Source organism: Diadema setosum, chromosome 4 (assembly GCF_964275005.1).
Source record: "Diadema setosum chromosome 4, eeDiaSeto1, whole genome shotgun sequence".
In the NCBI taxonomy this organism is placed as follows: domain Eukaryota; kingdom Metazoa; phylum Echinodermata; class Echinoidea; order Diadematoida; family Diadematidae; genus Diadema; species Diadema setosum.
The window spans coordinates 9,946,476-10,090,654 of record NC_092688.1 but is presented as its reverse complement, the minus strand read 5'-3'; the positions used below and the strand labels follow the sequence as shown (position 1 = coordinate 10,090,654).

At 38.5% G+C, this 144,179-nt stretch overlaps 3 protein-coding genes across 3 annotated transcripts; 2 read left to right on the top strand and 1 right to left on the bottom strand.

Annotated features, from left to right (window-relative positions):
• Positions 1-55,105: 55,105 nt before the first annotated feature.
• On the bottom strand, positions 55,106-67,561 carry LOC140226856 (uncharacterized). Its single transcript, XM_072307286.1, has 6 exons — positions 67,465-67,561; positions 60,345-60,448; positions 59,623-59,742; positions 59,063-59,218; positions 57,661-57,732; positions 55,106-55,929 (listed from the first exon to the last, which is right to left on the bottom strand). The coding sequence occupies exons 2-6, from the start codon at positions 60,351-60,353 to the stop codon at positions 55,846-55,848; spliced, it is 441 nt and encodes a 146-aa protein (XP_072163387.1). The 5' UTR covers positions 60,354-60,448; positions 67,465-67,561; the 3' UTR covers positions 55,106-55,845.
• A 5,121-nt stretch (positions 67,562-72,682) lies between these two features.
• LOC140227595 (synergin gamma-like) lies at positions 72,683-94,462 on the top strand. The gene is made up of 17 exons (XM_072308012.1): positions 72,683-72,794; positions 74,749-74,965; positions 75,426-75,598; positions 76,176-76,417; positions 76,774-77,043; positions 77,561-77,809; positions 78,221-78,587; positions 78,998-79,220; positions 79,816-80,077; positions 82,074-82,208; positions 84,600-84,737; positions 89,511-91,073; positions 91,537-91,667; positions 92,117-92,267; positions 92,739-92,795; positions 93,410-93,501; positions 94,173-94,462. The coding sequence occupies exons 1-17, from the start codon at positions 72,784-72,786 to the stop codon at positions 94,410-94,412; spliced, it is 4,521 nt and encodes a 1,506-aa protein (XP_072164113.1). The 5' UTR covers positions 72,683-72,783; the 3' UTR covers positions 94,413-94,462.
• Positions 94,463-112,219: 17,757 nt separating this feature from the next.
• Positions 112,220-123,058, top strand: LOC140226855 (uncharacterized). Its single transcript, XM_072307285.1, has 3 exons — positions 112,220-112,614; positions 120,799-120,957; positions 122,416-123,058. The coding sequence occupies exons 1-3, from the start codon at positions 112,275-112,277 to the stop codon at positions 122,481-122,483; spliced, it is 567 nt and encodes a 188-aa protein (XP_072163386.1). The 5' UTR covers positions 112,220-112,274; the 3' UTR covers positions 122,484-123,058.
• Positions 123,059-144,179: the final 21,121 nt, after the last annotated feature.

The window sequence follows — 144,179 nt, the reverse complement described above, 5'->3', positions numbered from 1 at the left end:
CCAAAAAAAAAAAAAAAACCACATTAAGTCCTTAATCTTCTCCTTGACACATTCGTTTCCTATCAATAAGTATGTGCATGAAATTTGTGCATGATTATTTGACTCAATGGCAAAACAAGTTTAAATGTTGTCGTTTTTTTCTTTCAGGGTTGCAGACATTAAACGGTTGAATATATTAAATCACGAATTCTTTTATAAATGCTGATGAAGACCGAGACAAAACTTTTTTGTTTTTTATTTTTAGTTAGACTTGCTTTTGTTTCGACCCACAAAATGAATTTTTTTTTCTCATGAAATCTAAAATGTATTAAATGCTTTGTTGCCATGACAACCTATCCGAATCATGCAAATGGTACAGCGAAACAGACGTTCCATCCTGTCACTGCACTGTAAAAACATCGGTGTTAGATTTAACACCACGGGTGTTAAATCTAACACCGATCAAACTTCAATAAAGGAACACACCCACAGGTGTTAAAAATGCACTGTGATGGTGTTGAAAAGTGTTCACCTGACACTTCGTGGTGTTAATTTGACACTGTACCTGGGTTATTTTGACACTGTACTGGTGTTAATTCAAAAATGACACCACATGGTGTTGATTTGATATTTGTTGGTGTTAATATCAATGGTTTAACACCCGTCCAGCTTCAATAAGAGACCACACCAGCTGGTGTTACTTTGGTGTAATTTATTTTCACATTTTTTCAAAAATCTAGTATTTTAATGTAAAATTCTTGATCGTCTTGTTTAAATTAAAAATCAACAATAAGTGCAGTTACTAAGAAACTCTTCAAAAAACAGTTTAAGATTTGGAAATGACACCCGGAGGTGTTAACTTAACACCATAAATGAGCACGGAAAATTTAACACCAGCTCGGTGTTCACTATTTAACACCGCACTTTTTGCAGTGTGTCTGACAACGGTAATTGAAATCAGTTGTTGTTTTTTTTCAAAGGCCTACTTCTACTGTATGCTTGATGATGAAAAGCGCAATATTTCAATGTAGAGATCAGGAAGAACAAAATATAGGATCATACATAGTTCAGCATTATATCATAATAGAAACTTTTATGGATTTCTGTATCAATGTATACGTACATTACTCTGTCAAAGACTCAATTGTAAGTTGATAGCGTTAATTCCTATAACTTCAAGGTGAAGGGCGAAAAGAAGGAGATAAAAAGAATTGACCAATATATTCGTCTTGCTTGTGCGTTGGCATGTGTGTGTAAGAGTGCGTGTTTGTAATATACCGAAAGATATACGTTATTAGCTGTTTCTATGAGGCAATTGACCATGCTGCAGTTCATTATAGTTAAGAGCAAGGACACCAAAATAACAAACAGGTATGAACTGAAATCTATGACATTCTGCCACAGTGTTCATTAACATGAACACCACATTATCATAACAGCCAGTTTTGTGTATAGGTAGGCCTATACATAATGGCCTTTGTATCAGACGGTGTTGTGCTCAAAGACATTTTATTTTTGTGTGATTTGCTCATCTTAGGTCGCAGTATGAAACATTCATTTAGGCAAGACGGGAACGTCTCTGCTACCGGATAGCTCAAGGGGAAACAACGGCGACCGCAAACACACACACACACACACAGACAAATGGTGTCTACAAGACATTTCAAATATCCCTTTACTATTTTTTTTTTGTTGCGAACTCGATGCTAGTCGATCTTATTCCGTCCTGTAACCACGCACACACACACAGATAATTATGTATACATCTAGATATCAGTATGTAAATTTATATTTATGCAATATGTGTATATGCTCATGAAACAAGAGTGGAAACGTAATTCAAGGCTTGCTGAAATTCAAATAATTGTACAAAAATTATACAAGAAAATATAACACTTCGCTACTCTGTACATGCGTGATATCTGTCGTAGGAATGAACGCATAAAATCATGACGAGATAGGCCTGTATGGTCACAGACACACAAACACGCACAACCATATTAATATGGGCCCCTACATAAAATATGAACACACATGTAAAATTTATCCATACTGGCCTTTAGAACATTTCGACGCATGCCATTAACTTTATTCATAGTTTATCGGACTAGTGCCGTGTATAGATCTACATCAGAAGTGATGGAAATTCATTGGTAACCAATATTCCTAATTGCAATCGTGATAAAACCGACAGTAGATCTCGGTATTATCCTCGTTTAGTAGGGGTAGAGAAAAACAAGCCATTATCTGATCATCAGGTGATTTTTTTTAAATCTTTTTTTTTTTTGCGGTAATTTTCTCTAGTGGGCAGACAACGATTCAGTATCAATACTTTAATATACAAGCAACGACGAGAGAGAGAGTAGTGTTATCATAGAGCAAAACAGAACAAAATAGAAAAACATGGCCACCCATTGTTTGACATTGATGAAACACACATCTACACACTATGGAGATCGCAAGTGCAGATTTGAAGTCAAATGGTTGAAAGCTTAGGGAGTTAGCTCAATTCACAATATTTTGGCGCATTTTTTTAAATAAAAGAATTTCGTTACAATTGAAACGTATCGTTTGCTTTGACAAAAGAAAACCCTGTTTTTCATAAGCTTGCCAAAAGTGTAGCGTGTGCCGAATTTAAGTCAGTGCTCATAAATTAAAGGAGTTACTAGTACTTCAATTCACAATAAATGTATGCTTTTCATCAAATCGTGATCAAAATATTGAAATCATCTTTTTCTTCAGAAAAAAAAAAACACGAAGAGGACGTGAAACGTCGCTACTCCAAAATACAAGTAAGTCCAATTGACTAGATTTACTGAAACAGTTCATAATCTACTTTACCTGGATAACTTAGAACATTTACAGACGTAAGTAGTTTTTCTTATTCATTTTATTGAATTCCAAAGCCACAAAAAAGACCCGTCGAAAGATCTAATGCAGCTTATGGACATTATGGGCAACTATATAATTACGTCCAATAGCTCCTCCTTCCCATCACAAAAATATGAAATGACGTCTGGTTGCCTGGGCCCAATAAAGCTTCTTTTTTTTTGGTGGCCCAATAGGACAAGCAATGTTCAAAATGGATTGTTATTTTTTGCCGTTATTTCGGGCCACACTATACATAAATGTGGGCCATCGAGATTTCAGAATGAAAGGTGTATATATATATACATAAAGAGAGAGAGGGGGACCGAGAGAGAGGGATAGAGAGAGAGAAAATGGAAAAAGGAAAGCTCTCGTGCTCACACAGACTCGTAAACATTCAGACGAAGGAATTGCCCCCCCCCCCCAAAAAAAAAAAAAAACAAACAAACAAAAAACAAAAAAAAACATAAAAAAACACTTGTATTGGCCAATCAAATTCATGGAAAAAGGCATATACTATTTATAAAGTGTTTTTTTTTTTTATTTACAGTGTGATCTTTTTAATGGATTTTTCTATGGTGTGCATAGTAGATCATATTTCAAGGCTTCAAACACCACTGAGAATAAAATACAGAACAGCGATGAAAGATGAAAGGCGAATGGCACAAATTGATGATGGCAGCACTGAGTAAACACTCGTTGGGTTGGATCTAAAAACATCTTTGAACACATTGCACAACAGAACAAATTAGAGACAAAAACAAACAAAAATGAGTGCACTTAAACTTTGTGTGGTGATTATGTCTGCAGATATATCTTTGAATACGCAGATATTAAGACGGTTCATTGTCATTTCGCATACATGAGTAATTTAAGCGATTACATAGCTTTAAAATTTCATGGCATCAGACAGGAGAGAAGTGAAAAGTATAGAAAAAAGGTGGAAGCATGAATTATTATGAATCTGAAATTGCTATAACAGTGTAAGTTATCTATGCAGCTAAATAAATGGAATTCAGCCATACTATAGCTTTTAAATCATTTATTAATTTCATGAATAGATGAATCAATCTGGATTTATCTTGAACAGTTTATGTGTCGGTGTCTTTAACATACAATGAATTTTACATACAAATTTTCCTAATTAATTTTAGAGTGCAATTCGATTCTCAATTAAAAAACATACCAGAAAGTATAGTCTTATAAGATATCAAGCCATGCAAAAAATATAACGTGTTGTGTGCGTTTCCTTAAAAAATGCGAACTGAATGTGCTGCTGCAGAGGAATGTAAAGACTGAATGTTAACGTTACAAAGAATGGTAGCATTAACACAACCAGTTTTCGAATAACAATATGCAAGTAATACAATACTTGGTATTACTATATACGACGTTGACAGATGATTTAGACTGTCAGTCATGTGGAACTATTTCTTAAACACTGTTATCTAAAATATTGTGACATTGTATATCCTAATGATTGACTTAACCAACTTGCAACTTATAGGAGAAATTGCTTTGCAACAATATTGCGAGACAAAGGTAAGCATATAGTTCTATAGGCCTACTGTGGTAGTGATACTCATACAGGGCAAGTATCAGCACGTGAATAGTACTGGATTTTAAACTTTAACGTTCTACTTCCAATGATAACAGTTTCTCCAGCTACGTAAGATGTTCAGGAAGGCAGTTTGAGACGTGGTACATGACAGTTCAAATACATTTTGATTTCCATGCACAAAGCAATATCATTTACAACTCAAGACTATAATATGCTCTTTTATGTATCAACATTTTAAGTTTGAATAGCTAATTAGTTTTATCTACGTATTTGGACTGCAGGCTGCTTTTTTTTCTGAGGAAGTATTACATAGAATGTTAGAAGAACATCTGTATTACAAAGTTTGAACTTGATAAATGTGTCTTTTGTTCTGCAATCCGTATTTTTAAAGTTCATCAAATTAAAACATTATTAGGAGATATTACAATGGAGGTAACATCTGCGACCACATCTTGGGAATATGCTCGAAGTCGGAGCATATTATGATATTATTTCATATCCCCTTGAATACCTAAATTTGGTGTGAATAGGACATTATATCAAATAGGGATACATATCACAGGTTTGACATTGGCATTTACATCCTCAGATCTCCCTTTCATCACAGGCAGAATTACTCTAATGCTATTGCTTTAACAATGGATTGTGCTTCATGCTTCAACGGTCATGAGTAATGCTCCAAGCATGTGCACGGAGAGACAAACAAAAATGTTTTTGAGAGCACAAACTTTGCTATAATCCATAATCCTGTATACTACATTACCCACTTCTAGGTTCTTCTAGCTTAGGAAAAACAGAACAACACAGCCTTTTATTAAATGAAACGGTTTGTTTACATCCGTATACATAGCTAAGGAAATTAAATTAAATTAAAGTTATAAAATATTGGATATTTTTCTCCAGAATTTGGTGTGCAATTACAAAGAAGCCGTCGCCACACTTGTTGCCTCCGTTCCTGAAAAGGAATCATAATTATATCGTAATAATTTGCAGAGTAGGTATATATTCACTTGGGTAAGAACTAAATCCGCCTGCCACAAAACATGAATAATAAAAACAACAAAATAACAAATAGATGAGCAAATGATAGCCAACAGTATAAAATTTATATAATGCGTGATCGACACATCAGGTTGTAATACCTTTCAATAAGCATATAAATGTGTGTGTGAAAGACTAGTCAAACGACATAGATTATGATCAATTTTCATTCCTAATATACTGAAGAAAAACTGACTTGCTTAAAATAGAAAGAACAGGTTTTCTGTTAAAAATGACTTCGTTATTCTCTTTGAAACAACAACTACTACTATTTGTTTTATGACACAATCACAAAATGATTCCTAGGGTGACTTGCTGTCATTGGAACATATTGCAAATCATTAACACTTGACATAATAAATGGCAAAACCGATACAGAAGAATTTGAAATGGTGGGGATAAGGCAAACGCTAAATCAATAGTCATATCCCGAGCCACAAACACTGAAGCGACTTGAGAGCAATTTATCTTTTCCCTGCAACACAGGAAAATATGCGGTGCAATAAATTTGGTATAATCTGATCTCTCAAGACAGATTATAGGAACGGTCTTTTGAATGCTATTTGCTAGTACCAATCCATGCGAAAGCATTTTAGACCGGTTTGCTCATTATGGAGTTGGTTGGATTTTTTCTGACGTCTGTTCTTTGCATCATATTATTGAAGAACATAGCATGAATTACATCAGCAATCCTTTTTTTTTTTTAGCGCAGTTCTTTGAAGTAAAAATAAAGGACTCAGCCTAGTTCTCACCTGTGGAAGTAGTTGAATGAGTAGTGTCAAATCTCTTGTATGCCCGATCTTTCCCGCTCTTTTCCTGTCATGAAATATGGAGAATTTGTAGAATAACATAGGGTTCCACATTAACTCACTTCTAGAAAAACTGAAGTGAAATAAGTATAAGAAGATGCAACCATGCTGATGACTTGGGGGGGGGGGGGAATGGTTGTGATTCTGATGGTCGGCGAAGCTTTATTTCAAATTGGGGAGCGCTGGTATACAATGTCGTGGCTAGATAGGGGTTATACCACAGAAGATGAGGTTGTAATTTATTTCTTAAAACGGTAATTAAGTATGAACAGTAATGAACTGATTGGTTTATGAATAACAGAGCACTGAAGAGGCAAAGAGAATGATTACAACATGAAATGATGATATTATTCAGCATATTCAGTGTTTTTATTATCGAATTATTTGTAACGACATACTCGCATTATTATCAAGAGTGCTAAAAACTATCTGTACAATGCGTCATACATTCCCCACGTTCTGGAAAGAAATGAAAGCCGTTCTGTCAGTATTTCTTCCTATTCAATTCCATTTCACATGATACATCCACACTGATATAAAAACTACTCAAATTTCCACCACTGTTTACACAATCTTCAAGGGTTACCTCAGATGTTCCAGACTGCGGAGAGACAGCTCTCCTACGAGAACAGAACTTGATGTTTATCTAGAAACGGAAAAAATAAAGGCCGTATAAAGTTATTTTACCTCAACAATTTGTGAAACGGTATCACAATCATGGTGTTATCTGAATATACACGACTGAATCATCAATTTCTATGTTTGTGTGTTTCTGGTTTATAGTCTAAGTCGTTAAGCTTACAATACTACCCTTTGTTTGAGCTTAAGTTTGATATTAAGTCTTGTTCCTTCAAGCAATGTTTAGCCCGATGGGAACGTGAGTTCATTTCCCCTGAAACTATAAACAAAAGTCAAAACTTATACAAAGAAAAACCTTGATGATACGGAAATGTGTGGTTGGTGGGGGTGGGGTGTCCGATGACTGTCTTCAATGTGAAACGTGAAAATGGCGCCTATTTCACATAGGCCTCAGCTACTGAGTATAGCTATTGTTTTACCAAAACAAATCTTTTCCAGACTTATGTCTGTAGGGCCTACATTCCATGTCCTGCTGAAGATTGCAGTCTTTGCCTGTCACACACCGCTACTTACATTACATCACGTTAACACGTGTTCTCAAGGTTTGATTTGTTAACGTTGTGTGTATACATGTGTATTTTTGTGTTTTAAAAGATAGAAATACATGTGAATTCAAACGAAACGACATTTTAACAAAGAAGTAAGCGGATTACGTAATGGTTATCTGAAATTGAAAACAGGCTCGTTATTCCAATTTTTGTTTTCCAAAACGCAAAATTTCCGAAAACCTTGATGTTTAATAATATGAAAGTGAAAATGGGTTCGTCAATAGACCATTATGTGGTACTATTCCGAAGGCTCGTTATTTCGAAGGTTCGTTATTACGAAAAATAAAATAGGTATCGTTATACGAAGGTTTGTTCTCTTCCGAAAACAAAATAAGGTTCGTTAATCCCAAAATGAAAAGGAAGAGCGTACTATAACATATCTTCGGAACTACGAACCTTATTTCCTTTTCGGATTAGCGAACTTTCGGGATATCAAACCTCATGAAAGTTTTCGGATTAACGAACCTTTGGAATAACGAGCCTTTGAAATAGCGAACTGTTACCCTGAAAGTTACTGTCCTCAGGACTTACCTCATCATTCATAAGAATCTGAAAGACCAAGATGAAAACACCCTGAAATGACAATGAAACAAAAAAATCAAATAATGAATAATCTTCCTTTTTTCCTAATACTACATCGTTATGAGAGAAACAAAACTTGATCAAGAGTGAAATGTATTTGTGTATGAAACAATTCAGTTATTCATTCTGATATACCTTAAGTGACCATTTGTTTGTTGTGATGCTCCATGGAAACTCTTGCTGGCATATGGGAAAAAAAATTATACCAGGGAGGTGGAAGAGACTCTTCCACCTCCCTGATTATACTGCAGTTATCATACATATGGGGTTTGGCACTGTCTTTTTTTCTCTTGTGACCCGTTTGGACCACTAAAAAATTTTGATTTGAAATTTTGGTTATTCCAAAAAATAAAAATAAATAAAGGGAAACATGTCAATCAACTTTGAATCTTAGTTGCCCAATTGGGAAACCAAAAGATAAATTTGGTGGCCAGACATCAATATTTGGTGACCCCGGGCCACCGGATCGACCACCGCTAATGTCGAGCCCTACGGATAAAGAAGAATGAAAATATAAGCTATATCATACAAGAAATTCAATGATTATTGCCAGCAGGCAACGTATATAAATGTAACATGTGTTAATGAAATGAAGGGTCGTTTATATTCTGTCCATTCGAAATTGTAGAATCAAAAGTAAGAGTTCGAAATATAGGGAAGGGAGATTTTCATTTTCATTTAAAACAAAAGAAATAAAAGGAAAAATGGGGAGGGGCAGGTGCGCCCCCTTTGATTTTGTAAAGGCGTCTCCCCTTTACTGAATTCCTGGATCCACCCCTACCACTTATTCTGATTAATATAGTGAAGTTATTTTTGATTTATGTGTGAGGAGTCAGGAGTTACTGTGTCCCTATAGCCCTCTTACTCCTTGAGATCACTTTCATTATCTCTATCCTTCTATATCTCTTTCTCTCTTCTCTGTCTCCTTCTCCATGCTTGACGTCATACTGCAAATCAAGTCACGTGGTTTCTTACCTGCGTGGTGTTCACGATGACGAAAAGGTAAGAGAATACTACGTGAATACCGCCAAAAAATCCGAGAATCCACTGTATCCCCAAGATGGGAAGGAGTATCGCAACCGCCCGAGCCGATGAACTGAAATGTGAAAAAGTTTTGTGCTGTTGCTTTTGTCTTTGGGGTTGGCGAGGAGTATGAAATGCGTCTTGAGAGTACTAACACTAATTAACAGAGTACATATAAAGATTGATTGGCTTTCATTCGAAGTTCACGAATTATATCATCATTCATATAGCAATGTCGATTTTGTAGATACATGTACTATGTACGGTAATGTGATAACTTTACCAAAATTATTCTTGAGATGAAATACATGTACATGAAATTATGACACTCTTTTAAGATCTACATGTGTACATGACACCATGAAGATTGCTAAAGATATTGATTTAAGGATGCAGTGAATCGAATCAAGGGTTTAAAAATACTTACAAAAACTTTTCCTTCTCTGACTTGTCACGAAACGCTTTGACTGAGATAAAAGTCCATAAAGCGAATACGAGCACACAGGCATTACACTGGGGAGGAAATACGTATATGAGAACCTATAAATAATTGTTGAGCCACACCACTGATTGCTGAAAAAAAAAAAGCCATGCTGTTAGGAATAGTTTACTGCTTTTGCTCAGTCTGAGTTTAATTTCCTTATAGTCTAATGCAACATGTGAGGATCTTTGTACTTCGGAGGGTGCGCGCAAGATTGACAGAAATTTGTAATTTTCCCTATAATTCACAAACCTAAACAATCTTCATGGGCAAGTGAAATGACAATATACTTGCAAACATGATTGTATAAAATCGCTGGTAGCCTAAATTAATGCAAAGGAAAATGTTTCTTCTATTACATAATTTCATTCTAGGGTTGCGTTTCTGGGGATGCAATATTTCGGGAATGTTGAATGGGATACTTTTCTGCACGGCTACCTAGAAGACAATCATGCTATCGTGAACCAAGGAACAAAACGAGATGCATTCCTTAAACATGTTATACGATTGAGCTTACCGTAACAACGAAGAGAACTGGTCCAAGGAATGCCCATAATCCACCATTTGATGTCCTCAACCAGCACCTAAGGCAATTCAAATTGCAGGAATTCTTGCGATATTTTCTCAGGAAAGTGTTTCGTTACTATGTCTTGGTCTTTTTGGTCAGACATTTTCATCCACTTTGCAACTCACTTGAAGGCAAATTATGATGATTATCATTCAGACACTTTTTAAGCAGTGTTTTTGCAAAAGGAATAAGTTCATATACACACAAAACACACACACACACGCACACACAATAAAATATATATATATATATATATATATATATATATATACACATACATATACAGTACAGTGTGCATGATGATGAATGCACTATACTAGATTATAATTATGAACGACAAGTGCACAGTTAGCCCAAGTGCAGTATTATTGGTGAAATAGAATTGTACGAGGGCTAATTATGTTTTCAGGAGTGCACATTGACAGCAATAGCGTATGAAAGACCATCCACCAGTACATGTTTAGAAAATTAAAGTGTACATTACAACAGTGATGTGTCTAGGGTAGATATGGATACAATTCGGCTGAGCACAAATAGAAACACAACTCCTGTTAATTACACTGTTAACGAAGACGGTCCCCTGCATGTTCAATTTTTTTTTAACTTTGTTCGAAGTATTTCCTCCGCTATTCGTGCGCCTTCAAACTTACATCTTATCACGTCTTTACTTTTTTTACACTTTTTTCCTACGATGGTACTACACTTATTGTATATTGAGGTGATCCATATGATTACGCCGTCACTTTGTTATATCTTATCATACTGTGCTTGAGATTGGAATGCAGAAATAAAACTAAACCGATCTGAACTGAACAGACCTTTACAGTTTACAGACTCTTCATTCGATTAATGTAATGTAATTGCACAAAAAAAAAAAAAAAACAATTGTACACCGTAATTGCACAAAGAACCATTTTGTGATAATCTCACAGCTTGCCTGATAAAAATGTAAAGTAATGAATCAATTAGAAAACTGGCTACCTCGAGTGTCATGCAGTCTGAATCTTCCACCAACACTCTAGTTGTTGGTATTGTTCCAGGAAACGTTACCAATTTTTAGTATAGGGGCAAATGTTAACCTCAGCAATTATGCTGAAAAGTCTCTGATTTCCTAAAAGCTAGGCCTATATCTTGATGGATGGCTGATCTACGGGTCCTTTTTAAGAGTAAGGAAAAAGGACAACAACAACAAAACCAAAGATTGTATATGGGCTGCATGTATTGCCCAATGATCACATCACAGGCGTGTTCTTTTGACAAACTTCTCAAAATGTCAGAGACTAGTAAACTTTCAAAACTTGGAAAATTGACCACCCTGCCTGGGAAATATATAAATGTACTCACATATTGGTTGATTCACTGTCGTAGATGTTACGGTCCGCGGCTGCCGAGATACCAACAATGAGAAACGGCAAGCCTATCTTACGCGAAAACAGACAATTAAAAACATATGAACAAAAGAATACTGTATGCCAATAGAAGATATATGCGTGAATGTACAGGGTCAATTTGCAGATAAAAATCATACCGTTTCATTTCCCATTCATACACACATCTGTGTCACCCCCTCTACTACTTCGAATGCATCATGACTTGTACATATTGTAAGGCTCGTGGATAGTAGTACAAGGTACTGGTTAAAATGATAAAGGAGGTACATCATACATTGTATATTTTGACCTCAAAAGTGCAGCCTCTTCAGTTTGCATCAGATAAGAATTTTCTTGTAAAGTTATCCCTTGACAACAAAGATACATTTCCCAAAATGACTTCTTCACGATAATGTTTATAGGAGATGTCGTCAATTATAAGATACGAAGGTTTAGTTACCCCACGCAATGAGTGAATAGTAGAGGGGCAGAAAACGGTTAGTAGACACTCTGCGAAGTTTCAAAAGGAGGTTGACCCCCTGCATCAGCATCCATGTCATCACTGCCAGTAGCAGAAAGTGCATCAAGCCAGCCACCACCCTGCAGAGAATCTTGTCTCCAAAACATAAGTGCGATGAGGTTAATGCATAATAACAATTATCATTCTTTTCCGACAGCCCAGAAATCAATAGGATCTGACAACGTAGCTGGAGCAAAGGCACATCTCGAGAAACATCTCTTTCGCGAATGAAAAAAAAAGTGATGGCCATTTGGTTGGTTCATTATGAAGGCATCATAGATCTAAACCACCAGTAATTTCGAATTTCTGATGTTCCCTCTGTTTGTTGAGTTACTCTCTAAGAAAAAATCGAGTGAAAATATTCACTCTTAAAGGAGTGAATACAAAAAAAAAAGTGAATTTAGAGTGATCACTCCAAAATCTTCGAGTGATCCCTGAGGTCACTCCAAAATGAGTGAAAATGAAAATTTTCACTCAAAATTCACTCCAATTTTACTCTAAATTCACTCCTTTAAGAGTGAATATTTTCACTCGATTTTTTTGTTTAGAGAGTACGGCACAGAATTTTGGACTTTTATGACTGATTCAAAACTTACCATAGTCTTCGACAAGATCATAGAAATTGCCTTACAATAATTTTAGTTCATTTCCTCCGCCATTTGATTGTGCTGTCATTCAGATGCACTCTGTGCTCAGCTTTCTAAACAGTAAATAATACCAACAATTGTAGCAATACCTTAAGATCATTCTGGGTTAAGAAACAAAATCACACGCAGCTTTACCCATTTCAAAGATTGCAATATTCTGTGCACAACGCAAGACGAAAATCTTACTAAACAAATTGACCAAGAGAAAATGAAAGACCTCCGGTATTGGCAGAATTTGACAAACTCAGTTGCACACGGCTGCAATGTTATATTCTACGGTCTTGATAATGAAAGTGTTGTAGGATTGTGCATATAAACCTTAAAACTATATTCTATTTTTCACCATGACTAATCGAGTATTGTATAAGGTGCAAATAAAATTGTTTAAATGTGTTATACGTCATAAATACGTCATGTACGTCACCTAGAGAAGCCAGGTTGGTTGAACTCTGACCTCAAATGAATATCTTTCTCTCTCCTTCTGTTTAGGTTTTGTATCTTTTACATAGATTTCTATATTAAAGGGAAGATAAACCCCATGAACAATGTGGATTGAGTGAAAGCAGCAACATTAGTAGAACACATCAGTGAAAGTTTGAAGAAAATTGGACAATCGATGCAAAAGTTATGAATTTTTAAAGTTTTGGTGTTGGAACCGCTGGATGAGGAGACTACTAGAGGTTATGACGTGTGAGTGGACTACAATATCAAGAAAATATAAAGAAAATACTACAAAAATCCATTTTTCATGAAAATTACAAATTCCATCAACTTGATATTGACATATGTTAAGGGTAGCAATTATTCCCCCTGCTTTCTGAAAGCAGTTGGTCCACTGCTCTTTCATAATTCTAGAAAAGTGAATTTTTGTTGAATATCCTTTATATTTTCTTTGTATTGGTGTCCACTCATACGTCATATCCTCTAGTAGTCTCCTCATCCAGCGGTTCCAACACCAAAACTTTAAAAATTCATAACTTTTGCATCGATTGTCCGATTTTTCTCAAACTTTCACTGATGTGTTCTACTAATGTTGCTGCTTTCACTCAATCCACATTGCTCTTTGGGTTTACCTTCCCTTTAAAAGTCTTTTGCAGGTGTGATACGTACAGGATTCACCGATGCTCTTTCAACAGCCGCTATGAAGATGAGCTGAGCGAGGAACAATGTGATGCACTGGTTGTACAACAGAAACGTTCTGTGCGACCGGGACCTATTCAGCCGCAAGAAAAGAAGTGTGAGACCTATCATTAAAATAGATAAGTCGTAATGAGTTTGTGCAAGCAACTTTTACATGTGCGCTACCGAGCAAAAATAGCAATAAAAAACTAGAAATGTCGCTATGGCGACTGGATGCATGATTCTCCCAATAGGTCTATAGTACGTCCACATAATTGGCAAAATATCGAAATGTTTGTCACAAATGTGTTGAATGTTCACTTTCCTTGAATTATACTTAATTGGATGAATGGTTATTATAAGAGAGCATTTATTTGGGGATTTGAGGAATTTTACTTGACTTTTGACCCTTTTATAATTTCATGCGTAGATTAATTGCCATTGGAGAAAAAGTGTAATTAAATAGTAAACTGTTAGCATTTTACCCTGACCTTTGACACTTGACATTTGACCCTAAAATTCCCACAAGAGAATCACTGTTAGGCAGAACATGCGTAAATTTGTAGACTGTACTGTAATAAGTTTCATAACGATACCGTAGGCCACTTCCGAGATATGGAGTAGGAAGTGAAATTCAGCACTTTCACTTGATCTTTGACCTTTTGAAATTTGACCTTTTTGAAATTCCCTACATAGTCACTGCCAGTCATTATGCATATGTCATGATAATGCCTTTAACGACCCATTGTTGAATGCACATTTGTTGGTTTTGTTTTGTTATGGTTGGAAAGCAACCCTTACCACAACTGGAAAAAGAATTAATGAAATTAAAAAAAGAATCCGGAAGAAAATCCGGGTTTTGATAAAATGGTTAAAATAATGTCGGAATAAGAATTACTAATGACAGGATTCAGATCGTCAGGTGACAAAATTACAAAATCAGAGGCAAGGATGCTAAGCACTGTAAATGAAAAAAAAAAAACACTGTGAGAGTATTATAATATAATGATATATATTTTTTCAGGCGTTGCTGTACATTATTGAATCGCCTCGTACATTATCAAAGACTCTGCACTTACTTCGATTTGATGAGAAGTATCAGGGCTATAGCTAGCGCCACCAACGACAGGGCCGTGCCGATGATTGTCAGGATACTGAGGATTTCATCATCTGTTTTACTCACCTAAAATCATCCGCATTGGATGGAATCAGGGAATCAGACCAAACTTTGAATAAAGGGGAGTATTTACTCACAGGTTCATTTACATGCGCGCCCATTCTTCTTTACAGAAGATGATAATTTCACGCCAAACATTTTCGAACAACAATGATTTCGACAACATGTTATGTAATAATTGATAAGGGAGAATATTTCTCACGCCAATGTCACTTCAGGTTGTTATCAAAGGAATCATGTAATCAGTTCTTTGCAGATCACTTACAATGAAAGAGAAGCAAAACAGCCCACAGTCGACAAATCGACACACAACTGTCCCATGAGATACCGTTGCCTCACGTTATAGTTAGTGCAACCATGCACTGTCGCATGATATACCGGGGAGCAAAAATTAATTATGGAGCCTGAGTGAAACTCAAGATTTCAAGACTCGTATTGAAGGTATGATATGAACACTCAAAGCCTCCATATGGTTCGCAGTATCTCACTGATGTTCAGAAAATTCAAAAATGGGGAGGGTTTTCCATACCATTGAACCTGTGGCGGAAATTAATAAGCCATCTGCGTGTAGACGCAGTCGTATTTGATACATATTTCATTGCATTCTTACCGGTCAAAGGTATGAAGGCATGTGTTTCAGTAAGGTAAGGATTTTTGGAAGCCTGTTTCAACACGGACTCACCTCTGACCCTGCGGGTAGGACCAACAAGGCAAAATTGGTGAGATGACCACACTCACAGGTGCAAAGAAAATCTCTACAGGATGTGTAACAGCCTTCAGTTGACCATTCGTTATAGCTGTGGTTGAAAACAAAAATCAAGATCGCTATCTTTGTGAAGATCAAGCAGACAATAAATGTGTAGATATATATTACAAATATACAAAAATTCCCTTCATTCTGATACCTATTCATCAACCATTCTCTCTAACTATATCCGTAAAAGGTGAATGCTTACAACTATTTCTGGATTGATAAAATGACAAAGTTTTCAGTAAAAGTGAAAAATGTAAAAAATAATTTGTTCAATTGAAGAATGTATTGAGCTCGGGTTCCAGTATAGAATTTACAAAATGAATATGACTGAATATTGACAAAATATGAATATGATTTTTTTTTTTTTTTTGGGGGGGGGGGGTTCATGACGGTCATGCACCCAGTCTTCACTCCATAATTGAAGTAATCAAAGATATGTTCCTGCTATATAACCAAGATAATTGAAAAGGTTTTCTGAGGCATTTACAAATTACCGCTCAGCGCTGGTGTTCCAGAATGCACAGTAATTGTCGGACTCAATCTGAAGGGAAAAAGTGTCAGAGATGGAAGAGGAAACATTACATTTTCGTGACGAAACAGCATCTGCTTAAGACTGTAGACTAGGAGGGCCCTAAAGGTCTTATAATCTTTACAAAAGTTACCGTTTTGAGTCCATTTGAATCCATTCTATCATTCATTAACGATATCGCATATTTAACTATTCATAGCTCGACACTTTTAGTATACGACAATCAATTATTTCATGTATCTATTTTCAACTGTCTCATTCCAGCATAAGATGTTTTTTCATCTTGTCTTTGAAAAAATGCATGCGATCTTTTGAAAAATATCGACAATATTTATACAATTTGCAGCAATCTAATTCTTAGATTGACGGTCGATCGAATTAATACTTCAAAAGAAAACCACCCCCCCCCTCCAAAAAAAAAAGCTAACTAAGACAAGAAATTACGCAAGACAATCGTTCTTTGCCTTTTATTCTTAAACGAAATAAGTAGAATTGGTAAGTTTGCAGTGGAAATGTTTCGACAGATCCCAGGAACCATTTTAGGAGATATCAATGAGCCAATTAAAATTATCTCCACTCTTCCGTCAAGATTGAGATTTTAAACATTGCACTATAACTCTATGCTCTCCGATGCAGTGGTCAATTCCGAGAAGTTGAGAGCACTGTGGTATAGTACATGAGGGTCAGAGCATGCAGTCAGGAGAAATTGGGTTCGAATCCCGCCAGTATATTCACATCCTTTGACAAATCACTGTATCTGAAATGCACCATAATCTTTATCCAGATGCATTATGGGTAGGGCCTACCCTAAAAAGATCTGTGGCAATGATAATACTAGTAGTAGATGCCTTGAGAAAGCAGTGTCTGCACTGGAGAAAAAGTCCCAAGAAAGTTAGGTCGCATTTTACTTAGCGAAGCTGTAGAGGGAGACGCCGATGTCAAGACAGCGTTTGCGTCTACCGTTTTCCTGTCTCTCTGCGTTGTGTTACAAAGTAGCTTTACGTTAAATTCGCGAAGACGCAGTTTACACAACGCCAGCTAGCGCCCCCATATGTCTTTCGTTATCATGGCATCAAGTACTAGTAGCTCTCTGCGTCATGAAAATGAGCGGACGCCAAAATGGCCTGTCATATAGTGAAAGCTCTAGGACGCAATACTAGTATCAATTTTGGTAAGCGGTCTTGCGCATGCACAAAACATGGTGGTGTTCCCCCTCCCACCCCTGTTAACGTCTGCGTCTCAGATCTTACGCTCCCTTTAGTCTCCTGGTAGCACACACCTTGACTTCACATCATGCATGTCATTTCAAGTATATTGGTTTCTTAGTGTAGAAGGAGAGTGATCACTCACCTCGGGGGCGGGTATCACCATGGTAACGTTTTGCAGAAGATATGTTGCTGATGAACTCGTTTGTATGCTGATAATTGACGAGTTAATCGCAGTCGATTCCTCCCTAAATGAAAAAAAGATCATAATGGAAGTTAGAAACAAATTCAGTAATTGAAATCATGTCAGCACATTTTAATAATAAATAGTGTTGATGTTCATATTTAGGGTTATCTCAGCTTCTTCGGTGATGTATTTCTCCAATTTCCAAGATACGCAAGCCTCTGTATACCTATTGGAAAAAGGTTCACGGTGTCCAGGATTTTCAAACTTTAGCTCTTGCAAGAAAACGAAAATGTATAGAATACAAATGCAGTATAACATACACTTACGTGAACGCAGCCTCTTCACTGTTTAAAACCTGTTAGCAGAGTAATTAACGAACGTGTAGCTAATTTCCCTCAGGCTTTAACCTCAAATCTAATCGGTCAAGTAATAATAGCCCTTAGTATCTCGCAAAACGAGAGAAAAGAAAAGGAATGTACACTGTAAGGAATGGGTCGGTAAGCGTGTTCCTTGAATGAGCCTCAAAGGAAAAACCAATTTTTCAAGTGGGACAATGTTCTCGGCCGATCAACACCAGACCTAGCCAAAGTCAAAAGGCTAGTACCCCCATTCCACTGAGAATTTCTCTCATTGGTCAATCATCGGAAGCAAGGTGTATCGCTTCGGGCCACCAACCGAAGCGTATCGGATCGCACTACGGTGAATCCGACCTGTGTTTGTCGACTATTAGGTCAGTGTCAGACATGTCGGGCGATGATCCGATGAGGCAAGATCATCCGATGAGGATCAGGCGCGACATGTCTGACACTCACCTGATAGTCGACCAACCAAGTCGGATTCATTAAACTGCGATCCGATATGAATCGGTGGTTGGCCGGGACCAACTATAAAAACTTCCCTTCCGATGAGTGACCGATGGCAGAAAATCTCTGTGGAATGGGGGTATAACATCCATCTGATTGGCCTTACAGAACTCGTCTGAAAACAGCAACAGTATATAACTGAATTGTGGGCAAACTGGCGAACGTCATTGTCTTTAGTAAATTGAACAGGAGACAATGTACAGATTACGGAGAGGATGATGTCCACTTGCTGAGACAATCACGAGATATCTGTCAACTCACCCTTGGAAGTTGACAGACAGGTTCCCCACGCCATGAAGTACGCGGACAATGACCCAAATCTCTCCGTTATTTTCTGCAGGGAACAAATTTGATTAATGAGAGTGTCTGCCTCCCGTGTGATCAATGTCAAATACCTTGAGGTATCAGCAATGAATCTGTATGATTTGGCTAAGATTACCATATTAGTAAATAGTGAAGGGAAACATGTAGGACATAAAGTAGTGATTAAGTCGCAGGGACATGCAAAACAGATGAAATGATTCCGTTGCCTGGTCATTCATTTCATGCAATTTCATCTCACTTCGTCATATAACCTCAGAACATTCCTACAAGTCTGTCCACAGTGGTATCGTAGAACATGTTCAGTCCATACTTTATCAATTGATGAAGCCCCCCCCCCCCATGAGATTTTAACAGAAGACATAAGGCTGTCCAACTCTTCCACACAGTACCCCTCGCATTTTCTTGACTCGCGTCCGTTTTTAAGGGGATAGTATAGTTTGCTTCAGATGTGGATTCAGATCTTAACTTATTGCGAGATGATTAGAAACTATTTAAGAAATATTAAAGAATATAAATGATTCTAAGAGGCATTTAAATAACAATCGCTTTTGAAATTGGTGAGATATCAAATAAAAGAAAGGTAAAGCAATGTCGTACTAACAAAAGGTGGGTCTCGCCTTTCATCAAGACCTCTTTGTTTTTAGATATCTCAGTCATTTTAAAACCAAATTTTGTCAAATAAACTTGGAGTTCCTCCTAGTATTTCCGTTCTTTCGTATTTCATATTAAAGAGCTTTCTGATTATAAAATGGAAATCGAAATCTCCATGTCAACCAAAACTATACATCCATTTAATGAAACTAGTTATGCTCTGTATAAATGATTTTATTCTGTCTATATATCCCAGTAAACACAAGACAGTGTCGAGTACAGCTGTTCACATAAATATTAACACTCCAAGAACCTTCTGCAAAAAACATTCTGGGACCACCTGCCTTCAGCAAAAGCTGCCGATGGAATCTCTATAAAAATGGCCGACTCAGCACCAAGAGTCTCTTCATGGGTGAAATTTCCTCGGTAACCCTCAAATCCTCCATCACTGCCAAGTAGAGGAGCTATCGCTATTTCTGCGAGGAGAATAATGGAAGATCGGCGCCATAAGTTTGGCCGTATTTGACCGACTGCAGTCAAAGTCACGATCTAGAGGTGGCGAGAGGCGTGATCGTGGTGAAAATCACCGACCACCCCAAGGATAAAGAAATAAGGGGATAATCCTTCGAGAAGACAGAAAAACTAGTGGATGAAGACTAAACAGGAAGATAAGACAGTAGATCCACTCGCGGAGAAAAAAAAAAACGAGCACGAATGACAAGGAGTAGGAATGAAGATGTTAAATTTCATGAGGGAACAGGAAGCTTTAGATTTGCGGCGCGAGAACGTATAGCGCTCCCATTTAATATGGACAGTGCATCAGGTATAGCTCTTTGCGTCGTGAGTTGAGAGGACGTAAGAATAGTGAAGTCACGCGAAGTGAAAACTCAGACGACGCGAACTATAAATAGATCGATACAAATAGAATATTTTGCGCATGCTCAGAACAGTTTTTTCCCTCTGAACGTTGCGAAAATCTTAAGCTCCCTAATATCGGATAGAGGGGAATAGAATTAAAAAAAAAGAAAGGAAAAGAGGTCACAATATACACAATGAAAAGAAATAAGAGGAGGAGAAGGTGATGATTAAAAAAAAAGGACTAGAAGAACAAGTAATAAAAAAGATGAGAGAAACAAAAGAAACAATGGGCAAGTAGGTATGACTGGATTATCAATATTGCACCATAAATTTCGTTCACTAGTTACAACTAAAGAAAAAATAATACCAAGAATTTGAGTTCACCTCCCTGATTACACAGAATCATACTGCATTTTGATTCTATTATATAGGAAAATGCTTCAATAATGATTCACACAACCTATGTTTGATCTTTCGATGTTCAGCTCCTGGAGTTCAGTCTGCGATAAGAGAGTCTCCTCAAAGTGATCCAGATTACTGATCAGGTCATACGAGTTCACGTCCGAGGAAAGTTCCTATAAGAGGGGAGAAACGAACGAACGAACGAACAAAAGACTGTAGGAAGAATTAAAAAAGAAAGACAGGGAAGAGGTTATCATGTCAGACTCTTATATCTTTATTGCACCTTCTTTGATTCATCATAGAAAGCTGCCGTGTGTCCCACCGGCCGCGTGTTCTTTACATTCAGTAATAGCCTCTTCCGTCAATCATTGGTTTGTTTGTTTTTGTCCACCTTCTAAGTTCAGCGTATCTGACTCCATTATTTTCTCAAATATCAAACAGGCAGTGATGCGAGGACCGTCAAAGAGAAACACAGACAAGGTAAATTTCGCGCAAAGATCTATGTAAGTGGTAGAATCAATGTTCTGAAGACATTCAGTAAGAAAGCCTACATTTTCAAACGGCAGTTTGCACACAAATCTAACGATACACAAGATTGATGCCCATCGAAAGAAACGGTAAGGCAGATAGATAGGGTTTACACACAAGTCCTACTAAACATAATGTGCCCAATGGGAGAAGGCTAATGGTGTATATAGTTACAGCCAAAATGATGTTTGAAACGCAAATAGATGTTCATAGGTAGCAGGACCCTGAAGTACCGGTTCAGCAAATTACCATCAGGCTTGCGAATTAATTTCGTTCAAACAGCTAGAGTGATAGTTACATTGTCCGCCGACCATGGCAACCGGCGCTTTCTATTTAATGCGCCGGAGTGTTCTACTTTTGTTGAAGGTAAGCAGTGGTAATGGCGATGATTGTTGTGTTCGAAATATCGTGCAAGCACACCTACACTAGATTCATTTTTATCTGTTGAAGTTCATACGGTGGCGCTTGCCGCAATCGGCGACACACTTTCCCGCCATGCTGCGCAGAGAATACAGTTGAATCTTCGTTTTAACCGCCGTGCCCTCATTAAACAAATGATTTATTCATTTCATTAAAGTTATCCGTTGGTTCGGAAAATTACCAGTCATTCAATCCGGCACGTGTCCTGTGAGTTGGCTTTAAATGATTAAAATCCAAAGCTATTGATATTCTAAGATGGATGAGAGGAGCACAATTTAATTTCCGAAGATAGGACAGAGTGGGTAACTTATTTTATTTTCACTATCTGTCTTCTTTTTTTGCTACTCGAATAGGTTTCTTTGAAACAGTAATGTCTTTCTTATTTAGCCTTCATCTGATGAATTGCAATGGCTCTAAGGACAGAATTGATTCGTTTAATTGCATCGTAAAATAACTTTATTGAGCTAGGTTTTCAAAAAGAAAGGGCCGAGCTAGGATAGATCACACAACTCTACATCATCTTTCGCAGTAGACGAGTCAATCTACACTATAATTTGATAGTGTCGATACCACCTGTTACGCAGCAACTCTTTAGTCAGACACTCTTGATAACTGTTAGTGTTTATTATTGTTCTTTCTGTCCTCCAGACAACGTTTATATTGCCTCGTAAGATATATATATATATATATATATATATATATATACCTATATACATATATATGATATATATATATATATATATATATATATATATATATATATGTATATATACATATATAGTAGATCTTGCTTGATAAAAATGATATTAATTGTAGACAAAACAAGAGGCAAAAATTTATGAGACAGAACACACATTTTAACAAACAGTATTAGCCAAAATGTTGCATCTAGAGTCACATTTTTATGAAGACACGAATCTTGATAAATTATCATTCATTAAACGAGTCGTGTGAGCTGGTCTTACAATGCTTAATTCATGGCTGTTGCTTAATTCACGCAAAAAGCCAAGATTGGTATATGAAATAAGGAAATATATGCGTCTTTCCTTACTTTCACAACTCTAAGGCAGGGGTGATGAAAAGACTACAGACAGTTGATCGGTTTGAGACAAACTCTTTGGTTTGTGTGGTCACGTCACTCTATTAGTATGAACCAAGGAGGTTAATATATTTTGTCCTTCTTTTGATGCCCAAATGGCCGGAACGAGAGAGCCACAAATGTACGGGAGAACAACAAAACAAACGAGCAGACAACTCACCTGTTCAACCCAGTTGTCTGTGGCTGTTTGGACACATTTCTGAATTGTTAAACAAAAAGTAATTAACAACATTTTGATCGTCTTCATACACCTTTGAAAGAGACATGAGTACCTACCTAACGAATTTAATTGCAAATTTATCAGAAGTTGATTGCTTCAGATCAGGTCTTGCAATATTTGCAGAAATTAGTTAATAGAATATGACTTGCAGTGCTAAACCATGGGATATACAATGTGCCTAAACAGCTGAACGCGCACTAAACATGTCAGTTTGACTATACTACAGATTTTTGTTTCTTCAGTGGTTTTGGTTAGAAGTTACTCAATAAAAGCTGTCAGCATATACTTTGCAATATGCATGGGGTCCGGAGGTATTGTCATAAACTCACAATTAAACTTTGAATGTTCATGTAAAAGATGCTTTCATTTTGCACGAGAGATCACTTGTCTTGACGAAGTTGCGTAACTATACTGTTTGCAATTGTTGAACGTTTAGGTCTTGTTAACATGCTTGAGTAAGAGAGAGAGTATACTTTGATATGTTGTGTGTTCTAAACTGGAAAGTAAGGGGTCTTTCCAAAGGAGAAGTCTTTTATAGTTATGTCCTTTCTCTTCTGTCAATTTGTACTATTGATTTGATTTGATTTGATTTCTGTATTTCACAAGACAAATATAACGTTACAAAATATCTTCCAAAAATTATCATAGTATTCACAGTGAATACTGAATTAGTGCAATTAAGGTGCGTGTATGCATTTTTTTTTTTTTTTTTTTTTGATTTGTGATTACAGTAATTTGCATGGACTTACTTGAAGAGACGTAACGACCAAATCACAAAACTGTGACTGTGAAGCTGCAGGAGTAACGAACGTTGCATCACTCGGTGAAGTAGACATGGCATATTCCGGTGTAGGAGAGGGCGTGGTGTGTCTATATGCGGTAGGCGTGGAATACTCATGAGGAGTGGGCGTGGCGTCTCGTGACGTAGTAGGCAACGTGTGCGCTTCGGTTATGGGGCGTGTCGATGGAATCTTCGGTAGGGATTGCGTCGATGACTGGATCTCACTGGTTGTGGGTGGAGAGGTTTGCATTTCCGCTGTTGAGGGTGAGGATGTTGTTGCTTCGTCTGTTCGCAGCCCAGCTAGGTATTGGTCTTGACGAGAGGGAAAGGAATGTAATATTGGGGCATTAACAAGCAGTAGAAGTAACAATAAAGTGTTTTTAATTCATGCTAAACTGAATAACAGCAGTTATCATGGCTATGATGGTCTACACTACATAGTAAGTAAAATGTATTATAATTAAGTATTCATCTAATCAATCCTTTTAAAGCAGGATAGCCCTTCGGTATACCAACTGTATACAAACCGATCCTGCGTATATAAGTCTAGGCTCATATGATAATCATAGAGTATTAACATTACAACGACAAAGCACTAGCATGCAAAGAAATGAAATGTACAGTAAGATAATTGTAAACAGAGAGAAGTTCAGTTCATCAGAATGATACATGCTGATCGTCAGTATACTTGTACAATTTGTAAACAGACTCTGTTTTCTATACCATTAATGAGTGAACCTCTTCTCCATTCCCAATACCTCGGAGGCTCAGACAAGCTTGCTGGTTGTCAGGAGCAAACTATGTTATAAAGGGGTGTTAAGATATAGGATCCTACGTCAACAGACTGGTCTATAACGGTATATCACCACCAAGAGTCTGACCCTAAATATATGAGGGCCTTCTGCATTTCATAAAAGCTTTCTCCTTATGTCTCCTTTCATGAGATTGCATTACATTGCTGATCGATAGATCTGCTAGCCACTGATAGATAGGATGAATGATGACGTTTAGTCGAAGTTCAGTGGCTGTTTCTGCACATGAAATGAAGTAGCAGAATGCTCGGCTTGTGATAGTGACGGGAGTGTAATGTCAGACTTCGTATATGGTGCATTAAGGTGAGGTAGGCCAAACACTTTTGATAACAGCTAAGTGCCTATTCCATAACACTAAACCATGTACAAGATGTATGTATCTTTATAATCACATGTTACACCGAATACACACACATCATAATGCACGTAGAAAAAAAAAAATATGATCGACTCAAAAGCAACAGACATGGGCTAATTTATCATTATATATCATAATAAGTGCCAAAGTATCCTTTAAACTTTGGAATCCTGGTTGTGTACTAAGATGAATATTGTAGTCGTTGTTTTTTGTTGCTGTTGTTAATGCATACGTGACAACTCTTTTTTTTAAGATTTCTTACTATCATCGGAAACATTTTTTTTTTGTTATGCATGAGGCTTGAAAAGGTGAGTGAATCCAGTAAGTAGGAGTAGACCAACCTTCTTTTAAGTTATTTGTTGTTGTTTTTTAATTCAATTCAATCACTGTCAATCCAATTCAAATGATTTTATTTCCACATAAAGTACTACAAAGCAATACACATGACGCTTACATGAGTGCATAATATTTTTATTTAAAAAGTTTCAACAAAACATGGATACAATTATGATAATATCAACTTTGCTTTTAGATAAATAAACAAGTAATTAATACTTTTTTTAATCTTGTTACTCTATATGGAAAAAGGAATTCACAAGAGAAGCATAGCTTGTAATTTTTGTGAACTACTCTAGAAGATGAGGACATCTCAAGGACTCCATGCATTGACAATTTGATAGCATTACGTTTTACTCAGGTGATTAAAAATATCAACAAAATAATGTACAGTGACCATGGATAAAGGCAGCAGAAGAGGGTGTCTCCCTGAGAACATTCAGCCGTATCTTTACTCACCATATGAGTCGTCGTTATTACACCTGTCGCCGCTTTGGCAGCAATACACGCAGACTAGCTCCTGTTGAGGTAGAGCAGTAAGGGCTCTTGAATTGCATAAGTTGATAGCGGCCACGTAACCCCCAGAGTTCGAACATGCACCTGTGTCCTTGCACCGCTTCAAGACGTTGTGGAACTGGAGAACTCCGCTGTTTTGGTCGACTCGGTGACGTATTTCTGTTTGACAAGACTTAGATAAAAGAGTTCGAAATTTGCAGAAATGCTCCCTTATTTTATTTGAAGACAGATAACACTATAAGCCCTAAGCCTTTTCATATCATTGTGTTAAAAGTAAGTTTGTGGTGGTTGTTTGTTCTTACATCTTGATAACTGTGCTTGGAACTTATCTTCTGTCCATGAGCATAATATATATGTAATCACATGCATTCATATTGCGTACAAATTGAGACATATTACTGAAAAAATGTATTGATAAAGGTGACAGCCATTTTGTGAGAAATACCTCTGCTTTGAATCGTAATATAAATCATGTAGACAAATCTTCCTATATCATGTATACAGATTCATGTCAGTTGCTTACAATGCCTTAATAGAATATTTCTCTATACTGGCATACCATATATATATATATATATATATATATATATATATATATATATATATATAATATTTGGTAAGTTGTCCACGTGTTGGCGTGGTTATCAGAAAGAAAACTGGAACAAAATCCATGCTGTATTTACCAACAGTTTATTTCTGTAGACAAATTTTCGAACGATTCGCTCTTTCTCAAGTGTTGATATATATATATATATATATATATATATATGTTCATACCTTCAAACAACTTTTAACCGTTACACCTATTTTAGACATGTCACGAGTCTTTTTCATAGTTTCGAACAATTTTCGAAAATATTTAAGTTAAATCATCACCAGCAAGACGTGTGTGTGTGTGTGTGTGTGTGTGTGTGTGTGTATGCGGGTGCCTACATAATATATACACTTACCAATTCATTTGAGTTGCATGTTTGGTCGATGGGATTATTACATCGTGTGTCCAGCGGATCTGACGAGTCGGTGTCCCCGTTGCAGCTTTCACAGATCAGTCCACTCACTGCAAATCACAATTGTAGAATTCATGTTTTCAACTTCAGTTTTCGATTGTTCTCACCCAAATATCAATAAGAGTTTCTGTTAAAAAAAGAAGTGTACTTAAAAGCTTCTACACTGTTCTGTGCTTCGCGGGGAACTCTCGGGTTGACAATTCAACGAATGTTTGAAACTTCACTAATTAAGGCAACATGGCTTTGACAACGTCACGGAGCAAGCTCGGTACGATGCTTCATACTACCGGGCCCGTGACGGGTAAATCTTGGTTCCCAAACCGCTGAAGACAAACTCAACTCTGTGTGACAATCAACCCGTGAAATGTTTGATATTATTAAGACAAACAGAAGTAATTACCCCGTCTCTTTTCTGCCCTATCCCTATATATGTATGTTGCACCTTTCTGCTTGAAATGGCGGATAACAAGGAACGTTTTGCCTCTGCGCCTGAAAAGAAAGTGGCGCGGAATGCGAGCACTAGAAGGCAGATAGCACAGCAATCACACGCAGCCTGTGAATCAGCTTGTAGTTCTAATTTGAACGTGTCAGATATCATTGGCAACAGGAAATTCTTGGATACAATCAAGACAGCAGAAAAGAAAGCTATTAGAGAGGAACTGCAGGATTTAAAGCGATTTAACAGCTCACCAAAGTTGCAATGCAAGCAGAGGTGAATGAATCTTAAGTCGTCACACTTGAGATCGAAAACAAAAACAAGGATAAACAGTTCAAGATTCTTGAGAAGCAGCCAAGAATAGACTAGGCAACAGAAAGCAAACGAGTAGTACTAAAAAAAGATTAACTGTGTACGATTGTTTGGAAACCCGGAAATCAAGCTCAACCCTATAGCAAAGGAAAATATCGCCATTGACTTTCACAATTAAACAAAATATCAGTCGCAGCCAGAGTGTTGGACGCATGCGAAGGACGGATTCGACAACGAGAGTGTGGACATCAACTTCGACCCAGGGCAACGCTTCAAAATCAACATTATGGGCCGCTATAGCGTCGGAAGCCAAATACAGAAGAGAACATCATCTTGCGATCATCGTGTAGTTTGCGACATATTAGGGGAAACAGTCAATCATGATAGTAAGGCGCTGTCTCAAACGTCAAAAACACAGGAAGACAATCTCCAAAATCTGCCTACTCGGCGACCGGTCGGCGAGTTTTTGGCCAATTCCGGTCGGACGCCGTCCTGTGACGGACCGGTGACCGACCTGGCACCACTGATTTTTAGGGCATTGGTCGATTGCCCCTGAAGTTTAGCGCGGAGTTAGAATTTCAGCGGCGACCGACCAGTTTCCACTCGCTGCCCAAAATGCGCTCCGTAACTGAGCGGCAACAGCCAAGGCACGGATCTAATTGAGCGGTTGCCGTCGAGAAATTTAGGGAACAAAATAGTAATGATAAAAATGGCCAAAACACAAAACAAAACTTGTTGTAAGGGACTAGACCGGGTGGTCGCCGTCGACCTATAAAGGGAACACAAATAATAAAGAGGAAAATGACAAAAGCACAGAAGAGAACCAAAGGAATAGATAGGCAATGGGGAAGAGAAGGTAGGGTAATCTGGAAGAGGCAGGGGGAGGGATAGAGGCAAGAAAACGCTATCAACTTCTCAGCAGCTTCTATCTGATATTCTCAGCAGGTAGCCAGCGCAGAAGAGGATTCGGTTACAACATGGGGGACATGGAAGACAGAAACAACCATTTCGGGCGAAAGAGATGAATGCTAAAAGGTGGTGTCGTTATGCATACGGTGTGATTTGGTAATTTAGTATACATTTAGGCCTATTGAAATGAAGAAGTATCTAATGAAAAGAGATTGGGAGAACGAAGATATGAAAATCAATAGGAATAGAAAAATAGAGTAGTAATAAAGAACGTCCAAAGATATTTAGGAACACTCTTGTATCTAGTAGTTATAATAGATTTGTTTGTTTTTGTAAACTTGGGTTTTCCTTCTTTTTATTTGATATCCTAATTCCTAGTTATTTGTGGTTTGGTATAGTTCGCAATTTTTCCTTAATTCTTTTACTTCGAGTTTGATATAATTAAAGGGATGGTACAGTATTGGTGGAGGTGAGAATTGGGCTTATAACTTTTTGCGAGATACCAAGAAAACACTTATGATATAGTTTAGAACATACCATTCTAAGAGGAATTCAAAGTTTATTTGATGAAAATCGGGTTTGGAGTGACTGAAACATCCAAAAGCAAAGTAAAACAAAGCGACCGTAATAAAGTGTGGGTCCCACACTTTATTAGAATCGCTCTTTTCTGGATATCTCAGCCATTTCAAAACCAATTTTCTTCAAATAAACGTTGAATTCCTCATAGAATTACATGCTCTTTTATATTTCATAAGATGTTTCTCATTATCTCACCAAAAAATGTTAGAAACCTGAAATTAGGTCTGAACCAAAACTGTACGATCCCTTTAATTAATTAATTATTAAGATTTTTATGGAGGAACAGCAAATCAGTGTTCCATTTATTTTACAATATCTCTCACCAACTCACAATATTATCGCTATTATAATATTATATTTTTATGCACTGTAATATCATATAATAATTGAATAAAAAAATACGTCACCGCATCGTGAAGCTATTCAATAAGTGAAATGGGGAGATATATAAATGCTCGACATGAAATTAGCCAGCAAAAATGAACAACAATAATTTCAAATTGTGGGAGCCTATACATGGCAATTGTATTTCGTCAAGTAACAGTAGTATACGTAGGCCCTTTATCCATGAAATGGAATCAAACTTTCAAAGTATCCAACTTTCATTTCTTACCTGATTTGAATGAAGAGGTGAGCATAAGAATGTAAGCCTAAAAGACAAGAAAAATCACATATTTTATGGTAAATAGCATATATTATAGTGTAACTTCTGGACATATATGATTTTTATCTATATTCTAACATCTGCTGATGTCTCTATAACTTTCTCACATCCGAACCTACATTAGTGTGTGTGAAAGAGAAAGCGTGCCATAAATAGGGAGAGAAAAAAAAAAATGTATCTCGCTCTTTTACCCGTACCACGTCAAATAGATAAGGCATCATGCTTCATGATGTTATAAGTTATATCTTAAAATGTGTCATTACATTGGGATTACTCCATCTCGATGCTATCAACTCATAATTTTGTGTTCGTCATAGTAGTAAAGTTGTGACTTTAACAGATTTGTCGTGACATACCGGTCATTACATACTCATAGTTTATGTCTTGCGTTGTCCTGATATCTACATGTTTTGGTCATCATCTCAAAAAGTAGTAGATAGTTAACATACGAGAAACGATTTGCTTTGAGTAATATTATGCAAATTGACGAATTCCAAAAATCACCACACACTGCACCACTATCATCTCAAACACAAGGCAGGTACAATCAATTAAGCACATGCAAGAATGTTAGCATTGCTCTCAAGGGAAATGAGGTGTGCATCAACGCACAGTTGTGATGGTATTTAGACAACTTACCAACCAAACTGGCCATATCTTTGAAACAGTGGTTGTCATGATGTTTCAATGCTCCTGAAAAGGGAGAACAACTACATGAAACAAGAAATCGCCTGTCACTAATTTCTGCAGACCTATTCCACCAACAAGCAGCTTTTCTTATTGTCCAGTACGGTGAGATAGGGCACGTTCAAAGTCATCTATATGCTCGCTATTCAAAAGATCGACAGATCTTCATGGCTCCAAAGATAGCATTCCGCGTAAATGCGTGAAGAAAGTCTGACGATCGCAACCTATCACTGATGCTGCCAGGAACTACAGTGGTTGGTTGATGCCGGAAAGAGATGGAAAAGCCAAGATATGCTCTGACATCGCATTCTCCGTGTCGTCAGAAACGACCATCCGAGTACACGGGTTTTGCGTCACAATTGCCGCTATGTGGTTGAGGCCAGCAATATTAACCGTTACCGCCCGAGACAAAAGTGACTTTCAATTTATTCTCTCTCCCTCCCTCCCTCTTTCCCTCCTTCCTTTCTTTCTCTCTTTCTGTCACTCAACCATTCTCTGTGTTATATCTTTTAATTGAAAATTGAGTCGCTTCGTTAGAAAAAGTGAGAAAATGATAAATCTGTCTAATACAAATTTGCTGGGTCTGTGATGATAATGAACATGTTATTGTAGTAATAAATGATCGTGACAGGAATAATGTAGACCTATATACAGCAGGAATAACGTAAGTAACATATGGTTATAACACATGTATTTTCTTGTTTCCTTGTGAGTTGCTATAAGTTCTGCACGAGCAACAAATCATTTTGTTATATGCATCACTGGAATAAAATTGGCACCTGTCGCCGTGCACTCTCTACTATCCTATCATAGTAAGCACTCCAGCCATACAGATTGTCGTATGAAGTGCATATACCACATCGTGTCCAAGTTGGTTGTAATAGATTTAATAAAATCAAGCGAAGAGAAATGGGAGTGTGCATCCAAATCTGACCTATAGGTAGAAAGTAAGGGGATTATAAACTTGTAACGCCTTTTCACAAAACAGTGAAATCAGTGTATCAAATTAATGTGATATTGCAATGAAGTTGCAGCTATGGAATGAAGTTTCATATAGCAAATCATTGACAAAGCCATTATTCTAATAACATTTCTTTTTGCGCAAACCAATGAAAGAGAATGTCATGAGTTTTTCGACTTGCGTGTATTCAGCGAAAGCATAATTATGAAATGTTAAAGTTCTATAAATGATGCTTTCCAACTGCATGAGGATATAGTGAGATCAAAGTCGACAAATCTTACGTGTAATGTCGATCAGCTTGATGTAAAAGCATGTGATATGTGGATAGGGATCAGATAGAGTTATGTTTGTGGTGTGTGCACTCTAAAAACGCAAATGTTGAATCAACATTTAAAAGGGCCGAGGAGTGACAGCATTTTTTGAAGTGTTGCATCCAACTTTTAAAATAACATTTTAAATGTTGAATCTAGCAGGAAAACCAACACTTTGAAAATGTTGTCACTCCTCGGCCCTTTTAAATGCTAATTCAACATTTGTGTTTTTAGAGTGTGTGTGTTCGTTTCTTGGTTGTTGTTATTTTGTTTTTTACGTCTAAAACTACATCGAAGTACAAATACATGCGGCAATATCAGGCTGTTGAAAACAAATTTATTCATTTCCTGATTTCACATTTTTCGATACAACAAACATTATTTTCGTAGTTCTCCGCCTATAAGGTTACATAAATAGTACTAGGCGACAGACACAAGGACTAACGTTGTGTTAATCAAGGACAGACGTTGCTAAGAGCGGTATTAATACAGTCTATACTAGTTTTGCTGCTGTACATCGTCAGGGGCGGATTCAGGAATTCCGTAAAGGGGGGGGGGGGCGTAAAATTATTTTTGGTGTTACTTCCGGGTTTCATCTCATATTTTTCTTTTCATTTCTTTTGTTTTAACCACAAATAAAGAGAGCCCCCCCCCCCCGATCCGCTACTGCATCATGACGGTTGCTTTTAAGAGGATGCTAGCGCTCTGTAATCACCCGACGACAACTGGTGACGTCATACAATAAACTACGTGGTGGGAGTTCGAACGTGTTTGCCAATTAGCAGTCAATTGGTGTGATCTTGCGATAATCCCCTATAGAAATCAGAGGAGCATGTCCAGCCTAATGTTATTAACACATCAAAATGGTCGATGGCAGTATTTCGCCGCTTCAGTGAGGACTGGGCTGGCAAGGATGCAAGCGAGGTAAAGAGGGTGGAAGAGTGAACATCACATTATTAATAAATTTTACTTACCGCCTGTGGGGCCTTGGAATTTGCATGTAATATGTATGATATTCTGAAAATCTGTATATAGAGAGATCCGTACAAAATGACAACAAAGAAAAGGAGGACTTAATATGATAGCAGAGAGAATGCTATAATACGTGTACTTCAATATAGTCACATTTGACTTCACTCAAATTCGGTGAATTTATAGATTGGCTTTTGTGTTCTGATAATTTTTGCTACTGATTTTGCTTCGAAAAAGACCACGAAGGCCCTTATACTGTATAGAAGAACAACCGCTTGTGTTAACCTTTGCCATTAGACACGATGCACAGTGTATGTGTAGATTCTATTTGATGACAAAAGAGCTTCTTGGTAAAGTGGGTTACGCCATTTCCTGACCCACTTTATCTGACACACTCTTTCTGACACACTTTTTTTGCCACTCAATTTGTACACGGGGCAGTTTTCATGAGACGGCCTCTGTTATTGGCTACTGTGCTAATGAATATTCAAGACTATGGTATGGCTTGTCGAACGTCGCGCTCAAGGCCGGCCAATAAGAGGCGGCCAGGAGCTGATGAGCTGGAGGCGCGCGGCAATTTCTAACCTCATCCACGTGCAGGCCTTGCTACTATGTGCGCTTCCAGTACTTTTTTTTTTTTTTTTTCAGCTGCTTAACCCATCCACGTACGGGCCTCTGTGTAATCTGTAATTTCGTGCCTGCCTAGTAAGTCGGCAGTGAACTTGGGCGCGATCTTCCCTACGGCGTGATCTATACGCGAAGGGTATTCAGCATACGTCATTGAAAAACTGCCTGTGTCATTCCCACTAAACAGGAGGGATGATGCATGTACACTTGTGGGAATGTGCACTTAGTTGACTCAGTACAGCACTATTCATGTGAATTTTATAAAAAGAAATAATAAACTGTGAAGGAATTATGAAAAAAAAATATGTTTCTGTGTATTTCATTCATAAATCCTCTTCATTTCAACCCATCTGTAATCACATATACCCACTTATAATTCGACGTGTCCATAACATCCTGGAGCCGCCTCCCAACCCCCCCCCCCCCCCGATAGCTCTCGAACATTCCATTCAATGACGGGGGTTTTATTTTGAAATGTTATCATATAACTCTCGTGTAAGCAAATTCTTGCCATAGCTAATCTATTTTAGAATAAAATCGTAATCTATCTATGCTTAGATAACCTAATTCAAATTGGCAGAGACATAGAAAAATATTTGTTTTACAATCGTGATACGTTCAACTACTCATTTACCCTGTGCTGAAATCCGCATGTCTGCTCCACACATGTTATCGCTATCGCTCAAACTTCGATCGCGGTGCCGGTGGCTTATGTGTGTTAACAACATGTGTTACGTGTGCATATGGAGGAAGCATGGGGCTGAAAAAACAGCACCACGTGGTGAGGTAAAAAACAAATCGGACGTAAGAAGTCGTACATTCAAGAGCTAAACAGACAAATAGCGAAATCAAAGTCCACTGAAAAGGTCTTGACACTGTATTGTATGTTCCAAATTCATGTCTGGCTTAGTTTCGAGAGAATTTTCTACACTTGTGAAGGTTTTCTTTGCAAGAATCAGGAGTGAGATCGGTGAAGTAGCTAAACGTGTACTCTATGTGACTGTTGCATGCATGTATATGCGTGCACGTGGCTGCTGGGAGAGTGCGGCAAGCAAGAACGCTAGGAATGCACCACCAGCAGGTACGGTGGGCTGCAAATTCTTGGAGCAAAATTAGACTTCATTGTTCAGCCCGTCTAGTATTTATATATTCATAATACATGTAATTCTAATTCTTCATGAAATCACGATAAAAATACTTCATATATTCATAATGCATTTTAGAAGCGTAATATGAAATATTTTGACTTTTTTTTTGGCAATCCAAAGAAAAAATATTTTGAATAAAAAATTAATAATAAATAATAGTTCTTGACTCAAGTCTAAACTTCGTGCGTCTTCTTGCAGTCACCCCGCAGTTGCCCATGGATACGACGCATAAATAATCAGCTGTTTGCTGAGTCATTCCTACCCTACTGCCTCTGTTCAAATTGAGATCGATTGTGATTTTGTCGGTGGCATTTAGTTTCACGACCTAATCCAATAAAACTAGACAAATTTAAACATCAAATGTTGTGACAGTTTTTGTCAGAATTCCCTATCAATATCACTTGTTGCCACGATAGTTTTCAGATTTCACTAGCTTCATTATCGAAGCTGTTCTGAGGCTGTTGGACATTTGAAAGAACTGCTTTGTAAGAAATCCCCTTTTATTTATTATTTATTTTCACACACAAGAATTATGATGACTTACATAATCTTTTAAAACTATTCTAATGTCATAATATTTCATGATGGTATGTGTTCTGTCTTTACATGGCAATTAAGATGGGATTTTTTTTTCTTCCATCGAAGGTCAAAGAAGGAAGTGACAGGAAGGAAACCAAAACGATAGGGAGGAAATGAAAAGGATAGAATGAAACACCTGCTCAGCGGGCTCTTTTTTATTGATATTTACAATGGTGAATGCAGTACATCAGAATTTAAGTACAGTTCTAAATAATTTATTATTTGAAAAATGAGCAAAGAAAATGGGATATCATCGAGTTCTAAATGAAAACTAAATTAGCATCGCCATTTAGATCTAATATTTACTAAGGCATAGCCCTGATGCAACCTTTTGGTTGAGTTTCTTTAGAGAAACGAATTTTTGGAGCACTAACCCAAGTAAACAAACAAAAGGTTTTAAAAAAATGATGAAATGCAGGTCTCTAGTCTAGACCACTCCTGTGCATGAGCGAGCAACAGCCCCCGTGGACAGTGTCACTCTCGTCCTTGGCCTAGGCTAGGCTACTCGTGTCGTTCTCGCCATCAACGTCATGGTCACACGAAATAAAGGGTTCGTATATAATCACCAGAATCATGCTCATCATCACTATCATCTCAACCACAGCAAAACCCTGAATATCATTCCCACCATAGTCACTCCCAGCTCACAAAAACACATCAGCAAACGTAGACATCGCAGACTTTGTAGCTAACTACGTTAGACTTTAGATCAATGTTAGTTGTACACAAAATGAAACGGAGGTGGAAAACTAGTAATGAATACACGGAGATCTCAACGATGGCATTTTACCGTAGAAAAAAATACACTGAATATCCTGCACCGCAAAAATTTTGAGGTAAAAAACTACGTTGAGGAAAACTAGGGTGAAAACCCGCTGCTTGGAAGACGAACGATGAAGACACTGTACGGTAAAAATGCACACGCAAACAAACGAGTGGGTACCATACAAAGTATGAATGTTCTCGACACACGTAGATAATCTACATCGTGTTCAATCAAAAGACTCAACAAACACTCGAACAAAAACTCACCTCTAAATTGTTGCAAACGAGATAATCACTTCAAAAAATGGGGGGGGGGGAAACACTTGTGGTAGTACGATTGTACTCTAAGAATAACAGAGATAAGATGATACGAAAGCAAAAGAGAGAAAAAGAGAGAAAAATGGACAAGAAACCTGCAGAAGTTATGCCACACTCACTGGCACCAAAACGCAATTCGACACACACAGGTAATCAGATATCGTCATGGACCCCCTTGAGGAGATCGATATCACGATACCACGCGTAAGTCAATAGCTAAAAGCCAATCACAGACACAGCATCAGACGAGTGACTCATTATGAAAAAAAAATCGTAAGGCTGTTGAATATTCATTAGCACAGTAGCCAATAACAGAGGCCGTCTCATGAAAACTGCCCCGTGTACAAAATGAATGGCAAAAAAAGTGTGTCAGAAAGAGTGTGTCAGATGAAGTGGGTCAGGAAATGGCGTAACCCTGGTAAAGTTGAAACTCGTTATTTATGTTGACATTTTTGACAGAATGTTTCTTGTCGGAACCACCCTAAATCTTTTGCAAATGTATTTGATACTTTCTTGACATAATAATATGCAAGTATGTGATGTGTGATTCCCTGTGCATATAGTTCTTTTTATTTTGAGGATTATTGCACCGTTAGATATGATAGAAAGGTTACACCTATTTCCGGTAATCGTTTTACATTTCTCAATATTCACATCTTTATTACTATTATAATGTTTTATTTTTTAAGTTTGTTGTTGATGATGATGGATGATAATCGTTTTGATTGCAGAATCTAGAAAGCCTCAAAATAACTACATTTTAAGTGCTCCTTTGAGTTGTCAACACAGTTTGAACAGATTAATGCTCCTGATTCTGTTTCAAATAGACACAATATACAAATAGACAAATATACAGGGCGGTGAGTTGGCTCAGTCGGTAGTGCGTCTGCCTCACGATCACGCGGCCTGGGTTCGAACCCGAGTCTGGACTGAGCAATGTTGTGTGTAAGCCACTGGCGTAGCCAGGGGGGGGGGGGCGATGGGGGCGGTCGCCCCCCCTAAGATTTGGACCGGGGATTTGGGAGGCGGAAAAAAATGCGTGTATACTGTATGCATGCACATGAAACGGGTCTCCTTTGCAACCTTTCATCAAATAAGATATTTTTTGAATATTTCACTCAACGTGTGCACCAGATCGTTGAATTTCAATTCAAAATATGCAAAATCTCTCGTGCTTGGGAGGGGGTATCCCCCTCCCAAACCCTCCCCCTCTGTACCTCTTTCCCTAGCTTAGTACACTTTTTAGATTTACAAAAAATATATATTAATAATTCTGAGTGCACAAGACTTATCACTTATATTCCGAAAACTCAAGGTTCCCTCATATTGTATAAGGGGAATTTCCCCTTTTAATCGACCCTTTCCTCCCTCAGTCCCCCCCCCCCCATCAGTTTTTTTTTTTTTTTTTGTGATTTCCCAAATGTTGATTCCATCAAATATGCGTATACGAGATATCTCAATTTCAACCTTAAAAAGGCAAAAGCTCCATCGGAAGGGAAGGGTGGAGATAACACTCGCCTATGCCTTCTCCCTGCTCGCCCGCCCCCCCCCCCCCTTCCGTCATGCATAGAAGTAGACTGTGGCTATACCCAGATCGCTTTATTTCAATTCTAAAAACGCAAAAGCTCCGCGAGCGGGAGGGGGAATCCCCCTTCCCCTAAGCTCTACCTCACTAGACTTTATACATACACACAGATGGTGCACATTCGGAATAAGAGCTAAATTCCGTGATTTTAACGCTTCGATGAAAAAGTATTGCACCAAAAATTTGCACCAGATCGCTGAATTTCAGGTCTGAAAACGCAAAATCACCTTCGTGTGGGAGGGGATATGCCCCTATCTACACCCTCGTGTGCATGCTTTTTCTGTTTGATTGCTGAACTGCAGACAGCGTTCATGATATTCAGTGTAAGAATTAATACAAGAAGATTGTTTAAATGATATACCATTTTAGGCAAATTGTTCAATAATAATCTACACTAAAACATACTGCAACCTTAAACAAGTGGGACTGTTTCAACTCGTTAAAACACGCAAAAACATGCATCAAATTGCACCATTTGCAACATCAAAACGCAAAAAATTCTTACCGTGGGAGGGGGGACACCCCCTCCCACACCCTCCCCTCCCCCTTCGCTCGCTCCGCTCGCTCGGGTTCAGTCGCGTTCATGATATTCAGTGAAAAGAATTAACACAAGTACCATTAATATAGGCAAATTGTTCAATAATAATCTACATCAAAATATACTGCTACCTTAAACAAGTGGGACTGTTTCTCGTCGATAAAACGCGCAAAAACATGCATCAAATTGCACCATTTACAACATCAAAATGCAAAAAGTTCTTACCGTGGGAGGGGGGACACCCCCCCTCCCACACCCTCCCCTCCCCCTTCGCTCGCTCCGCTCGCTCGGGTTCAGTCGCGTTCATGATATTCAGTGAAAGGAATTAACACAAGTACCATTAATATAGGCAAATTGTTCAATAATAATCTATATACATCAAAATATACTGCTACCTTAAATAAGTGGGACTGTTTCTCGTCGATAAAACGCGCAAAAACATGCATCAAATTGCACCATTTACAACATCAAAATGCAAAAAGTTCTTACCGTGGGAGGGGGGACACCCCCCTCCCACACCCTCCCCTCCCCCTTCGCTCGCTCCGCTCGCTCGGGTTCAGTCGCGTTCATGACATTCAGTGAAAGGAATTAACACAAGTACCATTAATATAGGCAAATTGTTCAATAATAATCTACATCAAAATATACTGCTACCTTAAACAAGTGGGACTGTTTCTCGTCGATAGAACGCGCAAAAACATGCATCAAATTGCACCATTTACAACATCAAAATGCAAAAAGTTCTTACCGTGGGAGGGGGGACACCCCCCTCCCACACCCTCCCCTCCCCCCTCGCTCGCTCCGCTCGCTCGGGTTCAGTCGCGTTCATGATATTCAGTGAAAAGAATTAACACAAGAAGTGTATTTGAATTGTACCATTTTATAGGCAAATTGTTCAGTAATAATCTACATCAAAATATACTGCTATATACCTTAAATAAATGGGACTGTTTCTCGTCGATAAAACGCGCAAAAACATGCATCAAATTGCACCATTTACAACATCAAAATGCAAAAAGTTCTTACCGTGGGAGGGGTGACACCCCCCTCCCACACCCTCCCCTCCCCCCTCGCTCGCTCCGCTCGCTCGGGTTCAGTCGCGTTCATGATATTCAGTGAAAAGAATTAACACAAGAAGTGTATATAAATAAACCATATAATAGGCAAATTGTTCAATAATAATCTACATCAAAATATACTGCTACATTAAACAAATTGGACTGCTTCTCGTCGATAAAACGCGCAAAAACATGCATCAAATTGCACCATTTACAACATCAAAATGCAAAAAGTTCTTACCGTGGGAGGGGGGACACCCCCCTCCCACACCCTCCCCTCCCCCCTCGCTCGCTCCGCTCGCTCGGGTTCAGTCGCGTTCATGATATTCAGTGAAAAGAATTAACACAAGAAGTGTATTTAAATTGTACCATTTTACAGGCAAATTGTTCAGTAATAATCTACATCAAAATATACTGCTATATACCTTAAATAAGTGGGACTGTTTCTCGTCGATAAAACGCGCAAAAACATGCATCAAATTGCACCATTTACAACATCAAAATGCAAAAAGTTCTTACCGTGGGAGGGGGGACACCCCCCTCCCACACCCTCCCCTCCCCCTTCGCTCGCTCCGCTCGCTCGGGTTCAGTCGCGTTCATGATATTCAGTGAAAAGAATTAACACAAGAAGTGTATATAAATAAACCATATAATAGGCAAATTGTTCAATAATAATCTATACATCAAAATATACTGCTACATTAAACAAATTGGACTGCTTCTCGTCGATAAAACGCGCAAAAACATGCATCAAATTGCACCATTTACAACATCAAAATGCAAAAAGTTCTTACCGTGGGAGGGGGGACACCCCCCCCCCCCCACACCCTCCCCCCCTCGCTCGCTCCGCTCGCTCGGGCTCGGTCGCTTCGCTCCCTCGCAGACTAACCGCCCCCCCTAAGATCAAATCCTGTCTACGCCGTTGGTATAAGCATACCGTCCCCTCTATCAAGAGGCAAAACACTATGTCCCTCGGATAGGACATAAAATGGAGGTCCCGTGTATGGGAGAGTAACAACTCATGCACGTAAAATATCCCGCTTCATTCATTCATCGCAAAGAGCAGGGTGTTTAACCCGGTGAAGTGGTCCCACCCCACATCCAACTGGACCCCATGGAAGACCAGCTTAACGTATCTGAATATGGGCTATCCAGCCATCTTACCAGATGAAAATAAACAAACAAACAGACAAACAAACAATTTTTGCTTTTTGGTAAATTTCCTTTTGATTTTGTGCAAATTTGAATGAATTTAACCAGTTCCATTCAATCTCTCTTCCACGTAAGGATGATTATGTGATGAAATGCATTGTTCAAATTGATGAAATTCTTCCGTCCAGTTGTTTTAATGCAATGTTATTGATTGACAAATTGCCCTACATCGACATAGAAAAAAGACACTAAATTAATCAGTGTATCCTGCTCAAGTATGTATTATTTTACGTCGATGTGGACAGCTTTACTTGTCAGTCAGTTACAATAGAAGCGCGATTGTGTGTGTCAATGATAATGTTACGAGATGGTAATATCCGCCCTGCAAAACTCTCCAGAACTGGAGGGGTTGAAATATGCTGTAAAACCAGGTAAAGGTACCTATATTCGTGACATGAAATTTTCACTGAATTGGAACCGACGGCTTTTTTCGCGGTATATAATTTTCGCGAATTGCCATTGGTATTACGTGTGTTGACAAAATCTTTCGCTTGCATTTTAATCTCGCGAATCTTGGCTCCTCAAAAAATTCGTGAAAATTTCTGGTTATACAGTACATGTACTTGCTGTCTCTATGACTGCCATTCTGAGGGAACAGCAGCGATTCCCGAGCGCTGATACTTAAGTTAATTAGTGACGCTTCTCCCTTTCAAGGGCGGAAATTACTGGTCGCAAGATGAAACCTTTGAATTTAAAGTTGAAATCAGGAGGATATATAGATTCACAAATGGTGTGCACTTTTATCATGTTTATAAAAAAATAACGAAAGGGTCGAGAAAATGGCACTTTTAAGATTTCTTGTGAATCTTTAACTGAATCTAAACTGAATCTTAAACTTACCATCAGTTTTTCTCGTGTATACACGTTAGCAAGCACGGTTGTATCAGGAACTTATGGAACGCGAAATATACAATGCATATTGCTCATATTAACTAATTTTTTCACCAAAAAAGAATTCTGAAAATTTCAGACCTATTTTATTTTAATCTCGGAATTTTTATGTACAGACTAACAACTAATGGATTACCATCTGTTCTTATCCACATGTTCAGAAGAAATCGCACCATTCACTGTTATTTCACTCGCCACAGTGACGACGCCTATCACCTTAAATCCCCGTACTCAGATGTAATGTAATCAGATTATTATCAGAAAATGATTTAATAATTGAAATGTGAAATATAAATGAATGTTGTTATGTTTGTATGCTTATTACATATGCGTGGGTAGCCCCCCCCCCCCCTTGTATGTATAAGATATTTCTATTTTTGTATAATTTTCATCATTAATGATATATAATATTGTTAAAAAGATAGTAATGTTAAAAGATTATATGGATTGAAATGATAATTTGAATAGAAATATAACATGAAAAAGAAATAGATTCCTAATTATTTTATATCTCTTTGCACATCTCATTCCCCCAATTCTCTTCTGTCTCTTTCTATCTCTCTTGCTATCTCCCTCCTTCCCCTTCTGTGTTTCTCTCTCTCTCTCCGCCTCTATACGCAAGTGTTTAATTCTTATGTCATCACTGCTGTCTTAATTTTTATTCAGTGCATGTATAAACAAAATTTGAAAGTTATTGGAGAAGTATAATGATTTTAGTCTATAAGTTTGTGTATTGAAATATGATGGTGACATGAAGAGTATGTTTAATTTTTCTCACAGCTTTTTCAATGTGTATGTACAAGTGGTTTTGATTAATTTTGATAGTTTGGTCATCTGGTGTTTATATATATATAATAATTGTGTAGTTTTATATTTTAATCGAAGAATGATTGTATGACTATGCATGTTATTATAAAATGAAATGATATTGTACAAAATTCTGCAATTCAGCCATCTCCATGGATTTTTAAATAAACCATTACCATTACCATTACCATTACTCGCACTGTCTTTGCACAGAAAACATTATGTTTTAGTGGACCGAGATACTGGAATGATCTCCCTCAAGATATTACTTCTTCCCTATCCATATTCACCTTGAAACGCAAATCAAACAATTATTACTTAGTCAATTAGTGGACACACTCTACAATGCTCTACCAGGCTTTTAGCAACTTTTTTATGCTCCCAGTCTTTTGTCTTTATCCGCAGCAACAAGTCATTTAATGCTAACGGTAAACCTGTATTAAACATTAGTTTTCTTTTTCAAGCATGTGAGATCCGTAAAGTCTGGTCTGAGCAATATTTATGTGGTTTATCAGATCATTCTTGATATTGATTTTCGTACTGGCTTAATTCTAATTAATATATTGAAATAATTTGAAGTGAAATAAACTTGATCTGAACATGTTCATGTTTACCATTATTCTATTGTGAATCATGCCTAGATATCACGTATATCTCAGTTTATTTTGTTTTAGCTATTATTTGGTGGGGTTTTTTTCATTGAGAAATATGACAATAATGATTGAAATTGAATGACTTAATGTAATTCGCCCCGAATAAATAAGGAGAAAAAGTAGAGCCATTTTTATAAATCACATATGTCAGTCAAACTTCTTAAACTCTTACAGTTTAATGTGTGGTAGGGGGGAGTCGTCGAACGATGATATGTTGTATTATCTCACTGGAAATTGATCCCTCTTCCTTTGCAGAACAAGACCGAGAACCCGGGATAGATTTCTAAATTTCATACAAAACCATGTTACGTGTAATCAGTTGATGTAGGGCCATCAATTTTTAATGTATAAACGTCTTCATATATACGCTTTAAAAGTGTGTTTGATAAACTTCATAGATAGAATGATTATAACATTTTGAAATAGGGGATAGGCCTAAGCAGCAAACCTTGTCAAGCGACGTTCTTGTTGTTCATAGGAAGACAACAACAATGTTCAATAAAACTAATTTGGATGAGTTAAAATGCGATAACAATTCCCGAATACACTGATTATAATGGCTAATACCATGAACTGCCACGCAGATATTCAAGTAAATCTAACTTGAGCAATGAGTTAAGAAATGTAATATATATGGACCACCTAAACAGTTGCCGTGGAGTCTGTATAGTATTTCATACTAGCATGCTGCTTATTTGGTGTTCAATATACATTATACGCATTGTATCGAAATTTTGATCAAACAAAACTCTTGACTTAGATCATGCAATGCCACAGTTTTGTGTGATAAGTTGAAATCATTTTAGAAATAGGGTGTTTAGCTGAGTTTCTATTGACTACAAATAAAAAGAAAAGGCATACACACAAGCATCCACATTATAAACAAGCCAAAATAAGATGCCTCATTTAACTCACACATTCAATACATTGCTTAAATCACAGCTTAGAATAACTGCACAAATTGATATTTCAAGTGTGATTCAGGAGCTATTGCCTATTTAAATCTACAATGCATTTACATGGATCTAACATTATGCATTTCAAAGACTTAAATACGTTATCACCCTACGGATAATTGATTATCGAGGCGAGCATTGTTTAATGCGTCGTGGATCTCTCTGTTCTTTACGTCATAGGCTATATCACGAGGATAATCAACAACAATTGGCGACAGCAGAACAACGTGAATTTCTAAAAGATGTTCATTACCTTCTGGACCTTTCATTATTAAAAAAAAATCGAAACTACTTCACAATTTTGTGCTATAAAGACGAACCATATTGTTCAGCAAGTTGTTTCCTAATATTGCACCCCTTCACCTCTGTTGACATGTACATTGATAATAGATAGACGGAAGTATGGTCGGCTGCACCTTCCATATAAATGATTCATCCATCAAGTACGGAGTATGCCGTTATCGCTCGTAATTTATGAATTTTCTATAATCAAACATGCCGCCAATATTTTTGAATTAATGGTCATTTCTTGTTCTCATCGGGCTGCGAACATTTCAGTTAAGACATGAACTCTTTCAGCAATTAGGCCTATATCACGATAGAGACCGACATAAAACGCTGTTCCTTTTTAAATTTTGAATAAGCTTTGCATTTGTCTCGACTCACAGACATTAAGCCCTGATTTTTTTTTTTTCGCACGAATCTAAAATGTGGCAGATATTATCATCCAAATGGTAACTGAATGAATAATGTCCCCTTCTAGCACCCACCGTCTTGCAGTGGCGACTGAAATCAGTCTCTGCTTTTTCATTTCTTCGCCGAAGGAAAAAGCCTATACATTGAGCCCTCAAGGAGTAATTTGTACGTTGAAAAAAAAAACAAAACAAAATTATTTAAAACTTTAAAACATGTGGGACATAAATGTAAGAAAGGTAAAAAAGTGAAGACAACCACGTGAATTTTCAGGTCATAGTCGTCAGTTTTCCCTGCTAGTGACTATGACTGTGTGTTTGTTGTGTGTGTGTGTGTGTATGCGTTAGAGTAGATTTTCGCGACGCGGATGCTCACCAAAAAACAACAACCGGTTTTTAGCATTTTTCACGACCCATATACATTTACATATTCATGTATTTATATATAAATATATTTATATATTCATATATCTCTAAATTTATGTACTCATAGAACATATAGGCCTATTCATATATCAAATGCCTATATATTTAAACATTACATCTTCAAATATTTGCTGAATATCTGTCGCGAAACTATTTCTTTTATGAAGCATTACTATTTTTGTTGCCATGACAAAGTGCATTGTTTCTTTTTTACGACACCATTCGTGTATAATATACTTTATATTGTATTGAAAAAAATCCTTTATCGGACGAGTGTAAGAGAAATGAAAAAAAAATTGTATCACTTTGGATTATGTCAACTTTTTCTTTTTCTTTCTTTGTGATGATGGAAATAAATAAACTATTGAATTGAATTGAATTGAATTGAAGCATGACAATTCATAATGCAGACGTGTAATTCTAGTGTAAAGACCCACACTGATGTGGATCTATTTATTATGTACAAGGTGAAATTCATCTCCCTTCGTAACCAATATTCCTAATTGCAATCATGATAAAAGCGAGAGCGTTTTTCGGCAATATATTAAGTCATTATATAGGGATTAAAAACACAGAAAGTATTTCCATCATCGGGTTCCAACATGGAATTGAAGTGAGAAAGGTAAACTTGGGTCTCTTGCTATTTTGTCCAGTGGGCAGAGTGGTATACGTCCCTCCATTTTCATTACCTACACGAGAGAGAGAGAGAGAGAGAGAGAGAGAGAGAGAGAGGAGGGGGAGCGAGAGCAAAAAAAAAGAACAAAAAACAAAAAGAAACAAAATAATAGATCACGGCATTGCACTGCATTTCAATTTCATTCAATTCCACCAAGACAGTTATGCAAAAGATCGTAAGATCACAATATAAACATCAAAAATGGACACTACAGTATGTTGTCTATATATTACAGAGAATGTAGAACAACATTATGTGCAATTATATCAACAAGGCGTATCGAAGTGCAGATCACAAAATATACAAGCACCAGATGGGTACGAGAAAACAAGGTACACAATGGAGTGAAAGTGTATGTTATCCAATTACGTTGGAAATTTTTTGTTCGTTTTAGTGTCTATCTCTTGGGCTGTACTTGACTTGCTGTTGTCAGCCTCGTGACGTGCACCCATTGAAAACACGTCACATAACGAAGCGTATGGAGAATCTTAAGTAGATCTGAAAATGTCAAAACAAGGTAAAACAAAAAGAAACAGGAAATATGAATAAAATACCAGGAGGGGATCACCGGAGGCAATCAGAAAAAAAAAGAAAGAGGGAGAAAAAGAGAAGAGGAGGGGGTATAGTGACATTATAGAGAGACGAGGACTACGCGTGGACAAGAAAGTGAGAAAAGATGGTATTATAATCAAACTGATCCACGACTAGAAAGCTGATATGAACCGAGACAGCATGGAACAGATGACAGAGCATGAAGAACATACAATGTATAGAGAAATAGGGTGAGTCTCTCTACATAACTATGGGATAAATAATGATTCAACTCACAAAAGCAGACCATTGAAGATCTTGCACATTCGGCGCTCACTAAAGTTGGAGAACACTTGAACAGTGAGAGGCGTTGTTTCCTATATACGCATGTTTTTTCTGTGTGTATTTTAATGTACGGTTTCTTCTCCACTTAATGTATTTTTGTGCGTATTGGTTGAGTAGTTTATTGTCCACATGGCTAATACAATGTATGTGAATGCTTCTTTCAACTGCCGATAGAAAAATGGAATCATTCAATTCAAAACGTTCATTCAGGTCTGACACACTGAATTTTTCTCTAGTATTGTTATGATCTTCATTTTCAGACTTTGGCCGGATTCACGAGGCAGAGAAGGGAGAGGGATATAACAGTATCAAATAATGTCCCTCACATCTATTAGTCCATTTGGAAAAGTCGACGAGGTATCGTGTTCAGAGAAGGGTTCCCAATTACATATACATACGTCAAACTCTGACCTTGAAGTCAGAATCTTTGTATGACGTCGAAAAAAGATGTCCCAGAATATAAAGAAAAGAATAAAATTTGATTTTCTTTTTTTGCACTTTTTTTTTGTGTTTTCTAACAATTCAGCGATCAGCTGCATTGCATATACGCTTGTCGGAAGCAGTGCATATTGTTTGTCATATTGATTGTGATCATATAATATTTGTGTAAAGATTGATATCATTCAAGCCTAGTAGAAGAGTGAGTGAATCGTCTTATCAGCAAAATCACACCTCATTTACACGACACACTTCAAGCAAAAATTTCTCTGGGAAACCTCCGACACCATCATGGGAAGCTAATTTTAACAGCATTCCCTCTCCGCCAAAGTGTCGATAAAATCATGGCACGCGAGTGGCGGATCCAGGAGGGGGCACACCGGGCGCGCGCCCCTCTTTTTTTTTTTAACAAAAGAAGTCAAAAGAAAATGGAGGGGCGGACAACCCCCCCCCCCTCTTTAATTTTGTAAAGGCGCCCCCTCTTTACGGAATTCCTGGATCCGCCCCTTTCCGGTGGACGTCAGTCATCGAAGGAAAAAAAAAACTACAGAAAAAATGTTCAACTTATTTAGATTTACTGATCACAAAACAAATATCAAACATCATACGTAGATATTCTTAATCATGACACAGCCATGTACGAGATTGACGGCTGTTATCTAGTTGCAATCTTTAATTTTTATCTTGGTAAATGTGAAAACATTACACCTGAAATGTACAGGGTTGTTCTGTTATTCATCTCCCGGCATAGCATATTATGAGGTTCTCAGAAAAGAAAAATGCAAAAATAGCATCGAGAAGCCTACATCTTCTTGTTCTTAAATTGATTAAAAAAAATCGTCTTTATTCTCATCATACTTCTTCCCCATCTAAAAATACACACGTCGCTAGAGACAAGGTTTTTATTCTTCCGAAAGTCTGCGACAAATTTTAATTAAAAAACTGCAGATGCCTTGTGCAGTATACTATTCACTTTAATGGGCATTTTAAATCACATTGCCACATGTACAATTAATAGTTTCCGATACCAGATGTTAAAGGGACATCAAAATTATTTCATCTGAGTGGCTGTATATAAATGCTTCCGTATAAAGTAGGCCTACATAGGCCATCACCTATAGTGCATCTGCATGCTGAAAGAGAATGAAGTCCAAACAATTATACGTGTGTTACATGTGCATTGAGGAAATGCAGCACTATTTATAGAACACTATCAGCAAAGTTTAAGGAAAACTGAACAATCCGTTCAAAAGCCAGGAATTGTCAATATTTTGGCGAAACCAATGCTGGATGAGAAGACTACGAGACTTTGAAACATCACGTGTGCAATGGAAAACGTGTAAAGAAGATAATAGAGAATTTTTTTTTTTTTTAATAAAAGAGCATTTGACTTACTTTTCTTTTTAGAAAGGATTGAGATTATATTACCCTTAACATTACGTGTTAGTAACAGGTTGAGAGAATGTGTACTTTTTTCTTGACAAAATGAAATGTTGTGGAATTCTCTCTCTATAGACATTGTGTTGTTTTCCGTACATGATGTTACAAAGCGTTTTAGACTTCTTATGGACCAAGCGTTTGCTGCACCGAAATTTTAAAAAATGTAAAACTTTAGAACGGATTGTCCCATGTCCCTGCTGGAAAGAAGACAGTGTCCCGCAGTGTACAGCACAACGTGAAACAGTGTGAGCACGTTGTGAACAAGGTATGGTTAATCTCTTGACACTGTTAAATTTGAGCGTTTTAACATGTGAACACAATATGACTTACACATTGTGAACACACTGTGGGACACAGCGTTCTTTCCAGCAGGGATGTTTTCTCTGATTGTTGCATTCACCCCTTGGTTTCATTGCCCTTAAAGGGGCATTCCAGACGTATTTCATGATTTCACATCGTGTTGTACATTAATTGACGGTCCCATGTATAGATTTGTGGAATTTACTGCTACATTTCTAAAATACGTGAGGCACCTATGTCCTCAAGACTGTTCAGTGTAATTTGTTTAAGATTTTTCAGAGTAGGCCTATTGGTTTCTATGTTCAAAGACCACATTCAGTTATTGTAGTCTTTGAACAGAGAAACCAATACTCTGAAAAATCTTAAACAAATTACACTGTACAGTCTTGATGATATAGCTGCCTCACGTATTTCAGAAATGAAGCAGTGTAATTTTATTACAGTACCGTTTGATTTACAAGTTCACCTGTGTAGAATGTATGCATACATTCTTCGTTTGTTCTGTTTCCTTGAGCCCCAACTCATGCATTCTTGTAGTAAGGCTGCCATGTCATCATTCTTGTTCATAGCAATTTGTGATAAATTTTGAAAACATTCTTATTCCTTATCCCAATCACTATAAATTCTGAAAGCTCTATACTCGACATAAGTGATTTATCGTTGTTCAAAATAAAACAATGTAAAAATCTGAAAATCATCCGGGGGTCTCCTTTAATATTGCTGGATGCCATTTCTCCTGCAATTTTAACAAATTCACATGCGGATCTTACTATTCCATCAATAGTGGGGACATCTTATTATTATTTTGTTTTTGATCGAAGAGGTGCACAAACGACTCTTCCTTTCCTCTACATAGACGTCTTTCCCAATATCTACGTTCAATTTTGCCTCTATTCAATTTAGGTTCAATGAGGAGATAAATCAACTCTCCTCGATAGCAGCTGGAGGTATCCGTATAAATAGGACGTAATACAAAGCATGACGTTTGCCTTTGGTGTAGTGCGGTTAGGCTGAAAAACATTAAAAGATACCAATCCTTTTTGATCAAAATGAGGGTGATGAAACTAGATTTGGATACACCTGTTACAGGATTTTTTGAGGACTGTCATTTCATTGTGGTTTTTGACTGTTTCTCTTGTCTCAAGCTCTGTGTTCACTACCCGTACAATTACGTTTCTGCGTAATCGCGAATCGATTGCGATCATGGGATTGTCCACGTCTGCGTATAGCTAGCTCGGAGCCGCGATTGCGAAATGCACTGCAAGATCAATCACCCCCATTCACGATATATCTTATAGCCGAAGAAGAATTAATATCCTGTTTACCCTCAAGACTATTGTTGCTGCTTAATTGGTTACGCTACCTGAGTAAAGCGTATACTATCCACGGAAAATGGGATCGCTCATATACGTTAATATATTGCCTTGTGTTCAGTCATTTAACCTGACCATAATTATGATAATATAATATCGATGCTGTCTGGCAAGGACTTGACGACAAGATTTTATAGAAAGACCTTAATGAGAACTAATATATAGATATGAAAAAGGACATTTCGCCTTCTCTCTCTACCCTAGTTCATTTTATTTTTAATTCAAAAACACCACTTTACAATTATGTAGCTATAGAAAGCAAAACAAAAATGATACGCCTATATATTGGGAAATGAAGTACATGGCATGGGCTATCACTTGGAGCATGCACAGCAGCCTGTCTACTACATGAAATGGCTTACATAACCTGCTTTTTATTTTAATACCTCTTTCGGAATCTGCGCATACACACGGAAAAAGAGATATTGTTTCATAAATTGCGTCTACTTGCACATACAATTTAAGAAATTTATACGTATGAATAGTATTTATACATTGTTAGTTCAATATTTAAGGATTGATGAAAAATGAAGACCATTAAAAAAAAAGGGAGGGGACATCCCCAAGTGCATGTGCTAAAAGGTATAAGAAATGAGGGTCAGGGGTAAAACCCTGCCCTATTTTTATGTTTTGCTTCCATTCATAAGTCATCCTACGATGAATCAAGTTCGAGAAGAATTTAATCATAATCCTAAACCTCACGAGGTTGAGGAGATTTTTTTAACGTATCGTCTGCATTATACATGTCATTATGGGATTCATAAACAAAATGATTTAAGGAAACACAGGTAATATATGCTTAAACTGATGCTCGCTCGTTTAAGATGAATAATTTCAGGGAATGATTAATAATGTCGATTCCATTTTAGTCTCGTGATCAGAGAATAGCTGAAATAAAAGGAAAGTTGTTCACAGAAAACAAATACCGAACTCGATTAGGCGTTAGACTTACCAAATATTGATCGAATATAGATTTACTTGTATTTTAGGATAACGGTAAAAAAAACGATCACTATCATAGAAAAAGAAGAGAAGATGAAGTAGAAAGGTCAGAAGAGTCTTAGTCTCACGCACAAAGGCACAGCCAATCTGCGATAGTGATAATCATTATCATCGTTCTTACTAAGATAACAGAGTTTCAGCAATTCCCGCCGTTTTTACCATGCAGTTATGTCAAGTATAGGCCCTTACGCCCTACATTATTGTATTTGACTCCACTCAGAGTTCATATTGCAAAGTACCCCTGGAGAAGAGTCCAAACGATCTCGCTTGTGCTTATATGGTATTTGCAATTTTCCTAATCGTCACTCAGCCCAAGAGATCTGTTCTTTGCTCTCTTTCACCGGCAAGCTAGCTGTCTCTGTACCGTTAGTTTTCTTTGTCATCCGAATTGATTGGTTCTCTCTTTTTTCATTTTTCTAAGTACCGTTGGTGCCGCAGAGCGTTGTATACCCTTGCCCTTGTGACAAGACAACAAAATGATGAAAGCGTTCTGCAACAATGCGGCAGAGTTTATCTCATTGGCAAGATGAATTTTAAGCATATGATTATGGTTAACTGAAATGGACGTGGGCCTACTCTGTGCAACAAAGGTGCAGGCCCTTTACACGTTTCACGTCATCCCCTTGGACAGAATAGGCCAATGCAATCATACTTCTGGTGGTCATCATAGTAATTACAACGCGACGTGACAACTGGAAAATTAGATGCATTCCATTAGTGCGGTTCTCATTGGAAAAATATTGAATGGGTCGCGATCAGGGTGGTGATGAGGGTCGCGCCTTTTTGATTCAGCATTCTCACTGTAAAGAATTTCGGAACTTTTTTTTTTTTTTTTTTTTTTGGGGGGGGGGGGGGGGGGGGGGGGAGCGATTAAGCGATTACATGTAGGCCTACAACAGTACTGCGAAGATCTAACCCGCGCGTGTTATGAATGGTATGCTCACTAGTCTACGTCTACGTGAATTTGTGTACAATTTCAATGCAAACTGTGCTTTCAGGCAAATTTCATAAAAGCATGATTATTTTGGGGTTTTATTGATGAAAATCAATTATTATCATATTTTCTTGGTCGGAACAATGTCGCGGACAAATTTCATCGAAAAAACAAGGAAATACATAAAAAACAATAAAATACTAAAGAAATTTTTCCGATGGCACAATTTTTTTCTCTTACATTTGCTAAGGACACTAAAAAGAATATCATCTACCTAATTAGCCCGGCCTAGTTAGGGTTAATACATATATTATATTGAATTTTCAAATGCACATTGTATAAAAGACAGATATGGTAATGGAATTGAGTAATGCTGAATTATAGGCTGCGACTCGCCATTCTCTCAGTAACCTTCTAAAATGCATTAACATTATGAAGTCCCTGAACGATGGTGTGTATAATACATGAAATGTGATTCGTATGTTAGTTTTGTTCTGTTTTTATTAGATAATTTAACTTACAGTGTGTATGGGAGCTCATCCTGACCAGAACAAACTAACAAACAAACATAAAAGATAATGCACACACAAGAGAATGAATGTCCATGCAATGTGCACATAAAAAATATTTATTTTACAGTTGATAAGTTACATTTACATGCAGAAAGCACAAAAAATATGTACATTCTCAAATACTTTCGCGTTTTAATCTTTCTAAGGAAAACCTCACATATGACATCATGTGTCTTAGATTACAGAGTATCCAAGGTGATTACCAGTCAAGCTTTACATCTCTGTCTTAAATCAAAAGACTGATATATATATATATATATCTGAATACATGTTTGTTGAAAACATACTCCTGATCAAGGTGTAACATATCTTACGACTGTGGGCACAACTTTTCTCCTGAGGGACTTCCTGTCTTGTCTAAGAATGGTCACACTTACATGAAATCATGAAGGTTAAGTAAAGTGGATGTCTCTTGCTTATCAGTGGAGAGAGTTTAACAACCTTCTTTAAAAACAATACAGTACTGTAACTAAATTTCACATATGCCGTGAAATACTGCCAAACATTTCATCATCATAAATAGTAGTCAGATAAAAAGTACACGTACATGTAGCAAGAATGAAGTTAATGCATGAATGTCTTCATACACGTATAACAAAACATAAGCTGCAAATAGTGGGAGGAGAAAGTATCTGATGCCTTCTACCCTGGTGTACCAGTGATTATCAAATGGACGGGTGACAAAAACAATATTGTGTGCAGTACATCTGTATGTCCAATGATGTCATAATTTATTGGAGAGGCTTTATTAGATTCATTTGGTTGATTTGAATGTGCTCTAGTAAATGTATGTCAAGTAGTCATAAAAACAGAGGTAATTATGTGCAGATACAAACTGCAGCACACATTGATAATAAAGAAAGACAATTCACCATATAATTCTGCAACATACATGTATAGTCAAACCTGCCTTTGTGGCCACCATCTACAGTAGCCATCTGCCATATACAGTCACAGAAAAACTCTCCGACCCCCGCCATTAAAAGCCATGTGTTAGAGACGCTAGGTGCAGTCAGACTGGCAAAAGATCGCGAAGTTTAAGATAGCCATCTTTGAGATCTCTAAGTTTAGCCAGTGTCACCGCAAACTTCCTGCGAAACTTCTCGATCTCTTCGCGTTCGGTGCCTCCGAAGCGCGAGGCCACTGTCAAGTATAGATGTGCATTGTTACGTCACAATCACCAGTCATCGGACGGCGCACTCTTGCTTGCGCACGTACCAATGGCCCAAACTTCGCGATCTTAAACTTCTCGATCTTTTGCCAGTCTGACCGCACCTATTGTGCATAGTGGCCACCTGTCTAACGCCTACGCGGCCAGTGGCTACCAATTCTGTTTTCTGCCGTACGTATCAACCTGTGTATAGAGGCCATAGACCTATTCAGAGCCAGAGCCAAGCCTATAATACAACTTGTTTTTCTGCTTTGCAGCTGTGTTGCTGATGAATGGTGGATTGTTAAATGATCGCCACCACGACATTCGTCTGCAATTCTGCCATGATAATGAACTGAAAAGCTTGCTCACTGTATGTATGCTAGTGTGCGATCTAACTCAATCTATGATATCTAACAGCAGTGTTCAATGCATGAAGCATGTACATACATATACACATACATGTACATAAAGATACTTGGGTGTACAACAATCATACATGTACATGTATGCAATACACATGGAACGTTGCCTAACCACTTACCTGTCTATAATGGCCACCTGTCTAACAGAAACTCTTTTCATCTCCCTTTAGGTGACTGCTATAGACAGATTTGACTGTACATAAAACCAATTAAATAAATAAAGGGTGGCTAAAAAAAAAAAATATCGCACCTAAAAAAGTTGTAAAATTTGAACAACAGCTCATATGTACTGAAACAACAGGAATAAAGTCATAGCATAACATTTTTCTGCACACTCTATGAAATGCCAAATGTGAATTTTCACTATGCATTCACTCAAAAATATCACCAATCCTTTGGCATATTATGCCCATGGTATTAAAATGGAATATATGTTAGAGACATTAATGTGTGATAAAATTCTGCATTCGAATAGAATAGTGAGAAGTTATGTATCTCACTGCATTCCAAAGCCATCGAGGCAGCTACAATGTACTAACTGTGCATGATTAAAGGACAAGTTCACCTTCATGAACATGTTGATTGAGAGAATGCAGCAATATTAGTAGAACACACTGAGGAAAGTTTGAGGAAAATCGGACAATCTGTTCAAAAGTTATGAATTTTTAAAGCTTCAGTTCTGCGATAACTGGATGTGAAGAATACTACAGCTTGTGATGTCATATGTGTAGAATGATTTAAAGAAATTATAAAGAAAATTCATATTTTCATTTTTCAGGACTTGTCTCTTTCAGAAGGCAGGGGAGTAATATTACCCTTAACATATGTCAGTTACAAGTTGAGGGAATATGTACTATTTTCAAAACTTGAAATTTTGTGGAATTCTCTTTATATTTTCATTATATTGTTCTACACATGTGGCATCATCAACTGTAGTAGTCTTCCTATCCAGCAGTGATTGCTCAGAAACTTTAAAAATTCATAACTATTGAACGGATTGTCCAATTTTCCTCAAACTTTCACTAACGCATTCTACTTATAGTGCTGCATTGTCTCAATCCACATGTATGCAAAATGAACTTGTCTTTTAAGGAATGACTAAACAAGGGACAAACAGACAACTAACTTAGGTGAAATAATGCGTTTGGCACTATGGCATCGCAGAGAAAAAAAAAAAGAGCGAATTTTCACCATTTTATTATGGAGTTGAGCAAATCTGAAACAAAATGATTGGGGACTGTTAAATAAGGCAAGTTTCATGGGGCCTTCATATAGCATCTTGACTTGCAACAGGGTTCAGGCAATGTGTTGCAAACTTGTATTTTTTGCGAGGGGTCCCACACTTCTCAAAAATTAAGAGTCAATAATCATGGTTATGATAATTTCATGATGACATTCCTATTCCTCCATACCAAAGGTGCACATCAATATGTTTTTAAAAAAATGAAGATTTCAAAGACACTCCGCTGGGGTTTTAGCATAAAACAATTAAAAAACAAACAAACAAACAAACAAACAAAAATGTCCTGCCCATGTCTGGTTCATCAATCTTGCAGTTGTAGTCAATATGAAGCCTCATCACTCCCTTTCAAATAGTTATAAATCTTATCATCAACCAGCATCAGTCACTGCATCATGAGCTACGGTCTCCAAACAAACTCCACAGAAGCCAGAAGCGGAGGGAGTAAACATGCAGCCAGCAGAGCTACCTGTCTCTTCGTTAAATTACTCCATCCTGCAACGGACGGTACGATGGGGCTAAGGAAATGGAGGGAGAGCTGATGGGCGGAGTTGGTGGGTCGGTGAGTAGGCGTGGTGGGTGCAGGTTTCTTGGCGTCGTCCCCCCGACCCTCACTGCTGCATCTGAATCTTGAAGCAGAGGCAGTCGATGCTCTCACACTCTGGAGCTTGGCAGGCACAGTCCATTCCTCCACACTGCAGAATGGAACAGAGGTGCATAAATGTACTTGTGTTTGTTTGTGTGCATATAAAATGTGGTGCATCATCACGATATCCATGTAAAGTTGGAGAACACAAAGGGAAGAAAATTACATGTAAAGCCGACTTTGTATGGTTTTCATGACACATCACTTACTGGTTACTTATAAATACATATTCTCTTTCAAAAAAAAAAAAAAATAGCCTTCAATGAACTATTCTATTGCAACGCTGCACACTGGCAAAGTGGTCCAGGACCAGTAAAAATTACTGTCAGACCAGTAACTTTTTACAGAATGGACAAGTAAAAAATAAATAAATTGAGTATCTACTGGTCCGACAGACAGGTCAGACCAGTAGAAAAAAAAAAATGGGTGAGTGTGCAGCCCCGTCTATTGAGTCCATTTAACCTTTTCACAACTTAGCAGATTAATCACTTAAACTGGAACCAATTCTTTTTATTTTAACCATTTCTCTCATTTTAATTTAAACACAGAGATGATGGAGTGAGTGGAGTGACTGCCATTTGTATACCATTTTTTTATGTGTAGCCAATACAAGATACAAATATCTGTCAACTACATAATACTTAATATATATAATTAAGCGCATTGAAATTCTTTTCAAGTTTGAAATGCGCTATATAAGAACTTGTTATTATTATTATTACATGTACTTATCATATTTTCGTTATTCAGCTCCTGTGCAAAGTTTTTGCTAAATCAGTATCACTACAAAATTTAAAGCATCATATTTCTTTTCTCTTGAAAACTTAAAACATTTTCTATCTTTAATCTGTACCCTAGAGCCTTCATTTATCAATTTTTTTCATCAATAATGTCATATTCAGAATATATGGGCTCTATAGAATGAGCATTGCAATTTTTTAGGATTGTTTGACAAGTTATACCACACATCATTTCTTAAGAAATACAGTGAAACCCCGTTATAACGAGCTCGGTTATAACGAGGAACCGCTTATAACGAGGTGATCGCGTCGGTCCCGTTTTCCTTTGCGTGTAAACCTATGGCATTTCACAATGAAGATTTTTCTTTCTTTCAGAATGGTCTATGAGGTACAGATTTGCGTAAAAAGGATCACAACGTCACGTTCAATCCTGTCGCATATTTTTCAAGAACGGATGTACAAAACGCGAAGAGATTTTCGGAAGAAAATAAAGGACGCAATTTTAATCCCTTCGAGCGCAACGATCATAATTACAAGATTACAGCCGAAATGATTCATGAAATCATCGCATTCCCGCTGGGCACCAACAGCGTAAAAATACCTCGCAATTTATAGTAAACAACGCCTGTATTTTACTCTATTTGCGCTGGTGTTAGGAAAAATTAACAAACAAGAATTACAATAATGAATTATCTCATTTCAACCCCTATTTTTTCGTCTAATTCACAAATAATTTCCCTTTATTATCTCAATAATAATGATCCATAATTGTTTAATAACAACGCAAAGGATGTTCTTAAGTTTCTTTCATTGATGGGTATATTCCGATGTCGTGCTTATGTTTTTCTTTGTTTTTGATGCGTACGGTTATAACGAGGTACCGGTTATAACGAGGTAATATCGCCGGTCCCACGGACCTCGTTATAACAGGGTTTCACTGTACAACACATATGACAAGCCACACTATGTTTACATTTATTTAGACTGAAATAAATCGAATGGAAGTTTTGCTACACTCGACAGTCCACACTAAATCTTACCTCGCATCCGCCACTGTTCTCACAGCACGCCTTGCAGGCCTGGCATGTCATGCACTTTTCCACAGAACATGCCTGTATTGTGACATCACAATGGACAGAGAGGTGAAGAGAGATGGACAGAGAAAAGGGGGGGGGGAGAAAAAGGAGTGCCATGGTCTGAAATGATTGTCACTTGTTTCAATCCCTTTATCAAATGACACCTACAGAAACGACAGCATGATTTCCATATTCCCCCACCCCAACCTCCCCCACCCTTTGCACCCGAGCTTTGGTCTAGTTGGATGAAAAAAGATTCTGTACCAGGCACTGTTTCATGAAAGTTGTCAGCCCCAACAAGTTGTCAAGTCTCTGACAATTTCAGTAAACTCCTTGGATTTGATTTGCTGAGAAGCTCTGGTCACTGACTGTTACTGTGGCATCTGTTACAGACTGGCAACTTGTCGGGGCTGACAACTTTCATAAAATGATGCCCTGCTGCATTACCTATGTGTGCACTATCTCATGACAATTCGCAGGAATAAATTGATAGTTTTTGGATATGACCATAATAAAGCTCACACAAGATTTAAAAAAAAAAATCATACTTGAAAAGCACTTAGTAAGTGCAGACCTCTGCCAAGCAGCTCATTACCACCCATATAATGATGCAATGATGGCCCACTGATAGAGAATCCTTTCTTGTAACTGTACCAGCTTCCTGCTGTGCACCGGAAATATAAGCACTCTGACTTCCCTTGTTTGTCGGCTCTGTTTGCCAGTGACAAAGAGTCCTTCAAAATATTTTAGAAAGTTCCCAGGTCAGATGGGGATCCAGATCACTACCAAAATCTAATACTAATCTGTTCCTTGTGTCATTATGTATCTAATTTTCTTGCAAGCTTCATTCAGGTACGTTCACAACCTTTTGAGTTAGTTTGCAAACAGACAGACAGACAGACAGACAAACAGACAAAAAAAAACAACCCCAGTAAAAACATGATCTCCTTGGCTGAGGTAATAATGCTGAATTCGAATTGTATAGCTTCAAATTTAGCTCAATGTAAATGCTTCTGCAATGCCACATTATACAGATAACCCTGTGTTAGTGGTCTCTGCTGGGACTGGAGAGTATCACAAAGCTGCAAATTACTTTAATATGAGCATATCTAATACAAACTGTTTGATCAATAACTTGACAAATTGGAATACTGTAACTCAAGGAATGTTCACGTGCATTTTAATTTCGCGAATTTCGCGAGAGCCAAGATTCGCGAAATTAAAATGCACGAGAAAGTTTTTGACTACACTATATGTGCTGAATGTTCGACTCAAGAGGCAACTCGCAAAAATTACACGCCACGAAAATATTGTGTTTTACAGTAGCTTGCAAAGAGAACATGTAACCCAGATTTGGCAGTCTCACCTGAGACGCTGGTCCACACAATGAGTCAAGGCAAGTCTTGACATTGGGGTAAGCGCAGCAATTGCAGGCCTCCGCAAGGGCTATCCAACAGTCGCAACACTGCAGACTTCCATCTTCCCGTCCACAGGGGGCGCACTCCACACATACGCCTCTGGCCTGTTGAAGGACAGATGGCAACTACCAAGCATTAGCGGTGTCATGTACATAAGCATTTCCATATGAATCCACTACACTGGATTATGTACAAATGCACATTGGTATGACAAATGCATAATTAATTCACATGCCCATTATACCCCAGAAGTTCATTATGGATACTTAGCCTGTGATAGTACAGAACATAGCACATATCATTTATTATGGTAAATATGGGATATTACCAGGTAATAGCATTGATTCCTCAGAAGAATCCATGATCATATTGCAAAATCATACTGAACAAATGTGCATTCTCTCAGTTTCCTCCTCACAACCACTTAGTCTGAGATGTGATCATCCCCCCCCCCCCCACACACACACAATGTAGGGCTATTGCTATTCAAAGATGATCAAATACTCACCACAAGGAACTGTCGAATGACAAGTAGGATGACGATGACGACCAGATAGCTGCCAATTGCAATGACGACGATGACTGGGACTGACAGAACAGGATCACTGGCTGGAACTTCCTCCACTGCCTGCAAAGTTCAGAAAAAGAGCAAAAGTATGACATCTAAATAATTGAGAAATAGACAAACAAGCAAGACATGGCAGACTTTAGTTCCTTTCTTACACACTTTTCATGACACACAACAGATTATTTAGAATGCATTTACTAAGAGCATTTTGGCTTCCATAGTTAGTTTATGGAAGGTAGAATTTTACCTGGTTTAAGAGAAGCTACTGTGGTATTCTGTTATCTCAGAACTATCTAAACATGCCTTTAAAAATTGATTATATGTAGATTATTCCACTACTTAATCTTGACGAAAGACCAACACCTGTGAGCTATCTTTGAAAGACTATGGACATTGAATTTTACAAGACTACAATTTTAGGACCGACCCATTTCATAAAAAGTTGATATGATAACAACTCTTGCTGGAATGTCAATTGTCATGGTAACAACAAGAATCCAGCTTCCTGATTTGCTGCTGCTAATGGAAGTTGCCATTCCAGCAAGAGTTGCTATTCTAACATCTTTTATGAAATGGGGCCCAGGGGTTAATCTCCTACATTTATAATGCAATTCATTGTGTCAACATTCTTCATAATTTGGACTCGAAACTTTTCAACTCACATCTGCCATTGGACCCACACTAGCTGAAGCTCATCTTCTCCATCAAACTCCACATCATAGTGACAAACACTACACTGTAATCAGCAAGTTACTTATGGCTGCATCTGGTTAAACAGAGAAATGGGGAAAAGAGCATGGCTAGTAGTAAACAGGTTATTGAGGTATTCAAAAAGTCTAGACCTCCACCATCAGGAAGAAGATAAATACTGTCTGTAGACATTGTAGACTGGTGTACTGACACTGGAATAGATAAAACAATAACAACTTGATCAAGCGGACAGCTCAACAAATACAAGAATTCATTATTTAAAGGGATGGTATAGAAAATCTACTAGTTTGGTCGAGATGGGACTTCAGGTTTTGGGGTAGCTTTTCTTTTTGAAATAGTAAGAAACCTTTCATGAAATATACAAAAGAGCATATAATTGAAAGAGGCAATTCAAAGTTTATTTGATGAAAATTGGTTTTGAAATAGTTGAAATATCAAAACAATTTGATAGACAAACAGCTGTCTAACTGACTTGTTTAATGAAAGGTTTGACCCACCTTCTACCTGTGTAGGATCACTTTGTTTTCGAACTGCTTTGTTTCTGGATATCTCAGCCATTTCAAAATCAATTTTCTTCAAATGAACTATGAATCCTTTAATATTTGAATCAATAATGGTAGGCCTAGAGCCTATGGCTACGCTCTGTAACATTTCAGAAAGTGGTTTCTAGGCATCTCACAAAAAGTTCAAAGCTGAATTGTCATCTCGATCTATACTTGAGGTATGATCGAGGGTACCACCTATCGTCACTCTATGGATCTGTAGCTCATTTATTCAAAAAGTATTAAGTTTTGCCTCCAATATGCCGTGAATACTGCAGTTTCATATCTCGTGACCGTCCTGTTGATTCTGAATTGCCGAAGTGAAATAACTCCATTTCACTTTTCAGTGTGTCATATGCATTTTCTTTGCGCGGCTTAAAAGGGTACTTCAAGATCGGCATCCCCTCCCTCTGCACATGAATTTGACAGTCATACGTCGTGTTCATAATTTCCTGAGCGGATGTGTAATTGAACAGTGTTTAGTTTAGTTTGTTTATGAGTTTGTTTTATGTCTCTTCATTTTTATCATTTTCACAGCTAGCTTATGGCGTTCAATCCCACGAATACCTTTTTGTTCTACATTAGATCTAGGGCCTATTCTAGGCCCTATACGCTAACAGCCATGATAGATAAGGTACCGATGTTAAGGTAACCTGCCGATACGTAGTACTAGTAAATTCAGAGTGTTCTACCCTTTAGTTTAAAATTCTACCATAAACAATCATAGGTAGAGCTACAGTACTAATATTACAGGTAGGCCCTTGCCTTGACCAAAAGATCGGTCTGTATCTGTTGTCAATAACTCAAGTGGTTAAGTTTTACATATCGGTATTTAGAAGACAACGTAGCCAAAATTTGGGCAAAATCAATCTCGCGTAAACGCCGTTTGGTGCGGCCGCATTCACGAGTAGATTCTACATTTAATATTATTACTGTGGAAGAAGCCCCACTGTGGCACTGCCATGCTTTTACGGATTATGAACCGGTGGTGAACTCAACTCTGTCCAAAAAAAGCCAACATACTTTAGCACTCCTAGACGCAGCCAAAGCCTTTGACTGTGTGTGGCATTCTGGGTTATTCCAGAAGCTCTCCACCACACCAATCCCACCTGAAGCTCAAAGCACTCTTGCGGAAATGTACAAGGGAGCAGCTAGTCGGGTACTGTGGAAAGGTGATGTCAGCTCCACTTTCCCACTACAGAAAGGAGTTCAGCAAGGAGGAATCCTCTCCCCTCTTCTATACAACGTCTTCATAGATGGGCTCATAAAGGTGCTGAGAGCTGAAGACCTGGGCTGCCACTTTCAGAATCTGTACGCTGGGGTAGTTGTCTTGGCAGATGACGTTGCCCTGATTGCCTCGTCAGCAGACGAGCTGCAAAGGATGCTCAACACTACTCAAACCTATGCCACCTTCTAGAAATACAGGATTAACCCAACAAAGAGTGCCATCCAAGGGTGGTATTCTGAAAATCTTCCTAAGTTTTTTCCTAAGTTTCTTCCTAAGTCAAAAACTTAGGAAGTGCCTAGGAAAGACAAAATTGGTATTCTGAAATTTCTTCCTAGGCACTTCTTAATGCAAATTAGGCCATCCTTATCCCCGCCCACGTCCTTTCCTAAGCCAATACGAAATGCCGTATCATAAGGAACTAACCAATGACAATCGCATATTACTATGACGTAGGGTCAAATACACGGGTGCGCGGCATGTCCCCTTTCTCACGCTCATTTCGCGCATCAAAGTACATGTGCGCGCAATGACCGACAAGCGCGCCTATCACGATGCTTGCAGTTTGCTATTCTTAACAACGTACTTAGGACAGGGGTGGAGCTTTCCTAAATATTTTCCTAAAATTCTTTCCTAAGTGCATTCTAGAATAACAACTTCTTCCTAAGTCAGATATTTGCATATTCCCGCCCCCTTCCTAAGTTTCTTCCTAAGTCTACTTAGGAAGAAACTTAGGAAGATTTTCAGAATACCACTTAGGAAAAAATCCTGACTTAGGAAGAAATTTCTTCCAAGGAAGGATTTCAGAACCACCCCAAGTCTTCAGCCACAAATGCAACAATACTCACACCTGGCATCTGAACAATGAACAAATTCAGGAAGTCAACCAACACCCCCACCTAGGCATCACCAAGTCAACACAACCTCTAGACCCGGCTTCCAACATCATTACCAAGGGATATAATACACTATTCTCCCTCATTGGAGGTTCAGCCTCGCGGAACAACTTCTGGCCACCCATCATTGCAAAGCTCTGGTCCGCATACTGTATCCCCAGGATGTTGTATGGGATTGCCGTTGTGAAGCTCAACAAACGTTCTCGGGAAAAGCTTGACTCCACACAGGCTCTCCTCTTCAAGAGACTCCTTGGCCTCCCCAAAAGTGCTGTGAATGAAGCTGTGTTCCTTCTGACAGGCATCCTCCCTCTCTCTCTTCATGCTGATCTCTTCACTATCCTCTCCCTAGGACAACTAGTCACACTACCTTCAGACAGATTCGAGCACAGGATCCTTCTTCATGCACTAGCAAATAACACCCCTCCACCCCCTACTGGAAGCAGCTCCTTGCCAAGCTCAACTTACCCCCTCTCCTCTCAGACACCTCCAACGTCGACTACCCAAGTTGGAGAAACCCCTACTAAACCAACCCCTAAACAAACCCAACCCCTATTAGTCTGTTTCCAGCTTCCCTGCCTCCACACCTCCGTAATGCCTCAAGACTCCACTCCCAGCTTGCAACTGGCACCTACCCAACACAGTGCCGTCTGATGACCGAAGGCAAGTCTTCCACTCCCATCTGTAGACTCTGTGGAGCGGAGGAAGAGAACACAACCCACTTTGTTGCCTCCTGTCCAACCCTTCAAACCCATAGAGCTGCTTTGATCCAGCACATCAGTGCACTCAACCCTCCAGACCAAGTCACCCAGGATCTCACTGCAAACGACATCTCCATCTTTACCACTAGCATTCTGTTCCCCTTTCTCTCATTACCTACCTCTCTCTCTTCCGATATTACGATCCACTGCCTCCGATACATTCTTAAAATTCACCTTGTACGCCTAGATCTTACATCACAGCTTGACGCGGATGACCGCTGATCTCCGAATACCAGGGGAAGAACAACCAAGAAGAAGAAGAAGGTGAACGCCACAACACAAGGTGAGGCTGAATTCACAAACAGGCAAGCCGCAGTAATAGTTAGAGATTTTTATGGACGCGCAAGTGGTGGGGCCTATTTCACGAGTAGAGTAGCGGACCCGACCCAGTTTGCGGCAGGTTAAGGCCTTTTCAAGGGTATTTAGTAGTATTCTGGTAAAACGGGCAACAGAAATTAAATTTCTTTTTTTTTTTTTTATTGGAAGAGGTACCAAAGGCCTCTTGACACTGCATCACAATTTTGTATGATGGACAATTACCCTAGTCATAATAATCAATTTTATTCAGAAAATTTGCAACCACCAAATGCAAGAGGACCCGGTTTGCGGCAGGGGGGGTCCAGTTTGCAGCACCCAACACAAAAATGTCCCCTGATTTCTTCAAACATTTAAATTTTGCAAAAACCAAACATTTTTTGATGGTCCCACTAGTTTTCAGCTTGTTAAAACACTTTATTTGGATTCATTATCTCAATCCTTCACGATTTCATAGTTTTTCAAGATCGCATGTATTTCATCAATTTCCACCCATTTTGACATGTAAAATATCGCTATGTGTGTAAATCCAATAGGGGTGCCGCAAACCAGACCCATCCCCGACATTTTGGTCACTGTTTAGTGTTGCAATCCTCAAAACTGACAAAGGAAATGAATTTTAGAATATTTAACACAGTTACACAAGGAATCCTTACCATGCCAGGCCAGGCCTCTTTTCATAGTAAGATTTTGTATAACCCCACAAACAAGGGATGATGGTGGTTGCCTGGCAACAGAACAAAATCTTAACGTTTTAAGAAAGTCCCCTTTTTTTAAAACAGCATGACACAGACGGTTTAAATTATAATTATGAAGCCATCAATCAGAGTTATTTCATGATTCTGGTATCAAAGGAAAGCTCTTCAGTTGCTCTTCAAATAAAACAATTTAGGAAAAAAATACCCTTCTACTTTTAAAGATATGGTTAGATATTCCTAGGGGTGCCGCAAACTGGACCCCTGCAGCAAACTGAGCTGGTGCCCCGACTCTAGAACAAATTTGACTTACAGATACGTAACAAAGACGAACTGCGGTGCATTTATGCACTTGTCAATTGTAGTCCCGGCCCCTGGGTACCCGGGGATGGCCGGGACTTGCATCACACTTGCAATTTTGGGATGTTACACCATCCGGCCAAGTCCCGGCCAAGTCTCCGACCGGTCGGGCAAAATTTTCACGGAAATCCCCCGCTAAGTCCCCAACAGTCCGGGCAATATTTGTGCAGAAATCCCCGGCCAAGTCCCCGACAAGCCGGGTATATTTGCATAGAAATCCCCGGCCAAGTCCCGACCCTAAAGGCCCGGTCACACTGCCCAAAAGTCGCGTAAGTTTGCATGAATCACGCAAGAAATTTGGTTGTGCGTGCTTGTCCGTTGAGAATTTTCGCTGATTTATGCGATGAAAATCACCGATGAATTGCGCAAGAACTACAGAAATATCACTCAAAAATCACTAAACCACGCACTTTCAGCACATAGGCACGCAAAGGCCCCATAAAGGGCGAATTCGTGGTTGTGCGCGACTGAGGTCCACGGAAAATCACGCATAATCTGCGCTTTATCACAATGAATTGCGAATGAATCGCGCATTATTTGCACATGAACGTGACAGTGGCAACATTTTTGCAAATGATCACTGATATTCCACGCATATTTCGCGCGTTTTTCGCGTAAGAACAACGCAAACTACGCAAAAATTACGTAAAACAGCGCAATACTGCCTAAACTTTTACGCGAAGCCGAATTTTGAGCTGCTCAAAAACCTGGCCTTTGAGGACCTGTCACACTGCCCAAAAGTCAAGTAAACGCATGAATCACGTAAGAAATTCGAGCCTTATTTACGTGATACATGCGCAATCCAGTGCGCATTTCATGAGTTTGTCTAGGGGTCTACAACGTGGAACCTTCGTAGTTGTCAGCCGATGTGCGCCAGATCGGCGCTTTACGCAATTCCGGGTTTTGAGGAGCTCAAAACTCGGCTTCCCGTAAAAGTTTACGCATTATTGCGCTGTTTTACGTAATTTTTGCGTAGTTTGCGTGGTTCTTACGCGAACAATGCGCGGAATATGCATGGAATATCATCGACTGTTCGCGAAAATGTTGCCGCTATCGCGTTCACCAACGACTCTCCATTGACGATTAGCAGACATAAATAATGACGCATGTTTCGCGCTTGTAACACCTACGTATCACTGAAAATCACTGAAAAAACATATTGGCGTAGGCCTATGTATCTCTAACAGAACACGCAAATAGGCGCATGTAATACTTACGAAATACTGATCGATGAATCACTAATGTATCACTAACAACTCACATATGATTGTGGCGCTATATTTTTGCGTGATCTTTCCGTAGTTCTTGCGCAATTCATCGGTGATTTTTCATTGCGTAAATCAGCAAAAATGGTCAAATTCTCGACGGACAAGCACGCAACACCAAATTCCTTACGTGATTTATGCGATTACGCAACTTTTGGGCAGTGTGACCGAGCCCGCATGGAATCGCGTAAAGCGCCGATACGGCGCACATCCGCGGTCAATACGATCAAAGGTTCCACGTCAGAAAAATTTATGAAATGCGCAAATCGCGCATGTTTCGCGCTAGGCTCTATTTCCTTCGTGATTCATGCGTTCACGCGACTTTTGGGCAATGTTACCGAGTCCTCAATAGCAAAGGAATTGCTAGTCAAGCGAAATAATTTATGGTCACTTTACCGTACTGGAAATGGTACAAGTCGTTGTCAACTCTCAAGCAAAATCTACTATACATACTAGCTCAATCCCGGCCAAAATTCCTGCCCCAAATGCCTGCCATTTGGTTGGAGCTAATTTACCCCGACAAGCCCCGGTTTTCCCCACCCACCGGGGCAAAATAAGTGAATCTCCCCCGACAAAGCCTGGTCCATTCCCGACCCACCTGCTCAATATGCCCACCGGGGCAAAATAATTGAATTTCCCCCGACAACACCCCGGTACATCCCCGGCCCACCGGGGCAAATTAAGTGAATTTCCCCCTACAAAGCCCGGTCTATTCCCGGTCTATTCCCGGTCTATTCCCGGGCGAAAAAAATGCTGAAATCCCTGCCCAACTTTGTTGCAAGTCCCGGCCATCCCCGGGTACCCATGGCATGGGCCGGGATAGACAGAAAGATCCGTCTGTCCGGAGGACTCTTTTTTATATTTTGCCATTAACGCTACACGGAGGGGATCTGTGAAGCCAGACGCAGTCTCCGCGGAACATTCCCCGACGGACAGATACAGACCGATCTTTCGGTCAAGGGCCGGGACTACAATTGACAAGTGCATTACAGCAGCGTCGAACACGTCTACCTACCGACCAGCTAGCAGCTCGACGTACTTTCAGGCATTCAGCTGATGATAAACTACAGCACAGTGCTAGTGAAAAGGACCCGACTTCTAACCTGTACTTAGTCAACCTTGTTAGTCAGCCTCGTCTTTGAATCTGTACATGTACACGTATCCGATTGCCACTCAATCTACCACTTCACTTTCGAGCAAAGAGCATAGAATATGTCTACAACAGGTACAGTGTTTGTACCCGACCACAGTGCACAGATTGTATACTGTAGTTCTGAGGTACAGCGCAATGCCCATGCCATTCGTTTACACATAACAACAGGGCTCTTTACAAACTTGTCAGTAATTATAAAAAGATATGCACTAAAATTGATTTAGTTGAAACTAAAAATTATTTTTTCTACTAATCAAATTAAAATTAGCATTTTAAAATGATTATTTTATTCAATTTTAATATTTTAAAGACTTTAATCAGTGATATTTATTAGATTGGTTAAATTGTTCAACTGACGGCGCGCCCATTGACTCGACCCTATGCTAACTCGCCCCACGTGCACGTCAAAGTAAAAGTTGACACAGAGTTGTCAAACAATTGCAACAAAATACAAGAAATCAACAACATATTTACTGAACTAAATAAAAGAGAGAAAATAAAATAAAACAAAACAAACAGAAGATGACTTTAAAATTCCTAGAATGTGTGCAACAATAATGTGCCGAGATTTAAACAGCGTTATATACGTGTGTGTGTGTGTGTGTGTGTGTGTATATGTCTCTATATAAATATATATATATATATATATATTATATATATACATGCATATATGCATATAATGCACTCATTGCAAACTCTATGAATTTATTTGATTTGAGTGTTAAAAATATCAACCTTTCAATCATAGATTGGGATCAAACTTGTAATTTGGTAATAATAGTAATAATTATGTATGTATAAGTATATGTATATGTTATATACACACATTACTATTATTATATATGATATAAGGTTGATATTTTTAACACTCAAATCATATAGAGTTTGTATTGAGTGCACTTTGAATTACAAAAGGGATGAAATAATTTTGATTGAGATGGGACTTCAGGTTTTCAACTTTCTTTGTGAGCATAATGAGAAACCGCTAATGAAATATGACAGAGTATATAATTATAAGTGGGATTCAATGTTTATTTGATAAAAATTGGCTTTGAAATGACTGAAATATCCAAAACAATGGGATTCTGATTTTTAAAAAAGGTGGGACCCATGCATCTTTTATTAGGATTGCTTTGATTTACTTTGTCTTTGGATATTTCAGCCATTTCAAAGCCGATTTTCATCCAATAAACTTTGAATTCATTTTAGAATTTTATGCAGTGTAACATTTCATAAGTGGTTTCGTAGTATCTCGCAAAAAGTAAAAAGGTCAATCTTTATCTCAACCAATACTATCCTTTTAAAATGACAGAAATAAAAAAAAAAAGAGAGAGAAAGAAATTTTCACTTAGATTCTATCTGTAACCAGTAAATCAAATCTTCACCAGAAAATTGATGGTAACTACTAATGAAAGTATACAGGCACTGGTAAATAAATATGATGCTGATTCATCCTCTCCAATTCAACACTCCATAAGCGGAACGGCAGAGGAAGTGTCCCTTTAATTTTGTCTCATATCAACCGGGGTCGACGCCCCTCAATAATAGAGCTTTATACAATATTTTTGATAGAGTCTTAATCCGCGAAGCTGTTATACTTGCAGATATACCTATAGGCCCTAATATTTTTTATTGAAAATCTTCCAGATTATAAACCATTTCAATAAAAAAGTGTGCACCAGGGGGGCATTTCATGAAGCATTTGGGTCGGATATTTTTCTGCAAACTGTTATAACCTACTGAAATCCTTGCATCTGCTCGGCTGAGGGCAAATTTGTCCGACAAACTTGTCGGACAAAACGCTTCATGAAATGCCCCCAGATCGCTTTAAATTCTAAAAAGGCAAAAGCTCCCTTTCGTGGGAATCCCTATCTTATTTATACATCTGAGTCACCCCTTTGGTCCATCCATCTCCATGAATGTTAATATTATTAGTAGGCAGTATACAGTCATGGCAGAGAAAAATTTGCACCATTGGGAAAGAGGTCAACAGATACCGCGCTTTAGCTACTGCCTTTCACATTGTCCTTGTTCATATTTTTACCCATTTGATTTAACACTTTCCAAATATTTTGTATGAAAGTGCAGCACATAAAAAATGAATTCACTTGAATTCGCTTTAAAAATGCAAAAATCTCACTCGTGTGAGAATTATCCCCTCCCACCATCGGCCCACCTCCATAAAACCTACATATTATAAAGTCATTCACAATATCCCTTCATATCAACTTTTACTTGCTTTTTTGATTGATTTTCACAAACGTTCCACCCAAATTGTGTTGCAGATTGCTGAATTTCACTTCTAAGTTACTACTATTATACGTGTATATTCGACTCGCCGCCATGTAGTCATGTGCCGGGTGGGGGGGGGGGGGAGTGGCATCCTGCCCCACACCCTCGCTTGTAGGCCTGTTACCACCTCCCCCTGAGTATTAAACCTCTTTAATTGCCCCCTAGCTCCCTTGCAAAAAAAAGAAGAAAAACGGTTCCATGACATTTGCCCCTGCGACATGCGCTGAATTGCTTCCATGAAATATCAATGCACGCACGCCAAGTCAAACATGTTAACCTGCCCACAAATATAACCCTGACCATATTATCTTAATTCTCCCATCAAACTAAGCCTAAGATCTTAAAACCCTAACCCTACCCAGTCCTTGAAGAAAATAAGATCAGAACAATAAAATGTCCCACAAACAAATGTCGTGCCACCGGAAAAAAAAACAACAACAAAAAACACAAGCAAAACATTCCTTCCAACGACCATTTATATAAATTTTGTATGTATTCTCTGTTAATCTTCTGCCGCTATATTTTCCTGCCTGCGATATTTCTTCATCTCTCGCCACTGCAACCGTCAAGTTTACACAATTTCATGCATTCATTGATGTATAAATCTACGAAAAAGACTCACGACTGTGCGGGTCTGAGTTTGAATGTTTTTTTTTTTTTTTCTTTTATTGTGTGTGGGCAAGTTGTCTATCATATTTTAAAAGTAAGTGAATTGCTTAATATATTAACTACTGAAATTTTTCCATTTTCAAAGATTTCAGCCCTACATACTGTTTGAAATGCAAATATATATATATATATATATATATATATATACATATATATTTATATATTTATATACTGGACAGCAAAAGAAAGTACCCACTTCTGTCAAAGGCCGCACACAAAAATTCACCCCCTTGAAATAAACAATTTTTGTACAAAGGTATGCTGCAATATCCATTTAATCACATACCCAATAGCAAGTGATTATCAATTATTACAAAGGAAAGAATGACATGCACAGCATCTTGGTCACTGAATCAAAAGTCACAAAATGTAACAGAATGAGCCTTACAAGTTTTATGCAAAAATCAGTGTCACAGGACGAAAAAAAAAGCAGTCACAAACAGCAATTTTCAATAATATGTATGTCCTCCTCGTGCCTGGACACATTCCAGGCATCTCTGACGCATGCTCTGGACAAGCTGTCTGGCGTAGTCCTGGGGAAGTTCTGTCCATTCCTCCTGCAGAGCTTGGGTCAATGCTGGTTGTTTAAAAATGTTGTCCATTCAGTGGTCATTTTTGCGTGGTGGAAAGTGCTTTTGTGTGGGACTTTTGATTCAGAGACCAAGATGCTGTACATGTCAATTTCTTCTTTTTAATGAAGACATTCAATTGCTTATGTGGGTGAGATTAGTAAGGGGCATTGTCGCACACCTGTGTATAAAAATTGTTTATTTCTAGGGGGTGAATTTTTGTGTGCGGCCTTTTACAGAAGTGGGTACTTTCTTTTGCTGTCCAGTAATGCAATAATCCCTTGATGCAGCTCATACACACGCGATACTATATGGACTTGGATTTGTTATAATTTACTAGCCACTCAGGGCGGCTGATACATTGTATTGAAATCAAAACGCGACATAAGAAGCTGACTAGAAAGGTTTACCTTAATATACATAGCCCATACAAAACAAAATAGCAATATACGTGTGATAACATTCAGTAAATACATGGAAAGGTAAAGTCCATTATTCAGAGATCTCAAGATGCTGGACGTTCATAAACTGCGCATGCATTATTTATTTGTAGATCTATTTTGATTAGTTAGAATTTGCCCCATATTCGCTGCCACAATATTGTTCATTGATTTAACGTTGATATAATACAATACAAAAAGAAAATGAGAATCATTACTGATACCAGAATTTAAGACGAGTGTGGGGGAAATAAATCACCTACATGATCTTACAAAGGGGTTTAACTTTTAGGAATGATCTCCGAATCAGAATTAAGAAAAAAAAACAGAAGTTTTCGGAAAGCAGCCTGTAGTAAAACGTTTATTGCAGTTAACGTGCTCATGAGATATTGCAATATGAATTATATTTGTTCTTATATACTTTTTGTTTTGTCAGAAGTAGACATCATTCATGTTATAAATATGATATTTTTACAATTCTTAATATACCCGTAGATTCATCACGTAAAAAATTGCTGATTTAACAATTCATGTTAGCATTAATTGATAACTACTGAGCATGACACATCACTAAACAGTAAAAATACTTGGTAACAGCCTGAATTGCAAGGGGCCAAACTCAACTAGCTATTTTTTGGTTTCTATTACCCTTGTTTTTGTTTTTGTTTTATGTAACTGCATATCAACATGTACGATGATTATTGGATAACAAATCCGTTAATTCATTCTTATTATTCCTTTAGTTCTGTTTCATTTGGTTTGGTTTTGATTTATGTGATGTAACCATTGTAATGCTTGTGTGAGTATGTTTTCCCTTTATTTGACGTAAATTTGCAAAAGCTGTCTATCTGTCCATCCATAATTCTTTCTATCATCTGTCTATATTTTGCCCACCTAAAAATACGCAAAAAAAAAAAAAAAGGAGAGTGGCGCAGGCGGGCGTAAATGATTGGTGAACTAAAGAGACGATGCATTGGGCGAGTCCGATATTGTACCCGCTTATGCACAAGTGAGCGAGTTTGGGACGAGGTACCGTCTGTTATCTAAATCTATGGAGTGTAAGTGTAAAGCAATAGGTGTCGTGACATATTCTTACAGTGTACAGCTCACAGGTAGGAGCAGAAGACGTGCTGAGGAGAAATGACAGTTGTATTTTCAAGCAGAGTGAACGTTTTTCATCTAAATCATTGGTCGCGGTTGCAGTAGTTATCATGGCGTACAGGTAACTAAATATTTCCTTTCTTTAAAACTCAGTAGTATTAAAAAAGATTAGAAATGCTGTTGATGACTACATGTACCTGTTCATCTTGCATCTCAGTCGGGCGTCGCGTCGATGAATGGGAGGGGACGAATGCAGTGGAAGTCGAGTGAGTAGCACTGGTTAGCATACATGTGTATAGCAGCAAGTGATGTTAGTGGCCTAGTGCAGTGCGATATGACAGCTTTGTAGGCCTACTCGCTATCACTCGGCCGGCCTGCCTGCGAAATACGCTTATTAAATCAATGAACTCTAGATCTATTAGTATAAATGTGGGTTCTATTCTAATTGCAATTGTATTGGAGGCTAACGGTGCTGGGTGTGACACAACGTTACATGTACACTCGGATCTAATATTTTAGCTCCAGCTAGATTCGTTAACTTAAGCATGGGTCTAGAGTAGAGGGTCTAGTACAGTCGCTGTAAAAATCGTGCCGGCGTCTGGTCGGGCTATTGGTGATGTTCTATCTCACAGCACACCCACCAATCTGGCGCTATATTATAATGTAGGGTAACATCCCCAGTATTCGGTCACTTAAGCTTTTTTGCAATATTTTCCAAACTAAAATAATACATACATACATCGTATCTACAGCAATGTACGTGAAATATATCAAATTTCTTTAATCTCAACTTTCATTTCGTTAAATATCTCACAGAATTGCACAAAATCGCGAAATATTTCACCTTGAAAATTCCCCAGTATACGGTCATCGGCTCCAGTATTCGGTCACGCGATGTGCGCGTTCAAAGTCAATGCGTGTTCAAGGCAGCTGAAAAATGCGCGCGCGCGCTACCTTGTTGGGGCAAAATTGCATCGGGGAAGTTGGGGCGACCGTTGGTGACCGAATACTGGGGCCTCGGCACTTGCATTCAACCCTTGTACATTGGGACACTGTATCGGCACGTACGGACATTTTGTTTTTCTTTTGCGTTTTTGAGGATACCATTACACTCCAAGCTTGCGATAAGCGAAAAATCCCGCAAGAGAACGGCGTATTTCTCGATTTTTAGCGCTTTTTCGGCGACCCGTACTCTTAAAACTGGGCCTTATCCGCGCACGCTTTTGGAAAGTAGCGCCGATTCTGCACTTTTGATGGTAAAATTTGGGATTTTGGATGGATTTTTGGAGGGGGCTAAGGGATTTTCCTGTTGTGAATGAGTGTGCAAGTTTGTGAATTAGTGTGATTTTCGTGTGTTGTGACAGTTGAACTTACTGGCTGGTGGCTAGTGATAAGTGACCGAATACCGGTGCCTGACCGAATACTGGTGCCCTTACCCTACACTGTACCTTTCGTTTCCATGTGATGTGGATATTTTTGATTCAACATAGAACCTAATTAGATTGCACCACAATCACAAGAAATACTTTGTAAAAATTGTAGATTCTATTTTAGCTTATTTTCAATCACCCACATGAATTTGATTTCTGATTGAACAAAATCAATTATTGGGAAGCGCTGATATTGAGTTTCATTCTATTGCTTAAAACTGAACTCTAATTCGTGATCACAGCATATGCCACACTGCAAGCACAATCTGAATGAGGAATCTAGTGTTCCAAAGAGTGAGTTGTTTTGAGCAATGGACATGACAGTCCATGTTGATATCAATGTTTCCCGATTTGGTAGACACACTTTACTATGAAACATCAGGGCTTAAAAACAAATAAAAGAATGCTCACATGGAAATCTGATACCAATGCACTCAAAACTGTTTTTCTCTTGCTTCCATGAGATTGTACAACAAAAATAAACACAACATTGCTCAGGTAGATTAAATGAGCCTGTAATCCAAGCCTCTTTATAAATGAATTGAATGCACTCAAGACCATGCCACCTTTGTTGCCCTTTGAAACCTGAAACAGATGATGCACTATCTTCTGTATGTAAATCACAGTTTTCTCTCTCGTTTGCAGACCTCCGTATGGGTCTCAGCCACCAGGGGCTTTCTCTGCAAGTCCACAGCCAGTGAGGCCTGGAGGGGCTGGTGGGGTTCAGAACCCTAGGCAGCAGCAGTTTGGGATGGGGATGCCACAGGCACAGGGCTTCCAGATGATGCCACAGCCTCCGGCTGCTGTTCCAGCTGGTGGAATGGTTCCACAGATGTACACTGGACAACCTGGAGGCATTTATGTGAGTAGATTTGGTAACTTCTCAGGATTGATACATGGTGCTACTGGATTTCATCAAATAGGCAGACCTCCCCTTTTAATTCACATTAAATTTTTGATCATTGGTGTAAGAACTTATGCATGCCTACTTCGTGAATTTGCACTAATGTGAAGTCGATCTCTGCAAATTCACTTTACCAATGTAGGAGCATGGAGCATCTTCATTGGATGTATTCATAAGCATTTATTTGTATCCCCTATGATGTTGAAGTGTGTGAGTGCATTGTTTGTGAGCATATTTGTTTTCTGTTGGTTTTGTTTGTTGCTCTTTTTAATGCTCTTTGTGTTATCAACAAACAAAGAAGATGCATTTAATGAAGCCATTTACATATCAACAGTGTATTTTGTATAGATGTAGCAGGATCATGGTCTTCATTCTAGCCCTTTCTTCTACTTCATTCTTCTAATATAAACTTCTGTAGCCTGGTACTGGCTATGGCCAGACACCGGTGCAACCAGTCTACATGGGACAACCAGGAATGGTCCACCCAGGGATGGTGCAGCCTGGCCTTGTAGGCAGGGGTGTAGACGCCTCAGGTATGGTACCTGGTATGGGTCCTCGCCTCCCCCAGAACATGACCGCTGAACAACAAAAGTGAGTTTTAGCAGCAGCATCAATGAGAAATTGTTTTCAGAATACATGTAATCATAATCATTACAATGGGTCCTTCATATTTAACAGCAGCTAATTGGATAATTTGCTGTACATGTGTATATATTTCAGTATTTAGAATGAGTTAGACAGCCACTAATAAAAGCATGGCCTTTCTTAAAGATTGTTGAGGTGTCAAAATGCATCCACTAATTGTGGTATGTTGTTCAATCCAAAATTATAAAAAAAAAAATCATAAGATACTCCACTACATATCTTTGACATGGACATTGTATATAGACAGTGTTCTATGAAGCTATGATACCTTATTATACAGTGAAGTACCAGTTTTCTGGTAAGCATATTTATGTATACAAGTCTTTTCTGATTAGGAATGATGTGGAGATTGAATACAAGTCATTGGTCAGCAGTGACATTGTTCAGTCTCTCCTATTGAATTTGCATTCTTTGTGAAAACAAATTTCTGAAAATGACATTGATGTCTTGTTAAAAAAGTAACCATGACATTTTGACCCAAATCCCACATTCATTTTGATTCATCTAAACCATATTCTTGAAGGAAATTTGCTGAGCAGCAGAAAAAGCTGGCTGAGGAGCAAAAGAAGAAGGAAGAGCAGGAGCGGAAAGAGCGCTACAGGGAGGAGCAGAAGAGGAAGCTGAAGGAGTTCTCCACCGGAGGCAGAGCTTCGCTGGGCTCCAAAAGTCTGGATATGGGGGAACTGCTCTCCAAGGGACTCATGACATCTCCTAGCAACCAGGGACCACACCCAGCAACAGCTCCCGGTTTACCATACCAATATGGTGAGTTGTAGGATTCTCTCTGGCCCAAGGGTTTTCATTTCGCAGTCCTCATTATTAGACTTAGAAATTTCGCACAATGTTTTTTGTTTGTTTGTTGTTTTTATGGCTCATGAATGCGTTCTAACAGGCTGCGTCGATCAAAGAGTCTTTCAAGTTTGAACATTAGTGAAAAAGATGTTGAAACTATTTTGAGATGAAGAAATGGTTATATCTGTACTATTTACAGCTAGTATTTCTCCTTTCTTACATTGATAAAGACAGATTTCCTTGTCAGCATTTTCATTTTGGTGTGTCACATTTATGTGTCTTTAGACTGAATCTCTTTTACTGCCTGTTTTGTCCTTATATGCTCACAGGAATGCAAGCATCCACTCAGGCTGGGTTTGTTCCCCATTCCCAACCAGTTGGCATGGCGCCAATGATGCCAGGTGGAGTGATGGTTGCCAGGCAACCACTGCAGCCGGCAGTGAGTGCCACCCACCCACTGACCCACTCCCAGAGTCTGGACGATGGCTTCAGTGGCTTCCAGAAAGCAGCCCCTCCTTCGACGTCACTGACACCCATCTCGTCAGATCAGACAGAGGGGGATGATTTTGGAGACTTCCTGCAGGCACCTTCAAAACCAGGTATGCATGCAGAATCGGAGTGATCTTCAAGGCTGTTTCTCCTGATCCGTATCACTATAGCAGTGGTGCAGTTAGCAAGACAGACTCCAAACATGAACAACGTAATGTTAATCTTAATTTGCCACAGTGGTGATTGGATGATTTGACTGTAGTGTAAGCTAGACAATTCCACTTGAATGTCACAATATCAGGCCAATTGTAACAAATCAAGATGAATAGGATTGAATACATTATCTGTGTTAGTTTCAGGACATGTGGTGATTAGTGCAGAGTGTACACCAGTGATTTGTGCCACTTGGTAAACAAAGCACAGGCAGGGTTAATATCCCCATACTTGGATCATGCTCAGGTTAGCATCCATTTCGCAGGATGTCTTAGCAAATGACCCTCCCTCTTCATCCTGTAACTGACAGGATCACTTCGTAGTTCACTCAAGAAATGAGATGTATGCTGGTCCAATGTGTGCAACACTCCTTATGCTTGATTGGTAATATATTCCTTTCATGTTTTTCAGCAGCACCAACCACTCCATCACAGCAACCACCAATGCAGCTTGGAGTGACCACACCCACGGCTGCACAATCACAGACCCCTCCCAAAAAGAATGATGATGATGACTTCGGTGATTTCCTTGGGGGTCCAAGCCCCTCCCCACCGGGCAAAGCCAGTGAGCAGCAGGAGACCGCTGGGAACCAGTCCCCTGCAGCTGAAAGCTCTGGTACTCCTCAGGACGAAAGCAACAGCATACCCAATGCAAAGAAACCAGGTACTCTTTCATTCAATTTCATCATTGATTGTCTTTGTCTTTATTTTCAGGTTTTGAGGAGGCTAGTACATTGTCAGAGACTGTGGTTGAATGGTTTAAGTGTAATATAAAGTCTGTTTAGTTATGATAAGCTTGTGGTAGTGAATGATTTTTTTTTTTTTTGGAGGGGGATGGAGGGGGATTTTTTTTTGTGTGTGTGTGTGTGTGTTGTTTCAATTCATGGTCATTGCTGGGAACTTATGAAGTATGTGTGCTTGAATCTTTTTCTGTGTGTCATGTGCAATTCAGGGAAAGAATGCTTTTGTAAGAACTCTTTAAAATCAATGTTATACTGAACATCTAAAAGAACTTTGTATTGATTAGTGAATTGTCTTGCTGTTTCTTCTCACATTATGCCTGTAATCCTCGTAGGTGGAAAATCCCTTGAGAGCATGCTGATGCAATCCACAGACCTATCTGAAGCCCAAAAAGAGCGGAAGCGGTTCAATCAGAAGCCCTCCCTCAACGAGGTTAAAGGTCATGGTGGTAGTTCACCCAGGTCAGCCAGCACCTTTATCCCCAGTGCCAAAGCCCGTCAGTGGAAGGAGTCGGAAGACCTCTCCTCACTCTTCACCCTGCCTGGAGCGGAGCCCAGCCAGCAGGCCCCTGCGGTCCCCGTTGTGGGAGTGGGAGCAGCAGTGACAGGGGTGGGACAACTTGGACCGACAGGACTAGTCAATCCACCTGTGGCTGCCCTGCCTGCTCAGCAGCCACCGGGAGCGGTCCATTTTCCAGCTTGGTAAGCTCCTCAGTGTCCTTCACCAAACTATTTTTCTGCCAAAGGTTGGTGACTGAAGTGTTAAGTCTATTCTTTGCTTGACCGTGACCTCACATTGATTTTGCATCCCTGCCCCATCTTGTCAGAGTGATACTTCAACACAGGCTCTTATGGTGTGTAGTAGAACATGACTCTATGTTGTTAAAACTCAGTACTGAAGTTGGTGAAGTAAATTTAATGATGTAATATGTTAACTTTCTTGAAATTTTCAAACTCATGAAATGAACAACAACAATATGGAAGTATATTATGTCTGTATCTTACTGTGTATTTGATTTTTTGAGTAATAGATTTATGTAATGAAAAAGCACACCGACAGGAGGACAAAGTCTGGTTGAAACTAGAATAATTTGATATCACTCTTACCTCAGGCTGCAGAATGAGTCTGCTCTGCCAACCGTCTACCGCCAAGTCCTGGAGGCTTCTGTCCGAGAAGGGTCAATCGACACGAGCCTCCTCTACCCCATCTTTCTCCTCTCCGGCCTTGACCGCACTCTCCTCGGCCACATCTGGTCAATGGTCAACCTCACCATGCCGGGCCAGCTGATTCCACAGGAGCTTTTCATGGCCTTGGCCCTTATCGCCCAGGCTCAGGTAATAACATGAGTTTTTCAGTGTCAGACTTGCGACCATGATGTGTGAAGGGCCTGTCAGAAGGAGAGGGTTGGGGGATGGCTATTCAGCAGAAATGTATTCTTGCGACTATGTCAGATCATTTGGGGGAAGCAATTGCATTTTTGATTGTCTTGTTTTAATGATTTATGTGATATGGAACAATCTGAATCATATATTTCTACTTGTATTTGGCAAGGGTTCTTGCAAAATTTAGATATCTTTTATGAAATATGTAAAGAAATGGCAATTTCAGGTAGTGGATGCAAATTGAAAGGTTGTATCCATCCATGCATGTGAAGGTTTATATTGGGTATGTATGCAGCCCTGAAAAGGTCTTACCCCTTTTAATAGGTAGACCCTTTTCAGGGCCAAATACATGTACATACCCAAGAAAGAATACATGGTGCACCGTTAAGCCTTCTACCATCCAATGTTCCAGCACTACAGAAGCCTTCAAAAATTTCATGAAGGTTTATAGGTTCAACACTTTTAACTGCCAGTGTTATTTCGACTTGATTAGGACAGCCTTAATCATATTTCAGTCGTATTTAATCCTTTTGCTTCTCGATTACAGAAGGGACAAGAGATATCACTCCCCGCTCTCTGCACCCTTTCCGAGGCACCAGTACCCAACCTAAGCCCACAAAATCCCGCCCAGCAGCCAGCCCTGCAGCAACTCTCCTCCTCAGCCGCACCCCAGCCACCTGTGGCATCCCAGCCCCAGACCACCTCCGGTGAGGACGATGACTTTGCGCCCTTCCAGGGGGCCCCTAGTGTGCCCTCTGTAGCAGCTGAGGCTGAGATGCCACCTGCTCCAAGCATTTTGTCGGCAATGAGTAAGCTCCAATGGAGAAATTTTGTCGCATCCATTTTGTTCACTCATATGCTTTTACTTATGTCATAGAGAAAGTGTAACTCGCGTCGTGTATGTCAAAATGATATGCTTTTGTATCGTAGAAAGTTCAGCACATTTCTAAAGAAAAGGTTTTGTTCTGGCTTTTTATGCCTCCGCCACGAAGTGGTGCCGGAGGCATTATGTTTTCGGGTTGTCCGTCCGTCCGTCCTTCCGTCCGTCCTTCCGTCCATCCGTCCTTCCGTCCGTCCGTAATGAATTTTGTGGACAAGGTAACTATCAAAACATGTTGAGGTATCCTAATGAAACTTGGCATGTATGTGTATTAGGGGGTGAAGTTGTGCCTATCAACTTTTGGGTGCACATGCTCAAGGTCAAAGGTCAAAAGGTCAAGGTCAAATACATAAAATTTCACTTTTTCCACCATATCTATTGAATGCCTGAAGATATTTTCTTGAAACTTAGTGTATACATGTATTACCCAATTAAGATTCTCTGGTGAAAGTTTGCGTCATGAGGTCAAAGGTCAAAGGTCAAAAGGTCAGGGTCAAATACATGAAATTTCACTATTTTTGCCATATCTATTGAATGCTTGAAGATATTTTCTTGAAACTTAGTGTATACATGTATTACCCAATTAAGATTCTCTGGTGAAAGTTTGGGTCATGAGGTCAAAGGTCAAAGGTCAAAAGGTCAAGTAAAAATATCAAAACTTCTTTTTTTTTCTCCGTGCCTTGGAAAATTGTTCAAGGTATCTTCATGGAACATAGTATATACATGTACTGACTGGAAGTGATTATCTAGAGAATGTAGGGTTCATGGGGTCAAAGGTCAGGGGTCAAAGGTCAAGTGCAACACTTCAAAATTTTACTATTTCCCTCATATTCATGCAATGCCAGCAGGGTTATTATTTTTTTGTACTTGGTGTATGCATGTGTAACCTAATAGAAATTCTCTGGAAAGTTTTTTTTTTCTTCTTTTTTTGCCTCAAAGGTCAAAAGGTCAAAGATCAAGTGAAAGTGCTGAACTAACTTTTTCCTCCATATCTCGGAAGTGGCTCAAGTTATCTTGAAACTTAGTACATATTATGCATGTTCTACCTGAAAGTGATTATCTTATGAATTTTACGGTCAAGGGCCAGATGAAAATGGTAACAATTTACTATTCAATTCAGAAATTGCACTTATTCTCCACACCTGTACCTTGAAAATTACTCAATGCCTAAATGTATGAATGGGTCAAAGTCAAGTTAAAGTCCTTAAATCCCTAGATACATGCTCTCCTATTCATCCAATTAAACCTAGGTCAAGGAAGGTGAACATTCAACACATTTGTGACAAACTTGTCATTTCAATATTTTGCCAATTTTGTGAAAATGTAATCACACATTGTCCACATGTACTATCTAGACCTATTGGGAAAATCATGCATTATGGCGGAGGCATACCAGTCGCCAAAGCGACATTTCTAGTTTTATTCTAGTACATGTTCTGGCATCAATAGAATCAATCTGTGAGGTAGTCACTAATTGTCTGACTTCATATTGTGGCCATTGTGACAAACCTCATTATCTTTTATTTCTATAGCAGATTTATATTTCTGAAATTAGGTTTTACTTCATGCCCATAAGTCCTGGAAAGGAAAATAAAAAGAGAAAAGAAATCTTGTATTGACATGGGATGATGAATTTCCAAACTCTTTATTGATAGAGTATTCAATTCAATTCTTGCATGCTCGTCAAATGAGATAGTGAGAGAATGAGTCTATAGAACTGGAACTGAGTCTTCCTTCCCCTGCAAAGCAAATAAAAATTTAAAAAAAGGTGCTAGTGATATAAAACAGGACAGACATACACTTAGTATGGAATGTGATGTGAGTGTCATGCACTGCTTTCATCAATTTTAATTTCTGAGACACTTTGTTGAGATTGAGGATGACGTATGGGATGCAATGCTAGGTTCTCACTGTACGTTTTTCAGCCTCATCTGCAGAGACGAGCGTGGCGGTGGGAAAGAAACCGGCCTCCAGTGGAACTCTGTCCTCCCTGGTCATCCCCGCCGTGTCCTCCTCCTCCGCCTCCAGGCACTCAGCCTCTCCAGCAAGCTTCACACAGGGTGAGTGTGTCTGTCATTGCAGAGGAACCCTTTTCATGGAGCAACATCTCTCGGGCTTCCTCGATGATGACAAATACACAGGAGAAAACAAACTTATGACAGTCCAGAACATATATAGAGCACCTGCTCATTAATTAACCAGATTGAAAATGTAAACAAATCATTTTGATCCCCTAGTATTCATGAGTATTAAGTATGTGAGAATCAAAACATTGATAACTGATTTCTGACAGACATTTAATAGACCTTGTTTGCTGTAAAAGAAGAAGAAGAAGAAGAAGAAAAAAAAGGAAACATTGCAGTTCAAGGGTTACAGTTTATTTCACTCCAGTGCTATGGCTACCAACTGGGCTATTGCATATTTCTTTTCCAGAGCATATATTTTCCACCCTTCTCTTTGGCAAATACTCTGATCAGATTCAATTACTGTAGATGCTGAATATTTTGCTCTGGCTTTATTTTCACAAATTTTGCGAGTCAAGAAAACAACTTGCCAATGTATCACCCTCTGGTTTTGTGAGTACTAAATACGAATGCAATGTACGTGTATGCAACATAGCCAGGCAGCAGCTGCGTACAGGTGCCTGGCCTACTGTGTGCACATGCACACCTGCATGCAGACCATATGCAAGCAGTATGATATTTGCATTCTTGATGGCGAACTCAACCACCCAGGAATTTGTCTCACAACTCTCAACTTCACGAAATGATATGCCTGCAAATTATTTAGCATCTACTGTACACTGATGGGAGTCTACTATTGAAATCACCACTTGCTCTATTTTTTTTTATTCATCGCGTGCAGTGTTGAAAGCAAAAATATGTTCTTTTAGATGTTGTGTATTCTGGAAGTCTCTGCCCCATTCCTTTCCCCTCTATTTCACTAGAACTATTATCAGATACCTTCTTGAACCAGAGTTACCCTTCTGAATTCATACTCAAAACAACTCAGTGTATAAACTTGGCCACCAGTTTGCGGCACTGTCTGAACTATCCATAAATTGCTCTGCTTAGTTTTTGATGTGTGGAAATTCCATCTTACATTCATTGTAGGCAAAGCATTTTGTGTGTGGAGGAGATTGCAAACATGTTGAAGGTATTAAGGCTCTACAACTGTGTAGAATTGATTTAGAATTTCATAGCTTACATAGGTTTATCTGTGTGTGCGAAGGTTCCTGAAGGTAGGTACAAATATGAGTATTATTATCTGAAAGGGTTTGCCAAATGTTTCTGTTCCTGACAAGATTGTATCATCAATCACAAAATCAATTTTTGTGTCCTCTTGTGTGGTCTATGCCTTTGTATGTACTTTATTACCCCTTGTTTTACCTCTCATATTTTGTTTCATTCAAACCTCCATTTCTGGCACCCTTGAGTCAGTGAACAAGGCACAGTGATAAATGTAATGCTGAAGTTCATGTACAATTCCTCATTCAGTTATCATTGAAGGAAAAAACAGCCAAAGAAAGTAAGAAATGAAGAAAGACATACCCCCTCTCGTTTAATGACAGTGACATTCTAGTTACCGACTAACGTAATGCTGCCGACTCATGTGTGATCCCATCCATTAGTCTATGTGACTCTCATTTCATAGTCCTCCATCAACTCATGGTGTGATCCGATCCATGCCTTGACACCACATGTGGATGCTGTCCTGACCTGTCTGACAAGTTTTCTAACCTTTGACCTTACTCTAGTTTTGCCCCATAGAAATCTATCCTATTTCCATGTGGAATGTCCTTATCCCTGCAACTGACTGCATCTTTAAATATTTGTGTTTGACTGATAACTTGCTTAACTGACATCATTTTCCAACCTGGTATTATTTTTTTCTCCTGTTATAATAACAAATGGTATTAGTCCTACTTTAGTCTGTTATAATTGCCCTTTATATCTCAGAATATAGTTATCATAGATTATGGGTTTGAGTTATGGGATGATTTCTTAATGCTGCAACAATATTTGAATCATTTTTTGCACACCTTGTCCATGTTTTCTCTTTTCTTGAGAATGTGAACATCCACATACACTACCCATCAAAGTATTGCGGGACGTAGTTTGTGGCTATAATGGGATGGGAATGGAAATTTGGGGAATAAGTTGCATTTTGGTATCTGACATACTGAAAATTCTACATTTGAGGGTCTTGAATGACAGTCAGTCAGTTATCGAGAAAGTAATTTGAAGTGTAGAAGATGTTTTTCAAAAACGGGAATAAAAATCCAACACCTGGTACCTGATTTAAATCAATTGTCAACGCCAGATTCCACTTGGTCAGAGGGGTAGCTGTCTAGTGAAACTTGAAACATATTTCTGTGGAATGACCTTTCACCCCTGACCTCTCGACTCTGTCTTGTATTCCCCCCTTGTCTGTCTGTCTGGCATGGGTAGAGGAGAATTGCTACATCTTTGCCAATTCTCCTGCCCCCTCAAGCGGGCGCAGCTCGCCCTTTATTTGGGACCAGAACACCATATACGACAAGTTGACCACACGGTCCTACGATTCCGCCTCCTCCAGCTCTCTCTCAGGTTTGTTCTCGCTATTTTGTGTTGTCCTGGCGATTAGACCACCTGTGATTGTGGAGCATCCCCCTATTGGTGAATCCCGCATGCCAGATTTCAAGAGTCATCCTCTCCATATCTGTTCTTCCCCGTTGTCGTTGGATTGGTCATATCTTGATAGTATTTTTGTTTATTAAATTGTTTTGTTTGTTCCTTCCTTTGTTGGTATAAATATCTAGTCCTCAGTTTTCCCCTTTTGTGTGGTTTCAGATATAGCCTGCTGTATTCCATGCATTTCTATGATTTTCTTATCATTTTATCCTTTTGGAAATTATGTGTCTGTCTTAGTGGTTTGTTTTACTGTTTCCTGTTTTCCTTTTTTTCCCCTTCATCAGCCAATGCATTCATCAGTAAAATGCCTTCTCGTGACATACACCAGTCAGTGCTGAATTTAGTGATGTGATGTTCATAGTTGGTAACCATATGCAGAGTTGGACTCCTGCCAAAAGATAGCAGAGATTTTACCCTTTCAAATCCAGTCTTATTAGGAATGTGATGTTGCTCTTATACCAAGAATCACCAATGCACCAAGTTAGTGGTTGGTAGAATTCATTGTGATGGGAGTTACAGCTTCTAGAGCCATGTAAATATGAGATTAAGTGCGTATTTAGTGAAAGGTATTTAGCATTAGCATTTTCCCTATCAGTGATTTCTTCACAGATGTCATTCTGTCTTAGAAATGTGAAGTGAATGTGATATGTAGGCCATTTGGATTTGCTTCAATGCACTACAAGCATTGTCCACTACCACCAGTAAGCAGACCTCAAATGGTTTTATGTGGTTCAGTCAGTCAAATACTCAATGTTGCACAAACGAGTTTTCCTTTGAAGTCAAGGGAACTATTTTTTTTTTTTAGCAGATATGTAGTAGTGCATTCTGTCATATATTTTGCCTTGTAGAAGTTTGTCTGTATTCATAAAAAGCATTTGAAAACCAAGAATCTATGCATATGGTGCATATCATGGTGCAAATCAAAACCGGTAAGTCTGATTAGGATGAAGTGTAAACAGCGTGCCCTAGAACCCCCCCCCCCCCCCCAAAAAAAAAAAAAAAAAAAAAAAAAAAAAAAAAATGAATAACAAACAAAAAATGAATAAGGTCATTATTTTCCATGACTGAGACAGTTGGCATTCAATGGATAAGTTTAATCATGGTTTGACAGAACAGAGTGTGGTTCATGTTAATTCAAGAAAATATTGGTATCATTGTTGTTTCCCTAGAAGGTACAGCAATATTGCTCTCATTTCGGCAACTTTATAAATGATTAAAATAGCTCACTACATGTTTATTTTTTTCTATGATATTTAAGTTATGTTTATTTGAAAGCCTATTAAGACTTTACCAAGAGAATGGTGTGTCACAGAAGAAATTCTGACATGCTTTGTTGACCTGTGACCTCTTCAAATTACATAATTGTATATTATATATAAAAACAAACAAAAAATGGCAAAGCACATAATTATATATTCTATATAAAACCAAAAAAAAAAAAGAAAGGTAAAGCATAAAATTGTATATATATATATATATATATATATAAAAAGGGCAGTTTCGGGCAGTTAAGTTGCTAATGGGTTCAGTGTGACGTGTGTTTTTTAAGTGACACTTGCCCGTGTATACTCGGGACTCGATCTCCGCAGGTTAAGAGACCCCAAAAATAGGGGGTGCAGTAGTGTGGTAACAAAATATTTGGGTCTGCAAAAACAGTCTGTGTCTTGAGATCATCTAAATGGTATGTTTCAGTAATAGAAGTGCAAAAGTTGGTATTTTGGAGCATGTTACATGGTATATGAAATGATAGTATTTAGATTTTAAAAGTATGATACGGCCAAGTCACCTTTCAGTTCTTGCAGTGTTCTTGAGAGCTGCGTGTTGCACTCGCTCACATCTGTAGTAGCTAACACTCTGTTGACAATAATCCAGCTCTTAATATGATCAAAATGAGACCTTGAAATGTATTTGTAGATGTCACAAGTGACTTTTTATCATTTTTATCATTTTAATATATAGGTCTGCTGGAACAACATTTTAATATATAGGTCTACTGAGTGTAGCAATGCATGACCTTTGGTTTATACAACAGCAAATATGGTAGTTTTACAGGTGTAAAAGCTCATGTGTCATTTAGAGAAATGGTTTCTTCTCAGCTTCACAACTTTTCTAACTTGTGTTTCCTCAAAACAAAAGTGACAATTTTATTTGTCATTTTTCCTCCTGTAATAGAGTAACATAAAACATACTGTCAAAACATGCCATGTCAAGAGATTAGACTTGGTCATCATTCATTTGAGAGCTTTTTTTTGTGCTCAAATCTACAGCTGTTTTTCATGCATGTTGCTGGTTCATACCTTCAAGGAAATGCCATTAGGGCCTACTACCTTTCCAATGTCAGCATTTATTTCATCATGACTTTTGAATTTGACTTTGTCTGCTTAGATGGAGTAAGAAAGAAAGAGAGAGAGAGAAGATGATGATGTGGATGAATTTATGTAGATTTAGTAACCCTTTGAAATTACAGCTAATTGGATTTCAGAAATATGAAAGTGAATACAACTGTAGATTTCAGTTATAAGAACATACTAAATAACATTCATCATAGGAAAAGCTTTCCTTGTCCTTTAAACCACAACGTTCATTTCCCGAATTGTGGCAAGGATATGGTCATATCGTTCTGCGTGACCCCAAAAGATGTGTGAAATAGAATGATGAGCGTGTTGCTTATTCAACTACTGTATACGCTATATATTTAATGTGGGTTTTATTTTCGCGAATTTCGCGAGTCGGGAGCTATTCGCGAAATTAACAGCACGCGAAAATATTACCTTCCAAAATGAATCCCTTGCCTTGATGATACGAACATTTCAGTACTAGTATACCATGTCACGGCTTACCGAACAGACCATACTGGCTAAGCTTGTTTACGTACATATAGCACGTCCACTTCTAACTACTAGATACAGCCCAGTCGCTGTAAGTAGCATTCGCACAGCACAGTAGACGGCGCAATACTATTTCTGTGAGAAATTCCACTTTCTTTTGTTGTTTTTTTTCATTGGGCCACAACGTTACAAACGCGCGGCATGTCACCCTTGATTACATGTACTACTACTAGCTCTTGCGTTTGCATGCCACTACGTCTTCACAAGTACTGCAACCTATGTCAACTTTAGGGGCCGGGGCTTCGTATGCTCCAGCTGGTTGCGGCTGAATTTACTCGTACCCCTCGTACCACTCGTCAGAAATATAGCGCGATGGACTTAACCACTTCCAAAATTTTGAATTCTAACTTACTAGTTCGCAGAGTTTGTTAAGTTTTTTTTTCATGCAGTGTATAACTAGTATCATTCTTATTTGCTGTTAAGTTGAAAATTCACACTTTCTTTGCCACTTCATATTTTCTCTGGTCCCCCAATCACGAATTTAACCACTCGCGAAAATGTGTGACAGCAGCAATTTGCGAAAATTTATGTACGTGAAAATTATAGCGTATACAGTAGGTTTTCATGGAATGCCTTTCTGACAATATAATGCATTGCTGAAATTGGCCTATTCCAGCTTGTTGCTGGCATTGTATGGAGTGTTGTCTTATCCCTACTGTGTAGTTTTATGGGTAGATTAGATATAAACGTTTCATGCTGTTTTCAGAAAGTGACGCAGCAAAGTTGCTTTTCAAAGTCCGATTCTTATGTAAATGCACATTGTCCACTGAACTGGCCAGTAGTTTTCCTGATATTATCCTTTACCTAATTTCATGCACAGTGAAATTGGAGTCCCTTATTCTTATTCGATAACTTGCAAGTCTGTTGGGCTAGAATCACACACAGTAACAGACAAATCTTCATGTGATTCAAGTAAATATGACTGTTGTGCCAGTGTGAATGAGTTTATGATAGATCTTGTCAACACCTGCAGTCAAAGTCACAATCTAAAAACATTCGTAAGTTTTTATACAATTGATAAACATAATAGTATGAGCAAGGTGAATCTCTAGAATGTATATGTTTGTTGTGACTGAAACAGTGGAATGTGTTTAACTTTGCAAGGGCAGTAACTATGACAGCAATATGTGGAGGAAATTCATGAGTGTGACATATCCTTGTCCGTGGTCAAAGGTCAATGCTAGTTCTAAAAGTGAATGATAATGAGATTTCAACCATATGAATTTTGGCTTAATATAAACAACAAACAGCTAGGTCCAAGGATAGACAGAATGACAAACTAAAGCAGATGTCAGAAGTATAATTTTTACTGTCGTGTAAGTTTACTTTGTTTTCTTTGCATTGGCTAGATATGACACAAATTGACCAATTTCATGTTTTTGTAACACCGTTAACGCTAAGATGCAATATCAGTTATTTGAACATTGCCACAGCTGCTGCAAAACATGCTTGGTTAAATATGATAAGATATGCAGAGCCGTTTTATCCAACATGATTTTAAGTCACATTGAACATGTATACATTATGTGTGTGTGTGTGTGTTGTTGTTGTTTTTTTTTTGTGTGTGTGTGTTTTGTATGCATACCACATTATTGTATAATATGTTGACGAATTGGAGTAGTATTGCCTATGCTTTATGAGTTGTGGAGTGGTCGATGGCTGGGCATTTCACATATGACATTTTAAGTTTTGACATTCAACATAATATTTGACACGTGACATATGTGACACATGACATACATAGTGTTACCCGTATATAAATGCCACTGTAAATATTCTTACACAATTCTGCCATGTACAGATCACACTCCTACCGAGGGAGATGATGAGGATGAGTCCTTTGATGACTTCAAGTCGGCGCCCTCAGACAGCATGCATAGGGATTTGGACCTCATTCCGCAGCCCATCCCAACCCTCCCTGGACCAGGGCAGAAGGCCTCCTCGTCTAGTGTGTCTGCTGGGGCTGCACACATTCCAGCTCTGGTCCCACCTAGAGAGAAAACTGCTGGGATATTTGCTGCCATACCACCCCCGCCTCAAGGAACAAAGGGTGGGAGTGTTGCAGTTCGTGCCTTTGGGTCTGAGGAGCAGCTACGGGCAGACAGTGACTTTGGTGATTTTGGCGATTTCAAGACTGCGGGCTCTGATTCAAAGACTAGTCTCAGCTCTGCAGCGATGCCTGGGTCTATCCTTGGCAGTCAGCCATTCAAGCATTCTGCATCAGAGTCCAATCTACAGGGTATGCAGTCGAAAACTGCTAATGATCGCTATGCTGCTCTCCGAGACCTTGGAGATTCTCTCTTTGACACCGAGCCAGTGGCCCTCCCACCTCCAGCTGTTGGTGGGACAGATGACGATGAGTTTGCTGACTTCCAGCAAGCTGGAGGAACTCTTCCTGGCATCCCAGTGGCATCTGCAGGGGAAGCAGCCAGTTTCACCTCTCCGGCCAACCAAACCGCCCTCTTTGAATCTTTCTCAGCCAGAGATCGGCCCCAGCAATCAAGCCAAGGATTTGCAGCCTTTTCTCCACCACGGGAGAGCTCCGACTGGGCAGAGGCTGCAAAGAAAGACAAGGATCAAAAGGCGTCCAGTCCACACGAGGAAGAGTTTGAAGGCTTCTTCAGTTCCAGGAGTAAAGATGGAGGGAGTGGTAGAGATACCAAGAACAATGCTGAGGAGTCAGACACAATTGACAAGTACTCCTCCCTTGCTGGCCTCCATGCTTTTGTGACCGACAAGCCAGACCCAGTGATACCAAGCCAGGATTCATCCTTTGGAGATTTCCAGACAGGAGCAACTAAAGTTCCTCTGCAGAAACCCTCTACAATCTTGCCAGGAGTTGGTGTGGTCGCACAGCCAACGACATCCTCAACAGACTTTTTCCGCCTCACACCGCCTCCCATGACGTCCCCATCTCCAAGCAGTGAGGAAGCCCCGGAGGACGATCGCTTCAATGCCCTGCGTGATTTGTCGGTGGTTGATCCCTTCGAGCAGGTTGGGTCAGCAACGCAGCAGGGAAGCATGGACGGAACGGGATCCGACTTCTACCAGACGCACTTTGAGACCATCGACCCCACCCCCAAAGGGGTGAGCAAACAAGGGCTGAGTCTTGGCGATGGAATGAATGCGGATTCATTGCAGAGCAAACCACACAAACTGGAGTTGACCCTGGACACTCCAGTCAGCACAACGAACAAAGCTTTTCCCATCGGCTCCATAAATGAGCTGGACTTGAAGAATTTCGATCTGAAGCTGACAGTCGACTCCAAATCAAAAGAAGGTGCAGATGAACCCCGAGAGAGGGGAGACTCTTTTGGAGATTTCACTGCAGCCTCATCTACTGAACCTCCTCCACTGAGCAAAGGTATCATTGGCTGTATTTGCTGGCATCCATTTTCACTATCTTTCAATGAGAAAACTGCGCACAAAGTACTAAGTACTTTGTTTGCATTCATCTTAAGTATTCACTAAGTGTTTTATCAACTGTTCATAGATGAATTACATTGCACAGATTTCATTTGTGTTTCACTTCTAGCTCACTGTGCAACAGAATTTTTTCATTGCCACTGATGACAAGTCTATTGCAAAGGAATGTTTTTAATAGGATGGTCATAGAGTGTCCAAGATGTGCTTCACACATCAATGGGCTCCTTCCTTTCTGCAGATACAAACTAGATTTGATTATTAACTGTTGGATGTTGGATTTTTCAACATGACTTAGGTTCAATTTAGGTTGTGTTTGGTCACAAATGGAGTCAGATTTATGTATGGTAACTGTCTCTTATATCACTCTGGATACCAAACCCTGCCCCTCCCCCTTCAAACAGCGCCCTCTGTGATGCCAGGAGGAAATACCATGGCACTCCTTCCATCCAGTGGACACCCTCCCCCTGCAGCGGTCAAACCTGACACGACTCTATTTGGCGATAGATACTCAGAGGTTGCTGGTGATTCATCTGTGAGTACCCCTAATTACTGCATGGAGACTCGGGTTGTAGTATCAACGAATGAGGAATTGTACATTTTGATGTTTGAGCAAGTGTCTGCAGTCATCAAGCTTGACTATATTGTTGTTACTATTGGTTCCATTTTGCTGCGCTATGCTCTTCAAGGTTCAAACTAAGGTAGAATAATGAATGGGCCTGTCTGATACTTTGATGGCTATAACTCTGACTGATAAGAATCAATCATAGTTTTCCATTTACAGTAGTCGGTTGGGAGTAAGGCTGGCATGAATCAGAGTGGAAGAGATGTATTGAGTGCAGCTTTCACTGTTATCTTTAGCTCTGATTAATGAGAGAATATAAAATTAAATATATATATGTAACTGAGTCATGACAAGTTTTATGTCAAGCAAATTGCAGTCGAAGTCACACCCACTTTCTTGGGAATATTTGTTATATCTAGGATGAAGGCAGACATGCGTCAGAGTGGGAGAAATGCCTGAGCAAGTGCTATGAGGTCATGAGTAAGGCCAACTCCATCTTTAACAACATCAGCAGCTCCTCTGTGTGCAGCGAGGTCATTGGGTCAGCGGCTGGCATCGACTACCTCACCGGTGAGCACGGTCAATTTCTCAGTGTTTATCACGTGTGTCGTAATCATATGATGAAGAGCATCGTGTGATGCTTCGATTGTGACTTTGGTGAAAGTTCCACTCATTTTCAATAATGCCTTTTGCTTCACCTATATGATGATTCTTTAGGTCCGTTGTGATAAATGTCATTATGTACAGATATGGACTTCTTAGAGCATTGACCTTGGTCCCCCACCCTGAACGACGTCCTGCGGCCCCTCTCATTCTCAATGTGCACATGTTAATGTGATAATGATTGAAGAGACCATGGGGGGAATGCTAATAGGAAGTAGTCTACAATGTTTTGTCCTTGATGCGAAACAGCATGCACATTTCTCTCCTGTTTCTCTAAAGTGTATCAGCTGCTTTTCATGCGGGTGTGTTTGTTGTAAAAATGCTTGGTTGATTTTGTTATAATTTTGTTTGCTTTCTTTTGTATCATTTGTAAATTAGGCGTAATTGAAGTTTACAGAGTTGCTTGCCGAATCACAACCTCCATCCAGGGATTGGGTGAGTGGATTCTACCCTTTGGTAGCTGTGTCATTTCGGTCTCTATCATGAAAATTACAACAGTACTTCGTCGATGCTCTTTCAAATGAAAGTAGAAACAACAGTGCCCAGTGCAAGCTTCTCCTTTTTCCCATCTTTAGTGCACATGGCTGTACTTTCCTGCAAGCAGCCTTTCAAAATAGATATTACGTGGTAATCCCCGTAGTTTTCCAAGTTTGCATCTTATCACCATATGATTGGTTGTTCTTGTTGCTGCTGCTGCTGTTGTTGTTGTTGTTGTGCTTTGTGTGTGTTGATCTGGTTTGTCAGTTCAAATTTAAGTATCTGTGACTTACACCCTTGACATTAATAAGTTTATATTTTATCTATAAACAAAAATTTAATGCACTGGTGAGCGAGATGAATTTTCTTTAATGCTAACCAAAAAATGGTGATGGAAGCTAAAACATTTACAACAACTAAGAGAAAATATGAGACTAAGTGCAATACATAAAGCTGAATTGAAAAATTGGCACTTGCAAAGAATACACACAGTATTTTGTACTTATTTGCACATTCAGCTGCAAGATGTGCTGTTTATCATTATCGCTTTTTATGTTTATTTTTGTGAACAGGTATTGATAATGACATTCTAGGGAAACTAGAGAAGGACATCAATCAAATCTGGAATAATTTGTCAGCATTTTTGCAACTTAGTTCCATCAAGGTTGGTATAGCTGAGTAGAGTTTGCTCTTCTGATTATTCTCTTGAACTAAAGGGCCTCATAATCAAAGGATGAATGAACAAGATTCTGTGTTTTCTTATGATTTGTAGCAGCAATCAGATCGTGCAGAGCGCTTTTCATGTCGAGTGAAGGTGGTTATTAGGACTAAGTCCCCACCCCCTCCCCTTAAAAGAAATTGATAATAGTAATAAAAAAAAAGAAAAAAATGATAAAATGCTCAAAAAAAAAAAAGAACAGCAAAGAGCAGACACAAGGGGATAAGAAACACATGTATATTTAATCTGTATGATCTGTTAATGTAAAACATTGATTCTAGGTGAAAAAAAATTACCTTTCCTCAATAGAAAATTGGTAAAATGAGCCTGTTTCACTTGAGAGCCATTTGAAAGCCCATTATCCACTTGAAATAGTGTTTGTGCCTTCTGTGAAGGCCACAAGAATTTGTGGTATCAAAAACCAAAATTATAATTAATTTCATGTTGTTTTCTCCTTATATATTTATTCTTTTGTCTATCTGCATTTCATTTTCTGTTCGTGCAATAAGGAAGTGTGTCCACTTTCTGTAGAGTGCATTAACCATATGTTGATGCATTTTATGTTTTGTTGATATAATTTTATTTCTTTTGTTATTCCTTGCCTTCTCCTCCGCCAGCCAAATGAGGGCTCCTTTGTCTTCAAGACGGCCATGCTGCGGCCAGAACCCAGCAATACACCCCAGGCATGTGGTGTCTGCCTCCTCAATGTGGACTCGCGCAGCAAGGCCTTCGACCGCTCTGAGGACAGCCACAAGCTGAGCTACGGAGGGAGGCAGTACCACGCGACCTGCGCCAACCTCTGGGTCAACATGGTAGATTCCATCCTGCCAGCTCTGCCACTCAACACCCTGCTCTGATTGAGAAGCTTCCATGCTGGATAGGTAGTGGTGCACATTATGCAAAATTTGAGGGACAAAGTATGCATACATAACGTGTTACTACAGTGTATTGCATACAACAAAATGTTATGTATATTGAGTTGAGAAAAAGTGTTCATAATACTCTGTGCTATTGTCTGTATATAGATAAAATGGAGCTGAGTGCTTTTGCATATGTTGAGTACTTGTCAGGCATCTAACAGAATTTATTGAAGCAGAATTTGCTCAGGTGGACATAAGCTCGATACCGGTAGACTACTTTAGAATCAATGTAGCAGTTTCCAGTTGCGTTTTGTTCCTTTTTGGGGCTTGTTTGTCTTCATTACTTCTTTTTCAGGATCCCTGTGATCTGATAAGCTACCTATACTTCATGCAGCTTCAAGAATATGATTATAGGTTGTACTGTTGTGGACTCATAGTAATCAGAATTATTTATAGCATCTCTTTTCTGTCTCTTCACTCTCATTATCCAAGAATCCATCAACCAATTCTAGACCGACTTGTCTCGAAAGAACATCTCTCATTCATGCTTCTAGAGATGTACGACGGGAAAGAGTCGTACATCTCACGACGTAGGAAGGTGATGTACGAAGGTGATGTCAAATTTGGTTGGCTGTTCTGAGGATTTTTTCCCCCAAAATGTGTTTCACTTTTTTCCCCTTTACATTATATTTTGGTCAGAGAGGGTACAGGAAAATCATGTTTTCACATTTTCCTGTAGACCTTATTTGTTGACTAATGTCATTCTTTTATGACTTGAGATGTGGGCTTCAATGAAGCAGTAGAGAGCAGATTTCCTTTTGGTCTTCTGTTGATAATATGACAGTGAAGACTGCATTAATATCATGTTTAACCTGCAGAAATATGGTGCTACAGACACTTCAACTTTTATCAGTGCAGGATAGAGGCCAAATCTGTTCTGAAATATTAGTGGATCTCGCATTGATAAAGACCATAAAGGTCGAGAGCAGAGGATGAAGATGGTCAAAGGCATACCATAGGATTAAACTTAGGATGCGCACTATCTAGGGTGCTTTGATACTGTATACGCCATATATTTCGCGAGTCTAAATTTTCGAGAATCTGGAATTCCCGACGATTTCGCGAGTGATTAAATTCGCGATCGTGGAGTCCTGCACTGAACGGAGAAGTGTACATGCGTACGTCACATTCACATCAGGATCAGAGTCAATATTTTCGCGTGTCTTTAATTTCGCGAATAGCACCCGACTCTCGAAATTCGCGAAAATAAAGACCTCACGAAATATTTGGCATATACAGTACCCTGTTCACATGGATCCACTCATTGCCAGCAGTATATCCTTCCAAGCACTTCAATAGTATGGTGAACTGAGTGATTGTTGCTGGCAACAATCCTGCTTCTTCCAGATGAGAGGGCAAATAAGGAGTATTTGTTTTCTTTTTCTTTTTGTTGTCATTCATGCACATTTGTAATGCTTAGAGGTATGTAGTAGCAGTGGGGTCTATGAAAGACGGGTAATTTGATCTTATTAAGAAATTTTTGAAAATGGTGTTGAATCATATATTGCAAAATATTGTCACCCATGCTTTAATCATTATCTTGGCAGTTATATTCTTCTTTAAGCTCCCTAGATTGTCTTGGCTCCATTCTGAATGAATATTTGGATTGCATTTCTTAAAGGGACATTAAAAAAAAAAAAAAATCATGTGAGTTCCAGCCTTTTCTTCTACACAGATTAAATGGCTGCCATGGTGATAATATTCTGATAGATCTCCCTTCTCCCTATAGTATAACACAGTTTGCACACTCAGATGCTTTTTGGGTGTGTGTTTCTCTTTATTCTCTACATTGTACATGTAGATTGTTGGATGACATACTTTCTTTTCTGATATAAAAGCTATAAAGGAACAGATCCATCACAGGCTATCAGGCAGAAGCTCGGTAGCCTAGTGGATATGACGGCTTTCTAGCAATCAGGAGGTCACTGGTTTGAGGCCAACCCGAGTATGTATGCCCATGATTTTAATCATGGCTACTACTAAATCTTGTCTTTACTTACATCAGTGAAAGGCAATTTGTCAATCTGTTGCAATTATAAAACCTGGGTCATGAACTCTGTATAATACTATACTAGCTGGTTACAGTTCATTGCATGTAGATTTCTAGAATTATGTATGAGGTGTATGCAAGAACCATGTGAGAAAAAATAAACCTGAAAATATCTTTATTTTTTTTTTTTGGAATATTTGTTCTGTCACAAGAAAGTATTACTTCTGTTTTGTGATCACATCTTATGTCAACTCTTGTGGAAGTGAAAATTTGTGCAGTACTGAAGGAAAAATTGTTTCTGTTTAATAGTGATGCTTGTTACGTACATCATCTGTTATTGAAACTTTGCATTTCAAACGGCCTCCAATGAAACAGCTTGATACACCAAAGCAACAAATGATTTATTTTTATTTACTTATTTTCATACCTGTATTATTTGTCTGATATGTTTTTGTGGGTATTTGCCCATGTAAGATGTAAATTCTGTTTATGTTCAAGGTAAGATGTAAGTTTTTAGTTAAATTAGATGGATTCTTGAAAAGATTTGGTAATCATGAAAAGCCTTTAATAGCAAAATGAGCCCAGCAATTAGTGTAGAGTATAAGAGGCAGTCAAAGTAATAAACTAAACTTTAAAGTTATCTGTGCATAAGCATCTGACAATTTGCTTTTTATTTTATTTTTTTCCATTCCAATTCTTTGTGAAGCACCGAATAGTAATTGGCTTGTATTTCAGTCAGAAAATTTGTATTGTAGGATGATAAATGTGTTTGGCAGCTCCACTGTCAAAGCAAAAACTACTGCAAAGTGTATGTGTTCACAAGAGTTCTGTTACTGCACTATTGTATTTATGTATTTTATGTGATACAGTGTTTTGTTACCAGGTAACTTTGTTATGAAGAAAGTGCTCTACAACAGTATGTTTTGATATGAGTTCAGGTCTGGTACACCTAGTTGATGTCAAATTTTCAATAGTTATTGTGCTAAAAAAAAAAAGAAAAAAAAAACTATTTAAAGTAGTAGCTGTATTCATGTAAATATATTCTATCTAACTGTATGATGATGCTGTGTGTTCCTATGTTGTATAAACAGAAGTTGCCCTTTCTTTCCACAATATTGGGGGGGGGGGGGGTACTTCTGATAGAGATGGGATCATTGAAGCATAAACTTACTGCTGACTGAACATGTGACCTACGTACAGGTAGTCTTTTCGCGTTGGCATTTTGCTATTCTGTACAGTGCTGAGATGGCTGTCATGACAAATTTGAAATGTGCATTGAGTTGACAGTGAACAGGAATGCATTCCCATACAATGGTCAGACTTGTGTTAGTCCTCTTTCCAAATGTCAATCATTTGGAGAAGTAGGACGCTCTCAAAATACCTGCTGAATCTGTTCAAAATCAATTCATGACATACTCATTAGGAGAACTTAATACATGTAGCAGAAGTTGAAGACTTCTGTTCGATTCAGTCCAGAAGGGTATTTCATGAAGCGTTTTTGTCGGACAAATTTGGTCTCATCCAATCAGATGCAAAAATTTCAGCAGCTTATAACAAAATGCTTCATGAAATGCCTCCCTGTAGTCGGGATTCCCTCCAGCAGGTGATTCTCAACTAAAAACACATGAGCAGAGTAATGAGCTCGACCAAAATTGAAAAAAAGGGCTAAAAACCAGGTATTGTAGTGATGACTTGCCTATCAGACGACTTCCTTTTCTTACCATGTCTGTTTAAATATTTTGTTTTCACTTTGATCATCAGTTTTGAAATCACAACCTTGACAAAGGTGAAACATTGGCCTGTAATTGTTTCCGTGTGGTACTATACATATTAACGTTATTTCAGTACTATTAAGTGCTTTGATTATAAAACTATCATTATGTACTGACTATACCTCTACCTAATCACAAACTCACATGACCCTGTTTTACAGCAGTGCATTTAAGTGCATATGAAAGAAATATATCCTTAGATTCCAATCTAATGTGGCTTTTTTTATACAACAGCAGCATTTAAAATTAGCAGCAATCAACCAATGTTAGCAAGCCTGTCTGCTGACTGTTTAAAACTGTGCAATACATATAATATATATACGTATGTTAAATTTGTTGAAGTAACCTGAACTTCAGGTAGTTGTTAATCACCAATTCAAATTGTGGCTTTGCACACAGAGCATTAATAAAATAGAAACATACTGATTGTCTTTTTGGATTTCGTCTCTTTTATTGCAGCGCTTTGATCAAGGATGCTGTTGAGTTCATGTTGTTGCATAATTTCAGCACTTTTTCTTGGCAGATACATGTATAAAAGAAGTGTTTTTACCTGTAAACACTGATTTCTGCAAAAGGAAGATTGCACTTATAGATATTTACAGACAAATTTAAGAGTATTGTAATGTATTAAAATCTTTTGCACAACTTGAGAACAAAATGTACTCCTCAGCAACCAAAATGCTTGTCCGACCGTGGCCTGCCTTGCAGCAAGTAATAAATGCAAATTGGTTTAGACTCATTTGGAAGGTAAGCTTCATGGATAGTTGCAGTATAATGGGAAGCTCCCCCCCCCCCCAAAAAAAAAAAAAAAAAAAAAATTGGATTCGATGAATGCCACAATATTTCTAGAAAACATGATTGAAGGTTGAGGAAGATCGGACAATCCATTCAAAAGTCATGAATATGTAAGGCCTTCGTGCCACCATCACTTGATGAGAAGACTACAATAGTTTGTGAGACCACTGCAGAACAATGATCATGTAAAATGTGTAAAGAAATTGTAAAGAGAATTCCACAAAATTTAATTTGTATGAAAAGTACACATTCTTTTGGCCTGTTAATGACATATGTTTAGGGTGATATTATTCCCCCTAATTCTGGAAGAGGTATTGCTCTTACATTATGCTAGAAAATAGAAACTTGGTGAAACTCTTTTGCATTTTCCTTATAGACCCTATAGTATCATCATTCTGTCATGATGTCAGAAACGGTTGTAATCTTCTCATCCAGTAATGGCTGCTGATTTTTTTTTTGAGAGAGAGATTGTCCGATTTTCCTTAAACTTTCACTGATATGTTCTACTACATATTGCTACATTCATATAATCCACATGCATATTTTGGGGAAACTTCGCAATAAAATAGTATTAGATAAGAGGCCTTAAACTTAGTCAAATTCCAAAATGGTTGATGAACTCATGTTTTCAAATTCATCTAACAAACCTAAGGGATCTGACAGAGAGTCAGAGAGAGAGAGAGAGACAGAGAGACAGACAGAGACAGTAAGAGAGAGAGAAGGAGAGACAGATGGACAGGCAGTGATAGAGAGGGAGAGAGAGAGAGAGAGAGAGAGATGGACAGGATGTGATAGTAGAGAAATCTACAAAAGTTGTATGTTGCTTGAACACAAAATATGTAATGTTAGGCCTGCCTACATACAAAAGAGAGGGTTTTTTTTTTTCTTTTTTTTTTATTGTTAATTTTTTCAAACGACAAATCGTCACTGGGGAGACAAAACCTCGTATCTCAAAATTGTCAAATGTTCAGGAGAGCGAAAAAACATGGCGGCCAAAGCACTATAGTGAATGGGAAAGCCTTCTCTTTGACATGTCATGGTGGCTTCATTTTTGGAGTAAGACAGTTAGGATTTGGCCAAGACATCACTTGACCCATTATTTGACCATTAAGCTAAAAAAAAAAATTTTTGACATTTTTGAGATACGAGGTCTTGTCACCCCAGCGACGAAATGTTTGTCATGCTATGGTGCAGACACTAAACTGAAAAACAATATTGTTCACAGCCGCGTGCAAAGATTATTCATGACAAATCAAATTGTCAATTCTGTTTGTTTTTTCCTCTTTTTTTTTCTTTTCTTTTTAGGGGGGGGGGGGGGTTGTCAGTTCATGCTACACACACACACTAGGTTCTATATTACTAGTACTTGGTCGAGAGCCATGGTGTAGACAACTTGTATTGTAATTTGATTAGGCTTGGTTGCATGGGTAGCCAAGGAGGAAAATTAAACATTTACCACAAGCATAGAAAAACGCATGATTGTTATGTGAGCCATTACATAATAGTGTGTGAATATATACCTTCTGTTCTGTAAGTTTATTTGCCTAGGGGATGGATATTTCGTGTAATATTTATTACGTATGTATTACGCTACATAAAGATTACATCGAGTAACTTCAAGCCATTGTTTTTCAGGCGAGAATGCTATATTGCTAGATTATTTTCAAAGCACAAACAGTCTCCACGTTTGAAGTAATAATACATGATGCACTGTACCATCAAGAATTGCTATCATGTCAGTTTATCATACATATTAAAGACTGTGATATAAAGCATCATGTACCGGTACTAAAAAGCAAAAAAGAAAAAAGGAAACAACAACAACAACAAAAAATAAACCAAAAAGGAATGGTACAGAAGATAAATGAGTAAATTCATATAGAGCCTTTCATGTTATTTCCAGTCATCATCGTGTGACCCTCATCAAATTTTTACTCATGCTCTTGAAATTTAAAGAAACCTTACTGGTTGTGTGAATGACACATATATTACAATTAGTTTAATAATCTTACAGATTAGGTTGATTAGGGTCCTTGCTGAACACCTAATCATAATTCATTATTCACAGTTAGTAGGCCTAGATTTTTCATTGCTCTTTCTCGACATTTAAACACTAAACTTTGGGATTTTCACAAAGTCATAACCATGAGTATCACACGACATTATCGTTGCTACTAGTACAGTATATCGGATGATTATTCCATGTGTTCACTGCAGCATGCAGCGAAGAGAATAATGTGTAATAAACTGTAGATACAATGTGTATGTGGTATGGGGTTGCGTTCAGTGGATTGCTACCGTATACACTCGGCGTACCATACACGCGTAGTAAATTGTCATTCGTTTATGGTCTGCGAGCCTACTGAGAGCTGAGAGCACGAGCTGTGGAATCGTATCGTAACATAGCCTTTCTGGTTATTTACGGATTACAAACGGCGGAAAGCGTCAACGGAGAAGAGGGCCAGCCACTTCAAATTGGTAAGGATGTGACACATTCTTTGTCTCTTTTGTCCATTGTCAGAAATAATTTAACCCCTGCCTATGCAAAGAAAATTGCTTATAATTTCCCTACTGGCACAATAATGAATGGGCCGATGCTACACAATATTGTAGCTTCGTTCATCACCACGGTCTTTATGAATCCACGTACGGGGCAACTGTGGGGTGATCCTACGTTGGGGATTGGAAAGCACCTTCAGGCTTCACTGCACTGACGACTGGCAGCTCTCTGCACAGCAGTGCAGGTCTGATTTGGGGATGACTAGACTTCCTAGAGTTTAGCAGTATAATACTTCATATTAATAAGATTATGTTTTTTATTACACACCACATGCAAAGCATGATTTAAATATATGATTTTCTGTTTGTAGCACAAATTCATTATCAAGTGTATAGACTCTACTGCACGCATACGCCTAACGTTAATTTTGCAATAGGGGAATGGACGGATGCAGCAGAGTCTACAAATTAGCCCGATTCAAAACAAGTCATGCTGTCCATTATTTAGATCCCTTAATTATGTGGGCAAAGTAGAGCACATCGAGTTTGAAAATGTGAATGTAAATTATATTGTTGAAATATCGCACCTCTTTTGTTCCTGTGGTTTATGGGCATTATCGCGAAATAGGTCCCCACTCCATTCACCGCCATTCATTTCGTCATAGCCGTGATAGCCAGGGACTTCTTTCAACCTCCATAGACTTTGCATATAGTGGAGACGCACACGCAGAAGGAGAGGGGACCGATATAACGATTTGCTGGTTGTAATATGCTGTATAGTTTTTTTGTTTTTTTTTTTTACAATCTGTACTTTCTAAAAGCAACTGAAAATTTTCCAACTTTGATGTTGCATCAAATATTTTTATTTGTGACCCATCTTTACAATCAAATCACTGATACAGTATGAAGATTCAACCCTGAACAACCACTTAGAAGACCAGGCAGGAGTTGGAAACCTCTTCAGATTAAGCTCCCTACTTCCAGAACTGATCTCCATCTACATTCATTCTTCCCAAGAACCACCAGATACTGGAATGCTTTACCACAAGCAATGAAATATAGCTGATCCAAATTTATTCAAAGATACATTATTAAAACACTTCGAGTAATGTCCCTCCCACCATGACCTATGAACCAAATTTGAGTGTTGCTCTACCAGGGCTGATCAACGTATACCATCAAGATCAAGATTCAACATATAGGCCTAATCAAGTATGAGAAAACCTATGTAGTAATGTAGTATTCATGTAATATCAAGTGTAGGGTTTGTGCAAGCCTTGAAAAGTTCTTGATATTTACCATATCTGTACTTCTCCAAAGTCGGACGATCCTAACCCCTAATGGTACGTTGTTTTGTAAACTCCTCCGAACGAACGAAATTTGTGTATGCAATGCCAGACTGCCGTGCTATATCCATATAAAACGTGTGGGACAATGTTGCCACTGAGACCCATGTGTGTGTACGCATCATACACAAACATTGTGACCACGAGTTGCGGTGATTGGAGGAGAGAGGCCAGAAGACGCGTGGCTCTTTTGGCCTCGCTTCATGCGCATGCGCACTGTGAGTGTGCTTCCATTCGGGAGCTCGCGTGGCTCGGACAGCCATTTTGGGTCATGTGATTTTGAGCCGCAGTGTGTGTTCACTGACCCATTGAGCCAGCGCTATTGTCGCGACATTTGATACAGAATGGGGGGAGGCAGCGTGTTGCGTTTTTTTTCTGTCCCGCACAAACCACTTGCCATGATTGTAAGGCTTTAAATATTGAATTTAAATGTTCTGGAAATTTGGTTGAATTAGGAAGTAAATTCCCTTCAAATTTTGAAACTTGTGTGAGATGATTTGCAAGCATGACTGAAGATATGCAAGTTTTTGGGAGTTTTATGAAAATTCAGAATTTGTTCTGTTTTGAAATATTCATGTGTTTCTATGTTTTTATGTGGGATATTTTGCAAGCATGATTGAAGATATGCAAGTTTTTGGGAGTTTTATGAAAATTCAGAATTTGTTCTGTTTTGAAATATTCATGTGTTTCTATATTTCTATGTGACTCATCTTTCCTTTTCTCTGTTTTCTGGGGGGAAAAGACAGCTTGGAGAAATTATAAAAAAAAGTAGAAGGAAACAAAAACATTTCTTGGTTCAAAGTGCTCTTCCATGGTTTAAAAAACTGTTATTTGTTGTGTACATGTGATGTCTTTGTTTGAAAAAAATGCAACCTTCAGTGACTAGTTATATTGCTCTGATGTGTGTAATATTCAAAAAGTGCACAATAAAATCTTGCCTGACATCTGTCGGTATGTACAGTAGGCCTACATGTTCATAAGTTTGCAGGCCTTATACCACATACAATGTACAAATGTATCTAGGCATTCCATTACTTCTCAAGAAAAAAAAGGTTGCTCCTGATGGCCAGAATGGTCTCCAAATGACTTGGTAAATACTGGTAACATAAAAACTAGATTCCAAGTACAAATATCTCAATTTTTGTATTCACTGTATGTAGGCCTACTCTAATATTGAAAATTATTCTGGTGAATTGACAGGCTTGTTGATGCAAATGATGTCCAGGTGTATGAAGGAAATCATGATACATAAACCGACCACAAATTGTGCATTTGTTCATGAGTACAGTGTATACCGTCCTTTCAGTACAACACCAACTGTTCATTAAGATTGTGATCATTCACTGTACAGTGTATCGATGTGCTGACCATGGTGCATTACTCTTGGCAATCAATGTGTATAGAAATCAAAATGAAATGCTGCCCTCTATTACTGGAGTAATACACTGTACATGATGTAGGTATTACAAATGCTGCATTTAAAGACTGTGTTATTTGGAAATTTATCTCATATGATTATTGAGGGGGGGGGGATCGAGAGGGAGAAAGAGAGAAAGAGGGAATCAGAAAAAGAAGAGAAACAAAAAGGAGAAGAAGACATTCTTTAAAGTGCTTGGCGAAAAGGCAGAGTGTATTAGAATACACAGCCCAGTCGCTGTATTCGCACGGCGCCTGGTCGGGCTAGTATTAGGATGATTTTGGTGCAAGTTTTTGGCTACTAGTAATACTACCCATAATAAAAGTCTTGATTTCATTCATGATGGTTCATGATAGCATGCTGTATTTAATTTCTGTGCATGGTCTTGAATTCAATATCATTGGAAAGAAAGGATAAAAATTATGTCTTCTGTGCTTGCAGGTCCCCCCTCCCCCGGCAGCCCCTGAGTGCAATCATACTGTAGCATCTAGTACCAAGGAGCTTCAAGCTCCTTGCTAGTACTTTTCTGCATACAATGTAGTGTTAGTTCTTTCAGACCAGCTGTCAGATTTGATCATACAATGTACATGTACTAGTACAGTCTTGTAGAAAGGGGTCGTACAAACTCTCATTGTGCATTGCATGAGTGTCTTGGAACAGCTTTAATCAAAACACAAAACGCAAACGCAACAGTCAGTCAGCAGTCAAGGAAAGTAATGTGATTTATAGTGAGAGCATATAGTGTCATCTAAGCAAATGTGACTGTGCTTTTTTTAATTTGAATGGGTTAGAAACCGATCGAGGTGCATGTTGTACAGTCTAGTGTTATTCTCCACTCAGTGGAACAATGGCATGGGTACAGCTGTAGCAGATGGATGCTGTTGTGGGTTTGAACGATACAGAGCGTGTGCAGTGAGCTCCCTCTTCACTGTGGTACAAATGGTACATAATGTACAATTGTATGTGAGTGACAGGTGCAATTTTAGGGACCATATGTATGATATCAGTACTCTACACATGTGCTCAGGGAGGTTGTTGGCTCGTCATACATCAATACTGTACATGTCACAATAAATAGAGTATTACATTGTATAACCAGACTAACACAGATGTGTACATTGAACATTGTACATTGGTCAATACTACATATAAATAGTGTCTTCATGATTATTAATTTTAGGTATTGTACATCTCAGGGATATTAGGGGATGTAAAAAAAAATGCACCTCTAGGCCTCTATGTCTGTTTCATACAGTATATGTTTCAAGTAAACAACAAAGTGTAAGAACGTCGGTCATAGTGCACTAACTAAAATGCTTGAAGGTTATTGGTTGTTGCATGTCTATTACCATTGGGGACAGTAGCTACAAGGTGTACAGTCAATGTACAACATAGGTGCTCTGACGGATCCACCCAGCTGAGAATGTGCTCAGGCCTCGAATTAACCGACGGCCACCGACGGCCATGGCCGTCGGTGCCCCTCTCGTTGGCCGCAATGCCTTTTTTTCCTTGATCAAAGTTACGGCCAAAAAAAATGTGCCCTTTTTCTTTTGGCCGTGGTGCCCTTTTAGAATGAAAGTTATTATTTATGACGTATAATATGCCCTTTCTCAAAGTCTACACTTTAATAAGCTTGAACAACTTTCCTGATCTCAAATATCATACCTTCAGTTCACTCGCGTCCCAATATATCTGATTCAAACTCAAAGTATCTTTCTGAGATACGAGACGATGTGTAGAAGTCTACGTACATGTACGCCCGACCGGCTTTTACTGTCCCGACTGCCTCCGCAGCGCAGCGGCCATAGAGTTACTAGATAGGCAGCGGCGGGCCGGAGCAAGTGGTCGCAAGCCATGCTAAAAAATGCCAGGCCTGTCGCACTGCCATCTCTCTCGCTCTGCATTCATGCCCGCATGCTCAAAGCAAAATGGCGCCGGAAGTGCTCCAAAGCGAGCGCGGCGTACGCGTTGAGAACGTACTGTATTACAGAACCTACATCGTATTGCATATGGCCTACTGCCTAACGTCGTCTGCTGCGGAGAGATCTTATGAGTGCGTGCGCTGCTGGAGTGTAGCAGCACGGTCGATAGCATAGAGCTCTATGGGGTATTCACATCACGTATAAACACCCAACATGCCCTTTCCAATGTGGCCTTGATGCCCCTCTGACTGACCTAAGTGCCCTGGCCTCTTGGAAAAAGTGCCCCTTTCTAAATAGCCTTGCCCCTCCAAAATCCTATATTTCGAGGCCTGTGTGCTCATCGATGTTTTTATGCCTCCGCCACGAAGTGGTGCCGGAGGCATTATGTTTTCGGGTTGTCCATCCGTCCGTACGTCCGTACGTCCGTCCGCTTTCGTTTACGCGATAACTTGAGTAATATTTACTGGAATTTTACCTAACTTGGTCCAAGTATTAAGTATGATGGGGCAATTATTTGATTAGATTTTGGGTGAAATCGGCTAAAGGTCAAAGGTCAAGGTCAAATCATGAAATTGTATCCGTTTACACGATAACTCAAGACTGGATGGAGCAAATTTCACTAAACTGTGTTGGAGGCTGATGTATGATGGGACAATTACTTGATTAGTTTTTCAGTGAAATCGGTCAGAGGTCAAAGGTCAAAGAACAAGGTCAAATCCTGAAATTTATCTGTTTACGTGATTTATAACTCAAAACTGGATGAAGCAGCTTTCACCAAACTTGGTCCAAGGATGATGTATGATGGGACAATTAGTTGAGTAGATTTTAGTGACATTGGCAAAAGGTGAAAGGTCAAAAGGTCAAGGTCAAATGCTACATATGTTGCTATTTCCCCCATATCTATGCAATGCCCGAAGGTATTTTCTTGAAACTTGGTGTGGACATGTACTACTGCATAAAGATTCTCCAGAGAGAGTTTCATGTCAAAGGTTAGGTGAAAATGTTGCAATATTACTTTTCTCGCAAATGGTTCAATGTATCTTCGTGGAACTTGGTACGTATGCATGTACTGTCTGACAGGGATTATCTAGGGAATTTCGGGGTCATGGGTCAATAGTCAGGGGTCAAGGTCAACTCCTCAAAATTTTACTATTTCCCTCATATACTAGTATATGCAATGCTTGCATTATTAGTTTCAAAACTTAATACATGCATTACCTAATGGAGATTCTCTGGGAAATTTCCAGCCAGAAGGTCAAAGGTCAAAGGTTAAGAGTCAAAGGCCAGGTTTCAATGCCCCCCCCCAAAAAAAAAAAAGAAAAAAAAATCTATTTTGTACCGTCATCACACTCTTTCTTCGTACCTTGGAAATTACTCAATGCATAAACTTCCCCAAAATTCCCCAAATATGTGTACCTGCACTCTTAGAAAATTATAGCAAACCCAGTTCAAGACATTTCTGACAAACCTGTCATTTCAATATTTTGCCAGTTATGTGAAACTGTCATGGATCACACATTGTGAAGACATTGTACTATACGTCTATTGGGAGAATCATGCATTATGGCGGAGGCATCAGTCGCCATAGCGACATTTCTAGTTTTGTGGGGTTTTTTCCCCTACTTGCAGTTGTTGGTATAGTTGTACATGGTTGAAACAGCATCCTTAAATAATAATAATAGTGAGACTCTTATAAAGCGCACATTTCTACCTAAAAAAGATACTCAAGGCGCTATAGAACATAGTACATATTGTGTCACGTTACAACAGTATCACAGAAACTAAGACAATAAACCAACAAACAATAGGCCTATATACGTACACATACTATATAACATACAGGTATACAATATTGTTAATTTGAATTGAAAATATATGTCTTGAGATTCTTTTTGAAACCATCAATGCAAGATGCTTCTCTAAGAGATTTTGGTAGGCCATTCCATAGTTTTGGGCCCATATATGAAAAAGCCCGATCCCCCAATTACGCTTGATTCGAGGTACCTGTAATTTTAGCGAGTTTGATGAACGGAGATTACGTGGTGGTTGGTGAAGATGAAGAGTATTTTGAAAGTAGACAGGGGCAAATTTGTGCAATGTACGGTAAACAAGAAGAAGAATCTTGAAGTTAATACGTTTTTCTACAGGAAGCCAGTGTAGGGACCGAAGTATTGGGGTAGTATGCACAGTAGAACTTGAAAGTAAGTAATCTAGCGGCACAATTCTGAAGACGTTGCAGTTTACTGAGTTCTTTTTGTGGAAGGCTGCAAAACAGAGAATTGCAGAAATCTATATATTTACTTTATATTGTAATGCATTTTGGTAAAATGTATTTCATGGTTAGACTTACATTGAATTAACTAGTGTTTGTTTGTTTCTATTGTTCCATATTCCATGTTTTAACAAGTAAATCAAACATAACATGAAATTGAATGAGTGAATTGTCAAATACAACAAATAAGAGAATTAAGATGTGAAATATGAGGAATCTACATCTAGAAAGCATTGCTTGTAGATTCCCAGATGCTGATTTTAGATGAATTCGTACATGAAATTTACAATTGAAAGGAATGACAAATTATAAAGTAGGGAAATGCAAACATTGAAGAATATAAGAAAAAAGAATGTATTTGTAATGTTCAGTACATCTGTATTTCACAACATGGATACAAATGCTCAATGCACTAATATTATACTATTGTAAAGAGGCTGATACTGTACATACGATTTTGTAAATCATGTATTGATATTCAACAAAGCATTAAATGTTTACAATTTGAAGCAATAAAGAATTAGATTGAAAGACCCAGATCCAGGGCTTACACATGAATATTACCAATGGCAGCTAGGAAATGAAAGTTTTACGGAATACATTGCACATGACCGACACAATGACTATATTAACATAATTATGTTGGAAAGTAGTAAGATTTAAATGTAACTAGACCAACAAAAAGTGAAAGATTAATAGATTTACTACTAGCAATTATTGCAATATAACCAATAATTTTTTTATTGACAAAACTTATCAATTAAGCAAGTAATGGCATTTCAAAGTTTCACATACTATATGGTACAGAGACAAATGGTTGCATCATGTGAATGACAGTGCCATTACATGTACACTACATGAATGGTGTCCCCCACAGCACTCCCCTATAAATGGCTTTGTACATATAGAACTTTTGCATGTTATATTGTAATAATTATGTTCTACAGTTGTAGGTCAATACGATTTCTACAACCCATACCCCATTTAAATTCATCATTAATTGCCAGGTTGGGAAAACACTGCACAATAAATCGATGCCGAGAATAGATGATGTTCTTATTGAATTCATGAGAAAAAAAAAAATGAAGTTTTGCATGCAGGTGGATGAGAGATTTATGAGGCTGTGACATAATCTCATAATTCGCATCATGGATGGTTTCAACCAGTGTCCTTGTTCTGTGAAGAAACTGTGTGAAATGTCAAAATGCCATAATATTCTTATTCTACAATGTACATCCAATTCTGTAATGAAATTCGTACTTAAATTCTGTTCATTTGGCTTTACTTTTCACATGTGACAGTGTAAATCAACTGCGCACGTACCATGAAGCATTTGGCTTTACTTTCTCATTTAAACAAATTAAGTGTTGGTTAGGAATCCTTTTGGATGATGACATTCGCATCTTACCCAAAGTACATTGTAAATTGTGCAGGAAGGATATGGACCCTTCTGGTACAAGGGTTGTAGAAATTGTACAGCGTTATGTACATAGTTATGATGTCTTGGTAGTGTACATGTACACACAATGTAGTATGATTTGGACATACATCGAGCAGTACAGAAACAGGATCAATTTCACTATTAAAACTATTTAAGTGTATAAATGGCTTTCAAAAATGCATTCAGGATTTTGTTGTTACAATACATTGTATATTCTGCTATCATATTGAATGCACACCACAGTACATCATAGACATGGATAGAAAAATAATGTCTTCAAATACATGTACGTTGTATTTGTGTGAGTGTTAAGACCTAGCAATAGAAAGTCCTGGCATGCATATCAAAGAAAAATAACATTTGTAGGAAAGGTCTTTAAAATACCTGTGTGAGTACAAGAGCTAGCAATATGAAGACCAGACATTAGAAAATATATATACACCTGTATATATTGTTTGTAGAATATGTCTTCAAAAATATGTGTGAGTGACAAAAGCTAGCAATAGAAAGACCAGGCAAACTTTTTAAATTGAAGGCATTTCACCAGCATTACAGAAACTACTCTCAGTTGTATTTTCTTGATATTGGATCATGAGAATTCAGTCATTGTTTTTAATGCCATTGGGAGAATTAACTGCACTGACACAATCCGATTGATCAGTTTATGATGCAGTGTGACATAATAAATGTTTGATTGATTGATTGATTGTGTACTTTCTTTGTTAATGTTGTCATGTGCATGCTTGCACCAGATTTCAAATTGTTCCAAAAAGATTTTACTTAATTCATTAGCTGCAACTTTTTTAGATAAAAAAAGCAAAACAAACTATTGTAGAAGACGGGCATTTATGCACTTGTGTAAGTACTGTAAAGGTGGAAATTTTTGTGGTGTGGAAATTTTTTGCTCATTTCATGCAACCAGAAGCTAGCGGGAAAATAAAAACATGCGAATATTTTTGCATGCCATATGTTCCAATAGTTAATGTCTTGATTTTGCGGAATTAAAAACAAGCAAAATTATTTTTACCCGGCCGAGCACGAAAAATTACTCAAACGAAAATATCTACTTTGACAACACGCTACTCTTTATATGAAGTGTGCATATTATTCATTCGGTACAATAGAGGGTAATACTTCTGTGCAATCTGCTTTAGATTTCACAAGTATGGAGTTCTGAAAAAAACTGAATATTCCATCACACCATTTATATTGTACTATCTGCCCGTGTAATGTGCACAGGTTTGGATACTTCTCAAACAGGTATCAATCAGTCGCGAAACATGATCTGAATGTGAAAGGAATGTATAGTCTCTTTGTCTCGGATTCATGCATTACAAGTCAGGATACACCGTTGTGCCATACGTGTAGAATTCAGCATGGCAGTGATGTACGACAGAATAAGGGGAGAGGGGGTGTATTGTGACAGCCATTTTAGACCTCTTTTCTTGTTTTCTCCCGGTTGCTTCCATTTGAGATGCTGCCAAGAGCTGCACTTTTGTGCTGTGCTAACAGTCAGAGTGCTCTGGCAATATCAGAAGTGTGAAAGATCATGTTTACAGAACTGTGCAAATTTTGAACCATTCCCAGATATATATATTACCCTCTCTCCTTTTTTTTTCCCTCCCCTACTTGCAAAGGAACATTATGCTGTTTGTAAGGAAATAGCGAAAGGAGACCACCGCTTCTGTATTCACAAATGAGGTAGGAGAGAGAAAAGGGCAGGGGGATAAAAAAGGGCATAATGGGTGTATAATATGGACATCCTGAAGTAGAAAGGGTTTTCTTTTGCATTTGAACGAGAAAGGAAGGGAGGGGGGAAAAAAACCTGCTTGATAATATTCCTAGGTCTTGATTGACATGCAGAGTGTTACCTGTGACTCACTCAACCACATTTTCTGTGCATCAGTGAGAAGCTTTCCATTCCGTGTGTGTCGGGGAGAGATGCAGGCTGTTCTCAAGTTCTCTCACGTCTAGTTGTATGTGCATCTTTTGCCGGAGACAAAAAGTGGGCCCCCGCTTTCGTACTGCACGGCGTACGGGGATCTCTGGGACTAATTTTAGCCGAAATTAAGTTGCCGAGTCGACTCCAGAGAGGCCCCGGTCTGTCCGCCCAGGGACCACGACGAGCAGGGATCACCCTAAATAGATAGAAAAAAAAAAGTTGCACCCCTCTAGAGGCAGCGAAAACAGAGTACAAGAGAAGAGAGAGAGAGAGAGAGAGGGAGAGAGATATGTATCATCATTATCCTTTCTCACTCTATCCGCCCCAGGATCAGCTGGAGCTTCTTGACTTACAGCGCCACCACCACCACCATCAGCAGCAGCAGCAGCAACAGCAGCATTTCATGACCGAGCTCGACAAGAAGCCGGTCATCCTCGTCGTGCCCAGCGTCCCCGGCCCGTCCACGCCGTCGTCCACCTACTCGTCCTCGCCCAAGATGGCCACGCCCATGAACGCGGCGGCCGCAGGAGGCGGCCGCATGATGACCTCGATGAGCGGCCAGACCATGCACATGGCGGGAGGCGGAGGGGGAGGAGGGGGAGGGGGATCGGCCGGCCTGCCTCCCGGGATGCTCTCCTCCCAAGAGATGCCCACAAACTTGATGGTGAAGCCCCACGCTCCCGCCGGCCAGCAGTCTGTACATGCAGGAGGTAGGACTCTTGTGCATGCACCCGCCAAGAGAGGTATTTATGTCTTGCTTGCTTTGCTTTCACCGCTCTCACTCCTCCTGTCAGTAGAAACTTGTATTGAGGATTAAACTTGAATTGAGGTACAACATTTTTCACTCCTTATACAGTACCATGGCCTAGGGGAACACAGTACACTGTGCAGTACAATAAGTGTGCAAAAGTTGTATTCACCACATTTATGCTGATGTCCACTTTCTGCCCCAAAAACATTGCTAAAAAAAATAATAAATATGTCATTAAATTTGATTTATTTTAAGGCATCTTTGCAAAATTGGTCACAAATACTGCCAGAACTTTCTGTTCACCAGAATGGCTGAATCGTTACATTGTATGTTAATACATGCAAACTATGTGTAAGTACCAGTAATTCAATTTTCTTGCACTTGCATCAAATACATACGGTATTACTTTCAACAAGTTTCTACTGCTCCATCTTATGATTATTTTATGCACTTGAAATGTGATTCTTTCACTTATTTTTGTTTTGTTTTTTATAAGTTTCACTTGAGATTAATCACTCATCTTTTGTTGCCTATGTTATAGCAGTCTTTCTCCATTCTCATACTTTGAAAAGTTGTAGGTCTTCATCTCACAATTCAACTGTGTATTGTTATTCCATGAAGCTATATATTCACTCATCAACATCTTTCATATTAGACTGTATTGTGTACAGTTCTCATTGTAGCATACAACCTATACTTCATAAATGTATGCCATGCATGGACAAATATGTAAGATACAATTTACTGCCACATGGGCATACTGGTATCATAGTGTAAAAATATTTCCAAAACAGAGTGCTTCTTTTAGTATTAGCCTATACTTAATTCTAAACTACTGATACCATTAATTTTGTTTTTAAAGGTCATGTTTACCTTTTGGAGCAGTGATTTAAAAAAATGTTCAAGATATCACTTTTGATGCATACATGTATGTGTTGGTCAGATGTATCACAAAACATCCTACCATATAAATTTTTTGCAATAAAGCCTAAAATATAAGGAGATATCAGTATTTTTCTCATTAAACCATAACTGTAGACGGTTCAGTCTGGCAACATTTTTATTATAACTCGTCTGTTGAGAATGATAAGGGCGTTAAGTTGCCACAAAACCCATAGTGTTCAAGACCACTTAACGTCCTCATTCTCAACAGACGAACTGTTGTTCACATTTTGTGTATTTAACAATACTTAACATTGATTATATGGATTCAAATTTTTACAGTGGTTGTTTCTATCCCAAACTCACATTTTGGAACTAATTAAAGCACTAATGTTTGGTTTTTGTTTCATCTGCAAATGGTAAATTATGCCTTTAAACTGGCAAGAGAGCACACATGCATGACTTCTGTTAAAAAAAGAAAAGAAAAACAACAACAACAAAAATAAAACAAAAACAGCAACACTAAAACGTACCAGAACATCATAACATAGATTTCCACCTTTCTGTTTATTAACATGGAAGATATCTTCTCAGATTTACATTGTATGCATGTGTGTGCTTGCTATCATGTGGAAAAATCCAATGTTTTGAGCACAGTGTCACTCAAATACCATTATTTCAAAGACAATATCACTTTCTAATTCTGTGGATATATGCTCATTTCATTTGTATGGTGTGTTTTACTGTTGAAACTTTAAGTACAGCCTACATTTTGTATACTGTATACATTATTCTTCAATTTCCTCTGCAAAATTGCCATGGTATCATTCATATGGTAGTTATGTTTTTTCTGCAGCAATCACTGTCTGTCACAGCAATGTAAGGCCAGAATGTCACTTCCAATTTTGTATGTGCAAAAAGGGAGAAGTGACTGGTACATGTACTGGATTTCTGTTTCATTTAAAAAGCTTTTATGTATAATACACCATTTAGTATTAAATTGACACATGAAGGAAAGGTGTTAAAGGCATTATTCACCATTTGCAGATGAAACAAAAATCTAGCTTTAGTGCTTCAAAATAGTTCTAAAATGTGTGTTAGGGATAGAAACAACCAATGTAAAAATTTGAATCAGTATTATTAATGTTAAGTATTGTTAAATATACAAAATGTGAACAATGATTATAATAAAGATGTCTCTAGATTAAACTGTCTACAGTTATGGTTTATTGAGAAAAATTGTTATATTTCCTTATATTTTAGGTTTTATTGCAAAATTTTTATATGGAAGGATGTTTTGTGATACAGCTGACCTACATATATGCATCAAATATGATATCTCGAACATTTTATATGTCACTGCTCCCAATGGTAAACAGGACCTTTAAAAATTGAATGGAAGTGATAGAGCTATCATTTCCATTCAATTTCTAAAACCTTTCCTTTACGTCATGCAAAACTACAGTATGTTATATGCTGTACAGATATATTCTCCCATATATGAAGGAAGGTAATTTGATATCATGATTTCTTTTCACGTCTCTCAGGAGAAGATTCCACAAATTGCTTGACCTGGAGTTTTTAAGAATTCCGACCAATCTTTTCCTGAAAAATTTAATGACTTTCATTTACTCTGTAATTTTCATTTGGGGAAAAGGCAAAAAAAAAAAAAGCATGTTACTCATGGTATTTTCCAGTCGAGTCATGGAGAGTTCATTTGATAAATGTCAAAAGCTAGGTTTTTAAGAATTTTACTGAAATTCTTGTTTGAACTGGGGAAGTGCAAATGTACTTTGTACAACAATTGATGGTTGAATTCTGCCTAGTGCCTCATCATTTCAATGTATTTTACCAGTGGTGATATATCTGCACTGTATTAAAATTATCACCAAGAAGTGATGGGAATACATATGTATGGTATTATAACTCAGGTTGGGAAGAAAGGACATTCATAATATCTCTTATGATTATTAAGGACTATCAGGGAAAATGTTTTATTCTAATGTGGCATTTCTGTACAGTAATTCTAGTGAGGAACGAGATTGTACTGCATTACAATTTACATTAAAAGCTGATTATTGGCAGTTAAAACTAGCTGTACATGTTTCCAAGGCATGCACATTTAGCTCAAGTTCACATTTCAAAAGACTACTCTCAAATGCTTTTGAAACACATGAACAAACACTCCAAAGTAGACACTCAGAATGGACTCAAGCAGCTATACATTCATTGTGTTGCTCAGTGATTGTTATCAGTAATTTCTGTTTGACACTATATTTGTATCATAATTTTTTAAAACTCTGCAATCCTGAAAACATTCTCACCATGGTACAATGAATTGAAAATCCACACATTCACATAAGCCTTTTGCTTACATCTGATTTTTATCATTTCTTTCTTTCTTTCTTTAGTTTCCATTGGTACAATGTACTGTAGCATTTGGCACATAATACCATGCATGAAGTACGCTCGATGCGATTTGCATTCTAACAGCGTCACTCAGTGTGTTCATATCACTTATGTCTGCATGTGAGCATCTTGAAAGCCATTTTGCTGCGCTCCGCATTGAATTTGAAGAGTATTGACAAAGGGTGGTATTCTCCCATCCTGATGCATACATCAACTGTGCACAGTGAAGATGCACCTGCTCGTTGAAATGGGCCAAGCTACTTTTCAGTGCTCTCAAGCAGTTTCATGTAAGCGATGTTAACATAGTTTATGACTAGTAATTCTGCTAATTTGTCTCATTACTGTGCAGTTCTGTTGTTATTCGGTTATCTTGTATGGATAGTCTGCTGTTTTCTGAAAGGTGTTTTTTTTTTATTGAATTACATATTATACAACTTGCATGCTTGAGATACAAGAGCTCAGAATTGCTGTTAGCTCAGAATTGCTGTATGAAGATACATATTTTCAAGTGAGATTTTTCATAACCCATCATATTCTTTCATACACTGTAACCTCTCAATCTGAAGGCAGATCAGCCTTGTAGCTGTTTAGATTCTAAATTTAGAGTGACAATTTAGGGTGCTTCAGCAAAGAAATTATGAGATCAAGTGAATTAATGAACTTGCTTTAAATGTCAAGATGTTAAATCATGAAATGCCATTACTCTGTATAGTTAAGGACCTAAGCACAAACATACTACATAAAGGAAGTTAATTTTTGCAGCATGAAATTTCCTTAAATTGGGGCTGACCGCCTTTTTCGCAGCATGAAATTTTTACAAATTGTCACTGGCATTCAATGCATATAGTGTAGACGAGAACTTTCACGTGCATTTTATTGGAATTTTGCAAATCTTGGCTCTCACAAAATTTTAGAAATTGAAATGCATGTCTAACAGTATCATACACGGTATGTTTTGATTACATACAAGCGATTATTTGGTGTATCACTGAACACACACAGTTTCCAATGAAGACATTTGATTTGAAGAACATTATACAGGACGAGTCAGACACAGAAAAAAAAAAAAGTGTGATTCAGAATTGTCTCGCAATGATGAATTTCCTGTTCTCCTGCACACTCCAGACAATGTCGTCAACCTCGTTCTACAGAATGCAACCTCCCATCGGGTACAAATGGGATTTCCTGTGTCTACGAAACATTCAATGTTCTCACAGGCAAATGCCTTAGTCATGAGGTGGTGATCAGTGATGCCGTGATACTCACACAGCGTTGAAGTGTATACAATTTATTTTGTTATCGTTAATTTGGATGGATGTATTGATTGAACTCCATACGCCAATGTGAATCACGCTTTCATTCTTGTGTAGACAAGAGAATTTCCGTTGGCATGGCACTTAACTTCCTTTTGTGTGTTTGGTTGCCATGTAAACCTACAGCTTGCCGTCATCGCGGGCGTTGGCAAGAGGGATGTGCTTTCAGTGAAAGGATTTTAGCAAGTCTAGGAATTCATGTTAATTATTCAGTGGATGTTATTTGCCAAGACATAGAATGGACATTTTTGCAATCAGTACTCAGAAAGAAACACAATTCAACAAACACAAGAACATCACATATGATGTAATGGCACTTTGTGTACAAACAAGATTGTTCAGTTGTGCCTTTTGGTAGAGCGTCTGTAGTTTGAAAAAGATCAAAATTGAAAATGAAAAGACCTCTTGGAAATGATGCATGTGTTCACATTTTTCAGCGTGTCTTTACATCTGTTTGGTGAGACGCTGCAATAGTGTCAAAAGCATGTGTCAAGAGGAGTACATGTACATAGTACTTCAGAAGCAGACATTAATGCAGCTTGCTCGAATTCACAGATGTGGCCTTGCCAGTATTCATATTTCATTAGTTTTGATACTGTCTAATTGAGGTTGCAGTAGTCACTTTACTGTGAATAGTTTGATGATTGGACTGGCAGGTCTTACATTGTAGGTGTTATGCTAACTCAAGTCTTTATGAAGGCTTTTTTTTTTTTAAATGCTAATGGATATTACTGTCTACATTTTGTTACATGCAGTTATACTGTGCAGTGTTTTTTGTTGTTGTTGTTGTTGTTTTCCATTGTTAGCAAATTTTACAAGTTGACTGATGATTCTCAAAATTAACAACTGGCCCCCAAAATACTGCCTCCCAGTACACTAATGCATTTTATATCATCTCCAAGGTCGGAACTTGCTCACTTTTCTCTTGAGATTAGGTAATATTTCAGTGTGGTACGTACTAGCTCGATTCAACCACTCACAAAATTATCTTTTAAACAAGTCCCTGGAGTCTTTGAAGGGATACATTGTACTCGTGTAAAATGAGGTGTATACCACGTAGTACAGCAATAGATATTACGGGCTTACGCAAAGATACCACTTAAAAAAACTTCTAAAGGTGTACTTGATCAGGAGGTTGTTTATAGAGTTTTAAGCCTCCGCCACAAAGTGTTGCCAGAGGCATTATGTTTATGGTTGTTCATCAGTCCGTTCTTGCATCCGTGATCAATTTTGTAGATGATGTAATGCAAGAACCGTTTGAGGTATCCAAGGTTTTGGGCCAAAGGTCAAAGGTCATGTGCAAATGCTAAATTTTACCTTTTTTGTCTGTGACTCAAGGTACAACTGTATCTGCATCAATTCTCAGTACATATACATTGTACATGAATTGCCTGACAATCATTCCCTCTTGAAGTTTTTGGTCATGGGGTGAAAGGTCAGGATAAAATGCTACAATTACACTGTAAAATCTGAAATGACACATTTTCTCCATACTTTGGAAATTTATGATTCAATGTGTGTAACATCTCAATTTGGTATCTAGTGCATAACTGCACGTAATGATTCTGTAGGTAAAGATTTTAGCCATGGGATCAATGGTCAAGTCAAACAATTTTGCCATCCAAATGAAACTTGGTTCAAGGAATGTTATAACCAACATGTTATGGGGTTGTGCCATCAAACTTTCAAACAGGTCATTTCAATTTCCTTGCAATCATATGAAACTGTTGTCTCACATTGTCAAGATGTGCTATATAGACCCATTGGGAGACTTAAAGGTCCAGTTTACCTTTGGGAGCAGTGATTTCAAAAATTTTCAAGATATCATATTTGATGCATATGTGTAGGTCTGTTGTATCATAAAACATCCTACCATATGAAATATTTGCAATAAAACCTAAAATATAAGGAGATATCAGGGTTTTTCTCAATAAACCGTAACTGTATACGGTTTAGTCTGGAAAAATTTTTATTATAACTATTGTTCACATTTTGTGTATCTAACAACACTTAACATCGATTATACGGATTCAAATTTTGACAGTGGTTGTTTCTATCCCTAACTCACATTTTAGAACTATTTCATAGCACTAATGCTTTCATCTGCAAATGGTAAATTATGCCTTTAATGCAATATAGGGAAGGCATACCAGTCGCTACAGCAACATTTTAGGTGTATGTTGTTTTTTTTTTTGTTGTTGTTGTTGTTTTTTTTGTTTTTTTTTTATCAAAGAAGAGATGCTCAGGGTAATTTTACTTCTGTGAAAGTCACAGGTTTTGATTGTTGCTTTAAAAGTATGAAGGCATGTGCAGGCAAGGAACATTTTCGATGGCCAGGACACTTAGCAGATGATTTAGATCAAAGGAATGCGCTAATCTTCCAAAACTTACGCCCAAATGAACCTTGTGACAATGTTCAACTGGTAACGATTGTTTGGAATTCACAGTTGTGTCTTTAGCGAAAAGTATCTAATATTCATTTATACTTAATTCAATACAAGCAAAATATGTCAATCTTTTAAATGTATTCAGTACCGGTAGTGGCAAATAGTCACAATAAGTTTTTGTACAGTGTATATTTTCACTGAAAGGGATGATTATACATTTCAGTAATACTCAGAACCCCAAATTTCAGAACTTTACAGGAATAAAGAAAATTGATATCTTGTGTACATAGATATTAATGTTGGCATTTTCGAAAATTAGTCCAAAGCATAATATTGACATAGTGAATAGCAGCCAGACTTCGCATTTGATTTGTACAGCAAATTGTATGTGAAAGAATGCATTCATAATTCAGTGTGGACTGCACTTCATGTGCCTGATCTCATACATGTATGCCTGTTTGTGGATCGTAGTATATACTGTATAGGTAGCTCTTCACTGGATGACTCAGAACCCATGTAATGTAAAACCCACAATGTGTATGTATCTAAGAACAGGTACAGGTTCAGCTCACTGAGATAGGCCACCTCCCTGCTTGAGGTGTGGAATCCACACACTGCTGAGAACTGGTAATGTTCTGGCCTCCTTGAAAGGTATCTAGGTATCTAGAACCAACATGTGGCTAAGAACCATTTATGTTCCAACTCATCAAAACAGAAACTAGGCCAGCGTTTAAAAAAAAAAAGAAGATAAAACAACATTTTAACATGAGAACAGGCACGTTAGCCCATCTTGAGTTTGGACATATTTGGTGTATTTGGCCCACTTCTGTTTGATGAGAAATGCTGATTACTAGCCGCAAAGCAATTATTCTTCGTACAGTGCTGTGTGCGTAGCTATTTGATTGACAGCACTGCACATTGTTCTATTTCGTGCAGTTTTGTTTGTGGGCTGTCCCCCACCCCCCCCCCCCCCTCCTCAAACTTGCTTATATTACTGCACATAAATGGTGTGCTCCTATCACCCTATGCTGTGTATTCTCATCTCAGTATAAAATGTGCAGGATTTTATTTCAGATGACCATATGATACAGTATATACAAGTGTAGTCATAATTATTCTCATGCCTTATCCAGTAAAATTTTGACTGAAAGCACACTGACGTTTTCTTTTGTTTTGTCTGGGAAGGACTGAATGCCGCGGCAGTGATACAGCAGCTCCAGCAACAGAGGCCGTCGGCGCCGCAGAGCAAATACGCCGAGCTACTGGCCGTCATCGAAGACATGGGCAGGGACATCCGACCAACGTACGCAGGGAGCCGGACGGCCACCGAGAGACTGAGAAGAGGTTTGATATCTCCCTGATCCCTCTACCTTTCTTGTTTTGCTTTGTTGTGTTTTTTCCCTTAACCCTATTTTAACTGGGCTATTTGAGACCAAGTTTTAACTGGGGGGGGGGGGGGGGGGTCAATTTGACCCCCCTTCAGATCTCATCCGCCGATCACATGATCGCCGCAAAATTTTGCCTGAACATAGAGCCAGATGTCAACTACAAGATTACATGGTCATACAATAGAAAAATGTTGATTTTATATTTTTTGATAAATTAATTATGCAAATTTATGCATGAAATCATATTTTCACCTATAACTCCATCAAAAAGAATGAAGGATTGCTAAATTTTTGTGTCAGAGTTCTTCAAGACACATTAAACAATTTTCTTGTCAAAAAATAGCACAATCAAAATCAGTTTCTTATGTTTTTTATTGCTTTGTTAATTTCTTATGTATTTTATTGTTTTTTCGACCTTTTGTTTTCTATTGTTTTTTGCCAATATTTGTTGCAGGCACTTTTTCAAGCTTATCTACATTAGAATTGATTAGTTTCAATGTTCAAAAGTTGATATAATTTAATTTATATCAGTTAAACAAAAAAACAATTTGCATTGGATTTGCACACGAAATCATGAATTTGAGCTGTTTTCGGGTTGACATGCATATGCAAAACATTGCGTAACTTCAGAACGGTGTACCCGGACGTCGCAAATTTAGTCTCAAAATATGCGGGAGACTTCAATGAAAAAAGTCATGAAACGACGCAGCAAAATGTTGAGGGGGGTCAATTTGACCCCCCCCCCCCCCCCCCCAGTTAAAATAGGGTAAGTGTGATCCATATGTGGAGTGGAAAATCTATAGCTGAAATTCCCATGACTTCCCGTAAAGTCTCGTTCCTGACTTTCTGATTGTCAATAGCTATAGGAGAGATGTGTGACAGGTAAAAAAAAAAAAAAAAAAAAAAATGCCCATGAAATTTGTTGCAGGGCAGAGAAGTAATATCATGTGAATGAAAACAGGAAGATTTGCATGCTGTGTGAGAACGTTTACTTCTTGGTCCTCGGATAAACATGGCAGCAAACTTGATTCTTATTTCCTCTCTCCAGTGACAGTCCTCTTTAAGATGGTATAAATGTGTAAGATTTGAGCATTGAATTTCACAGATGCGTCAGTGTAAAATATTTGAAATAATGCATCAATATGTTTGTGTTAGGAGTTGTTGTTTTACAGCCACACTATGCAAATATATACTTAAACCATGTGCCCTGCACACTTCTGAAGGGGACCCCCCCCCCCCTCCAAAAAAAAGGATAAAAAAAATAATCAACAACCCACAACAAAAGACAGAAATTTGGCAAAGCATTATTGTGTCGTTGATCAATCCTATGTTAATGACTGATCATGAACACCGAATGATGACATAATATGTGTATTTTTCTATGTTTCTCCTCCCTATTCTCTTTTGATGGCAGGGATCACACACGCCAAGGCCTTGGTGCGAGAGTGCCTGGCGGAGACGGAGCGCAGTGCCAGAACATGATTAATCCTCCCCGGGAGACGTCCCATTCCCCCCCAGCTCACATCTCGGCCCGTGAAGCGTCTTGGAGAGAGCTGAAGAAGAATGCCCTAATAGTAATAATCAGAAGGCGGGACGGGATGTGTGTGCATTTTGTGCGAAGGACGGAGGATTGACTGAGGTTTCTACCCCTTCCCCCCCAACCTCTTCTTCTTTGGCTCCTCCAGTGAACAACATCTAGTTCTTCTCTCTATCTCTTGTTTTTCCCCTCGCTGGGGGAGTAAAAGACAGTAAGGACCCACTGATCCCAGCATTTTTTCACGTCTTTGCAAAGATTACTACAAGCAAAACAGCCAGCGAAACCTGTTATTTTTGCTTCCTATCACCATGCTTGAAGTCACTAACCATTATGGAAAGGCTGACAGATATTATTTTGCTATAATGTGAAGCCAGTACTGCTCTTGTGGGCATTATGGCAAAGCCAGTCATTTTGTGTGGCATGAAATTGAAGAGAAGTAATTCTCCTTGTTGTCCAGTGAAGTTGAAATAAGAGAGGCAGATTTCATACGTGCTTTGGCCTAACACTGTGTTCTAAGGTTACATGTGCCGTGATAGTTCAAAGAATTTTTAGCAAGTATTAAGAAAGGTTTCTCTAGTTTGTTTGTTTGTTTGTTTGTTTGGTTTTTTTTTTTTTTTTTTTGGGGGGGGGGATCAAATATATATGAGTGTTATTAAATGAAAGACCAAAGTTCTATCAGTTATTTAGTTCATGACAGTGCCTGTTGCTGCACGCAACATCATTTGCTTTTAATGTCCACTGCATGACATGAGCAGAATGTTTGACACGAAAGTTGTTTGCATTGACCCTCTGCCAAAGAAGAGGACTGGGGAGCCGATCTCGGCTAAGTAGATGCGGCAGGTCGTGGAACATAAAATGCCAGGTGACGACGCCCTGTGCCAAAGCCTTGATCGTGTTGACACCAGATGCAGGCAGCACGCATCTCAGTTTGGGCGAAACAAGTAGAGCGTGATTCCAGGTATTACTGAGGGATTTTCAGGTTAACCTGTTCATTGAATGGGGTTGGGAGGGGATATGGGGGGGGGGGGGTGGGTGATGGCCATGGTAGAGTTTAGATAACAGTTACTTGGAATAGCGACCTTCTGTTGCTACATTCCCGGCAAACAAAATAATCTGTAGGACTCTTTTTGCTGCATGTATGCCTTACATATGATGCCATTTTGGCACTTTTGAGATGGTACATATGTCTCTACTGATGCCAAATCCGGCCTGAGGTGATAATATCTGTAGGTAAATAACTTGGAAAGCTAGGTTCATTTGTTCGCCTTTCTTGTATATCCCTATCATATGTCGAGGATGTTCATTGCTCATGTAAGTGCTTTGTGGAAAGATTGTTGGGGTTTTGTTTGTGTGTGTGCAGAAGTCTCAAGTAATGCTGTGCGATGTTGGAGCAATTGCACAAGTTGAAGTTGTATTCTCGTGTCAAGCCTCACACTTGGGGCTTACACACCCCGCCCAAGCAGCTTGTTCGATTGTCACCCATATGTGTGGCTTCAACTCTCTGCCCTTTTGTCTGTTGGCATTACAAGACAGTAGAGCATTGAAAATCACGAGTGGAAAGTTTACCCAGGTAATGTACTGCCTTTTTTTTTTTTTTTTTTCCTTTTTTGACGGAGTCATGTAGATTGCCATCCCTAGTTGAGTCATCAGGATTTCAGCCAGGTCTCAGTAAAAGGACTTTGACATGGTCATGAATTTGGCAGGCAAGATTAGCGTGACAACTGTCATGATTTAGACACGGAAAGGTTTCCCAGCATAAATAACACATAAGCTTTATCTGCTTTGTAATGTGGAATGTTGTTTTTTGTTGTTTTTTTTTAGGAGGATTTTTTTTTCTAATTATTATTATTTGTCTACGATGTGAAAGTAAGAAATGTTTTCACCAAAAGTGTTTGTAAGCATCACATTGCAGTTTTGTGGGAGGTGTATTTGTGTGTGTGTGTGTGTGTGTGTGTGTCTATTTGTGTATGCTTTGGACCTGTTGCATCGTTCTTTGTATCACTGAGGAACGTAGTAACTTATGTGGTGTAATTTCTTCAACTGCTAGAGGGGTATTGAGACATTTGAAATGCTGTAGATAATGCATTCTTTGCTTTGTAAGTAGTAAATGCTGGTAATATCCAAGGTAGATGTGAGTTTTGTAAAGAAGGAGAGTGTAGAGTGAATGCAAAATGATTGGAAAGATGAATTACATTGTATTGAACAAATGCAGCACTGCTCAGTTGGAATCTGAAAAAAAGAGTGATCAAAATAATTGAGATATAATAAGTGAGTACTAAAATGCAAAGGCTTAATGCATGTGGTAACTTAAAACCTGTGCTGCAGAGTTTTTGCAGTTACTATCCTGCAGTGTGAATGATCTATCTTGAATATGTAGTTAGATCTTTTTTGTTTTCCACAAAGGTGCTAGTGAAACACAAAACAACATTTTTTTTCCTGTGTCTGCAGAGTTCACAGAGAGAAGTATTATGATGAAATGCAATTTTGATGTTATTTAGTACAAGAAAATCTGCTTGAAGAGAGAACAAATGCTAACCTATTGTTGCCCTATCTATTTTCCATGACTCATAATTTACACCTTACTCAAAGATCTTTCAAAGAGCTACAACATGTCCTATGTAAGCACAGAATTAAGAAATAATCATAAGAAAAAGAAATATTTTTTTTTCTCAGATCGGAGGGGGCCATGCTGGGACCATGTATGCTTCATTGCAAAAGTTGACAACAGTCTTGTTTGAGAGAAAAAAAGGAGAAAAAAACAAAACAGAATTCAAGAATACCTTAACATTAACGTTCAGTGATTTTTTTCGTTTTTCTTTTTTTTTTATATATTTGAAATCCCCTAGGGTCAATAGGACATGAAAACAGCTCCTCCCTAGATTGTATGTAATGCATGTGTGAAACATGCAGTGAATGTCACGGATGTCAAATTCCAAAAGTGCCCTGTCATGCTCCTTTGCATGCGTCATGCTTCGGAGACACAACATGCCCGCCAGCGCGGATGCCACGGACACTTACGAGTCTCATTTCCAGCGCTGTCAGAAAGAATCGAGCCCCGTCTGTCCGGGCGATTTCGCGATCGGGAGGCGGATGGACGGAGTCACTTGCGATGACACCCGTTTTGAGATTGTGACATTCGGGGAGTAAATTTGTTGTGTCATCCACCTGTCTCTTTGGTGGCTCCCGCCCGTGATTCACTTTACCCACGAAAGATAATAGGAGTTCAGATTGGAGATTTGGGTGGTGGCTTGATGGTTCAACACCGGTTCAGAAGGAGAGGGGGGGAATTCTCACTCCAGAAGTGAGTAGCACAGTGAGTGAGGGAAAAAATAATTGAGTGCTGGGATCCTTCTCATTTTGTCCTTCTTCTTTTTTTCTTTGTACGCTGACCATGAAGTTTGCTTGGAGTACAGACTGCACTGTGTATTTTAATAAAGGTGTGTTGATTCATCAGTGGCCTAATCGAACAATGTGTTCTTTATCGTTTGTCGTAAATTCATTACATCTCTTTTGATCGAGATCAGGGGCAGTGTGCGAGTCATCATCACACACTGTGGTAAAGATGGATGTGCTTTTCACGTCTTCAAGTATATTCGGGCGGAGCTGATGGGGTGTCATTATGTTACCACTTGTTTTAGAGGTTTTTTTATCAGCCTATCATGCATTATCTCTGTATTTTCACACAGATGCAAGCTGTAGATTGTGACAACTGCTTCTGGTATAGATCTCTTTATTTTGTAATTTTAACCTTTTCTTCAAACATTCCCCCCCCCCCCCTCCAAAAAAAAAAAAAGAAAAAAAAAGGAGAAGAATAAATTCTAATGGGGGTTTCCTGCTGTGCAGAGAATCAAGGAACCTTGGTAAGTTGCCGTTTCCTCCCAAGAGAGTAATTACGTCAACAATGGGGTAGAACAACTGTGAAAATGTCGAGACAATAGGGAGGGAATTACTAGTCTGCCATGATGCAGGATGACTCGGCATAAAAAACACAAAGCTAAACAAAGCAAAGAGAGCGCAGATAAATGAAAGAAAAAAACACAGCAACAACATGTCATTCAGGCGTTGCGGGGGAATGTTATTTACTAATTAGCTTTGACTGGTGCACACACAGTGACCTTCTGAAACAATGTCCAAGTTTTATTGGATATCTCTGTTCCTTCACAAACCCAATTTCCAGAAGTCGTCTGAAATGCAGAGTATTGAGCATAACATTTGCAATCCAAGAAATTTTCCGATCGTTTTCGTTTACCGAAATTCGAGGCGAAGGCGCACCACCCATTTCCGTGCAACTCTTACATGCAAGTCTGGCCAGTCAGCAAGGAAACGTCATGTTCTCTGCTTGCATGCCACCATTGTATGGGCTAACAAGATAAGTGAGACTTTTTGGAGTGGATTGCAAATATTCTGCAGATGTCTGGTAATTTGTAACTAGTATGTGTTTTTCATATCTCTTTGTTTGCATTTGGCGTCAGCAGTAGTTCAGGATAACAAAGTTAAGGAAACAGGCGAGGGAATTCGTTTGGAATGGGAAATACATGTATAAGCTGTGTGACTCCTTGTGCAAGTACTTGTAATTTAGTTTGAAAATGTTACTTTGGATAAGGACAAAGTTTTCTTAAAACAGGTCAAGGTCATACTTACTGGTCCAAAATTAAGAGAACCTTTTTAATTTTTCAACTATCATCCCGCAATTCCCGCTCACCAACTTCTGTTTGTGACTTTAATTGTCATGTAATGTAATTTGTTGAAACAGCAAAGTGGGTTCTGCATTGTTTTGAATGAAGGATGTACAGAGTCAATATTAATGTTATCGTACGTATCAACATAAGCTTGCAGCCATGTAAATACTTGTATAACATGTCACTGATTTTTGTATTTTGCATATTGTACAGTTAAATAAAAGTAACCTGAATGCACTTGGAAGTAGACTGTGTCATCATTTTCCCCCTCCAAGACCAAACATGTGGGTCAGTGGAGATAACTTTTGTTTTCAAATTATACTGCCATCTCCTGGTGAGAAATGTAGGAGGCCAAGTACAGTTGGACTCTCATTAAACAAGTTCGATAACATAGGTGAAATCACCTGGTTCCCATTTCATAAAACTTGTTATCATGAACAACTGCCACATTTCTATGACAAATTTGCTCAGCCAATCAGATGCAAGGATTTCACTAGCTTATAACAACTATCGTAACTTGTTATTGGCGACTAGTTTTATGAAATGGGGCCATGGTCTTTGATCTGCAAGCACTGATATTTTGCTGTATCAGTCCTTGATAAAAAATATGTATAAACTGAACTTTTGGTCAAGAAAATTCACTTCATCGTCATGAGAGAAAAATACCACTATATCAGTGATGTTTGTTTTTGTAACAAAAGCTGATGCAAGAGTTCAGGGTTATTACGATGGGGGGGATGGTGGCAGATGGGTGTGGGCGACTGTTGGAAGCGTAAAATTTAAAGTTGACTCAGATAGAACCAAATCACAACAGTTGAAGTGGTAGATGCTTTAACAACTAGAGAAGCACTCTGAGAGCGCAGACCTCCGCCAAGCATGCAGCCCATTTCCACCCGCACTGATCTTGTTCTTCCAAAGAGATCAGTGATTTCCACCCATACGTACTGCATTGTGCGCTGAAAGCCGCCGATTTACAATATAGAAGCCTTTGTTACGTCATAAACCCTCAGCTGCACCACGCGCCTTGCTCTAGCAGAAACTAGAGCACGCAATTCAGTGCGCGCATGCAAACCTCAAATACCTCGCAGCCTGAACTCCCAAGTTCATTGACCCTCAAGTTCATTGACCCTACCTGCCAAAATATCAAAAATCCTTCATAAATTCCCTCAAAATTCACGGATCATTACCAAAAGTTAATTGTTTATTTCTTGTGTCATTCTCAACCTTTCCTGCAAGTTTCATCTCAATCCGTTAACTACTTTTTGAGTTATTTTGCACACGGACAAACGAACGAACGAACGAACGAACTAACTAACTAACTGCTTACAGGACCAACGTTAACAAAAACATAGCCTCCCCCTTGGCGGAGGTAATGATTCTTTAATAATGCTTTACCACAAAAAATAAATAAATAAAGATAAGTTATGCAATGTGAAATTGAACTTGATTTTGTAAAACAATGATACCAGTCACAATCCCATGGGCAAATTAAACAAGTCAATAATGTCAGTGAGTTGTTACAACTCTCCCATTGATTTAAACAGAAGTTAAATATGAGATTATTATTTTGTCAATTCAGCCAAGTATAGCCCCTCCCCATTAACCAAGGTAATTCTGCTTAAAGGACAAGTTCTCCTTACAGACATGTGGATTGAGTAAATGCAGCAACATCAGTAGGACACATCAGTGAAAGTTTGGGGAAAATAGACAATCCGTTCAAAAGTTATGAATTTTTAAAGTATGTGGGCAGTCGCTGCTGGATGAGAACAGTTTATGTCACGTGCATACAATACCATATAGAGAAAATATAATTTCATTTTTTGAAAAGAATTATCTCCTCATCTTGTTACTGATATATGTTAAGCGTATTATTATTTCCCCTACCTTCTGAAAGAGGCAAGCCAAGTGATCTTTTATTATGCAGGAAAAGTGAAAATCTGTTGAGTTTTCTCTCTATTTTCCTCAATATTTTCTCTATATTGTGCTACCCATGTGACATTACACGTTGTACAATGTAGTAGTCTTCTCATCCAGTAATGGTGGCATTGAAACTTCAAAAATTCATCTTTTTAATGGATTGTCAAACTTTCTTCAAACCTTCACAAATGTGTTCTGCTAATACAGTGGCGGACCCAGAGGGGGGTGCACTGAGCACGCGCCCCCTCTTTATTTTTTGTTAAAACAAAAGAAATAATGCCCCCCCCCCCCCCAATTTTGTAATGGCGCCTCCCCTTTACAGAATTCCTGGATCCACCCCTGCTAGTATTGCTGCATTCACTCCGTCCACATGTATATAACTTGTTCTCTAACTTTTCTAACTCTTCAACTGATGTAAAGTACTAAGTAAAAAGATTTTTTTTTTTACATGTGGAGGTGATTTGATAGTAAAATGTGTGTGCAAGTTGATGGGAGACTTGTACAGCAGTGACACCATTACAAGGAACATTACCTCATCTAATTTGTATATGAGACTGCGATTGATATTATTATTGTCCTTTTGGGAAAATGTGTATTTGATGATTCCATGTTTTGGGGGTTTCAGTCGGATTTTAATGCAACTTTCCCACATCAGTTCATTTGATTTATCTCTTTTCACTGACAACAGCATGAGCATGGAATTATTCTAGCAAGAAAAAAACCAGAGTAACAGCCTGAAGAGGGATGAGAGATTATTTGTTCAAGAAAGAAGGCAAGGAGAGAATGAGAGTGAGGGAATAAATTTTTTAATGTATGTGAATATAATATAAATATGCATTAGGTGTTTCAACATCTTCTTATTTGGAAGTTGGATGTAGCTTGTATGAGTGAAATGAATGAAACAGACTACTGGTAGTACATCTAGTGATGTTGTGGTACTGCACTTCATTTGTCTAGCTTTTGACCTCCTTGTCCATCTATCTGTGTATATTTATGCATAACTCAGGCATTGATGTGACGTTCAAATTCCCACTCATGATTTTATTCACACAGTCAATCTTGCCTATAAAGTCGAATCTTTTTGGACTAAAGAAATAGCTTCAACTTACAAGAGAAAATTTGATGAATGAGGGATTAAAATCTTTAGAATAAAAGAGAAGAGGACATGAAAAAACCAACTTGGGTGATTGTTCGACTTATGGGAGGTCGACTTGAGCAAGGTTGCCTGTAGTTTCAGTTGGTTGTACAACTACTACCAAGGTCAAGAAGGCCGAAAGCTTGGCAAATACAGTCAAATCCCGTACTAACAAAGTCCTCGGGAACGTCATTTTTTCTTTCATTACATCGGTATTTTGTTATAACCAAACAAAACAACAAAAGACATAGAGCGTTTAATGCTGCGGTCTTAATTTTTACTTCGTTCTAACCAGAATTTTGTTATACATGTAATGGGAGTGCCCTGTATAAAGTGCAGTAGAGCAATGCCACTGGATGTACCAGCCTATTTCATTCATATGTGTATGTATGTATATAATATATGAACACACACACACACACAAACACATATGAAACAGTTGAAGAGTTGATGAAGATGGTACACAGAGCTCCATTCCTCCTGCTGATGCACAGTACAGTAATTTATGTGTTACCCTCTAATGGCGGCATAAAAATGCTTGATGTTCTCAGATTCACAAACTTCAGTTACATAAGGCTTTCTACTTCTCTTTCTGTCACACACACACACATACACACAAACACACACATACATGTACATACAAGAGTTTGTTGTTTGTTTTTTTCTTACATCTACAGTACATTGTATACATCACAACTAACATGACAAAAAGCCAAATACCAGTTTATGAACAACTCTTGTTGTTTGTTTTTTTCTTACATCTACAGTACATTGTATACATCACAACTAACATGACAAAAAGCCAAATACCAGTTTATGAACATATCCAACTTTTATACACACCACTTTGATTTTTACAAAACTTCTTGAAAGTCCTCCGACATCCATTACACGACGACTTCGGGTGATGTTAATATATCCACAAATTATAAAGTCTGGAACTCTTTGATCAAAATCAATACTGCACCCACATAGCTCCTACCCTCCCCCCCCCCCCCAATTAAAAAAAAAAAGAGATTGCCTTCATGATGTTGACAATAAAGTCTGTTTAAATGAGCACCATTAATCCTAATGTTTTGCACCTTACCTTCCCTAATGCATAAACTCACTTAGTTTCATATGAAGTAAACAGGAACGTGTAAATCTTACATATTACAACTTGTTCAAAGTGTACTAGGTCGGGGGGGGGGGGGGGAGGGAGGATGCAAATAATGATAACGATGGTTCCTCGGCACTTTATTGCTACTCAGAAGTTGACTACAACCTATAGGTGTGATCCTCTTTGCAGTTGATAACAATTGATAAAAGTACACATATGAAAACGGTCCGGTTAAGTCTGACAGATAGATCAAATACACGTTTAAATTACGGCACTGTATGTTTGAATTGCTTATTCAGCTAGAAAAGTGTATTGTTACACAAATGCAAACATACAAATGTCTATTGTAGATACACCTGTGCTTTACACTAACCCCCATCACAGTGAATACTGGTACATGTAGTATGACAAATGGAAGGGCAAAACACATCACATGTATACTGTCATCTTCATATCCCTTCATGTCACTCAACAATTTGAAAATGCTGCCCTCTTTGGATCTATCCTGGAAGAATCCATTCTACAGACAACATTTGAGGACAAGATGTTTACTCTTCAATAGTGTAGCTTTTGTTATGATGTTGCAGCTTTCCTTACATGCTTGAAACTGGTTTGTACTTCTGGTACATGGTTTATTGTGCTCTTCATTGCATCTGATTCCAAAATAGTTGTTTGATATGGTGAAAATAGGCCAAGAGTTACCATTACTACCAGTAAGGCAGGTTACAGTACTAACACCAAAACAAAACTCCCATGTGGCAAGATGAAAGAGTGTAACGTGTAGAATTAAGGCTGGAAGCCACTCCTCCACAATGATTTGCTGTGGTCAAAATCATGTCAATAAGGGCAATTAATTTGCACAATCTCATTGCATCACAGGATAACATTATTGAAATATGAAATTCTTCATTCGAGCTGTTTTCACAGCAACTAATATAACAAATTGCTCTACATCGACGTAAATATGCCCTGAATTAATCAGTGATTTAGTAGTAGCCATGATTTGAAAAAAAAAAAAAAAAACTCATTGGCATACAAACTCGATAATGATTCGAATCTATGACTTCTTGATCACTGGACAGGCATCTTATCTACTAGACCACCAAGCTTCCGCCCGACAACCAGCGCTGGTTGTAATCCTTACAGCATTTAGCATATACTGCATATTTTATTGAAATCAATTAAATTCTTGCATCGAGTTGTTTGTAACTTTGATAGAAGTGTGCATATTACTTGTTCCACCATTCAAGAATGTCCAGCAAGAAGATTTCAGATTCGCCTCAATTCTAAGATGGACTATGTTGTTAGCGTAACAAGATGCCGGTCTGGGGGCCGAGTGGTGATGTAATGATGTTGACGCGAAGTGAGAATCGATATGGGTTCAAACTAGATGGGCAAGAAGTGTGGATGGCAAGCAATCCAGTGATGCAAGAGAATCAATACAGCATCCACTTTTACATACACACACACAAAACTTAGTGTGATCAGTGTTCTCTGGTTTTGGGGTCCTCGTCCTCTTCAAGCGAAGCCCTCAGTTCTCGCAGCCTCTCCAACTTCTGCCTGGTCCTACGCTTCCTCTCCTCTCGCTTCCTGTGCATGGTCTGCTCCAGCTGGGCGATGACGCTCTTGTTGCCATGGAGATGCTGGTCCAGGTTCTCCCTCATCAGGAGACGAGCAATCTTCTGGTTCTCACTCTGGGACCTGGTCTGATGGCACTGTGAGAGGGGGAAGAAATTCATCAATGAAGTTGGAAGTTATCACAGTCAAGCTATACTACTAGTATGAGCAAATGTGCACGAGTGTTAGTTGGTGGGGGTGAGGTGGATGCGGGGGGAGGAGGAGAGAAAGAAGAAAATGTGAAGACCAGGGCATGAGAATAATTGGGAAGATATATAGGACAGATACCGGTAATCTTTTTTACCTTTTCACCTAGTGCATTCGATAAACTAGGTTATGCCAGCTACATATTGGACTAATTTTGCCAATTGCAAACCACTCATAAATAAAGAAGATGAGAACTTCCAGAATCAAGTAATTAATGAAGACACAAAGATTCTTGACATTTAGATCTTCATAATTCTCAAATTTGTGGAGGAATGAAGATTTTTGATGATTGCATTTTAATTTGTCCCACTGATTTTCTATAGAATAACTGTACACGAAAAGGAGCCAAGGGCTCACTGATAAATGCCCACATTTTACTGCACGAAGGGGCATAACATCAATTTCTTTTACTTTTCTGATTGTCACATGCACTGAAGGTATAAGAATGGGCCACTACTTCCATTGTGACATCCACCCTGACCAAACACCATAATACTGTACGGCTTATAAGGTTATCTAGGAAATTACTATCACATCAGAATCTATGATGTGCTCCCCCCCCCCCCCCCTTCACCAGTGGTGGTAGCCATGCAGATCAAGAATCCGGAATGCTCCTTTAAAGAGTTTCACTGAACTCACAAACCTTGACAGTGATACCCGTTGGGATGTGTTTAAGCACCACACAGTTGCTCGTCTTGTTTGTGGCTTGGCCTCCGGGTCCTGAGCCACGGACGAACGATTCCTGTAGCTCCTCCTCCTTGAGTTCCGGGAGCTGGCTTCGGATCTTCTTGCGGAGTTTGTCCCTGGTGGTGGTCGTGGATTTAAATCGCACAATGGCTGCAGCATGCCGAGTGTCCATCATCGCCTGTGACTTCCACATCCCAGGTACCTTGCTACCCCTCAGCTCCACCACAGAAGGCTCTATGTTGACTCCACAGTGCAAGGCTCGATGGATGGCTCTCAGTGGAGAATTACAATGCAGGGCAAGTATTTGAGTTGCAGTGGGTGATGGAGCGATGTCATTTTCTATGCACTTTGTACCTTGCGTTGTAGCACTAAATCTACTGATCTTCTTTGGAATCAAAGTTCTACTAACTTGCATCGTGGCAGGTGTTCGTGAGTGGTTAGTCCTTTGACAGTGTGAGAGCTGCTTTCGGCTCTCACTAAAAGCCCACCCAGGTTCACTCCATTCATGTTCAGTGCTACATGAACTAGCTCTTCCATGCTGCTGCATCCCAGAGGTCTCATGGCTTTTCTCCATCATGCCAGCACTGCAAACCTGCTTGCCAAAAATGCCATCTTCTCTGAATGTACTTGTCTGACAGGCCTGAATTCCACTGGACAATTTCAGGGATGTGATGCATGAAGGCAAAGACACACGATGGTTCTGATGAAGGATCACATACCGCCAGGCAGATGTCAAAAACCATGCATACTTCTGATTTAGCGCCATCTTCCACACAATCCTTCGATCTGACACTCTTTGCAGCTGCGCATCATCACTGAGCCATATGACAGTCCTGAAAAAGAAACAGATTTAAGGAGTGGGGAGGTGATTGGTTTCAGTACAGAAATGTATGCAGGGATAATACTGAGGTTTTACTTTCTTACTATAATATTAAATTAAATATTACACCAGTATATTAGACATTTATAGTCATACTCCATTCGGCATTAGAGACAGTAAGATCTGTCTGTCCAAAGGAGTCTTTTATTTTTATTTTTTGACGTTATCACTCTCCTATAGGAGGGGATCTGTGAAGCCTGACACAGTCTCTGCGAACATATTCCCGACGACCAGATACAGACCGATCTTTTAGGTTAACTCAACCTTGAGCTCCATCATAGACTCTTTGCTTGTAAATTGCTTGAGTCTTGCACCTTTCTTCTTCTTCTTCTTCCAGTAAAGTACAGACCGCCGTTGGCGTATTATCATACTTGTGCTTGTCAAGTGCCCAGATGAAAAGTGCGAGTAAAAAGATCACTACAGATTCTATACGTGCTGTTAAAAAAAAAAAAAAAAAAAAAAAAAAAAAAACAGAAGAGGCTTAACGAAGCCTAATCTGTTGCACCCCCTGTTTGAAGATCTGTACTGATGTAGAGAGGTGTTCACTAAATTCAAGACAATACAACTTAGTTAATTAATAATACTTTGAATTGATCTTTGTTTAAAGCCTCGCAAGGCAAGGTCTACTGATCCATCGTAAAGGGAAATCGGAAAATCAAATCCTCTTAGTTTAGCTAGACAGAGTGAAATACTGAGTGTCGAGTATAAACTTATTATGTGAGAACCTCACTCCTACTCAGACTACCAGGTATACAAACATAGTATTGAACACATGGGACTGTAGCTAACATTATACGTGACTGATCATAGGTTTCTTGGTCTCGCTACTCAACCGTTTCAATATTGAGCTAAAAACGTAGGTGTTTAAGTAACTCCAATGTTTTCTTGCATTTTGTGGTTGTTTTAAAATGAAGTAATGTTGAATAAAGGTCTCACCTCTTCACATCAACACTGGCCCAAGAGCTCAGCCACTCACACTGTACTCCACTGCACTGTTGACACACTCCCCAGGCCAGGCACGTAGTGGGCGCACTTGCACGTACACAGAACTATAGCACGCTAAAACGTACTATGGACGATGGTGCGCGAAATCAAAAGGAACCATGTCTGGTTCTGTTAGAATATCACTTCCCTGCTGGACTGATTTGCTACAAAATAAAACTACAACTGGTAATTTTTGCTGTTCTTGATTTTGAAGTAAGAATTAATTTTTTTGGTGATTTTGTACCAAAAGTATTGAATGATTTTTTTTTAACAGATCCATACATAGGCCTATACTTAGTTCCTTTTGGCGCACCACAGCAAACAAACAAACAAACAAACAAACAAACAAACAAACAAACAAACAAAACAAAACAAAAACAAAACAAACAAAAACAAAAACAAAAACTAGACAAAACAAAACCATAAAAAAAAAAACAGACCGATGCTCGGTGTGGTAGCATATGTAATATATCTCCTTTTTGTAATGTGTTCTTCCAACAATGTAGGCTTCCATTAGGGCCGATAATCGGCCCTATGTAAGGCTGGGTAGGCCCTATATGATTATTCTAGTCTGAAATTCTGCGCCTTGTACTACTAAAGTTGCTAAGCCTATAAAAAAAAAATAATAATAAATTAAAAAATCCTTCCATTAACAAAATCATGTGTTTTCATCCCTTATGCTTTAAGCACTCATCGTGCCCATATCTTTTCAATTATTTTTGCATAGGTACATACATTATATTCATGATTTATTACAGACTTCATGAAATCGCCTAATTCGCCCCCCCCCCCCCCCCCCATATTCTAGCATTTTCAATTTCACTTGCAATTCCAGGAAATGCCCATTTCCTTTGACTTAAAAGGCCTACCATTATATCTCCTTTTTGAAATGTGTTCTTCCAACAATATAGGCTTCCATTATAGGGCCGATATATCGGCCCTTTTTTTTTTTGGGGGGGGGGTTCATATCCATTAACTTTTCTCCATTTTTTCCTTCATCAGGGAACTGGTGCTAAACACAGTATTAAAGGTAACTTATTGATTTAAAGACTTGATTCAATGGGAGTTCTTCATTGGATATTTCTTCCCTGTCGCGAGGCATCTCGGAAGGTATACTGGGTGTGCCTATACTACAGAACATGATTATTCTTCTTTTCTTCTATTCCTTCTTCTTCTCCTTTTCTTCTTCTTCTTAATTCTTCTTCTTCTTCTTCTTCTTCTTCTTCTTCTTCTTCTTCTTCTTATTATTATTATTATTATTATTATTATTATTATTATTATTAGGTTCCTGGAGTAATAATATCCTTCTTTCCAACAAGTAAAATTCAAAATGCATTCTATTTATGCCCAATGGTTGATGGATACATCTTGGCTAATATATTGGAAGCTCAAAGGAGAATGCAACCCCTAGTATGGATAGAGTGAATGCAGAACGCGTATAGCACGTCAGTGGTGTTTAAAGGGACTGTACAGTACTGGTATACGTTGGTATAGGTGAGGATTCAGCTTATAACATTTTGCGAGATATTTAAAAACCACTCTATGAGTTGTCAAGGAACGTGCAATTCTAAGAGATATTAATAGTTTATTTGATGAAAATCGGTTTTGAAATGACTGAGATATCTAACAACAAGGTAAAACAAAGAGATCCTAATATATAAAAGCCCTGGCCTGTCAATTTTATTAGGATCGCGTTTTTGGATATCTCAGCCATTTCAAGGCCAATTTTCATCAAATAAATGTTGAGTACTTCTTGAAATTACACGCTCTTTCATATTTCATAAGAGGTTTCTCATTATCTCACCAAAAATGTTATAAACCTGAATCCTCACCTCAACCAGTACACAATGTACAGTCCCTTTAAAGATAATCGGACAATTTGTTCAATTGTTACAAATTTATATGCAGTTTCGGTTCCGCCATCGCTGGTTGATAATTAGACTATAAAATAAATAGTTCGTGGCGTCACCAAAGGACAACGATACAAAGAAAATATCAAGAGAATTCAAACCATTAGGCCTATTTTCACGTATCTAGCATAATGGAAGAGAATTTTACTACCTCTTTCAGAAAGCAAGGGAAAATACCCTTAACGTGTGGCAGTAACAAGTCGAGGGAACGTGTACTTTTCCTTTAAAATGGAATTTTGTGAAACTCTCTTTATATCTACAGTGTACTTCCGTAGTCCTGTGAAGACATCACGACATGTTGTAGCTAATCTCATCAAGCGATGGCGGACTCGAAACTTTAGATATTTCAAATTTTGAAAGGATTGTCCGATTTTCCTCAGATTTCACTGACGTGTTCCGTATATTGCTGCATTTACTCAATCCATTGTTTGGATTTCATTCCCCTTCAGTGTTCCAGTGCATTCAGTTATGTTCTGTGTAGTCCAAGTGACTGAGTCACGTGATATATGTTATTATATCATGAAGGTGTCATTATACGAGTTACTATTCATATGTTTTTGATGTGATATACAACGATAAATGTAACAGCCAAGTCCGTTGATGCTTTGAAAATGTGTCATTATAGAGGAATGCATTCTTCATTAGTCCACTTTTTTATCATTTTTGTTGCAAGTACACTGTATAGTCTTTTCTTATACCCGGCGCACAGGATAAATATGATCGTAATGAAAATATCCTGAAAGTAAAATCATCCTTGTTTAATCCATGATGGTATGTTGTGATCAGAACAACAATAACAATGACAATGCAAAGTTTGCTTTATGACGTCATTTGTGCTGGTGATGATTTATTTCAGTGATGAAACCTGTGAAACTTTCCAGTGGCTGGAAAGTTTTATTCCAAGCCATTAAATCAACTGCAAAACGTACGGTTATATAATCATTACGCTCATGATACACCAAAGTGAACCAGTAAATCAGTTAATGAAACAAATACTTTCCATGTATCCAAGGTAATTTTGTTAAGTTTCTTCAGAAATAGGAGGCATGCAGGTTAGAAAAGAATTTCTTAAGAACAGCATTTGACATAAGGGTCTATTCATTAGCAATATCAAAAATATTTGCTATATCCATAGGTGAACATGGTTACGTGGCATGCAAAAAATAAAAAATAAAAAATAAAAATAGAATAAAAGTACTGCAGGGCCCACGCAAATCAACACACTGCGCTGTCATGGTGATATACTGCATTGTTAATGCGACTAGATGAATGCAAATTCTGAGGCTAGTAAAGTCCGTGAAGAGACTCAATCTTGCTCCCTGTATACCCCATCCCACCTAAACACACACATACTACATTCACACATTACAATCATACATAACATACATACCATCATAGCATTCATCCATGCAGACGAGGATACCTCCGGGAAATGGGGGGGGGGGGGGAGGGGTGGCGAGAGTCCATACAGAGAGCTGTATGGTGCAGAGCAGTAAAGTACACACACACACACACACACACACACACACACACACACACACCCACACGCACACATACAAGAAAACAAGGCCGTTACACTTTGAAGATCATGAATTGACATTTACACAAATAGTTGCTTCCTCAAGGGTAGTATTTTTTTTTATTCATGTTCCATATTCCACATTTCATAGAAGTTTTATATTACATTTGATTTCAGAAAAAAAATGCGTTAACACAACAGTCAATTTGAAACAAAATTGCACAAATGATATAAGGACATATAAGTGGCGTGTAATATGAGGAACCTACTAAAAAGCAAAGCTTGTAGGATGTAGGTTCCATAGATATAGGTTTTTAGTACAATATGTCAATGTAAAAAATGACGAGACATATGGAAGAATACAACATGTGGAGGATATACTAAAATTTACGTAAGAATGTACAAGGTATTGTATAATTTTCATTATTAAACTTAAAGTATCAATGCTAGGTAAAGTACTAGTAACACTATTGATCAAACAAATGAAGTCAACTGAGCGAGGCGTCATTGTGAGTATGCAGAGATATAAGTGATCACGGTAAAATAATTGAAAGTTGGATTTCAGATAATTGGCTTTAAGATTTTGCCTAAAGGAACTTAGAGAACTTGATTGCAACCGAACAGAATCTAACTCATTCCAGAAAGAAGGGTGTGTAGAAGTAATTCTTATTTTAGTATGTTCATAGCTTCGTAGCAGGTTTGTATAAGAACCTCAGTACAAAAAAAAAAATGCATCTTCACTGTCTCTGACTTAAACGCAGCTTTGGGGGATTCCTTAGAACTGAAGAGAACATTTCAAAGCCACCTTAAAGGGATCGTATAGTTTTGGTTTAGACCTAATTTCAGGTTTCTAACATTTTTTGGTGAGATAATGAGAAACCTCTTTAAAAATATGAAAGCGCATGTAATTGTATGAGGAATTCAACGTTTATTTGATGAAAATTGGTTTTGAAATGGCTGAGATATAAAAAAAAAGAGCGATTCTGATAAAGTGTGGGACCCACACTTTATTACGATCGCTTTGTTTTTCTTTGTTTTTGGATGTTTCAGTCATTCCAAACCCGATTTTCATCAAATAAACTTTGAATTCCTCTTGAAATGATATGCTCTGTACTATATCAAAAGTGTTTTCTTGGTATCTCGCAAAAAGTTAAAAGCAAAATTCTCATCTCCACCAATACTGTACCATCCCTTTAAAGGGATCGTATAGCAGGTTTTTATCATTTTTTGGTGAGATAGTGAGAAACCTCTTATGAAATATGAAAGAGCATGTAATTCCAAGACGGATTCAATGTTTATTTGATGGAAATTGGTTTTGAATGACCGAGATATCCAAAACAGAGCGATCCTAATAAAGTGTGGGACCCTTGATTTTATTACAATCGTTTTGTTTTACTTTGTTTTTGGATGTTTCAGCTATTCCAAACCCGATTTTTATCCAATAAACTTTGAATTCCTCTTAAAATGGTATGCTCTGAACTATTTCATAAGTGTTTTCTTGGTATCTCGCAAAAAAAATCAAAGCCCAATTTTCATCTCCACCAATACTGTGCCATCTCTTTAATCTCGTATATCGACCAAGAGATATGGTTCTGTTAATTAATTTCCATAGAGATATCAATGATAATCAAAAGAGAAGGCTCGGATAAGCAGACTTTCTGGGAAGAATTTTATGACATCAGTTTGATAAAAGAAAAAAAAAAGAGCAATGCATTAGTCATAGAACATCAATAGTGATATCATTACATTGAGATTACTTTGTAACTTTTTAGACTTGAACACTAAAGACGTATAATGCATCATAATATTTCCAAGACCACGGAATTATTTTTTCCTTGAGCAAAAATGAATATGATGTCTGGTCTGCTGTGATTCCCACTGAAAACAAAACAAATCAAAGCTCGAATCTGTTCAAGTGACGGGTCAGATATTAACTAGAATGTAGCAGGAGGGAAAGTAACTGTAAAGTCACAGCGATTGTAGAACAAATTGACAACAATCCCCAAAATATAGAAACCATGGCAATACCATTGTCAGTTATAACTCCTACAACACAGTGGCATGTATGGGATCGCGAATTGGTCATCGAATTGACAAACTTCCGTTGAAAAGCTACTTTTTGATATCTTTAACACTTTGCTATTGTCGTTGCTATTGTTTGCAACTTGCAGTCTGAGGGTTGACCGACCCGGCATAGAAGATAAAGCATGAACCGACAGAGGGGGGAAAAAGATTCTATAATCTTAGTTTCAAGAACATAAATTAGGCAATTCGAACAAGAGAATGAGAAACCCTGGAGATGTATAATATTGTTACATGATTTTAAATGAATAATAATTTAGCCGATAAACTTTATGTCAGATGATTTACTGACATCTATACATTTTCTCAAAACCATAGAAGTTCGCTCTGTTCATTGCATGGTCAACTGCTCACTTGTATACTATAAACACCAGATGAATATGTACTATGAATTGAGCCTGAACATCTACTCTCAGGAAATCTCGTTAAATGCCCTGACTCTGATGTCGACAGCGGGATGAATTCATCATTAATTTCTTGCAAAGGCAGTGGTCGACTATTTAGATGAGGAATTACAGATATCAAAATGAACGATTCAGATTATAATAGTGCGCATTTCATTTTTTTTTCTTTTTGAATCCCATGATTGGTCGGATTACATCATGTACATTGCAATAAGCTTTATCCTACTTTTTTTGCTTGATTGCGATTCGTTTTTTGCTTTTGTTGTTGTTTTTTACATGTTGTATACCAGCCTTCCAATATTCATTAGTGAAAGTATTTACACTGACCTTTACTTCCTGCCTATCCATACGGGATTTTATACGTACGGGAACTCTGGAAAATCTACTGTTTGCATACGAATTATTCTCCCTATATAAGGTGCCACATGCGGTTTTGAATAAACCCTATCACACTACAGAAAGCAAAGCAAAAAAAAAACAACAAAAAACAAACAAACAAACAAACACATAAACAAAAACAAAAAGTTTGATGTAGAGTCTACAGCATTAACATCATTGTACATAGCGCTTCCTCGAGGCAGACTTATTTCACATAAGAATTAATTATTGTGTGCGTATATTTGTGTGCTTGTGTCTGTCTGTATCAAGCGTGTGTATATAATGCGTGAGTGTATGTTCCTAACATATATTTCTAGCGATGAGCCAACGTCTTTTCGAACATATAGTATTTCCTGGTACCAAAGAATATCTCTCCGTCAAAGATGCCTCGATTCAAGAATAAATTTCATGAAGACGATATCCACTGCATAAGGAGAATAGTGTTCATATCTTGCAAGAATTAATTTATTTATCAATGTCAGGATCGCTGTTACTGCACCAAGGTGTCTTTTAATTTGTCGGGAATTTTCGATTTATATGCGTGCCTGTGAAAATGTACAGCTTATCCGTGGTGCAGAATGCGATCTCACCCGACAGATATTCTTGCATGTAGAACCACTCCCTTCTGGGAATTTCGATCTTTTGATTCTTGACAAGAGTTCGTACGTACTTGAGATCGACGGTGAAGAGATCGATGATGAGCAGCTTGTCGATGTAATTCACCCAGCCAATCAGAATGCTGTCGTCGTGACATACAGCGGGAAATGCCCAAAAGGAATCCGCGTCTTTACTGACGAGATGTTTCGTCACACCCGACTCGTCTATCAAACGTATTGTATTCTTTTCACTCCTAAACACCAAGTCCTTGCGGAAATTCATCGCAAACGCTTGCTGAGGACTGAAGTCGCTGCATGGCATCTCTCGGATTGCCTTGCCGCCCGATGGCGTGAAAACCTGAGTCTTCTTGCACTTCCTGTAGCTTACAAAGATTTGGTCCTGGCCATCCGCCGCCAGACCGGCAGACCCACCGTCACCATGACTGAGATTGTCGAATCGGCTTGGGAGCCGCTCAAACTCGGGCGTGTACAGAGACATGTTGTTCGATGTGGTCAGCACGACGGCTCGACCATCCGACAGAAAGGAGATCTCCCTGACTTTGACATTCTTCAAGACAGTCTGACATAGTTCACCATCTCTCGAATAAATGTGGACCCCTTCGAAGCACGACCCTAAAGCCATCTTGCCATCTGATGTGGGAGCTAAAGCATTCATGCTGTTTTTCATCGGCAGCTTCACTTCTTTCTCCAGCTTCCACTCGATTTTAACGACATCCCCGAAGTGTAACTCGTTAAAACCCTTGCATCTTATGAATTTCACACTCTTGGTGCTGTTCTCCAACTCCTTGACGACGTCACTGTCGGGGTCTTCCTTATCAAGTAGACCAGATAGAGCTTTGCATCGAGAATGGGTTACAGCGACAGCATCACCTTCTAGAGGATTCTTGAGACATTTCTGTACCGACTCGCTGCCTCTCTCAATTCTCGAAATGAACTTGTCATTCTCAAGTTCAAGTTCCTTGAAATGCCGTTGAACTGCTTCCTTCTCCTTTTCCAGCGTTTGCACCAGTTGTGTCTTTCGCTCTGTCAACTTCTTCACGGCATTTAGACGGATTGCTTTGACGTGTGCTATTTCTTGTTCGAGGTGCGATATTGCGCTCCTTTCTTTTTGCTCGATGTACTCAACATATGCCTTCAGTGTTCCCATTTTGTCCTTTACTGCATTGTCCAGTTTGTCCATTTTACTCACTCTACTCTTGTTGTATTCTGAATAACTCAGCACAGAGTGACCCTTCTTTTCATGATGAAGCACTCGGCATTCTATACAGACCGTCTTTCGACAGTCGATACAAATGTCTGTACACAGATGTATTCCATCCTCTTCTTTTGGGTGGTTCTGACACGCGATCTTTCTTTCGACCCTCACCTTACCCCGCCTGATATCTTCCACACTGACCACGTGGTGCTTTGAGTTGATCCTCCAGGCATTGTGCTTACCCTGGCACTGCTCACACATGTACAGCTCGCAGTCCTGGCAGTAAGTGATGGCAGGGGAGTCGTCCACCGATCCACAGTGAGTGCATTGC

Bases quoted from the DNA above. Each gene is read 5' to 3' on its own strand.
- LOC140226856 (XM_072307286.1), bottom strand. The intron at 59,219-59,622 runs GTGAGTATTTGA...GTCCTTCAACAG, and splicing joins TCATTCGACAGTTCCTTGTG to GCCAGAGGCGTATGTGTGGA. The intron at 55,930-57,660 runs GTAAGATTTAGT...TCCATTCTGCAG, and splicing joins AGAACAGTGGCGGATGCGAG to TGTGGAGGAATGGACTGTGC.
- LOC140227595 (XM_072308012.1), top strand. The intron at 77,044-77,560 runs GTATGCATGCAG...GTTTTTCAGCAG, and splicing joins GCAGGCACCTTCAAAACCAG to CACCAACCACTCCATCACAG. The intron at 80,078-82,073 runs GTAAGCTCCAAT...TACGTTTTTCAG, and splicing joins AAGCATTTTGTCGGCAATGA to CCTCATCTGCAGAGACGAGC.
- LOC140226855 (XM_072307285.1), top strand. From the start codon at position 112,275: ATGACCGAGCTCGACAAGAAGCCGGTCATCCTCGTCGTGCCCAGCGTC. The intron at 112,615-120,798 runs GTATTTATGTCT...TTGTCTGGGAAG, and splicing joins GCATGCACCCGCCAAGAGAG to GACTGAATGCCGCGGCAGTG. The intron at 120,958-122,415 runs GTTTGATATCTC...TTTTGATGGCAG, and splicing joins CACCGAGAGACTGAGAAGAG to GGATCACACACGCCAAGGCC.